The sequence below is a fragment of the Hyaena hyaena genome, unplaced genomic scaffold, assembly GCF_003009895.1.
Source record: "Hyaena hyaena isolate Hyena2069 unplaced genomic scaffold, ASM300989v1 scaffold_25, whole genome shotgun sequence".
In the NCBI taxonomy this organism is placed as follows: Eukaryota; Metazoa; Chordata; class Mammalia; order Carnivora; family Hyaenidae; genus Hyaena; species Hyaena hyaena.
Window position 1 is genome coordinate 1379846 of NW_024080657.1, and position 140001 is coordinate 1519846.

General features: G+C 53.4%; 2 protein-coding genes across 8 annotated transcripts; both read left to right on the plus strand.

The window, feature by feature from the left end:
• The first annotated feature begins 16223 nt into the window (after nt 1-16223).
• Nucleotides 16224-39856, plus strand: MANBAL (mannosidase beta like). 3 transcript variants are annotated; one of them, XM_039227196.1, is made up of 3 exons: nt 16224-16267; nt 26808-27016; nt 38917-39856. In XM_039227196.1, the coding sequence occupies exons 2-3, from the start codon at nt 26867-26869 to the stop codon at nt 39022-39024; spliced, it is 258 nt and encodes an 85-aa protein (XP_039083127.1). In that variant the 5' UTR covers nt 16224-16267; nt 26808-26866; the 3' UTR covers nt 39025-39856. The 3 variants fall into 3 exon arrangements, with proteins under 3 accessions (XP_039083127.1, XP_039083128.1, XP_039083129.1); XM_039227197.1 differs by having other exon boundaries at nt 16247-16267; nt 26811-27016; XM_039227198.1 differs by lacking the exon at nt 16224-16267 and adding an exon at nt 21783-21802.
• An 18731-nt stretch (nt 39857-58587) lies between these two features.
• On the plus strand, nt 58588-110120 carry SRC (SRC proto-oncogene, non-receptor tyrosine kinase). 5 transcript variants are annotated; one of them, XM_039227147.1, is made up of 14 exons: nt 58588-58764; nt 75912-75982; nt 88910-89077; nt 89943-90200; nt 91870-91969; nt 99228-99326; nt 99496-99599; nt 101397-101546; nt 102998-103153; nt 104997-105176; nt 106334-106410; nt 107148-107301; nt 107443-107574; nt 107873-110120. In XM_039227147.1, the coding sequence occupies exons 4-14, from the start codon at nt 89951-89953 to the stop codon at nt 108079-108081; spliced, it is 1611 nt and encodes a 536-aa protein (XP_039083078.1). In that variant the 5' UTR covers nt 58588-58764; nt 75912-75982; nt 88910-89077; nt 89943-89950; the 3' UTR covers nt 108082-110120. The 5 variants fall into 5 exon arrangements, with proteins under 5 accessions (XP_039083078.1, XP_039083081.1, XP_039083079.1 ...); XM_039227150.1 differs by lacking the exon at nt 58588-58764 and adding an exon at nt 64124-64228; XM_039227148.1 differs by lacking the exon at nt 58588-58764 and adding an exon at nt 71193-71328.
• The last annotated feature ends 29881 nt before the right edge of the window (nt 110121-140001 follow it).

Sequence of the window (140001 nt, forward strand, 5' to 3'; positions counted from 1 at the left end):
TTAGGAGAGCATTTTTTAAAGAGGTGAAGTTGATTGTACTTAGCAAATCAATTAAGCAATTCTGGCTTGCTTGGAAATGTTACTCCCATAAGTATTTTATTTTTTAATTAAAAAATTTTTTAAAAATCTTTTATTTATTTCTGAGAGAGAGAGAGAGAGACAGAGAGAGAGACACTGTGAGCAGGGGAGGGTCAGAGAGAGAAGGAGACACAGAATCTGAAACAGGCTCCAGGCTCTGAGCTGGCTGTCAGCACAGAGCCTGACACAGGGTTCGAACCCACGAACCATGAGATCATGATCTAAGCCGAAATTGGAGGCGTAATTTCACCCCAGGCGCCCCCCATAAGTATTTCAAACACTCGCCTTGTGTGGAATCTTTAGGCCTGCGCCGAGTCAGTTATGAATGCTAACCAGGTTGGCTTTCTGGGCTGGTAGGTGCAATACAGGTGTCTGGCATGCTGGCACAGGAAGGCCATCCCCAGCTGGTCCTGTAGGCAAGCTCTCCCCGGTGGAGATGTGACTGGGCTTTGGAGCCCACCTCCCCAAGAAGCGTTCCCACACCCTGCTCCTCCCTCCTGGCCTTGCCTTGTGGTTGACTGATTGTATATGTGGAAGTGTCTCCTTTCCTGAAACACGTGAGATGTCTGCAACCAGATCTAATTTAAAATGTTTAATAATTGTTTATTTATTTTTAGAGAGAGAGAGAGAGAAAAGGTGCATGAGCTGGGGGGGGGGGAGGGCGGGGGGAGAGGGAGAGAGAGAATCCCAAGCAGGCTCCACGTTGTCAGCAAAGAGCCCAAAGTGGGGCTCGATCCCATGACCTGTGAAATCACGACCTGAGCCAAAATCAAGAGTCAGACGCCCAACCAACTGAGCCACCCAGGTGCCCCACATCTGATTAAATTTTGAGCCCCCTAAAGCCTTCTTTCTTTTCTCAGCTTTATTGAGATGTAACTGGCATACATAAAGCTTGATAATGAAGGTGTGTTTCCTAGACCAGCAGTAACAGTATCTCCTGGGAGTTTGTTAGAAACGCAGAATCTCGGGCTCCACCCCAGATTGACTGAATCAAAGGCCAAATCCTCTTTGGTCTCATATTTTAAAGGCATCTGGTCCCTAAGATGGTCTCTGAAGGCCCTGTGATTCTCGAACCAGGGAGAAGGGCCGTGACTGCAGGCAGCCAGGAGATGTCGCTGTTCCCCAGTCTTTGGGGGGTGTCAGCCTTCCCTGCAAACACCAGAGGCCCCAAGTGCTGGGTTTTGTTTCCTGTGAAATCCAGGAGAGGTCCAGGTCAGTCGTGTATGTTAGGTCACCCCCTCCTCAGCCAGCTGGGCTGCCCATTTCCTACCCTGGCTTCTCAGCTGTGTTTCCAGTTAGGGGAAGCTGTGTGCTCCCCGACCCCAGGAGAAAGCCCAGCATACAGAGCCTTCTTCACACCTGGCTCGTCAGGCCAGCAGAGGAGGCGGCATCTATCTGTTGGGAGGCACCTTCTCACTTGGAATCTGAGTGGGAGGATCTTAGGGACACAGCCAGAGGCACTGGTCGTTATTTGACTGTCTACAGGAAAAACCCACGGCCTGCCCAGGATGCCAGTTTCTAGTTTCCCATCTGAACTGGGTGCCCAGTGTTGGGGGGCCAGGTTATGGCTTTACTTCCCCTCTGTGGCGACAGTGCAGGTGACAGAGCTCCATTAGCCATGGATGCAGTAAACCTGGGCTCCGGAGTAGGGCCGAAGTGCTCTCAGACACTTCCAGACTGGAGGTAGAGCTGTTGGTTTCTCTGCAGGGCTCAAGTTTCCAGCCCAGCCACCTCCTCCCGACCTTCCCCCATCTCATGTCATCCAGCCCCTGAACACCCAGGACCCAGAGCAGAATGCAGATCATCTTCCACACCCAGCCCCACCTTTGGAACTGGAACTCACCTCTAAAAACCCCACAATCCACCCCTAATCCATGGCTGACACCTGGCTTCCTGCCTAACTCCTATCACTCCAGCCCCTGGGTCAGTCCCATTCACCTGCACCCAACACCTTATCAGAATCCAGTTATCCTGAGTCATGGAAATATAGCCGTACTATCTCTTAATGCTTACTATGTACTAGTCATGTAACATACATGACCTCATTCAATAACTTTAATGGTTAAGAGCACAAAGTGGTTGCTTTTTTATTTTTAGATGGGGAGAGAGGAGTGAGGCAGAGGGAGAGAGAGACTCTCAAGCAGGCTCCACACTCAGCATGGAGCTTGATGTGGGGCTCTATCCCATGACCCTGGGATCATGACCTGAGCTGAAATTAAGAGCTGGATGCTCAATCAACTGAGCCACCCAGGCGCCCCAATTATGGTGGAAGAAACTGAGTGTTGGAGCCATTGGGTAACTCATCTAACCTCACTCAGACAGTAAATGGGGAAGCCATGGCCCAAAGTGGCACAGGTCTGCCTCCAGACATGCCCTAGTGCCCTGAGGCCATGCTACTCCCTTTCCACCTTTAAAAAAAAATTTTTTTTTAATGTTTATTTTTGAGAGAGAGAGACAGAGTGTGAGCAGGGAGGGGCAGAGAGAGAGGGAGACACAGAATCTGAGGCAGGCTCCAGGCTCTGAGCTGTCAGCACAGAGCCTGATTCAGGGTTCGAACTCATGGATCGGTGAGATCGTGACCTGAGCCAACATTGGACTTTTAACTGACTGAGCCACCCAGGCGCCTCTCCAGCCTCAGCATCTTTTTTTTTTTTTAATTTTTTATGTTTTATTTATTTCTGCGAGAGAGAGAGAGAGAGAGAGAGCATGAGCAGGGGAGGGTCAGAGAGAGAGGGAGATAAAGAATCTGAAACAGGCTCCAGGATCTGAGCTAGCTGTCAACACAGAGCCCGATGCGGTGCTCGAACCCAGAAACTGTGAGATCATGACCTGAGCCGAAGTCGGACACTTAAACGACTGAGCCCCCCAGGCGCCCCCAGCCTCAGCATCTTAAGGCTGATTTCTGCCGGCTCCTGACACCAGACACCAGGCTTCCCTTTGAGCTGTATTGGTAGGGTCTCTGTGGACCCTGTGAGGTGGAGTGATTAATGTGAAGAGTGAAGGTTTCTGGTGGCTGATGACAAAGTGGCACTGTACTTTTCACATGCACTTGATGTTGTGATAGTGACATTTTTTATTAACATCGGAATGTTGGTGATTTCACCAGTTGAACCTGGAACCAAAAGTCCCAGGCTCACATCAGACCCAATTCACACATCCTTCAGGATCGAAATAGACTCAGGCAGGCGCAAAGCATTTCAGAATGTTAATCAATGATGAAAATTCATCACTAATTTATTTGCATATTTCATCATTCATTCAGGGTTTCGTCCGTCCTTTGATAATTCACCCATCAGGCATCCACGTAATTATGCCCTCTGGGTGCTCAGCATTATGTTTTGGTATCCGGGAACCAAGAAATGGTAAGCTACAATTCAAATTAGTAGATAGATATTTACCCAGGGCTTGCTATGTTCCATCCGCTGTGCGGGGGGGCCCCAGGCATTCTGCAGGCTTGCTTTGGTGCAGACTTCATTCTAGCTAGGAAGGCAGGCAGGCAAACAGATAATTAGATCTGGCGTGATACGCACAGTCTATAAGAGAGGTGTGTTTCATGCGCCAAAGGAGCAGAGTGGGTGGGGGATTTGCCCTGCTAGGGCTCAGCAAAGATGCAGAGATGACATTTAAGCTGGGCCTTGAAGACAAGGGAAACTTGACTACGGCGGGAGCAGAGGCCGGGATGCATGATCAGTGCATATCTAGTTGTCCGGGTGGTTACAGTGAGGGTCCTCGAGCCTTTGTGTGCATGGGCCCTGGACCCCCACATTTAGTTGTGTGGGGTAGGGCCCAGCCTTCTGCATTTTTAACCAAGGCCCCAGGTGATTCTGATGCAGGTGTGCAAGACCACAGCCTGAGAAACCCAGGCCTACGACTTCATTGGCAAGAAATACAGAAAATGATTCTGGAACAATATGTGAAGACCCAGCTGTGCAGGGTGTCAAATACCATGCTTAGGAATTTGGGCCTTTTCTTTTCTCAGCGGAGAGAGCCCCATGGGAGGCTTTCAAGCCAGCAGCCCGGAGGGGGTACTGAAAAGCAGAGTGGTCACAGGGAGGGAGCCTGGCTAGGAAGCTTTTACAGCTGTCCAGGCCGGTGGTTCCGAGGGCCTGAGCCAAGGCCCACCAAGGAGATGGCAGGGAGCACATGGGGCTGGATGTGAGAGGGCTCCTGAAGATGGCACCACTGGGCCTGGAGTAGAAATGGCAAGGGAAGTGGGGGAGGGGGAGATGTTGAGAATGAGCTGATGTTCCCAGCGGGGGACCTGAGGGGTGATCGTGTTCTCTGGGGAAGCAGGTTGCCAGAAGGAGCAGTGAGCTCTGATTTCCACACGGTGAGGTTTTATGGACTCAAGGGAGCTCCGGAAGAAAGCAGGTAACAGGCAGTTGGATTCAGTCTAGAGCTTGGGTCCAGGCCAGGGGCCAGTGCCGAGAAGAAGGTAGCCATGCTGTGGGGCCTCGGTGGGCCTCCAGGGCACCTGGCAGTGAATCAGAAGCAGTGGACAAGCAGACAGTTTGAAAAGGTGGCTGCTGTCAGTGTATGACTTCCATGTCGCAGATAAATGTCTCGTCTTTGGTCGCTGATCCCCTCAGGGTGGAGCCAGGGTTTTGAATCTGAGCCTCTTTGGCTTCAGCCTCTGCACTGTCTTCTCTGCTGAGACTCCAAGAGGCAAAGCCCATCCCCAGAGATAAAATAAATGTGTTCATAGATTGGGGGTGGCAGGGTGGGGAAGACACAGCAAAAAGAACTTACTGGAGAAAGGAGGTAGAAAACAAGGTATTAAGGGAGCGTATTTTTCTTTACCTTTCCCCACTAGCATATTTTGCAGCAAATCCTAGACCTCTTATCATTTCATCCATAAATATTTAAGCATGTAATACAAAAAAAGATGAGGACTCTTTCTTTAACATAGTCACGATGCCATTATCACACTTCAAAAAAACGGTAAGAATAATTCCTATTAAGTGAACCTACTGAGGGCAATTTGACAAGACCTCAGAATGGAAGCCTGGCTTGCTTATCTCGAGCCGGTATTGTCATAAAGCCATGATAAGGAATTTAAATTTTCCCAAGATAATTACAGAGAAGGCAAGCAGGGGATTGGCAATGCAGATTTGCGAAGCTCGTCGGGGCCCTGGGAAAGAAATGTTACAAAGGAAAAAAAAGTCTGGAAAGATTTGCAGAGGACAAAAGAAAAGAATCTTCTTTCTGACTTCCCTTTTCCTCACCCAGAGGCCTCTCGTCATAAATGTGAAATAGGAACCGGGTCTAAAGTGAAACCAAACAGACTAAAAATAACAGGAGGAGTAGTTGCTGAATGCAACAGGCCAGATTTCTGGGGCTCGTCTCCCACCCCGGCTCTCCAGACTGCTCACTTCATAACGAAGAACAACCCTGCTTCCTGCTGCCATTCAGAATGCTAGCTTCCTGGGGTCCTGCATATGGTTTGTAAACTGGTTTAGTTATAGGACTCTGGCCTTCTGCCAGGCATAGGAAACCTGGGTTCTGGGTCCAGCTCCTCTACAGACTTGCTCTGTGACCTTGGACAAGTTCTTTCACTTCTCTGAGCTGATCTGCAGCATGAGGGTGCTAGACCATGAGAGCTCAAAGTTCCCTTTAAGTTCTGAATTCAGAGGGGCACCTGCACGGCTCAGTTGGTTAGGCATCCGACTTGGGCTCAGGTCATGATCTCATGGTTCATGAGTTCGAGCCCCACGTCGGGCTCTGTGCTGACAGCTCAGAGCTTACGTTTTCAGATCCTCTGTCTCCTCTCTCTGCCTCTCCCCTGTTTGTGCTCTCTCTCTCTCTCTCAAAAATAATAAACATTAAAAAAAAAGTTCTGAATTCTCTGATCCCATGAACACCTAATGAAATGTCGCTCATCCCCTGGGGTTCAGGATTTGGTTTGATGTTACCCCGTGTCAGCAAAACGCTTGGATAACTTGGATGAAAGATGCCATGCAGACACCATGTGTTAGTTATGCAGGTTGGTGCTTCCAAATTGCCCAGGGTTGCACTTGGCTGACCCCCCGTAAGAAATCTAGGAGGTGGCTCCATGTGCCGTTCTTGGGAAACCAGTGGTGGGTGAAAAGCAGATGGAAGCCGCACAAGCCGCCCACAGACGGAGCCGGTTGCCTGAGGCCCTGGAAGCAAATGGGAGAAATGGGTTTAAAGGACAGCCCACTGTTCTTTCCATGGTAGTAAAGAGGTTGGTGAATGGCAGCCAGGGATTTGGGGCTGAGATGGAGCTAAAAGCAAGTGGTGGCGATATGCTGTCAGATCATGGTGCCAAATGTTGCTGGCCTTCTGGCCCAGTGGTATCTGGGGAGCTGCATTTGAGCAGAGTCTTAAGAACCGAGGTTTGAGGGGAGCCAGAGCAAGACACACAAAGTGAACCACAAAGGGCAAGAGAGAAACAATATGGACTCCTCCCTGGGCCAGAGGAGCGGCCCTTTCCCGAAACCCTGACCCGTGCCCAGCTCCTTACCATGATGCTGAGCTAGGAAGGAGAGGATGTGGCAGCCCTCAGCTCCAAGGTTTCATTTTTGTCAGTTCCTCCAGTGTGCTCTCATTTCCCACAAAAGGGTTTTTGCTGGAGCCCTGTCCTCTGCCTGGAAGGCAGCTCTCTTCTCCTGGTCAACTTCTGCTTAGACCGGATATCAAGCCCGCCACTTCAAGAAAGCCTTCCTTGGCCTCTATAAGACAAACCTCGCCAGTTTTAGGTCCTTACAACATTCTGTACTTTAAAAAAAAAAAAAGGACTCATCACTGTTACAATTTCTAAGTATTTATGTGATTCTTTTTTTGGTGGGGGGGGTGTTGCTTTTCTTTTTTTAAACGAATTTGTAATGTACACAACAAAACATTACACTGAGATAGGACTGTTTTAATGTCACAGAATCTTATACAAAGGAATTTGTTGAAGAGCTTCTCTGTCAATATGCTTTTATGGGTACACATTGTAGTTCAATGGTACCTCTTCAACCCGGCAGATAACTGTATTCATCTGAAGACCTGAGAGAGAATCTTCAAGGCTTGGTACTCTTACTAAGCTTTCAGAAAAGTTGCAAGAGTAATGCAAAGAATTCCCATAGATCCTTGGTCCGGATTCAACAGTTGTTAATGTCTGGTCACATTTGCTTTATTATTTTCTATTTCTCTCTCTGTGCATGATAGACTATATGCTTATATGTACAATCATACATGTATAGCTAATATGCTACATACATGATTGTTATGTTTTTGAACTGCTTGAGAAAAAGTTGCAGGCATCTTGGCCTTTACCCCTAGGTATTTAAGGATTATTTCCTAAGAATAAGATCACTCATTTATATAACCACGGCACAATTAAATCGTATGAGTCTTTGAGTAATGTCTGTCTCCTTTCACTTAAGTGTAGACTCCGTGAGGACAGGGGCTACCCTGGCTCACCGCCCAAGTGTGGGTCACCTGGTATGTCTGGGGCATCGTTGGTGCTCTACAAATATTTGTTGAATGTATAAGAAATCCTGAATAGGGAAGGACTTGTCCTCAATGCTGCCTTCTACCCTAGCCATGAATTTTCTCACTGAGCGTGCTCTGTGTATTGTATGGAGTTGGGGGTTTGGATTTGTCTGCCTGTTTCCATTTCTGCAGGGAATCAGAATCCCACTGTGGTAAATTATAGTGCTTGAAGAGTTGGCTTCTACCATTTTCAAACCCTCTCCAACCAGCCCTGGCCCTTGGTCAGCCTTGGTCTTAACTGGCAGCCGCCCTTCCTCTGGCCCAGCGGCACCTGTCGGCTATCGCACCCAGTTAATAAGCCCCGTGAGAGAGTCCTGGCAAAGACAGCTGGAATACTGGCCAATCTTTCCATGCAATTGCTTGTATGAGGTGTTGGCCTCTGCCTCGGAAACTGCCCTGTAAGCTCTTGGCACCCCCCCACCCCCACCCCGGTGCTTTGAGCTACCTTGAAACCTGTGTTGGGCCATCCTTTGAGATGTTGTAGCTGCTTACTTAACAGAGGAGCTGATGGAGCAGATGGATGTGCTCAGGGAGTATGGGAGCTGGAGCACACGGCTCATGGAATTCCTGAGTTGGAGAGGCCTTTAGAGATCTTTTAGGACAGTGACTATATATGGTCCCCAAACCACAGTATTCACACCTCCTGGGAACTTGTTAGAAGTGTCCCACTCCAGGGGGGCCTGGGTGGCACAGTCGGTTAAACGTCTGACTTCGGTTCATGGCATGATCTCACGGTTCGTGAGTTTGAATCCTGTGTCGGGCTCAGTGCTGACAGCTCAGAGCCTGGAGCCTGGTTTGAATTCCGTGTCTCCCTCTCTCTCTGTCCCTCCCCCACTCACGCTCTGTATCTCTCTCACTCTCTCTCAAAAAATAAATAAACACACACACACACACACAAAAAGAAGTGCCCCACTCCAGACCTATCGAATCAGAATCTCTGGGGTTAGTTAAAACATAGCAATCTGTGTTTTAACTAGCCCTCTAGGTGATTTGGATACGTGCTCTTGGCCAACCCCGCTAGTTTTCAAGGGGGGAGCTCAAGCCCCGGGAAGGTCACCCTGATGCTTCTTTTCACACAGGCCCCTTCTCTGCTCATTGCTGCCTGTCTGCAGCTTGCTAGCTTTTTTTTTTTTTAATGTTTTCAGACTCATAAATAAGCTTTTCACAGGCTATTACATTACCATGGCAACCTGGCAGCTGGTTAGAGAGAAGCAGGTAGCACAACAGCCTTGGGGTCTCAGTGACACTAAAGTAACTGTGATTTTCTCTCTGCTGGGGTCAATCTCTTTATGCATGGCCTCTTTGTTTCTCTCCGCTTTTCCTGCTTCTTTCTGCTCTTTTTTTCTGTGTGTGGCCCTTATTCCTACCTCGTCTCATTAGGAGCAACATGTGTTCCGATTGTTTTCTATTTTCCAAGGATTGCCAAACCTGACCTCTCCTTTGAAACTAACAATAACACTGTAAGGTGGGCAGATGTGAGCAGCCCTATTTGACTGCATTTGCATTCCCATCAAAATGTTGTATAAAAATCTTTAAAGAATTGATTAATTTATCTTTCAAGACATTACATGCACAGAGTGTAAAATTCAAAAGGTACAAAATGGCACACAGTAAGAGGAAGTCTCAGGGCTTCTGGGTGGCTCAGTTGGTCTAGCATCCAACTTTTGATTTCAGCTCAGGTCATGATCCCAGGGTCGTGGGATTGATCCCCGTGTCAGCATGGAGCCCACTTCAGATTCTCTCTCCCCCTCTGTCCCCCTCTGCCACTCAAGTGTGTTCTCTCTAAAAAAGAGAGAGGGAGAGAGAGAAAGAGAGAGTAAGTCTCCCCACAAGCCCTGGTGTCCGGGTCCCCTCCCTGGGGGGAGCCTGTCCTATTACCTGTGTCTGGTGCATCTTTGCTGGGATAGCCCATGCGTAGATAAGCATGTTCCTTTATCTCCTTTCTCCTTTTTTATGTAAGCAATTGGGAATATTCCATACCCACCATCCTTGACCTGGTTCTTTCACTCAATGATGTCTTAGCGATCCTTCTCCAGCATTTCAGGTTGTATCATGCTTTTTAAGAGCTGCATATTCCATGGTGTAAACGTACCATCATTTATGTAAACACCCCTGTTGATGGGTATTTGGGTTGCTTCCACTCTTTTGTTATTTCCATTCCCATTTTACAGCTGGGAAAGCTGTGATTCAGGGAGGGAAGTGATTTGTGGATATTCCCAAAGCAAATGTGGGCATAGGTAGGCATTGCCCAGTTACAGAATCTAAGAAGAAAGGAAGAATTGACTGACCCCTGACTTAGAGAAAACAAGGAGCCATCCAGGCACCTGATTTCTTTTCTCAACCTGCTAAGTGTCTTATCCAGCTGAGTTACATTCTGCTAACATTGGCTGATGATTGATGTGCCTAATTAAATAATTGTGGAAGGATTTTAAATTGTCTTTCCTTCTAGACAATAATCTTTGTTAGGATAGGATGATGTTTTCCTCACTACTGCATCCCTAGCGAGTACTATACTCCTGGCAAGACTGGGTATACAGTGGGTGTTCAATAAATACTTGTTGAATGAAAGAACAGGTGGGCCAGGATTGTGTTGGTTAAGACAATGGGCTCAGAGGCCCGGGTGTGAATCCTGACTCGGACACTTATTAGTTGCTCAATCCAAGACCCGTCTCTCAACTTCTCTGTGTCTCAGTCTCCTCAGCTGTGAAATGGAAATACTCCCTCAGGGTTGCTGGGGGAGGAGGGAGGTGCGATCAAGTGAGTGAATGCAAGCCCTCACCTGTACATAGTGAGGGCTCTGCCATTGCTCTCAACTTCTTTCAGTGTCGTGAACTTCAGGGAAATTCTCAGGAGGGAGTTGAAAAACTTTCAAAGAGGAGGTCATCTGAGCTGGGCCCCAAAAGAGAAGTAAGATTGCAGCTTTATGTGGCTAGTGCCAGATCTCTCTCCAGAGTTCATCCAAGTACAACATGGAGATGATGACACCCAGGTTCTGTCTTCCTCTGAGGAGATATTCTGGCTTAAACTCCCTCAAGAGGAGGATACCACACAATTAAAAGACACCATTATCATTCAGCTGGAAAAGTACCTTCACACGACAAGTGAACTAATCCCTGCCAAATACGATTCTGCTTGTGCTGTGGGTAATTGAATATTTAGCATAGGTTTAGCCCAAGGAGCCAACCGTGCTGTTGGCGAGAGTCAAGTATAATGGGGCACTTAATAAACACGGAGGTAATTAATACCATCCACATGCTAGATGCATGTGAAGTCTGTGCTGCTCCTATGACTGAAGTATTTTAGAGAGATGAAGTTCTGGACTCGCTCCTTGAGGGGCTGGAGGTGCGAGCCCTGGCCTGAGCCTTTGCTTCTGCTGTAGACTCCTTCGGGAGAGTGAATGTCACCTACTCTGGGATGCCTTCCATGATTGCCAAAGGCAGAGTCCTATGCTTCTCCTGGGTTCTTATGTCCCTTTGCACACACTTCTTTTGGAGAACTCAAAATATCCTATTGTATTAGTTTGTTTCTGTGTCTCTCTCCCCCACCAGAGCCCAGGATCTTGTCCCCAGTCTTTACCTGACATACAGGTGGCACTCAAACAATGTCTGCTGAATAAAGCTTTTCAGGTCTCAGGACTGTGGGAGATCCTGGGTCTCAAGAACAAGTTAGACTGGGTTTTCCTGGGAAGAGGAGGCTGGTATTGACATGTAATCTATCTTCTAATGGAAATTCTCTTTGCTGACCAATCTCATGAGCTCTGTCCTGGATTGTGAACCTCTCCTCCTTGTAGCAGACCTGCTTCTGGAAGATCCTAGAGTACAGGAATAGGACGTGGGTACCTTGTGTTTACAGACCTCTGAGCGTGGACTCCAGCCCTGAGTCCATGTCATACCTTGTAGAAAGCAAGAGAAGAACAGGTCTTGTCAATCAGAGTTGGTTACCTACTATACTACAAGGCTCCTGGAGGCCCAAAGCAAGAGTCCAGGATGTGATGAGTCTTCATGGCTGTTTGGGCCCTGCTGCCTCAGAGGAGAACCTGTCCCGGGCCTTTCTGGCACGTAGAAGATGTCCAGATCACCTAGAGGAAAAAGGACCCTTGCTTCGGCCCTGTGTCCTGGATTTATCAAGATCTGCCACACTCAGCGTCCTTGGTTTCACATCTCAGCTGAACCTAAGGCAGAAGGAGACAATCGGACACTGCAGAACTGGGCTCAGGCAGGAACCACCCAAAGCCAAGTGGCTAAGATCCTGTCCCTGGAACTGCCTGGTCTGAACAAGGCCCCCAACTCTGGATTTGCCACTGTCTCTGACTGACCCTTCTGGCTGGAATTTCTGCCTCCGGATTTGGTCTGGGATGGGGGATTCTGACAGGTCATGAGTACATCCAGCCTCCATGCTCTAGCAGGCATTGAGGTGAGGATGTGTTTACCCCATGCATCTGCCATAGTGGGAGAGGGGGCTGCCTCTTCCTGCTTCTTGAGATTTGCACAAATGGGAGTTGGGCAGCCCATCTGACAAACTCCAGCTTTCCCCCCATCCATGAATTCTATATTCTCTCCCATGAATCTACAGAGGGGCTCCATCTCCCGGGCTCCGTTAGTCATGCAACAAACATTCACTTGTACCTCCATGTACCAGGCAATGTGCTAGGTGTTGTCAAAAGGAGTGAGCAAAGGAAACAGAAGTTACACTCTAGCGGATAAGAGGCTTATGATGAATAAGCAAGGAAACAAGACAATCTCAAGCTGAGGTAGTGCTATAAAGGAAATGCACAGGGAGCTGTGATAGAAAGTAAGAGAGGGCTACTTAGTTTCTGTTACCTATAACTCCAAAATTAGTGGCTTAAAGTACTCATTTGTTTAGCTCATGATTATGCAGGTCAGGAATTTGGAACAGTCTGGACTGGGAGCTTCATCTCTGCTCCATGTGTTGTTAGCGAAGGTATATGGGGCTGAAGAATCTACCTCCAAGTTGGTTTCTCTATGCCCAGAATTTTGTAGTGAAACATTCAAATATATAAAGAAGTCAAAAGGATTATACAGCAAACATTGTACTCACCACCTAGGTCGTATACTTAACATTCTACCATCTTTGCTTTATCTCCTATTATCCATCTCTTCACCTCTCCAAGATGGCTCTTCACTGCCTGACCTGGCATCTGGTGCTCCTTGGAATCTCTTCCTCCCATGTAGCTCGGACTTCTCCCAGCTCACTGATCTCAGGCTAGTCACCCTTCTTACATGGCTGACTTCCAGGCCTGGTAAGTGCCATACCTGAGGCTCTCTTCCATGGTATGCTATTGGTCAAGGCAGTCATGGATCAGAAGAGCCTGCGGGATGGGTAATACTGCTGACATCATCTTTAAAAAAACCCCCCAGCCAGGGGCACCTGGGTGGCTCAGTTGGTTAAGCATCCGACTTCAGCTCAGGTCACGATCTCACGGTTCATGGGTTCAAGTGCTGCATCGGGCTCTGTGCTGACAGCTAGCTCAGAGCCTGGAGCCTGTCTTTGGACCTTCAGATTCTGTGTCTCCCTCTCTCTCTGACCATCCTCCCCTGCTCATGCTGTCTCTCTCTCTCTCTCTCAAAAGAAAAAAAAAAATCCACCAGCCAGAATGGGTGGTTAGAGAAGCCTTTTCTGATAAGGTTGTATTTGGGCTGAGGGATGAAAATGAGCCTGCCTTGTGAAAAGCCAGGAGAGGAGAGCATCCCGGGCATAGAGACCAACAAAAATAAGGGCTTAGAAGTAGAACAGCAAGGCTCGCACCTCGACTTTCCTTTTCCCGTGTTCAGTCCAGCCCATTATCCAGACCCACGTTGAGCTGCTTCCTTCATGAAGCCTTCTCAGATACCTCAGTCCCTGTGGATCCTTCCTTTCTTCCTGCAGCGCCCACCTGGCTTGCACAGGTTGGCTGGGTGTGCACTGGTTGTGCACAGTCTCTGTGAGGCCTTGGGAAGTTGCTTAACTTCTCCAACCCTAGGTCTCTTCACTTGCAAATGAGAATAATCACAGCTGCCTTCCAGGCTCGCTGGCAGGAGAATCTTGATACATGGAAAGTACTTGGCACTTAGTGAACATGGCATAAAGGGCAGCTAGAATTAATAATTATAAACCCCAGTTTATATTATATTATTATTATAATGATTATAAGCCCCCAGTTTATACCATCACGTGTTCATCTAGTTTAGCAATTGTTTTCAGAGCAGAAACCAAATCTTTTCCAACTTTTTCTTTCATGGTGCAAGCAGTGTGCCGTGCCTAGATATTATGGATCAGAGCAAGTGTGGCACAGAGCTCTTCGCCGTGCCGTGGTGCTGATGGGGTCATGCGGGGCACAGGGATGAGCAAGACTCAGTTGGAGCCTTTTCCAGGAGCTTCCAGAGAGCCAGAAAGTAGCTATGCCTCCAGTGGCCACATGGGGTATCTTTTACATTTGGCTATGGTGTAGCAGGTTTCAAAGCACCCACACATCCGTATTAGTTGGCTGTGGCTGCCATAAAAAAGTACCACAAACTGGGTGGCTTAACCAACAGATATTTATTTTCTCACAACTCTGGAGTCTAGGAATCTGAAATCAAAGCTGAGGGCTTGGAGGGAGAATCTGTTCCATTGCTTTCCCCTGGCTTCCAGTGCATTGCTGGCAATCTTTGTCATTCCTTGGCTTGCAGAAGCATCATCCTTTTTATTTTTTGAAATTGTTTATTTATTTTTGAAAGAGAGACTAAGTGCAAGCAGGGGTGAGGCAGAGAGAGAGAGGGAGACACAGAATCCAAAGCAGGCTCCAGGCTCTGAGCTGTCAGCACAGAGCCCGACGTGGGGCTTAAACTCATAAACTGGGAGATCATGACCTGAGCCGAATGAAGTCAGATGCTTAACCGACTGAGCCACCCAGGCGCCTGAAGCATATCCTTTATCTTCCTTTATCTTCACATGGCATGCTCCCTGTGTGTGCATCTGTGTCCAAATTTCTCCCTTGAATAAGGATACCAGTCATATTGGATTAGCGCCCATCTTAATCACCTCATTTTAACTTGATTACCTCTGTCAAGACCCTACCTCCATATGTGATATTTGAGGTACTGAGGGTTGGGACTCCTTTTTTTGGTGGGGGCTGGTGGGGAACACATTTCAGCACATAAAACATCTTTGTCTCCTATGACCCTCCTCATCCACATCCCACAGTAAGCCCCTTTAAGGACAAGTACCACGTCTTGTCCTACATATTTGTGCCCTTCAAGCTTCAGTTTCTCCCCCTTCTTATGTTCCAGGCCTTTCCCACAGCCTTTCAATCTCTTGCCAAGCTCTTTCCTTCCTCTCTTTGCCTGGAAAATTCCTACTCATTCCTCATTTCTTAGCTTATATGTTACCTCCCCAGAGAGGCCTTCCCTGATCACCCTGTCTTGATTGTATCTTTCATGTTGTTTATTCTCTCGTGGTTTCCCCTTCTTCCCAACATATCTTTTTTTTTTTTATTTCTAGGAGAGAGAGGGAGAGACAGCGTGAGCAGGGGAGGGTCAGAGAGAGGGAGACACAGACTCTGAAATAGGCTCCAGGCTCCGAGCTGGCAGTCAGCACTGAGCCCGACGCGGGGCTCGAACCCACTAACCGCGAGATCATGACCTAAGCGAAAATTGGACCCTTAACCGACTAAGCCACCCAGGCGCCCCTCCCAACATATCTCTTGATTCAAATACATTTCTCTGTGTGATTGATTAATGGAGGTGTCAGACATTAACCCCTCCTCTGTAAGCACAGTGAAGGTGGGAACCCACCTACCTCCCATTGTCTTCCCAGTTCCATGGTACATGATCCAGGGTAGAAACTCCATAAATATTTGTTGAATGAATAAACGAATGCTACAGTTTTGTATCCTCCATATTACCTCACAAAGTATGGAGTTAGTGGATGTTGACTTAATTATTTTTGTGTCCTCTGAGAGTTAGCTCCTGGAAGGTAAGATTAGGTCTCAATTCTTTTTTTTTTTTCCTTCAAATGTTTGTGGGTGTGTGTGTGTGTGTGTGTGAGAGAGAGAGAGAGAGGTGAGCGAGCACAGAGAGAGGGAGGCAGAGGATCTGAAGCAGGCCAAGATGATGGCAGACAGACGGATGCAAGGCTTGAACCCATGAACCACAGTTCATGACCTGAGCTGAAGTCAGAAGCTCAACCCACTGAGCCACCCAGGAGCCCCAGATTAGATCTCCATTCTTTTTTGGATGTCTACCACCCAATCGCTTCTCTTTGATAGTCTATGTACTTGTTAGTCATCTATGCTGTGTAACAAATTACTCTGAAACACAGGAGCAGTAACATGTATTATTTCACAATTTCACTGCATCTCCAGTAACCGCCACAGGGCATAGAGTACGTGCTCAGCAATGATTTGCTTTGTAGAAGTAGATCCTATGCCCATCTCGTCTCCCCTCTGCATTGCAGGGTCCTAGCTCAGGATCTGGTAAAGAATTAAAGTGTCTACAGACGTCTATAAACATCTGCTGAAATGGGCTGAGGACAAAGGGGCCTGGACCCCGCCTCCCCAGAGCTCTCCCTTGGGATCAAACCCATAAAGTGGGGACAAAGACCGGAACCCCTGCGCCGCGGGCAGAGCGGAGCGCGCCGGTTGCTCAACGCGTCACTTCCGGGCTCCGCCGCAGGGAACCACTTCCGGGGGAGCGGCCCGGCGGCGCGGGAGGTGAGTGCGGCGGCGCGGCGGCCGGGCTCGGGCTTCGGGGCGGGGCGGAGTCGCCGGGGTGGCGGGAACGCTGGGGGCGTTGAGCTCCGGCGCCGCGGCCCCCCTGCTCCCGGCGCCGGCGCTGCTCCGCCGGCCCCGGGCCCGCTCGGCGAGAAGAACTTCCCGGGGCGCCCCTCAGGAAGTTACTCGCAGAGGGGAATTTGAGTCCCTGGGAGATGGAGGGCCTCGCCGGTGCCGCCCAGAGCGTTCGTTCCGAGCCCGGGCCTGAACCCAGCGCTCGCTGCCGGGGCCTGGCCTTTCCCCCGCCCCGATCCGGGGAGCATTAGGAGGTGCTCGGGCCCTGGAACCAGCCCGGCCAGAATTCGACTCCTGAGTGGGCCGCATATTGTTGTGTAACCTGGGCAGTCTCTCTGGTTGCCCCACTGGTCCTCAGTTTCCTCCTCTGTAAAATGGGCGCATAGCTTGAGCTGATGATTAAGTGAGATGTCGAGTGCAGCGCGCTTAGTAGGTGCACAGTGTATATTTGTTGGATGAATTCTTTTTCAAAGTTATTTATTTAATGTTTATTTAAAATAATCTTTTACACCCAACATGGGGCTGGAACTCACCACCCCGAGATCAGGAATCCATGCTCTTCCGACTGAGGCAGGCAGGCGCCCTGAGAATTGCCCCTATTCTTAAGATCTTACATTAGTGTAGTACATTTGTCATAATGAACCAATATTGATAAGTTAATATTAACTAAAGTCCATGCCTTATTCACATTTGCTCAGTTTCCTCCTAATGCCCTATTTTCTGTTCTAGGGCCGTGTCCAGGATACTGTATTATATTTAGTAGTCATGTCTCCTGGTGTCCTCTTGGCTATGACCGTTTCCCAGACTTTCCTTGTTAGATCGACTTGACAGTTTTGAGTATTCCTGGTCAGATATTTTGTACAATGATCCTCAACTGACATCTGTCTGATGTTTTTTTTTTGCATGATTAAATTGAAGTTACGGGGTTTGGGGAGGAAAACCACAGAGGTAAAGTGCCATTCTCATCATGTCACATCAGGGTACATACTGTCAATATAAATTGTCACTGTTGGTGTTCACCGGGATCGCTAGCTTGAGGTGGTCAGGTTTTTCCATTATAAAATTACTCCCCTTCCTTCCCGCTTACATATTGTACTCTCGGAAGAAAGTCTTTATGTACAACCAAGTCAGATAATCTACATAGATTATTTGGAATTCTCCATGCGAAATTTGTCAACGCTCCCCTGTTTATGTATTTACTTATTCAATTACATATGTCAGTGCGGACTCAGATGTTTGTTTTCCTGCTCTGGGTTATCATCCAGTACTACTCTATTTTGTTGCTAAAATTGTTAACCGTTTGGCAATGGGGCCCTATCCCTTTTCGATACCCCAGCACATGTGTGTTTTGTTTTGTTTTCTGAACACCTTCTGTTCCAGGTTCATCTTGTACGTTTCATGTCTCGGTCCTAGAATTAACCATTTCTCCAAGGAGCCTTGGTTCCTTTTATTGGAGAATGTATTCAGTGCCGAGACTTGGGTGTAGGTGTGATCATTATGCCCATGCTTCCAGGTCTTCTGTGCAAGAAACAGATGTGTGTATACTCACCTATATATGCACACATATCTATAAATATTTCTCTGTAGCCACCTGTATCTATATTAAGCTACATATGAGTTCATACTGATATCTGCAACTGTCGTCCATTCCACGCGGATCTTTCTAGCCTCCTCCTCTGGCCTATCTGTGACTAATCTAGCTCCTACCATCTACCATCCATTTTCTCAGTTGTTCAATTTCAGCATACATATGTGGTGGCTTCAGAATTGTTAGAGTCTGTCCCCTGTGGGAAATACTTTTATCAACTGGAATATACTGTCCGAGTGCAATTCCTTTTACCTTTAGTCCTCCAGTCTCCACTCATTTCCAAAGCGACCGAGGTCGGCACCTGATTCGCCCTGCCCTTTCACTGAAGTTGCTTAATACATTTGTAAAACATTTTGATTCAGAATGTCACATTTTGTTTCCCATGCTGGGATACCTTGACCTCCTCAATGATTTTTTTTAAAAACATTTACACCCATTAATGTTTACTCTCTGCTGTCAAGTTCTGTGGGTTTTGACAGATCCTTAATGTTGCGGATTCACCATTACAGTATCATACTATTAGAATAGTTTCACCTTCAGGGATTATTCTTCTCTCAGATTCCACCTCAGCAGTGCTATGAGCTCTGTCTTCAGAATATATGCACGGCCCCAGAATTGATCGCCTCCACTTCTGCCACCAGGTGCAAGCATGTCTTTTTGACTGAACAGCAGTCTTATTCTTATTCTCATCATAGCAGCCAGAGGGACCATTTTAAAATAAGTCAGACCATGTCATCTTCTTTGCTAAGTACCTTCGAGTGGCTCCCCTTATATCAGGGGGAGACGCCAAAGGCCTTATAATGGCCAGCTGGCCCTAACGGCTTGCTCACGCTACCGTTCTCCTGGATCATCAAGTTCGTTCCTGCCCCAGGACCTTATCCTCGCTGTTCCTCCTCCCTGGGGAAGTCCAGCAGATATTTAAATGACTTGTTCCTGCGCTTGCTTTTTGCCTCCGCTGAAATGTCACCTTCTCAGAGAGGTCCTTCCCTCACCACCGCATATAAAATAGCATTCTCCTTATACTCACCTCTGACATTGTGTTACGTGTGTGTGTGCGCGTGCGCGCCTCCATTTGGATGAAAACTCCCTGGCAGGAGTCCGAATAACACCTGACACATAGTAGGCACTCAATAAGTATGTGTCCAGTGAATGACTGTGTCAGACCACTAGAGCGCGGCATTCAGGGACAAGCCTCAAGCGTTATAGTAACGTTAGGAAAGCATTTGCCATGTTTGGAAATCGATGAGTAAGTCATTTTTCTTAACTTCTGGTAGGGGTAAGAGATTTCCACAACGTGTGAAAACCTCTGCTCTTAAAGCGAGTCTGGCGCCCTGTAGGGCTGGAGTCACTGAAGGAGAGAGAGTCAGCTGTGCCCCGACTCACCGGGAAGTGAGCAGCCCGGGCTTCTCAGCTCCTCCTCCTCCTCCCCGTTGAGTGGTTGAGTGAGGCGGTTGGTGGAGGCATCTGCGCTTGCTTTCCTGGTGGGAGCAGGCATAGACGTCGTCATTTACCAAGTATTTGAGTCAGGCCCTGGGACAGGCTCCGGGTGGACCAGAGCCTTGTAGTGAGCAAGTGAGAAATGTTAGACTCCAGACTCCTTACGTCTCAGATAATAAATATGTTTTGAATTTTGGCCTAGAACACACATACTTGGATGTAAATGGCTATAACTGAAACAAAGCTTCAGGATACAATGCTGACCCTTACTAATGTGTTATTTTCTATTGTCATTTATTTAATTAAATACAGTGCTGGCAAATGAAGGTTAAGGGAAAAAGTGCTGGATGCAGGTCTCACCCCCCAGTGGTTTCCATAGCTCACCTACTGGGTCACAGCGCGCAGCTGGAGAGCCATTGACCTAGTGGGGAGCACTCAGGCTCTGGCGGAGCCAGCCAGTTTGAACCCTGACTTTACCACCCACCTACCAAGTAATCCCTGGGCCACCCATGCAGCCTCTTCGGCCTCAGTCTCCTCATCCTTGCTAGCAGCAATGCCCACCTCCCCGGCCGACCGGAAGTGAATGAGATGCAGGCTGGGAAGTATTGTGCAAATCTGGCAACTGATCGGCTCCTTGCTGTTGCTGCTACTGCAGCAGGGGTGAGGGGACCAGCCGCCTCCCACTAGAGGTGTGAAGGATGAGCCAGGCTCATGTGACTTCTGTACTCGGGAAAGGAAGACCCAGAGCACTGGCGGGAAGGCGGGGAAGTCCAGCACGGGGGTGCAGGGGCAACTAGGTAAAGTTCTGAAGCATACACAGTATGTGCAGGACATTTGATGTTTCCCAGAACCTTCTCCCAACCACCTTCCCATTACACCTGTGCTGTCCTGTATAGGAGTGCTCACTTGAGCAGCCACGATTGACATTTTCGTGGCCTCCTTTGATCTTTGGCCGGTGAAATCACGGTTTCTACATGGTTGCAGTCACAGGGTTTATATAATTGTTTTCTTTTTTCAGCTAACCTTGCTTTCAAAGACTTTACACTGGCCTGATACACGTTGTGTGTATTTGCCATTTTAGCGAAGGGGGACTGCGCCACGATGCGCCCTAATCGGGTCAGCTGCTTTGCTGTTGGGCTCTTCAGTCGCTTCCTGTTTCTCAGTATTATGAATAGATTGCCATGAACTTTTTTGTACCTGAAGCCTTTTTTTCTTGTTTTGAATTGTTTCCTTGCTGTAAATTCTAGGAAGTGAGTTATTCAGTCAAAGGATATAATCACTTTTATGGCTCTTGTTATATGTTGTCTTATTGCCATTAAAAAAAAAAAAACCCAAAACGCATTATAGCTCTGAATAGAGATGATTGTCACTTGGCTCCTGAGAACATCACATCTCCAGAAGGTCGAGAGATGGGCCCAAAGTGTAGCTAATTGCTGATAGAGTCGGGCTTTTTGCCCTCACCCCTAAGCCCCATCTTTCTATTGTATTCCACACATTCATAACAGTGTTGCTGTTAGTAACAAGAGTTCATCTAAGTATCTAAGTTGAATAGGCTTGTTACAGCATTGGGACAAAGGGCATTTTAAAAAATGTATACTTTATGAGCCACCCCTGTAAAGGGATGTGAGCTTTTTCTTGCACCTTGGTGTTCATGTGGGGGTTCCCCCGGTGGAGCTGCATTTCCTGCAGGGAAGCTGCTCTGGGGGCCGCCCTGGAATTCACTTCGGGGCCTGCTCACGAGCCACCCCAGTCTGCCTGATGTCTGAGCGTCATACCTTGTATTTGACCAAAAATGGTATTCCTGAGCTCGAGGCCCCACCTGCTTCACCACGCTTGGATCCAGATCCTGTTGGGTTCTTTCCAGAAGTCAAATCCTTTCTGAGAGGAGGAAGATCTGCCAGCTGAGGATTTTTTTTTTTTTTTTTTTAAAGAAGGGCCTTGGGCTTTGAAGGCGGCTCCCAAAGAGAGTAGAAGTGATGGGAGAGTGGGCCCCCTGTTGGCTCAGGCACGTGACCTTCCTGTGTGTGCAGGTCAAAAGGGAGAGCGCGCATTTGCCTAAGTCCCATGCTGTTTACCCAGAAGGTGGTTTGGTCATCCTTTAGTCACTCCCGGGCATGGGGACAGTCGGGCATGGGGACAGTCGCGCAAAGCAGGGAGGCTGCAGAGCCAAAGTGGAGAAAGGTCTTAGAACCTTTTTCTTTAGCCCGGGGCTAAGGTATGGGAACACAATGCAGGCCACTTTGTGTCATTTTGCATTTTCTAGTAGCTACAGTTACAAAGTAAAAAGAGGGGCACCTGGTGGCTTAGTCCCTTTAAGCGTCTGACTCTTGACTCTTGATTTCCGTTCAGGTCTTACTCTCAGAGTTGTGAGTTCAAGTCCCACGCCAGGCTCCCTACTGGGTGTGAAGCCTAGTTAAAAAAGTAAAAAGAAAAAGGTAAAAAATAAAAAGTAAAAATATATATATTGTGGTAAAATATATGTATAACATAAAATTTACCATTTTAACCTTTTTTCTTTCATTTTAACCATTTTTAAATTATTTTTTAATTAAAAAAATTTTTAATGCTTATTTGTGAGAAGGAGAGAGAGGGAGACATCATGAGTGGGAGAGGGGAGGAGAAGAGAGGGAGACACAGAATCCAAAGCTGATCTGTCAGCACAGAGCCTGACACCGAGCTCCAACTTATGAACCATGAGATCATGACCTGAGTCGAAGTCGGAAACTTAACCAACTGAGCCACTCAGCGCCCCTCATTTTAATCATTTTTAAGTATATAGTTCAGTAGCTTTCACAATGGTGCCTAACCATCATCACTATCTATTTCCGGAACTTTTTCATCATCCCAAACCGACACTCTGTACCCACTAAACAATAACTCCCCACTACCCCTCCCCCAGCTCCTACTGACCTGTAGCCTAGTTTCTGTCTCTGGGCTTTGTCTCTAGAATTTGCCTCTGTTTCTAGAAACTGCCTATTTTCGGTACCGTTTAGAAGTGGAGTCATACTACATTTGTCCTTTTGTGTCTGGCTTATTTCACTTAGCATCATATATCATGTTTTCAAGCTTCATCCATGTTGTAGCGTGTATCAGAATTTCACTCCTTTTAATAGTTGAATAGTATTCCTTTGTAAGTCTGTCCCGCATTTTGATTACCCATTCATCTGTTGATAGGCTCTTGGTTGTTTCCATCTTCTGGCTGTCGCGAATGAAGCTGTGAACACTGGTGTACACGTATCTGTTTGGGTCCCTGCTTTCAGTTTTTTTGGGCATATACCTGGGAGTGCAGTTGCCAGATCATGTGGTAATTCTTTTTTTTTTTTTTTTTTTTAAGTTTATTTATTTATTTTGGGGGAGAGAGCAGGAGAGAGAATGCAGGAGCGCATCCCCATGAGCAGGGGAGAGGCAGAGAGAGAGGGAGAGAAAGAATACCAGGCAGGTTCCGAGTGTCAGCACAGAGCCTGACATGGGGCTTGAACCCATGAACCGTGAGATCATGAGCAGAAATCAAGAGTTGGATGCTTAACTGATTGAGCCTCCCAGGCGCCCCCTCATACGGTAGTTCTATGTTTAACTTTTTGAGAAGCAACCAAACTGCTTTCTAGTTTGTATTTTCACTCTAGTATAATTTCACTCTAGTTTGTATTTTGATAGTGTTCTTTGATGCACCGATTTTTAAATTCTGATGAAGTCCAATTTATTTTTCATTTTGTTGCCTGTGCTTTGGCTGTCACATCAAAGAACTCATTGCCAAATCCAATTTCATGAAGATTTTCCTCTATGTTTTCTTCTGTGAGTTTCATAGTTTTGGCTCTCAAGTTTAGATCTTTGATTCTTTTTTTTAAAGTGTATTTATTTATTTTGAGAGAGAAAGAGGGTGTGAGCAGGGGAGGAGCAGAGAGAGAGGGAGACACAGAATTGGAAGCAGGCTCCATGCTGTCAGCACAGAGCCTGATGAGGGGCTTGATCCCACGAACTGTGAAACCATGACCTCAGCTGAAATCAAGAATTGGATGCTTAATTGACTGAGCCACCCAGGTGCCCCCTATTTTTTGTTTATTTTTAGTTCATTTTTGTATATGGTATAAGGTTCCAGCCTCATTATTTTGCATGTTGATATGCGGTTTTCCCAGCACCATGTGTCGGAAGGACTGTTCTTCCCTATTGAATGGTGTCGGCACTCTTGTTAGAAAATCAGTTGACTCCACATGTGTGGATTTATTTCTCAGCTGTCTATTCCATTAGTCTATATCCTTACCCCAGTGCCTAACTGTTCTGCTTACTGTAGCTTTCTAGTAAGTTTTTTTTAATGTTTTATTTATTTTTGAGAGAGAAGAGAGAGAGACAGAGCGTGAGTGGGGGAGGGGAAGGGGCAGATAGGGAGACACAGAATCCAAAGCAGGCTCCAGGCTCTGAGCTGTCAGCACAGAGCCTGATACGGGGCTCGAACCCACGAACCGTGAGATCATGACTTGAGCCAAAGTCGGATGCTCAACCCAGGTGCCCCTCTAGTAAGTTTTGAAATCAGAAAGTAAATCTTCCAATTTTGCTCTTTTTCAAGATCAGGTGAAAATAATACAACTTAATCCAGTATATCATTTCAACATGTAATCAATATAAAAACCTCATTAATGAGATATGTTACATTTTTATGTTCCTGCTGTCTCCTAAATTGAGTATATATTTGACAGCCCTCTCAGGCTGGGCCAGCTCCGTTCCAACTCTCAATAACCACATGTGGCTCTTGGCTGCCATGTTGGACAGCTCACATTTAGCAGGGAATTGCACTGTGGCACAGATCTCTGAAAATACAGAGGGCTTTGGAGTCAGGTGGGCCTGGTTCCAAAGTAAGTTTGTCCCTTTCTCGTTGGGGTGGGCAGGAGGAAGCCACTCTCAGGTGCTGTGGTAGAGGGGAAGCAGTTCAGTCATACCAGGGTAAGAGGACGGCAATACGGAAGGTGTGCTGGAGAGGTGGCCCTTGAGCTCAGCCTTGGAGGGAGCGTGGGGGCTTCACCAAGCATCAGAATAGAAAAGGGCATTCTTGGCAGAGTGTGCAGCCTGGGAAGAGGCCCAGGATTTTGAAAGAGCCTGTGCTCTTGAAAACTACAGGCAGTTCTTTTGGCTTGATCAGGGTATTTAGGAGTGGGGTTCCTGCTGAAAGGAGACACTGGCTGAGGCTGGATCTGTCACCACTGGCCACCACCTCGGCCCTCGTCATTCATGTCCCCAGCACTATTATTTGGGTTATTAGCAGTAGCCCTCGCACTGGCCTCCTGTGTCTACTCTGTACCCCATCATCTTCCCCCCCACCCCCCGTTACAATGTAAGATGCTCGGGGTTCTTGGGTGGCTCAGTCAGTTAAGTGCCTGACTTTCAATTTGGCTCAGGTCATGATCTCACAGTTTGTGAGTTTGAGCCCCATGTCTGGCTTTGTGCTGTGGAGTCTGCTTGGGATTTGCTATCTGTCTCTCTGTCTCTTTCTCTGCTCCTCCCCGACTCTGTCTTTCTCTTTCTTAATAAAGAAGTAAAAAAACAAAAGTTAAAAAAAAATACATATATAAGTCACTCACTCTAGGGGAGAGTAGGGAGGTTCCTAAAAAAACTAAAAATAGGGGCGCCTGGGTGGTTCAGTTAAGTGTCCGGCTTTGGCTCAGGTCATGATCTCACAGTTCGTGGGTTCGAGCCCCGTGTCGGGCTCTGTGCTGACAGCTAGTTCAGAGCCTGGAGCCTGTTTCGGATTCTGTATCTCCCTCTCTCTCCGACCCTCCCCTACTTACGCTCTCTCTCTCTCTCAGAAATAAATAAAAAAAAATTAAATAAAAAAACCCAAAGAATAAAAGTACCCTACCATCTAGCAATTGCAGTATTAGGTATTTACCCACAGGATACAAAAATACAGATTTGAAGGAGTACACGCACCCCAGTGTTTATAGCAGTGCTATCAACAATAGCCACACTATGGAGAGAGCCCAAATGTCCATCTAGTGATGAATGGATAAAGAAGATGTAGTATATATACATAATGGAATATTACTCAGCCATCCAAAAGAATGAAATCTTGCCATTTATGATGTGGATGGGGCTAGAATGTGTTATGTTAAGCTAAATAAGATAGCATACTTTCTCAGTCAAAAAGATACCGTATGATTTCACTCGTGGAATTTAAGAAACAAAACAGATGAACATGGGAAGATGGGGGAAGGAGAGAGTAAAACAAACTATAAGAGACTCTTTAGAGAACAAACTGAGGAGGGTTGATGGAGGGAGGTGGGTGGGAGATGGGCTAGATGGGTAATGGGTACTGAGGGCACTTGTGAGGAGCACTGGGTGTTGTATGTAAGTGACGAATCACTGAATTCTACACCTGAAACCAATATTGCACTGTATGTTAACTAAAGTTTAAACTAAAAGTAATATGTATATATGTATAAACACGTAAGTCAGATTGTGTCACTTCTCTGCTCAGAACCCTTCGGTGGCTTTGGTCAATTTGGAAGTGTCAAGGTCCTGGTGGGTCAGCCGCACCCCTCTCTGATCTTTCCTCCTTCCTGAGTATCCCCCTCTGACCATTTTGAACTCATTTCCCTGCCCCAGGGCCTTGACACTTGCTTTTCTCTCTGCCTGGATATGCTGCTCTCAAACATTCCAGTGGTTTACTTACACTTCCTGTCTCTGCCACTCGATTCCTGTCTCTTCAGAGCCCTTCCTGTCTGTCACCCTATACAGATTAAAACAGTGCCCTCAAGTTTTGTTCCAAACAGTCGTCACTAGCTGCCATGGCATGTCTGGATGTGCTGTCTGCCTTGCCCTGAGATGTAGGCCCCAGGAGAGTAGGGATTTGTCTCTTTTGCCCTCTCTTCAGTACTTGGTGTTCAGTAAGTGTGTGGTGAATGGATAACTGGATGAAGAAATGAAGAAATGAACAAAACCTGAAACATAGCTGGCCTCCAGATGTATGTTGATTAGAGATTTTCGTCGAAGTGTTTGCATTTACTTACTTATTTTCTCTAACTTGGAAAAATTTCAGACACACAAAAAGTTGAAAGAAGAGTCCAACAACTATCCATATATCTTCCACTCAGATTCAAGAATTGTTGGGGCACCTGGGTGGCTCAGTCAGATAAGCGTCCGACTTTGGCTCAGGTCACGATTTCACAGTTCGTGGGTTCGAGCCCCACATCGGGTTCTGTGCTGACAGCTCAGTGCCTGGAGCCTGCTTCGGATTCTGTGTCTCCTCTCTCTGCCCCTCCCCTGCTCGGGCTCTGTCTCCCTCTGTCTCAAAAATAAATATATAAAAAAATTTTTTTTAATTAAAAAAAAAGATTTGTTAGCATTTCGCTATGATTGCTTTATGGGTTCTTACAAGTTTGTGTGTGTTTGTGCAAGTGGAACTATTTAGAAGTTAGTTGTAGAAACATGACACTTAACCTTTGTGTTTAGAAGTTGGCTCTGGAGGCTGGTGAGTCAGAGGAGACCGAAGGCAGCAGGCAGCTGAGGTCATGGCCTCCGACCTGGACTTCTCACCCCCTGAGGTGCCCGAGCCTACTTTCCTGGAGAACCTGCTACGGTACGGACTCTTCTTGGGAGCCATCTTCCAGCTCATCTGTGTGCTGGCCATCATCGTACCTGTTCCCAGGTCCCACGAGGTGGTGAGTTCTTCCCTGTGAGCCTCCACTCCTCACATGGCATTCTAGGTACTAAAAACAGACACCACGGCAAAGAAGAGCAGTTGGGGCTCTGGCAGATTCCCACCCAGTGGCGTTGAACCACGTGCCCAGTACTTTATTTGTTCACACGTGTTAAGCAGGGTTTTATTTACTGCCTACTACATGTCAGCCTGCCTCGAGATGTGGTATCTGTCTGCACGGAGCTTCTAATCCTTGAGAGAAGGGCAGATGGGGAACAGACGTGCGTGTTTCCATGAGAAGTCCAGGGCACCGTGCAGGTGCAGATCAAGGGGAAGGACCTGATGTTACCTTGGGGCAGGGGCCCACCTGTTGCCCTTTCCCCTAGGGAGAGGGAATTGCATTTGTGAGGCCTCTGGTTCAAGTAACTGAATAAAAGGTGACTGTGGCCAGAGCACAGAGGGGGCATGATGAGGGGCACTGCCAGAAGAGTGGGCAGGGCCCACAGAGTTTTAAGTAAGAGACCGCCATGATCACATTGGCTTTTTGTTGTTTTGACTTTTTTCTATAGGTCTCTTTATCCTGTAGCCATGCACTTTCCTTCCACCCCCCTCTGTTTTCTCATGACATTGATTTGTTGGAGAAGGCAGTTCATTGTCATCTACGATATCCACATCCAGGATTTAGCTGATTACCTTTGTGCGGTGTCATTTAACATGTTTCTCTGTTCCCCATATTTCCTATTAATAGGAAGTTCAATCTTGAGGCTTGAGTCAACTCAGATCAGGTTATTTGGTAAGAACACCTCATAGCTGGTGCTGTGGACTTCCCGGTCTGTCATCAATGGACACGTGCTGTCTGGTTGTGTTAAAAACTACCCCCAATCTTTCACCTAAGTGGTTTTAGCATCCATCAGTGGTCATTGCTGAGCTCCATTATTTCCTTCTGCATTTATTAGCTGGAATTCTTCGGTGAAGAAGACCTTTTCTTCTTTGCCTGTATGGTTATTCTGAAATGCTATTCATACTAAGGGCTGGAGATCAAGGAGACTGATGCAGGGCTTGATCTCATGATTGCAAGATCGTCACCTGAGCCAGTATCAAGAGCCGGACACTTAACCAACTGAGCTACCCAGGTGCCCCCATTTTTAAAATTTTTATTTATTCTTCTTTTGTTTCTTTTTGAAAACATAGCAAATGCATATGTTTGTGATGTGATATGTATGTACTTGCGTAGACATATAAATATTCTCCCCTTTGACACATGCAAGATAGCATACTATTAAATACAGCTTCACATGGTTCTTTTTTCATTCAACAACATACAGTATATCCTGGAGGTCTATTTTTCCTGGAGATGACTATGTCCCAGAGACCCTGCTCATGTAGCTGGGAGAATCACAGCCAATTACTGATGCAGTGGGGACCCCTGGCAGAGGAGCTGCTGGGGGTGCGACTGGGGAAGGAGCGTGCTGAGTTCAGTTTTAAACGGGTGCCTTAAAGGTGGTTCGGGGGTGCCTAGGTGGCTCAGTTGGTTGAGCTTCCGACTTTGGCTGGGGTCATGATCTTGTGGTTCGTGGGTTTGAGCCCCACATCAGGCTCGCTACTGTCAGCGCAGAGCCTCCTTCGGATCCTCTGTCCCCCTCTCTCTGCTTCTCTCTCTCTCAAAAATACATAAACGTTAAAAAAAGAAAAGATACCAGGTGGTTCTGCCGACTACACAGAAGGTCTCTAGCAGGAGGAGGGTCTGGGCTGAGTGTTCATCAACAGGTGAGAGTTGAGATGTACTTGAAGCCGGGCAAGGATGAGGTCTCCTGGGCGAGAACATGGGCTAAGATGAGAAATCCAAGGCCGCGGCCCCAAGGATTTAGCATTTAAAGGGCAGGTGGGGAGACGGCACAGCCAGTGAGGGCATCGAGAACCTTGGTGGGCATGGACACAGGCCCATGGCCTCTGGATGGGTCTGTCCATCTCTGTTTCGTATTCTGGTATTTGGAGAAGGAGGTCATGATTGGAGTGTTCCCACCCACAATTGTATCACGCTCTAAAAGCGTAATCCCTGTGCTCTGGGGCTCTGTCTTCCCAGCCTCGGCGTGCTATTGGCGATTATAAATAACAAACATTTTTACTGTCTTTGGCCACTGATGAAGCCTGCTAAGGGTCCCAAGGGAGGGAGGTGATGAATGTTCTTATTTTATAGGCGGAGATGTAGAGTCAGAGGTGTGCGGCCTTTTGGAGAGCTGCTGCTCACGTCCTGTCGCGTTCTTGCCCTGTCCAGGCAGCCCCGGAGGCCTGGGTCAGTTCGGCGAACAAGGGAAAAGAGAGGTACCCTTTCCGCCTCTCTCTGCTGCTCTCAGCGGCGCAGTGGGTTGCGGTCTTTAGAGGCAGGGAGTTGACAAAGGGCTCGGCAATATGCCTACTTCCCCACTCTGCTGTTTAGAGGTTAATTTGGGACAACAGCTTCGTCTTTGAAAATATAAATATAGCACATGACATCTCATTTTAATTTATCTTGCAGTTTAGGGCAGTAAGGCTCACATAAGGGAACTCTTCATGACTGAAACTTACTGTTTTAGCTTTTTTTTTTTTTTTAAAGCTTTTCCGTGGCTCAGTAACAACAAGTGACAGTACTGGTCATTAAACTTTTTACTGGTGTGTCAGGCCCCCAGTTAGGCAGAGGCTCTACTGCTAGCTTTCCAGGGGTGCCCCCATAAGGCAGGCTTCTCGAGCTCCCCACATTCCTGAAGAGATGGAAGGGAACACGGTCCTCTGTGCACATGCGATCTCACGAAGGGAGGGTGAGCGCTGAGCCCGTGCTCAGGGGTTGGGCCTGGCAGCTAGCTGGGATTTGGGATTTGGGATTTGGAGGCGGACGGAGAAGAGGGTTTTACCTGGGGCCAGGGAGCTCTGAGGGGGAAGGGTACCTGTGGAGTGAGAATAGCTGGTGGGGACCCCCCCCTTGCCACCCTGATGGCGGGAGGGAAGTGGAGGGTGCCGGGAGGTGGGGAGAGGGCAGAAGTGGGGGGAGGGAGGACCCAGAGAACAATCTCGCTCTTTTTGACTGTTTGCTTCAGGCAAAATCATCTCTCTTGCTAGGCCTATAGAAACAAGGTTTATTAGTGGCTTTTTGGGTCAGAAGATAATATTTTTGGCTGTAGATGCTGGGAAAGCCTTTGAAAAGTGAAAGAATGTCTTTCCTGTTGTTCCAGTAAGCCGATTTTTTGCAACTAGTTTATGACTTCAGTACTTCAATACTTAGCAGATTATTTTGAAAGCTCTTTTGGGGGTAATCAGGGAAGAAAGAATGAATACATACAAATGCTTCCCACCCCACCCCCTTCCTTTTCATAGCGGGAATAAGAACCAATTTGCAGAATCAGAACTAAAGTCCTTCCCGTCCTAAGCCAAATGAGAACTGTTCTGGTCAACACCTCATTAAACTAAGACCTGAGAAAAGAAACATTTGTGTGAGAATGATGGCGGCCCGGACCACCCTTAATCCAAGCATTTTCTTGTAGGTTGGATTCTAAAGTATAAGATAGGAGATCCTTACACCATTTCCCTTTAGTCCAGGATGGTAGATACATTTCCTCTCTCACGCCAAAGCTGACTGATTGTGTGGTGGCCATAGCGAAAGGCTTCTGGGCTGCTTCGAGGCCCCAGGTAAAGTAATTGGTCATCGATGTCTGCTGTGAGCAAGGGCCCAGGGAGTCCTTCACCTGGTCCACTATTCTCCATCTGTCTGCACCTGCCTGGGGAGTGTTCAAAGGCCTGGGCTGCACCCGTAGAGATTCTGATTCTGTTGTTCACTGTAGCCTGGAGCAGTATTTTCTCGAAGTGCTCTGGTGATTCTATTATGCAGCCTCTGGTCCAATCTTGAGACGATTTCCCTAAAGCACAAACCAATTTTGGGAGGATAGGAGGTGTTCAGTTCTACATGTGTCAAGGTAGAAATAATAGCAAGACGTCCAAGTGGGAAAGAAAGAGCCAGTGAGAAGTTGGGGATAGAGACCTGGGAATTATTTTATCAATATGGCGTTATTACTTGAAACCCTGAGAGCGCATTGCTGAGCTTTTCAGCAGAAATTAAGATTCAGAAAAGACCTGAACTTGGGGCATTCCCAGCCTGCTTGAAGTGGTTTCTGTGCAGTGTGGATATACTGAAAAGATGCGCTGACAAGACAGCAGGTGCTGTCCCAGAGCAGGGGTGCAGCTGGGCCTCTGGAAGGGACGAGAACCCAGGACCCTGTCACTCACCACCTGCATCTCCTCTCTCTCCCCTCCCTGTCCATCTCCTGTCTTTCTCTTACCAGGACCCTGCTTCCTCTGCTCACTGCTCCTGTGGTGAGATGAAACATGGCCACTTACAGCTTCCAAAGTTTATGTCTTTCAGCTGCAGTATCTGGAGGCTGCCTTCCTGCTTGCTCCCAGTTCCAGAATCCGCAGGGAAGGAACTGTGGTTGATGCAGCTTGGGACAGCTATGGCCAGAGTGGCGGGAGGGGAGGATCCTGTCCTAGGAGGGACAGGAGTTCCGTGCAGACAAAGCTGTCTCTTCCTGTTGCTCTCTCAGGAGAGACAGGGCAGAGCGATGGGCAGAGGGGACAGCGGTCTCCCTGCAAACTGCCATGGTTCCAGGGGAGTACATGTACCACCCAGTCCCCATGAGGACCGCACAACAGGAACTACTGAGCGACTGAGGAAAGGCTGCTCTCCTCCAGAGTTTGGCTTCAGTAGAACAAAGTTCTTAACAGGGTTCCTGGGTCCCATGGGTCCCTGGATAGGCTTCAGAAGTTCACAGGGTCCCTGGAATTGTGAACAAAAGTGTGACATTTTTATGCTCAGGCACATTTTCTGGAAAGACAGACTATTGCTGTTCTCAGTTTGATGAGGTGGGAGCCAAATTCCAGGAGTTTAAGGAGTAGGCAGTGAGGAAATAAAGGTAGTGAGCTCCTCTCCCCCTTCCCCAAAAGCCTCCCAGCCTCTTTTGGATCAGTTTCTACACGGAACATTGATCAGTTAACCCCAGCACGTGGGTGTTGACTTTTAGTTGAGCGACTCGCCTAACAGATGGCAGTGGCTCACCTGGTGGTGAATCCCAGGCTCTCCCACCAGTCCCAGTGCTGACTGCTCCCATCTCTTCATGTGTTGACTCGTGTCTCCCCGGCCGGCCGCCAGCCCCTAGGCTGGTACCTCCGCTTGCACTCTGCTGCCTTTGTGTAGATCGCCGCAGTCTCTTCTTGCAGTAATGGGCATTCTTTGTGTTGAAAGTCAGAAACTCAGATCCAGCAGTTTTTCCAGAAAGAAACCGTACTGGTTCTCAGAACTGGGAATTTCAAGGCACAGCTGGGTTCAGAGGCTCCAAAAGGCTTCAGGGCTCTGTCTCCATCTCCTGGCTTTCCCGTGAGCCGTTGGCCTCGTTCCTAGGCCCTCGTCATGAGTCGGGAAGATGGCTACCCCAGCCCCAGTCTCTATCCGTACTGCTCATGATTTGTAAGCAAGAGAAGCTATCTCTCTGCCTATGCTCACTTTCCAGGTCTCACGGAAGGCCTCTGCTTGGCCCTGGCTTGGCCACATGCTTGCACCTTGCTCTGTAGGTGGGAAGGGGCAGTGGGTACCATTTCTGGCCTGGCCACATTTAATTGGGCACTCCTGTGGCCACTGTGACTGAGAGTCCCCCCAGGACCATATGGGACAGAGAAACGGCAGAGCCCCGATGTAGAGGTGGGGGTTGGGCAGACAGAGACAACTGGTGACCAGCAACGTGATCCAGTGGAGAACTCACCAGAACTGATAGCAAGAGTGGCTTTCAGTGTGATGCCCACATAGCCTTCACTGTCAGCCAGAAAGCTCTGCAGGTTTGGAGCCCTAAAAATGATGGAGCCTTCCCCGCTGTGGCCTGGAAGTTCCGGAGCCTGTTGGGAAACCCTGCCTGAGGTTGCCAGAGTAAGTAATTAACTCGGGCAAGTGTCTGTTATACCTGTTCTCAACACCTTCGGAGACAGGCTCGTAGAACTAACTCTGCACTTCTGCCCTCTTGTTGTTTAAGCTTGGGAGCAGTTTGCAGTTGAATTGGGCAGCAGGGTGTTTTTTACTTAACGAGCCCTTCTGGAGAGATTGCCGTGTGGTGGGCAGGGTGACGGTGTAAACACGGTCTCGAGAGGTGTGCCGTCTCATGGGAGAGGCGGCTGGACGCAGGGAGCCGCGGCCCAGGCGGTGGGGAGGGCCCGCAGGCCTGCTGACTTGTGTCTGGAATGAGCCCCGAGGCTGTTGCCTGTAATCACAGCTCTCCTCGCCTGCCAGGCACAACCCGGACACTGTCTTCGGGCGCCCTGTGGAGACCGAGCCGCCGTGGAAGGCCTCCGCCACGCCCTGCCAGTCCCGTCTCCCCCTCAAGGCCAGTGCCTGTTCCACCCCTGTGAGGCCTTCTCGCCCCCGCCCTGCCCAGGCCTGGGGCAGGAGTGCCCGGCAGGACGAGTGGGGGCATCGGCACTGGGCCCACCTGGCCTGAGCATGGCCCGCCCTCCGTGTCCCTGAACCTGGGCCCTGAGCAGGACAGGGGCAAGCAGACCCAACCCAGAGTTCCTGGGGATGGAGTGAGATGAGGTGCGTGAGGGTTGAGCACAGCCCAGTGGGTTTCCTTCCCGGCACCAGCGGAGAGGAGAGAACGGTCTCAGCCTGGGTGGAATGACATCTTGTCCTGATTTATCGGACCCAGTGCACGCTGAACTGTATAGTGGAAACCATAAAATTCCGAGTGCCTTCTCTGCTGGAAGGGATTTGATGCATTGTGGCACAGATTCGATTATTTGAATCTGATGAATAGCAGCAATTTTCAGGCCTTGTAAGCAGCTGTGGAACCGCTTCGTTATTGATGAGGCCTGTGTCCATGGAGGACGGACGCCCGGCAGAGCCAGGAGCCACTTAATGGGGGAGGTTTTCTTATACTCCCGCTGGTGTGATTGCCGAGGAGACCTAAAACTTGCCTCGGATGAGGCCCGGAGTTCCCAGATTTAAAGGTGGGGCTGGTGCGCCTGGGTGGCTCAGTTGGTTGAGCGTCTGACTTCGGCTCAGGTCATGATCTGATGGTTTGTGGGTTCGAGCCCCACATTGGGCTCTGTGCTGACGGCTAGCTCAGAGCCTGGAGCCTGTTTCAGATTCTGTGTCTCCCTTTCTCTCTGACCCTCCCCTGCTCATGCTGCCTCTCTCTCTCTTTCTCTCAGAAATAAATTAAAAAGTAATAAATAATAAAAAAGGTGGGGCTGTAGTACTTGGAGTCTGCCTGGCCTGTACCAGCAACGTGTGTTTGAAGAGAAATTAAAGGTCAGTCATTCATGAGAGTCATTCTTACTAGCTAAGAATTTGGAGCTACAGCTCTTCATGGGAACTTATCATGTGCACAGGAGCTGCCTTTGCTTCCCTGTAGCTTGGGGGGAAGGTGGCTGCGCCGCATTGGATCCATCACTGAGCCTCAGTTTCCTCGCTTGTGAAGTGAGCTCACAGTAGCTGGCTTGTTGGGGTGGTGGAGGCTCAGTGAGCGGATGCTGGGCGCATATCACTAAGCAAGTGTTCTCTTCAGTACCCCGTGGTGCCTGGCACAGGACCTGCATCCGTTGGGCGCACACAGGTAGGTGGGGTGCTGGGAACCGAGGCAGAGCAGGAGAGGGCAGAGAGCAGTGGGCGATACTGGCGGGCCGGCAGCCCGGAGAGACAGAGTGGGCTCTGTGAGGGCGCGTGCCGGGAGGCAGGGCCCCCACTGGAGTGGAGTGGCCGTGGGGGCCACAAGGAAGCTCTTGGAATTTGTCTCCTCCGAAGAGGGAACCAGAAACATATTAAAGTGGAAAACAGACATGGTCAGGACTGTTGTTCTAGAATAGACTGAACGCAGTGAGGCGGGTGGCGAGGAGAATGTGTGGGCGGCGGACACAGTGGGGGGCAGACCGCAGGGTCTGGCCTGGTGCAGGAGTGTGTGTCCAGAGGGGCCGGGTAGATTCGAGAGCCCCTCCGAACGTAGAATGGGCAGGACCTGGGGCCAGTTGGGTGTGGGGGCTCGAGGGGGCAGCGCCAACTCAGAACCGGCTTGGAGGTGACCGGCTTGGGTAACTGGGTGAGCGACAATGCCAGATCTTTGGTGGGGAAGCGAGGAGGAGGTCTTGGGTGAGGAGGAGACAGATAATGCATCCAGATGACTCGATGACGGTAACGTGTATACACGCCCACGGAGAGCTGCCTTCAGCTGTGAGAAGCAGAGCCTGGTGCAGGGAGCACTGACCTGCCCTCCTGACTCCTGCAGGAACTGCCATCACAAACAAGGGGTCCGAGTGACCCATCGACAGAGTCTGGAACAAGCCATTCTTGTCGTTCCACAGTCCTCTACGGAACCTGTGTTTCCAGGCGCTACTAAATAGAGAGTCGATTTCCTAGTTGACTCTGGTTCCAGCCCTGAGGTCCCTAGGAGACCCCGGGACAGATGGTATCCTGTCACCGTGAAGACCTGACTTCACATCCTGGCTCTACTGCACACCAAGTGACACCTTGCGCAAGTCACATGTTTCTCTGAGTATTTCTTTCATCTGTACAATGGGACTCATTGTGGTACTTTGTGAGGCTAAAATAAGGTAAGTGCACACCACACACCCCAGGGCCTGGCACACTGAATAGCGTTAGTGGCTGTTGTGGCCCTTGTTGTTATTATTATCACCGGGGGCCACGTCCAGCCATGCTTCCGGGAGTGTACATTGGGTTTAAAACCTGCTTATGTCCTCTGTGCTCGTGGGAAAAGTGAGGCCCAGTACTAACTGTTATGTATATATATTTGTAAATATTTATTTGAGTTATCTCTGTGCCCAAAGTGGGGCTTGAACTCAACAACCCCGAGATCAGGGGTCACACGCTCTACTGACTGAACCAACCAGGCATCCTTAAGTGTTCTATTTTCATGATGATAAACAAGAGTGAAGTTCCCATGGCTATGGGAGATCTTGCCTGATCTTCCCTTTCTTTCTTTTATTTCCTTTCCTTTTTATCTTTTCTCTCTTTCGTTTTCCATTCATTCGTTCATTCATTCACAATTGAAGCTGTCCCAGGGAGCCCACAGGCTGGTGGGGGTACTAACAGGAGGACTGGACCTGTGGTAAGACAGTAGTGGCAGTGTGTAGTTCCTCGGTAGCGGGCGTGGGTGGGGGCAGGCCTGGAGGGAGGGGTGGAAGCCGCTGGAGGTGGAGCAGCACAGAAGGAAGGCTGGACGGTGAGTAGGGTGTGTTCTTGCGCTAGGCCAAACCACAGGGAGGGTTTTGCTGCGTGGCCGAAAAGGGTGCTCTTCTTGCTAAGAGTGACTGGTAGAAGCCCTGACACCTGACCCAGGGTGGGGTCTAGGGAAGAGCCCGGAAGGAGCTGGAGATGGGGCCTCTTAGATGCCATCCCATGTGTGGGGGCATCAGCTGTAGGGTATGGAGAGCCCCTGGAAGGTTTAAGGGGGGGGGGGGCGGGCTGCGGCACTGAGCAGAGAGGCCAGCTAGCGGTGGAGGGACCGAAGGAGGGACTTTGGTGCTAGAGAGGGTGACCGAGTCAGGAGGTGGAAGGGGTTGAGTCACCGGGACTTAGTGACTGAGTGGACAGTCGGGAGGAGAGAGGGCTGGGGTTACTGGGACTCCAGTTGCTCTGCCTGTAGGGTGGGGAGGAGGACCCGGCCCGCCGGAGAAGGGGTGTGCTTGGTCTGGGACCATCGAGTTGAGGTGCCTGGAAGGTGCCCATCCAGTCCTCTGACAGACAGCTGGATGAGGAGCGAGGTCTGCTCAGGAGAGAGAGAAAGGAGCCTAAGAGAGGGTCTTTGGAACGAGGGACGCGCTGGGGATGGCAGCCGCGTGTCACCATCCCTGTGGACTCTGAACTGGGTCCTACTGGAGGTGGAGGAGGCACCCAGCTTTGAGCTTAGAGCGGTGGGGGAGGGGCTCCGTCCCCGGAGGTCCCGCAGGCTTGGCAAGTTCCCTGTGCATAAACTGTTCCTCTTATCAGGGCCTGTTTGCCTAGGGCTCTGGGGACTGACTGGTTTCCTCTGGCCTCGTAGCTACTGCAGCTGGACGGGATGGTTTCCAGCTCCTAAGGTCTCCAAAGGCATTGTGCCCCATGGGGTTTGCCTTAAACAGTAGCCTTCCTGCTGTGCTGTGCAGCCGCTGCTCCTGCACTTGACACGCTAGCTCCTCTGAGATTTTGTTTTGTTTGTTTGTCTTTCTAACCAGCTTTTCCTTTGGGGGAGGGGGGCAAGTTACATTAACAGTATCCCACAAGTAGATAGGCTGGGGGAGTCCAGAGCCACCATCAGAGACCTGGCCGGGGGGGGGACCAGCCCCCGCATTATCTTGGGAAGAACACCTGTGGGCACCTGGGACCAGGCTGGGCCTTTACCTCTGGGGTCTCTGCCGGAGGCTGGCGGGGTGGGGAGGAGGCCGTGACGGCTGACCAGAGGGAGCTGACGGATCTCGGGAGCCGGCCGGTACAGAGGTGTGGACTGCCTCTCCCCAGCCACGGCCACGTGTCCTCTATGAGTGCATGGCTTACGGTGCAGGGCCAGGGAAGGACAGAGCAAAGCAAACTGGAAGCTGGGAGTCGGCCGGTTAAACACGGGGAAACATTTTTCTCTTCCAGAAGTGTGCTCCTTCTTCGTATTCTTAGTCTGCTGTTTGTCTTCCCATTTTTAATAAAAGAACACAGGTCCTGAGCAACGTTTCCTTACTGCAGTGCTGGGGACAGCGGCCATGAGGGGCGTGGGCACCTGAATAAAGGGGCGGCTGCCGCTCAGCCCATTTTTCCCACCAGGGGATTAGGGGCCAGCATTACTAGGTGTTCAAAGTTTTCAAGAAAAGCTAGGAGTCCAGATTGAATGGGAAATCTGCCAGTTGGCTCAAATTCTTAAAAATAAACACTGCAGACTAACTGAAGTCCGCCTGTGGGCCGGAGGAGGCCCAGGGGCCGTGGCCTGCGTTCTCTGGGCCCGACGTGCCTCGCTAACATCCTACCTGGCCTAGGCCAGTGTGTCTTATCGCCCGAGGAGGAGGGAGCACTTGGCAGGGCTGAATCCACTCCAGGGTCTTTCTGGAAAGGAGCTTTTATGGCTGCAGCAAGGCGGGTCCCTTCCCTGGAGTCCACTGTCTTCATCCGCGAAGCGAAGGCCAGGGCTGCATCTGTGCTTTCGAACCTTTTCTTAGCAGCAGGAGCTCTGTGTAAACCAGATCTTACAGGGAACAAGTCTGGGTGCACATGACAGATAAAAGCCAGCGCCGCCCCAGGCGTAGGGAGTCTGGAGGCCTGTCCCCAGGCTGCCCTCTGCCCTCCCCCACAGGGCACCTCTGCCAGACCCCCAGAACAGTGTGGCCCACCTGCCGGCCGGCGCGCCCCACCCCTCCCAGCCCTGGCCTTCTGTGGGTTGAAGGGGAGAAGGAGAGCAGCTGGGCCGGAAGGAGAGCAAGTCACAGTGGGTCTGTCCCGCGGTGGCCCCTCACCTGCCATCTGCCCGGGACCTGCACGGGCGAGCGGCCAGCCACTGGGCGCGTTCCGTGCCTTTTGCCTCCTCATGTCAGCCCTCTGGGGCCTACGTCACTGTTCCCATCTCACAGGTGGGTAAACCAAGACATGGGAAGGGGAAGCGAGTTGCTCACAGGGTCACTTGGCTGGCACATAGAGGAGCCTAGTGCCACTCAGGCCTCCTGAGACTCCAAAGGCTGCCTCCTCCCTTGTTGGGGCCTCTTGCTTGGTTCCTCACTGAGGCCAGCCCCACAGCCCTGAGGTCCGGGGTCCTGGCGCTGGCGCTTCCCATCCGGTGTTTCTGTGGCCGTTGCTCTCGTTTGCAAATCCCCCTCCAGACACAGTCTCGGTTTGCCGGGTCGGGCTTGACGCGTCTCAACAGGACTCTCCTTTCTGTTGCCATGCAGGAGGCAGAACCCTCCGAGCCTAGAAGCGTGGAGGTGACGAGGAGGCCCAAGGCTGCTGCTCTGTCCGCCAGCAAGAGGCCCAAGAAGGAGGCCAAGAAGAAGCGGTAGAAGAAGAGGCCCCGGAGCCAGGCAGGTGGGGCGGGGGCCCGGGGGCAGCCCTCCCAGGACTCAACGTCCTCTTCCCTCGCTCACTCCAGGGTCAGGGCTGAGGTGGCCGGGCCCTCTCTGACCGCTCGGATCTGGACAGTCGTGGCAGACCCCAGGCCCCAGCTGGACAGCCCACCACTTCCTCTTCCTTCTGCTTCCATGACAGCTTAGAGCCAGGGGGACCAAAACCCCCTACGAGCAGAGGCTGTCTAAGAAGCCTGTCTGTTCAGAAGTCGAGTCAGCTCGGAGTGACATTTCCATGCTGAATCATTGCGTCCAGCCTTTACTTACTCACCTTGTGGATTTACACTACCTTCTAGAGTCATGATCTCATGCTGACAAGCACTGCCCCTCCCGTTGCGCGTACACCGCAGATCTGCTCACCAGTCACCTCTGTCCCTGCTGGTTACAGAAGGAGCCAGGCCAGGCCTTCCCTGTGTTTAAGTCAAGACGCCATGACCACTGTGATGTTAGTGGTCCCACAGGCACGACAGCCAGGTCCGAAGCTGCCTGGCGTGAGGAGCAGCGGGAAAGCCGTCGGGGCCATGCCTGGTCCTCCTCTGGCACAGGGAAGGGACTTGGCCCGTGCCTTTGGGCCTAGTCTTTCTTAGCCTCTGAAATGGGGGCTTGCTGATCTCAGACCGACCTCTTTTTGGCCCGTCACGGTACATCCAGTGTGTGCCTTTGGCTTCCATCTGACACGTCCCCACTTCCCCTAATCCCTTCAACCCCAGAATAGCGAGGAAAACTCATCTGGGCAAATAAACATCAATAAACTGTCTCCCAGGCTGGACCTCCTGTGTGTTGCCTGCTGCCGAGGGAAAAGGGGAGCCTTGGGCCCTGCCCTGGGTTTAGGGAAGGGGCCCCCCCAGAAGTGGGATAGCGGGGCTGAGGGTGGCCAGAGCGGTGCACTAGACCGAGCCATTCTGGGACAGGTTTTGGGAAGGGTCCAGGCAGCTGCTTCATGTGGTTCTTAGTCACTGGAAAGGTCGTGAACGTCCGTGCGGCCGTGAGAGTTTCCCTCGGGCTGGGCCCCGCTCGTGCCCCTGGTTCCATCGCCAGAGGAAGACGCTGCCTGTCCTCCAAGTGGCTTGAAGAAACCCAAGTGGTAGGCTCTCGGGGCGTGGGGTGGGTCACGCAGGTCACACAGGGCCAGTCACATGCCCTGAATCATCTGCCAAGGAAAAGCCCTGAGCTGTGGTGACTCCGACTTGCCGAACTGCTTTCCAGTCTGCCCAACACTTTCCCAAATGTTGTCAGCACCAGTGAGGGGCCTGCACCACCTCCACTGTAGAGAAGGGGGACTGAAGTCCAAAGTGCGTGAAAGCGCCCGAGGTCGGTCTTGGGCCTGAGTCCACGGCCCTTTCCTTGGTGTTTAACAAATACTCAGTGAATGTTGGTAGGGGCAGCGTGTAAACACCGCCATTAAGGTCTGGGCAGTCTAGGGGCTGGCGCTTCAGCTTAACAGGACCAGGCCGGACACTGAGCCTCTTCGATGCCTCGCACCAGGGAGGCACCAGGGATGCAGAAAGGAGGAAGCGTGCTGGAAACCCAGGTGCGCCCAGCCCAGTGGGAGACTTGGATGTGGAAACTGGCTTGGGGTGGGGAGTTGTCCGTCGGGGGCGGGCAGCAGATCCTATGGGAGCTGAGCAGAGGGGCAGGCGCCCAGCTCATTCGGGGTGGTCAACACGGCCACCTGGCAGAGGGGAGGTGAGACTGAGCTGAGTCTAAAAGCCTGGCTGGAGGTGAGAGCAGAGGGAGATCATGTGGGTGTGTGTGGAGCCTGCTTTAACTGACTAACTAACTAACTAACTAATAATAAAATTCTGACCTCTAACCAGTCATGATCTTAGCTTCTTTGGAAGACAAGCATGTCCTTAGCTTTTCAGTCCTGGGAAACCAGAGTTAAGGGAGGGGTTCTGAGGCTAAGCTCCTACTTGCTTTTGTATTTGCAGAGCTCCTCTTATTTCTAGTAGATTTTGCTATCAGTTTTTCCTTCCTCGTTTTTCAAATGATGGAGGCGGAAAGCTACAGAGCAATGAAGGGGAGAGGAGCTACCTTTAAAGAAACTCTAAATAAGCACATGGAGGGAGTTCATTAGTCATCAGGGAAATGCAAATTAAGGCCACAATGTGATGCTGGAATGACTGAAATAGGAAAGACTGACCCCGCCGCCTGTTGGGAAGGACAGGAGTTAACTCTTGCACCTTGCCACTGGACACGGGAAGTGGTACTACCACTTTAGAAGACCGTTTGGGAGTTAATTGAAAAAATTCACCACACATCTGCTCTGTGACCCAGCACTCCATTCCTAGGAATTTACCTAAGAGAAAAGAAAATATTTGTCCATGAAAGTCTTGCACTGAATTCTAGCTGACTATTCATAGCTGCTTTGATCATAAAAGGCCAAAACTGGAAATAGCCCGGATGCTCATCTTCAGCAGAATGGATAAACTGTAGCGTGTTATGCAGTGAAATACTATACATGATAAATAAGTGACCTACTCTACACACAATATTATATGAGCGACTCTCAAAACTGTTATGTTGCATGAAAGAGGCCAATATACCCGCAAACACAGAAATATAATAAATACCATATGGTTCTATTCATATGGAATTCTACAATAGACTGATCAGATCAGTGGTGGTTCCCAGGAGAAGGACTGACCAGGAAGGAGCACGAGAAACATTTTCTAGGGTGATGGAAACATTCTGCATCTTGATACGCAACTACCAACATCGAATGCTTCAGATTAGAGCATTTCATTATGTGTAAATTACACCTTAATAAAACCCTTTGCTGTGAGCCAGGCACTAAGTTATGTGCTTTGCATACATTATGTTGTTTAACTTGTCAGCAAAGCCATGAAGTGGATCTTATTTTCTCTGCTTTACAGTTGAGAAAACCAAGGCTCAGAAGGTTTAAGCAACCTGCTTCAGGACACACAGCAAAGAAAATTAGATTAGAACTCAGGCAGTACGACTCCAAAGCCCATGCCTCAAAGATTCCCTCTCCTCCCTCAACCCATCTTCCCTAACATTTACAGATGGGGAAATTGTGTGATACGTCTGGTAATGATTGGCGTGTATGTGGTACGTGTGCTTGTGGTACATGTTTAAGATGGGGTGATATTAAATTGTGTGATGCATGGGGACGCCTGGGTGGCTCAGTCAGTTAAGCGTCCGACTTCAGCTCAGGTCATGATCTCACGGTTCGTGGGTTCGAGCCCCACATCAGGCTCTGTGCTGACAGCTAGCCAGAGCCTGGAGCCTGCTTCAGATTCTGTGTCTCCCTCTCTCTCTGACCCTCCCCTGCTCATGCTGTCTCTCTCTCTCTCTCTCTCTCTTTCTTTCTTTCTCTCTCTCTCAAAAATAAATAAAATATTTTTAAAAATTGTGTGATGTATGTGCTGTGAAATTGCACATGCAAGGTGTGTTAGTGAAATATGTGGTATATATGAGCATCAGAGACATGCTCGATGCCACCTATGTTCTTTGGAGTCAGAATTGAACTAGAACCCAGGTTTCTGGAGCCTTCTTACCGTAGCACACATCTTTACTCGGACAAAGAGGTCAAGCTCACTCCTACTTAGCTCAGAGTCGGGAGCTAAAAGTACAATTTTTTTTAATGTTTATTTTTGAGAGACAGAGCATGAGTGGGGGAGGGGCAGAGAGAGAGAGACAGAGAGAGAGAGAATCTGAAGCAGGCTCCAGGCTCTGAGCTGTCAGCACAGAGCCTGATGAGGGGCTTGAACTCTGGAACAGCAAGATCATGACCTAGGCCGAAGTCAGATGCTCAACTGACTCAGTTGCCCACGTGCCCCTTACAAGTAAAATTTTTAAAGAGTTGAGTATAACATTCGTATTATAGGAGACCCAAACAGCATAGAAGACCTGTGAATTTAAGGTGAGAGACTGACTTTTCCATCTGTCTTTGTACTGCTAGAATAGTTCTAGACGTTTTCTGTGAGTTTTGGAGATTTGTCATTCACTCTCCCTGCAATTATGCTTTGCTACCCCCAAGCTCCGCCCCCTATTACCAGGCTCACCTGTTACCTCTCTCTGTATCTTCTTTTTTACTTACTGAAAAAAAATTTTTTTTTGATGTTTATTTTTGAGAGACAGAGCACAAGCAGAGGATGGGAGAGGGAAAAGGAGACACAACTGGAAGCAGGCTCCAGGCTCTGTCTGAGCTGTAGCCACAGAGCCCGAGGCAGGGCTCAAACAAGATCATGACCTGAGCCAAAGTCAGATGCCTAATCGACTGAGCCACCCAGGCGCCCCTCTCTGTGTCTTCTTGGTTGCAAGATGTCCAAGGATCCCAACGCATTCAGCAAACTTCCTTCTACTTAATTTAAGAGGGGCGCACATGACTTTCTCACCTTCTCCTTGACAGTTGGAGTTCTGACAGGAATCCGCATCAAGAACAACAACAACAAAACAACACAAAAGAACCCACAAAACCAGCCCATCTAATTCGGCTTTAACTCACAGCCCATCAGTGAGCATTCAGAGCAGCTGTTGTCAGGTTCAGCCCATCAGGCTGTTTTATTTTATTTTTTAAAAAATTTTAATGTTTTATTTATTTCTGAGAGAGAGAGAGAGACAGCGTGAGCAGAGGAGGGTCAGAGAGAGAGGGAGACATAGAATCTGAAACAGGCTCCAGGCTCTGAGCTAGCTGTCAGCACAGAGCCCGACGCGGGGCTCGAACCCACGAGCCGTGAGATCATGACCTGAACCAAAGTAGGATGCTCAACCGACTGAGCCACCCAGGCACCCCCCATCAAGCTGTTTTAAAAGCCATGCAGTCTTTGGTGTTCTGAGAGGGCACTACCTTGTGTCTGGGGGGATCTTGGCTTAAACCATGACCGCTTCCTTCCCCCAACGGGTGGTTCTCTGAGAGGAAAAATATAGAAATATATAAATATTTACAATATATAAATATATAAAATATATATGTTCTCCCAGCCTGAGTCCACTAAAGGGAAACTTCATCTTGAGATTTTTTTTTTTTTGGTCTCCTCTTCAAAAGTTGCAGAATGTATTTCATGGTCTGCCTTTTCTCTGGAACTGGCAAATGGTGCTGTGAATGAATCACCCTGTTTCTTGGGAATGTTTAGCTCCAAGAGCTGAGGGGGGGGTGCACAACAAGATGATAAACAGCCTCTTGAGTGATCTCTCCTTCCCTCACTGCAGGGCCTGGGGCCTGTGGGCTCATGGAACTGAACGCAGCTGGGCTTTTAGAGACTGCTGCGCCTACCCCAGTGATGCAGATGAGGAACCCTAGGTTTTAGCACTTAGGGGAGCCGCGGAACAGGGCCAAGGCCGTCTGAGTATGATTCACCCCCACTGATTGTGGGCCCAGGGACTGTGCCATCATTGCTTTGAGTTTCAGCTTCCTCTTCTGGAAAATGAGGCCAGGGAGTCTGATATCCCTTTTAGTTTTCTATCATTCAGGGGCCCTCTGCATCTAAACGGCCGCTTGATAGAAAATCTGAAACTGAAATTTGGTGTTCTGCCTCCTAGGCCAGAGAAGGGTCAAGGTCTGTGGCCCCTCACAAGGCACCAAGTGGTTCAGTTGAGTTGAGGTTGGTCCAGCAAACACACCCAAACCCCAGCTCTCTCCAGACCCTGAGCAGGGCACTGGGGACACCAAAGTACATTAGATGTGGCCTCTGCCTTCAATCTGTGGGGCCACATGGACACATAGACGTTACAGTAGTCTGTGGTAAGCCTGGTGATATCATTCCTGAGGGGCTTCGGGAATGCAGAGGAAGGCCCTCAGCCTGGAGGAGAGTCAGGGAAAGTTTCCAGGGGGAAGTGACAAGGATTAGCATCGGCTGGCACTGATGAAAGAAGGGGATGGCATGAGACCTTGGGCAAGCCCCTTCCCCACTCTGGACCTGAGCCTCCCTAGAATGCAATTGTGGGTGATGGCCGTGGTCTCCGAAGTCTGGATTTCTGAGCTAGGGAAAAGTGTCGATACTCATTTTTGAGCTTGGAGGGTGCCTGGTCCAGCAGCCAGGAGAGACCTGCCTTGTTTTGGCATTCAATGCCTCTGCCCTCTTCATCTTCTAGGCCCACACGTCTCAGGGAGCACGTTCCCTGCAAAGCTCTCAGCTCTGATCGAGTCCCAGTTTGTGTGGGAACAGCCCAAGCTGAGAGGTGGGAGTGAGTCACCCTTCCCTTCCCCTGACCCCGTGCCCTGTCCTCAGTCCACTGGAGAATTGCCGCAGGCACAGGCGAGGGAGAGCTGTCAAGGCTGACCAAGGGCTTCAGCGAATAGCGGGCTGGATGGTATCAAAAAGGAAACTGTTATTCAGAAGTGTCTGTCCCTCTGGCAAATCACGGGAGTCCCTGACCGCAGGTGGGCAGGGCAGTCAGGGGGATCCTCAGGCCAGTCAGCTGCTCTGTCTCACCCCTGCCCTCACTAGCCAGGCTGAGCTCCTGCAAAGTGCGAGGCCCACTTGCTCTCCAGCCTTCCTCTCATTCCTTCTGCCCCTCCACCCGACCCCCTGCCACTGCTTGCCCAGGGTGCAGCTACAGCCTCACTGAGGCTCAATCCCCTGGACACCCTGTGCTCCTGTCTTCACTCCTGGGACCTCCTGGCAACATCTGACCCCTTCGGAGGCCTCCTCCTGCAGCCTTAAAATTTTTTTTAATGTTTACTTGTTTTTGAGAAAGGGACACGCGCGCGCACACACACACACACACACACACACACACACACACACAGCATCTGAAGCAGGCTCCTGACACGGGGCTCAAACCCACAAACCGTGGGATCATGACCTGAGCCAAAGTTGGACGCTTAAACGACTGAGCCACCCAGGCGCCCTCCCCTTCAGCCTTTTAGACACGAGGGCTCCTTGGGACACTGCCTGCTTTCTTCTCCCCTATACGCAATGTCCTACTCCGAGCCTCAGTTTCCCCACCAGCAAAATGGGCCTGCAGGAAAGCACCTTTTCCAAGGGGATGATGAAGGGATCAAATGAGGTAACAGAAATAAGGCACTTAGTGCCTGAAGCAATGTGTTCAGTAAGTGTTGGCTGAAGTATTACTAATTTTTCAAAATCTCCATGGATACCTAAAGGGTTTCTCCAACATAATTTGGCCAAAACTGAGCTCTTGACTTTTTTCCCCCCAGTGGGCTCCTGCCCAGGCTTCCCCATCTCAGTAAATGGCAACTCCATCCACTCAAACTAAAAGCCTGGGGACCGGTCTTGACTTGGCCTCTCCATGCGCCCACACTCCCCATCCAGCAGAGGACCCTGGGGGCTTCCTCCATGCACTTGAATCAGGTGCTTCTTGCTAACCTTCTTGCCAGGGCTGAGCCACTTCACCCCCTCCCGGAGGATGGCCCGGCCTCTCTCTGCCCCTTCAATCCCCTTCCACACAGCTGCCAGTGGGATCTTTCAAAAACATCCTCTGGATGTGCCTCCATCCTTGGCCCTCAGCACAGCCCACAGGCTCTGGGCTCCAGCTGCATCTCCCACTCAGGTCAGTCTCACCCCAGGGCCTTTGCCTGACTGCTCCCCCACAAATCTTTCTACAGCCACTCTTTCCATTCTTCAGGCTTTAGCTAAAATTCATCTCCCATGAGGCCCTTCCTGTCCTCCTGTCCTCAAGCCCCCCGATTCTGCTGCCCTCCCCCTCATGCTCTAGCACGTAGCACAGTCTGTGTTTGCATCAGCAGGGGTGCTCTCTGGCTTATTGGCCACCTCTCACTTTTCTCAGGATCTCAACCTGTGATCTTGAAGGCAGGAGCTGTGTGTCACACAGCTATATCAACTCTGTTGATATGTCAACAGGCCCTGTGTCAACTCTCAGGGCCTCAACCAGATATCCAGACCTGGGCTCTGTGGCCTTGGGGAAGTAACTCACCCTCTCTGGGCCTTGAGTTTCCAGTGCGTGGCAGGTAGAGGGGCTTGGCTGGTGATGGACTCCTCCTTGCCCTGGCGCAAGGTGCAGCAGGGAGGGGGTCGCCGTTTCACCTGCTGTATATTTCCCGGGGCACATATCCTCTTGTGGATAAAGAACACTATGTTTGCTGAGTTGAATCAAGTCAAACAGCCCTGCCCCAAGGCCCTGGAAACACAATACCAGCACCTCTAGGAATGGGAAGGCTTCAGGGGAGCTAGTTGGAGGCCCAGGGAGCTAATTTAGCTATTGGATGATTACATATGATTAATTATTGGGAAGTACCTGTAGTAGGAAGTAGAGCACAGACCGCAAGCGGCAAGAGGCCTGGTTCAAATTCATGTTGTGGGGAGAAGGCTCCCTGCCAACTCTGGGCCTTCCCCACCCAACCATCTGGATGGGAGGGGACTGTGGCCCCAGGGAGCTGAAGCCTGGGCCAACACGGGGGCTGGGATCCTTCCTGGCTCCTCGAGATCCTCACCCCACTGAGCTGGCATGGGTATGGGGAGAAGGTGAGGCCAGACTCAGGGCGTGGCTTGGGGCGGGGTGGCTGGCTCAAGTCCTGGTCTGGAAGCCTGCGTTAATATGCTAGCCTCGGGCAGGGGCCGGGATAGGCCTGGCACTGCTCCAGCAGACCTGGGCAATCCAGGCCTGAGGTTCCTGTCCCAACAAGCATGGGACCCACTCCGTGTCAAGCCCTGGTCTGGGCAGGGCTGGGGCATAGCGTGACCCAGGGCCCAACTCTTAATTCCTGGAGCTCTAGGCCTGTGGGTAGAGGTGACGGCGGTGGGGGCGGGGGAGGGGAATGGAGGGTTAAAATGAGCATTCCTTGTAGAAAGATCAGATGCGGTCTGTGAAGCTTTGGCCTAGGCTGGAGGGGCAGAGGGGGGACCAGAGGATGAACAGGACTCACCAGGGAGGAGAGGCGGCGAGAAGGACACCGGGGTGAAAGGGAAAGAAAGCAGGAGAAAGGCCTGGAGGTGAGACAGCGGCACAGGGCGGGGGTGACCAAGATAACGCAGGGACTGGAGAGGCTGGCGGGGTCCTGTGTGCCTTCCTAAGTATGGGCTCTGGCCAGAGGCCGCAGAGAGTCAGCGAAGGACCAGAGTTGTGTTTGGGAAAGAGGAACATGAGGGCTGAGAAAGGACGAATCGGGGACAGGAGAGCAGAGGGCAGGATGGTGTGTGGATGAGCCGGCTCCGCCTGGGCATGGGGCGAGGGGTCCCACAGGAGGCGTGGGTCTGGGTGGGGGGGAGGCTGGAATGCCTGGTTTCTGGCCCAAGTGCCTGAGAGGCTGGAGCAGCTGTCTCTAAGCAGGGGACACTGGAGGGGGTGGGTTTCGGGGAATGGAGGATGTGCCTGGGAGACCTGGGTGGGGATCGGTGGGGGTGGGGGCGGGGGAAGGACTGTCAGCAGGATGATGAATGGATGGGTGCAGGGGTCTGCGGGGAAGTGGGGAGACTAGGGCTGGGGAGGGGGAGGGGGTAAGGCTGGGTGGTGTCTCTTCTCTTCTCCCTCTGGCTCCCTGGAGGCAGGGAGCAGGCTTGGCTAGGAAGTGTGAGGGAGCTAATGGGCCTGAGAGCACCCCAAAGCCAAGGGGTACAGGGTCCAGCCCCCAGCTTAGGATGGGCGAAGCATTTCTGGGAGGCATGTGGAAACCAGTCGGAGGTCTCCAAGGACTGGGGCTCCTGTGGCCTATAGCAGTGGCCTGGATAGTACATCTTCTATTGATTTCGCTCCTTCCCGCCTCTGCAGCTCCCTACATCCCCTCCCAAGTGAGTGCAAGTGCTCTGCTTCAGGAGGGGCCAAGATAGAGTCTGGTTGAAGCCATGGGACTGTGGGCTCCTCTTGGGCTAGCACCGGCTGTGTTCTTGGCCTTAAACCTAGACCTACGGTCAGAGAGCACCCCCCGCCCCGACTCATTACTGCCTCTGCCCACAGGGAGGATTTGTGGAAGTAAATAGGGTGAGGCAAGGCTAAGGGGGAGGGGAAGAGCAGGGTTCTAGGACATCATGGGAGAGAACTGGGCATTTCCTCTGGGAGTTTCTCTCTTCCTCATCAGATGGGACCGGGAGTAAAATGAGCACCACGATCCCAGACAGACGCACCTCCAGGGGCCAGCCCAGATGGGGCAGAGACAGGTCACCTGCACACCAGCTCATCCCTGAGGACTTAGGCTCCTGGGAGCCCTCGGCTGTGGTGATCTGTGACCAGGCCTTGTACTGGTGTCCAGATCAGTCGGGGAGCAAGGACCCACTGCGATCAGAGTCACAAATAACCTGTGTTGCTTCCTAGGGCCCCAGGAATGTGGGCGTGCTGTAGAAGACTCAAAGAGTCAAGACGAGCACAGGAGCACCTGGGTGGCTCAGTTGGTTAAGTGACCAACTTCAGCTTAGATCATGATCTTTCAGTTCGTGGGTTGGAGCGCCGCGGGCACCATGCAGACACAGCTTCAGGTTCTGCGTCTTTCTCTCTCTCTGACCCTCTCATGCTCTCTCTCTGTCTCTCTCTCACTCAAAAAAATGAATAAAAACGTTAAACATTTTTAAAGGAAAAAAGATTTAAAGAAGTAGAGACAAGCACAAAAGAAAAAAAATTATTAAGTTCATGATCCCCTATCCCTGGGACAATGACTAGAAACATACTGATGTTTATGTCTTTTTCCTATGCCCACTTTGTTTTTTTTTTAAACAGAAACAGGATTATATTGTTAATACTGTAACACTGTAATTTACTAATATAGCATGAACTCTTTCCATGGCAAAATATATAGATCTACGTTGTTCATTTTAAGGCTGCCAACATTGTCTACTTTATTTTATTTTTTAAACAATTTTTTAACATTTATTCACTTTTGAGAGACAGAGAGGAGCACAAGCATGGGGAGGAGCAGAGAGAGAAGGAGACACAGAATTGAAAGCTGGCTTCAGGCTCTGAGCTGCCAGCACAGAGCCCAGTGTGGCGGCTCAAACCCACAAACCGTGAGATCATGACCTGAGCCAAAGTTGGACGCTTAACCGACTGAGCCACCCAGGCTCCCCTCTGTTTTTAAAAAAACTTTTTTTTAACGTTTATTCATTTTTGAGAGACAGAGCAATGTTGTCCACTTTATTAACGAAATCTTGGGCCAGCTGCACCAGAAATAATAGTAACAACAACAATATATCCGTTTACCAAACATCTAGCATGCGCATGTCATGCTAATCGCTGAAGAGCCACATGAGGTGTGTCCCCTCCCCCCCAGTTTATAAATGAGAGAAGTGAGGGTGAGGGGGGGTCAAGTGACTTGCCCAAGGCCACAGGGCCATTGAGGCAGGATTCAAAGCCAGGTCTCTGTAGCTGCTCTTAACAATGATATTTGGCCACCTGGTGGGTACCCCTTCCTGGGCCCCTATATTCGTTTCCACCCAGAAAATTCACATGCATTGGAGCCTTGTGCATGCATTTTACGAGTTCGGCTTGGAGGGAAGCTGTATGCTGGGGCTGGCGGGGTGGGGCCGGGACAGCCTCATCATCCTTCCTGGCCCTTCTCTCACGGCTCCCTGGACGTGTCATTGACCTCCTCCCTCTGCAGCTATGGAAACAACGCAGGCCAGAGAGGGGAAGGGACTTGCCTAAGGCTGCACTGTGGAGAGATTGCACTGGGCTGGGGCCCTGGTTTCCGATTCTGTCCCCTGGGGGCGGACAAAGCATGTGGATGGACAAGGACATAGGGGTTAGAGGCCCGAGCTCTGAAGGACCGTCACTGCTACATCTGTCCTGGCACAAGTCTTCCGTACAGGAGAGCTGTGAATGGATAAAGAGGCCGGGCCGGGGAGGGGTGTCTGTGGAAGTCTTCCGGGAGGGGTCCAGGGGCAAGTAGGGTTTGGACACGCAGGGAGAGAGGAGCTGGTGGGCCATCCTGCACAGCCAGACGTGTGGAGGCAGGAAGGAGAAAGGGTGTGTTGAAGGACAGGAACGGGACAACGAGAAGACTGAGCAGACAGAGGGTCTAGGGGTCTCTGAGGGGCGAGAGAGGACCCAGGGGCCCCAGGCCTGGCCTTTGGGGCAATCCCCTAGCCACCACAGAGCCTGCGCTGGTAATTCCTGAATAGGAACAGAAGGAGGAAGTTCTATAAGCGACACTCAGCCGGTGAGTGGGAGGCACGACTTGGTTTCATTTCCAGACCGAGTCCTGGAGTTGTTTGGCTCTGGTGTCGCCCCCACCCTGGCCTGTCCCCTGCTGCCTCTGCCCTTGGCTCAGGCTGTGGTGAGCCCCCAAGCCCGGGAAGAGGCCGGGAAACAGGGAAGTCCTGTTGCATGGAAATGCCCTGAGAGAGTGGCCTGAAGTCTCTGTCAGCCCAGACAGTGAATTCCGGAAGCCTGGGCTGCAGTTTCCAGTTCCTCCTTGCCTGGCAAACCCTTTCTCATCCTTCAAGACTCAACCTAACTGTCCCTCATCGGGGTGCCTCCTGGAGAAGTCCCCTTCCCACCCCCCCACCCCCCCACCCCCAGAAAGCAAGCTGAGAAACGGCTGCCTCTCTCAACTCCTCCAGCACGCAGACTGCACTTAAAAATAGATGGAAATGGGGTGCCTCGGTGGCTGAGCATCCAACTTTGGCTCGGGTCATGATCTCACAGTTCGTAGGCTCGAGCCTTGCATCGGGCTCTCTGCTGTCAGCACAGAGCCCGCTTCGGATCCTCTGTCCCCCTCTCTCCCTGCCCACCCCTTGCACTCACTCTCAAAAATAAATAGACATTAAAAAAAATTGATGGATAGGATCACTGTTTATTGAGTGTGGTGCAGTGCACAAGGCCCCACGCTAGCTATCTCTCAGCCTTGACATCTTATTGGAATCTCTCAGCATCATTGGTAATTGGTACAGTCACCAGCTACTCGACTTTACCAGCAGCACAGTGAGGCTTAGCAAGGTCACAGGGGTTGCAGATGGTGGGGCTGGATCTTCTGGTCATGAAAGTTCATGGCCCCTGGCTCTCTGTCTCAGGATGTTTCAGCATCTATCTCTCCTGCTGGCTTGAGAGCCCCCAAAGGGCAGGATCTGTGTCCTTGGACACCTGGCCCAAGGGAGTTGCTGAGCCAAGGACAAATCTTTGAACTTAACCTGCCTTCACCATGATGAGGACATAGGCTGGTGCCTTGTGTCCAAGAGGCGTTTAATACATTCTTGTGACATCAAGAAACCTTGATCCTAGTCCAGGCTGTCATAAACTTGTGGTATGACCTTGGGCAAGTCACTTCCATTCTTCAGTCCCCAGTTTTCCCAGCTTTAGTAGGAAACGTTTAGAGAGCACTTTCTTGGCTTTCTGCCTGTCCTAAAGCCATTTTCTTTGCTCTAGAACATAACGTGGCATATACCCCACAACCAGTTACCACTACTGTTAACATCCTACATTAGTACGGTACATTCCTTACAACTAATCAAGTAATAATGGTATATTATTATTAACTAATGTCTACACTTCACTCAGAGTTCCTTAGTTTTTCCCTAATGCCCCCTTTTCTGTTCTAGAATCCTACCTAGGATGCCCCACTTGATTTATTTATTTATTTTAAGCTTTCTTTTTTTAAGTTTATTTATTGATTTTGTGTGAGAGAGAGAGAACCAGTGGGGGCAGGGCAGAGAGAGAGAGGGAACAGCAGAGAGCCTGATACAGGGCCTGAACTGGCGAACTATGAGATCACGACCTGAGCCAAACTTGGATGCTTAACCGACTGAGCCACCCAAACACCCCAGATGCCACCTTATATTTAATCATCATGTCTCCTTAGGCTCCTCTTGACTGTGACAATTTCTCAGACTTTCCTTGCTTTTGATGACCTTGACAGTTTTAAGGAGAAAGGGTGAGCTAATATTTGTAGAATATCTCTCTACTGGAATTTGTCGGATGTTTTTCTCATGATTACATTGGGATTATGGATTCCAGGGAAGAAGAGCACAGAGGTGAAGTGCTATTCTCATCATATCTTATCAAGGGCGCATATTATCACCATGCTAATATTATCCCTGTTGATGTCAACCTTGACCACCTGGCCGAGGTAGTGTTTGTTGGGTTTCTCCACTGCAAAGGTACCTCCCTGCCTCGACTTCCATGCTGTCCTCCTTGGAAGGAAGGAAGTCACTAAGGAATGGAGCAGTTATGCTCCCCTCCTTGACAGCAGAGTATAGTATTAACATTTTTGCTTCTTTAGTATCTACTTTTCAAAGCCCTCCGTAAAACATCGCTACAGTCTGCCTTTCCAACAAGCCTGGGAACCTTTGGAGATGAGATGGAAGTGGAGGCTCAGGGAGGAGCTAGGGGGTGACATCAGGCTCTGTGAGACCCACCTCTCCCTCTTGGATGTGAAATAGGTGAAGGCCGTGAAGGCCTAGGCTCACAGAAGGTCTGGGCAGGATAGAACCACCATTGTATCATTCTCAGAGGGGCTTGAATTCTGCCTGGGTTTGAATTCGAGGTCCTGCACTCCCTTACTGTGGCATGCGGCCTCACTGAGCCTCAGTTTCCGCATCCGTCCAACAGGGACAATAACTCCTACTCCCATGAGGCTGTGAAGAACAAACGAGGTACGTACACACAGAGCCCCAGAACAGAGCACTGGCCAGGAAGCTCTGTGCACAGTGACGGCAAGCTGGTGCTGGGATGATTATTTTTACAAGTATTCTTTGAAGCCCTCCTGTCGCAGGCTGTCTGTTGTCTGCTCAGCAGGCTTCTAACCCCCTCTGATCTTTGGGGTCACCGCTCTGGCTGCAGATTTCCGCCCTGCCCTCTGCCCTCCCGCCAGGCCAGACAGATCAAGGGCCCCAGCTCTTTTCATCTTTTCTCACAAACATTCTGAGACATGGTGGAAGGAGGCCTGGGCTGGAGCGGGGCTGGCTCTGTCTGCTGGAGACACACTGTGTGACCTTGAGAGAGTGTCTGTCCTTCTCTGGTCCTCCACTGTGGCCTGAGGAGAGTGGTGGGGGTGTGTGGCTGAGTTTCTTGGCTCTCAGCCTTTACAGGAGGCTGTGGGGCCAAGTGTCTCCCTTCTCTTCACATGGGTAGGTCTTTTCTGCAGGTGACATCCCCTGTTCAGTCACCAGACCCTGGGCTGGACAGAGAAGCAGTTGAACCTCAGGCTTCCCATCTGTGAATTGGCCGTGCGTACACAGAAGTTGGGGCTGGGAGGATTTTGACTGTGCGGAGCTGCGCCCAGTGGTTAACACCTTGGTTTGCTTGGGCTCCACCTGCTTCCCTTCACTGGAAGGTGGGTGGCGGCTGGAGGAACATGCTGGAGGTTGGCCACCCTCCTGGCAGCTGGCCTCTGAGGAGAACAGGCTCACCTTCTCCTAGCTCCTTCTGACTCTCCTGAGGCCAGGCACGTTCTCTAGTGTCCTGTGATTTATGCCTTCAGGCTGCGCTGGCCTCGCTCCCTGGAACTCCCAGGCACACACACCAGGAAAGCCAGAGACTTGGCTTCAGCTGGCTTAGCGGTGGCTGGCGTCAGCACTGCTCCTCGCACCCCACAGTCTGTCTCCCGCTCAGTGATAGCACATCTCCTCAGGCCCTTCTCTGCTCGCGAGCCTCCACGGCTCCCCGAGGCCTCTGGGATAGAAGCCTGGCATGCAGGGGTCTTCAGGGCTCAGCCCAGCCACACTTCCCACCTCACTTCCCCAGCTCCAGCCCGCCCATCATGTTGTGCCCATCAGCCCTGCCCTGGCCACAGTGGCTAGCACAGCAGTGGTTTGGGCTGTGTGTCTTTGTTCATGCTGTTCCCTTTGCCTGGAACAGCACCTCTCCTCAGGTTCCTACCCTCTCCAGAGAAGAACCTTCTTTCTTCACCAGCCTCCCTACTCCATCACACAGGCTGGGGGGCTCCTCTGGGCCCCTCCGGCCCCCAGCGCTCGCTGCATCACCATGCCTAGTGCATGGGTCGCACTTCCCTCTCCTTAAGGCTGTGAGCAACTCCAAGGCAGAGACCAGACTTAGTTTGTTCCCCGCTCTGCATTCCTAGCCCCCAGCACAGACCCTAGCACCTAGGTGCTCGGTAGATGCTCGGTAAATATGGACTGGCCAGAGGAGGGAAGAGTAAGGCCTGGCCAGGCACTAGGGCATGGAGAGCACTGCCGGCAGAAGGGGCAGCAGGTGCAAGGTCTCCAGGCGGGATGATCGGCTCTGATAGAGTGGCTGCAGGGAGGCAGGCTGGACAAGGAGGGAAGGCGACCGGGACCGGCGTAGGAGGCCTGAGTGGCTGGCAAGGGCCAGATCAGGCTGAGGCACCGAAGAACTGGGCATCTCTGTGTAAACTGTAAAGTGCGGTGCCATGGAAGGTGCCAAGCCCATTCCACAACCTCAGGCTAGAGCCTGCCTACTTTTCCACCCTGTTCTTTCACACTGAGCCCGGTGGTTTTGAACAGACAACTTGTAGTAGACCTTCGGGGGAATGACGGGGCTGGTCTGGAATTTCCCGCTGAGAGTCTGTCACGGGTCAGCTTCCGAGTCTCTGCTGCTTGAAGTGTGAGCTGGGCTGGGGTGGGCGTGGCAGACAGGCCATTGAGCCAGAGTTACTGGTGGGGGGTGGGGCCTCAGATCCCGTGTCACAGGAAACCAGTCTGACCCAGGGGACTGTGGCCAGTTAGCGAGGCCTCCCCCCAAACCTTCCAGCCTGTCCTCCGTGTAGCTTTGACTCAGGATGGGTGTCAGAGGGAAGAGGTTTCCAGAGACATAACATGTTGATATCCATAATATCTGTCATTTGCTGAGTGCTTTGGGTGGGGAGATCGTCCTTGTGGCTTTCTAGGCCTGGCCCAGGGCTTGGTGTACTGTTGGTGGTCAATAAATGTTTGCTGTCCATTAATGATGATGAATAATTTGTGGCGAGTTGCTGTTTTACTAACAAAGTTTTAAACAAAATAATGCACACAGAGTCACTTATCCACTAGGCCAGATCAGCGACTCTTATATCTGCATCATCATGGACGTTGGTACGATTGTTGCCCCCAGTATACTGATGAGTAAATTGAGGCTCAGAGAGGGCAGGTCATATAGTCAATGGGAGAGTTGGAACTTGAGCTTTTGTGGATATCCCTCTTTCTCCGGCCAACTGGGCAGTATCTGCTCTGTGCTGGGCATGGGTCAGGCCATAGTCCCCGCCCTCAGGGTGGGGACAGACACACCCCAGAGGGACTTGCGGTATGGCTCCACCAGGGGTTTGTCAGGAAGCATGTCCTGGGGGAGGTGGCACTTTTTCAGGACTTTGATGAACAGGGGGGGCTGGGAAGCTAGAGATATGGGGCAAGCATTCTCCGCTGGCTTACAGCCTGAGCAAAGGCCCAGAGGGGTGGTTTGAAAATGACAAACGCTTCCAACACTCAATAATGAAACCATTGTGTTGGCCACATCCTCCTGAAGGGGCTCTTGAGAACCTCAGCCTCTGAGCCAAGCCTCAAAACCAGTGATGGCTCCAGGTGGAAGGCCACATCTGTGCTTGAGAGCCAACATTTGCCCCAGCCGTCCCCCACTCCTCCAAGAGAGTGTGTAGGGGCACGAATAACGAGGGCTCACACATACCAAGTGTCTAACACCCATTTCATCTTATGAGAGCCTTCTGAGAGAATCACGGTCTTTAGTCCATATTACAGACTGGCATACCGAGGCTTAGAGAAATAGCATGCTAGACAGCACATATACAAGACGTGGCAGAGCTGGGGCTTGAACCCAGGTCTGTGGGTCCAAAGTCTGTGCTTTTAAAGCCTTCTTTCATCCCAGGCCCAGAAGAAGCCCAGAACTTTCAGTTGAGTTCCTGGGGATGAATGTGATGTGCCTGTAAATATTTAACAATTAGCTCACTGGAAGGAAAAAAAAAAAAAGTCTAATTTCCAAGGTGAAAATATTCCCACCGGCCGTGGCGAATATCAAGTCACCAATGTGACATCGTTGAACTTGGAGTTGGAAAGAGATGAACGCATTTAGCTCCTGTGAGCGGTGTAAGCGTGGGTTCCGGCACCCACTGGATTCATGTCCTATCCCTGGCCCAGAGTGGCCTGGAAAGGCCCTCAGGAGTGAATAAGGGCTGAGAAACTTGCTCCTCCAGCCAGGGGCCCGCCCAGAATCCCAGGAAACTGCGGTTAATCTTTAAGCCAGCCCTGCAAACAAGCGCAGCTCTTTTCAGGCTGGCTTCTGGTGCTGGCTCTGCTGCTGGCCTCCTGTGCGACTTCGAGCAGCTTCTTCCCTCTCTGGCCTCAGTTTCCTGACTGTAAGAGCTACCATTAGCTGAGCACAAGCTCAGCCACCCTCACACTTCTCCCTTCTCACCCTCTCAGGAGTCCTCTGTGGCCACCTTCACTTCTGTTTCACAGGCAAGGGGACTGGGCTAGAGAAGCTGGTAGATTTGTACCAGGTGCAGCAGGACCTAGTCTAGATTTGAACCCAAATCAGTCTGGCTCCAGGCCTTGCTCATTCCTGATCTCTTGGAGGCTCTATTGTACTCTGAGGCCTTTGGCTCCTATATTCTAGGTTTCCCCTCCCAGCTCCTCTTACGAGTAGCCTAGGCCTGGTGCTGTTTGATCTGGCTGGGCCTTAGTTTCCCATCTTGTGAAATGGGAGAACTTTCAGAGGAGAGAAGAAGCAGGTGGTGGTATTTAAAGCTGGATTCAGACCCACCCTTCCCTAGGCCATGATTCCAGGAGGTCAAGCGAAGAGCCAAGGGTGGGGTGCCCACCCTTAATAGGGCAGTCCTGCAGCCTGGGCCAGGAGGTGGGGAGGGGGTTAAAGCGGTTGGCACAGTGGTTGGGGGAGCCTCTGTGGCCTAAAGTTGCATTTCCTTATTGTCTCCTTTCTCTGCTAGGCTCCTCCTTGCCCCCTGCATCTAGATGTAATTTTCCTCTTTATTTACTTGGAAGTGTGATTGCCACTAAATACCAGCTTCAGCCCCCTCATAAGCAGGAATATCCAGAACTCAGTGACTTCTGATGAGCTGCCTTAGTTACTGTTTTGCTTTGTTTTTAAATGCACATTAAAATGAGCCCATATCTATTAAAATAAGTGTTGCTCCTCCCCAGGCTGTCCTTCCTGTCCCAGTCCCTGCTTTGGGAAACTGAGGTCAAGGCCAGAGTCCAAGGCCTGGTTCTTGTCAGGTGACTTCCTTCTCTGTGACTCAGTCTCTTCATCTGTAAAATGGGGATAATCCTCAGCCTGCCCAGCCTCGGGTGTTGTTAGGAATAGATCCTAAAGTCCACCTGGCCATTAGCGCCATGCCTGGCAAGGAGTGAGGGCTCCGTTAGTGCTGAGATTATCATCACCATTACGCGTAATTACCAGAGAGGTAGATTTGGGGTAAATAGGGTGGGTGGGTTGGGGGTAGTTGGGGAGGGCATTTTGGGGTCTCACTGGGTGGGGCCCTCTCGCCCGGCCGGGTGGGGGCAGGGTTTCCGCGTCTCCGCCCCCTGGCCTGCCCCTCCCGGACCCCTGACTCCAGTGGGGTGGGGGCCCCGCGTGCGGGTCTCTCCTAGGTCACCGGCGGGTATCCGTCCCCGCACGCTTCCTCGTTCCTCCTCCTCCCGGCGGCCTGCCGGGCCCCTCCTCCCTGCTCGCGCGCTCCCTCCCTCCTCTTCCCCTCCCCGGGCCGCCGCCTCCTCCTCTCCTCCTCCCTTTCTCTCTCGATCTGTCTCTCCCGGCCCGGAATCCATTCCGGCCTGGGAGCCGGAGCGGCCAAGGCCGCCGACTGCCCGACCCCTTGGCCGTCCGGCGGTCCGCCCTCCGGTGCGTCTGTCTGCCGGTGCGCCAGCCAGCCGACCGGCCCAGGTGAGCGCCCCCCGCCCGTCCGCGGGCCCCCAGTCCCGGCCGGCATGGGGGAACCCCCACGCGGGACCACCGTGGTGTTGGATCGCGGAGCCGCGGGGGCTCCTGTCCACCTCTCCAACCTCCGCCCCCGGGTCCGAGCCGCGATCCCGGAGCGCCGGGCGGGCGCACGGGGACCTGCCCGGCGCGGCCTTTTGTTGTGATGCCGCGGGGGAGGGGGCTGGGCGGGGGGCTCAGGGGTCCTGTCCGCGCGGGGACCGCTTCCGACTCGCCCTTCCCCTGCCAGCCCCCCGAGAGCGGGAGCCGGGCCGAGCCCCCGGGCCGGGTCTAGGCCAAATCTGAAATCTGAGCCTGTCGGCGCCGCCTCTGGCCGCGGCTGCGGGGCCTGGCGCCCCCGGACGGGGATGGGAGGTGGAGAGGGGGCCGGCAGGGTGGGCCTGGGGGCGCCAAGCCAGGGGCGCCGGGCCGGGGCATCAGGACCTCCCTATACTCCTGGGGCTTTGGGTAGGGCCTGGTGCGGCCGGCCTGGAAGAGACTGGGCCACGCTGCTGGTCCCCGCTACCCCCAGCCCCCCAGCCTCGCCCCTGGCAGGCCCAGCCGCCTGCCTGCTCAGAAGTTGGCAAAAGTTTTGGGTTTTCTCCACCAGGCCGGGTCCATCTGCCTGCCTGGGCTTCGGTTAGAGGTGGGTTTGAGTCCCAAAAGGGGCCACCACTTGCCCTGCTCTGTGTGGTCAGATGGCTGCCCACCCTCTCTGATCTGGGGGTCCTGATCAGTGGCAGGTGGGTCTGGCTGGGGCTGCTGGGCTGGAGGAGGAATGGGGGTGAACAGAAGAGGCTCACCTGTGGGTGTGGGGTATCAATTCCACCTCTGGGGCCTTTAGGCCGATTGGACAGTGGGCAGAGCAAGTGCATCTGGGGCAGTGTCCCGGGGTCACCAAGGGTGAGTCCAGGCCCTGCCACGGTGCTGCTGGGATCAGGCTTGCTTTCAGCGATAGGCCAGGCTGGTCCTGTTGCTGACCCTCTTCTCAGCCTCCTGTTAGGCAGGCGAGACACCAAGGCCTCTTGTCTCACAGGGTGACCTGGGCCAAGGGACTGCCCCTTTGAGTCTCCACATATGGGAGGGGGAAGCATAGATGCACTTCACCGTGTAGGAGCTTGGTGTGCAGTAGGTGCTCCATAAATGACCGCTTCACTGGATGAATTGCCTAAAATGGGTGGGGGCCGAGGGTGCTGGCCCTAGTGGGGCTCATCTCAGAAGAGGATGGATTGGTGTCCGAAAAGCCACTTCATGACCCCTGGAGAAAGAATCAGCTCCCGCCCAGTCCTACCACGCAGCAGCTGTGTGACCTGGAGCAATTAGTATAAAATCGGCCCAATGGAGAAACTGAGGCTTGGAGAGGGGAAAGTGAGTTGACCAAGCCCACACAACTTGAAGCTGGGTCGACGCTTCAGGGAGCCCGGCCCGGCTGCCTCGCACCCCTCCAGTGTTGGGGGAGCAGGGGTTCGCCAGTGTGGGGCCAGGCACCCAACAGTGTTGGAAAAGGCTGTACTGATGAGTGGCTGCATGGAAGCCACGAGGGCCTTTGCCTTGGTGATGTGGTCTTTCCACCCGGGGAAGTGACTTACAGTGTGTCACCTCGCTCAGCTGACCGCCTGCCCAGGCCCTCCTGTGTGGCCCCTGGACTCTTCCTCCTGAAGGTGTCCTTGCCAGGATTGCCCTCTCCTCCACGAGCTGCTTATCTGTTCTTGCTCTTGGGTCTAGCTTCAGGCCCACCTCTCCCAGGAAGGCTCCCCGGCTCTGCCCTCCACTCCCCAGTTCTTCCTGGAGCATGAACTCTCCCTAGCTCATGCACAGTGCCTTCTTTTGCTTCTTCCCTGGTTGTGACCTAGGGTTTGGGGAGTGTCTGACTCCGCCAAGCCCCAGGAGTCAGGCTCAGTGACCTGCTGACAACCCCCTCCCAACCCCCAACCCCTTGGTTCTCTGGTGACCTCATTTTCCCAAACCTGCCTTGATGCAAACATCCATGACCCTGTATGGGCCTCTGCTATAAACCAGGAGTTTCAAACTGAGGCTGAGTGGTGTGGTGATGGGGTTCGTGAGTGAGGGCTGTAGGAGGCACCAGGTGGCACCCAGGAGGTGGTGCTGACTGAGAGTAACAGTTTGCTCGACTTAAGGAGAGACGGTGCTCTTTCTCCCCTTCCGTTCAGACACATCCCAGGGCCCCTGGGGTTGTGGAGAGTGGTCAGCCCGGGTAAGTCCTTGCTGCAGAATTGTGAACAGGTCCCTGGCCTCCCAGATATTTGAGTCTAGAGGGTGAGCCAAATAGCAAACAAGTTGCCAAATAAATTAATATATAATCACAGATGCGATAAGGGCCCAGAGAGAGAGGCGTGGGGTGCAGAGGAATCTTGAAGGAAACATGTAGGAGTTGGCCAGGCATGGAGCTAGGAGAAGGGCTTAGCAGGCAGAGGGAACTGCATGTGCAAAGGCCCTGAGGTGGGGGAGTGTGTGTTGTTATGGAGAAACAGTGGGAAAACCTCTGAGTCTGGGGCACAGAGAGTTAAGGAGAGTGGTGAGAGGTGAAATAGGGGGGTGGTAATTGGTATCCCCTGTGTGAACAGACCTATGTTGGAGGCCAAGGGTACAGAGCTGGCAAAGGTATCTGGTAGAAATAGATCTGTGGGCTGGACTCCAAGTATTCTGTGAGGGCCTAGATCAGGAGTCAGGAGGAGGAGGAGGAGGAGGAGACATTTGAGTTCGGGCTTTGAGAGTGGAGTAGGAGTTCACTGGTAGGAAGACAGGAGAGGGTGGCTGGTGGCTGGGAGTGAGCCCGGGAGCAGGCAGGGGTCACCTGGAGACCGAAGGTATGATGAGGGGTTAGGAGTCAGGTCTGTGTTCAAGTTCTGACAGTCTGTCTCCACTTGTTGTGGTTCGTCGGGTCATTTACTGTATACTTCTGAGACTTACTTTCTTTGTCTTGAAAATGGGAACAATAAATATCTCCCTATCAGGTGACAGTTAAAGGACTGTATGGCCCCAGTGTCTGGTGCCCGTAGGTACTTAGGAAAGGGACCTGCCTTGAGTGATGTTACACCAGCGTGTCACAGAGGCCCTCAGTGGACGAACTCACAGAGTCTGAAGGTGCTGGTCTGGGCAGGACTGGCCTAGGAAGGGATATTTGCAGACAAGGCCACCCATGTGCTGGGCGATTTGAGTCCTGCTCTGCCCTTGCTGGGTGAGGAAGCTGACCTGGGGAGAGTATCTTTTGGTCTAGCTCAGCCCCACTTCGTGAAAGCCTGCCTTAGGTGAGATTGGTCCATTTTCCAGATGTAGATACCAAGACCCAGAGAGGAGAAGCCACTTCCTGCCTGGGTCACGCGGCTCCCACACCTCTATCTTCCCTTGGGTCCCTATAGTCCTTTACTTCCCCTCCACTGCTCTTACCCCCTTATCTCCACCGTAAACCACTCTGGTTTCCACTCAAGCCACTTGGCAGGGGGCGGGGGTACTTCCTCTGGGGCACCTCAGTTCCTCATCTGTGAAGTGGGATAATATGAGTCATGGCTCTTGGGATGTCCCACGAGGACCAAAATAAAGCATTTAGCACACATTAACCAGATAAATAGTGATGGGGCAGAACGAGACATTTCTCAAGTCCTTCCTCCTCTGGAGGCGACAGCCCCTCCCTGCGAATCAGTTTCTGAAGCTGTAAAATGGGCATGGGGCATACACTTAGTAAGGCCAAAGGCAGACTGGGATGAGATTGTACCAGCCTTTACCTGGTGATTACCCATCTGGGAGAGGTAGGCCCAGCACACGCTTTGCCTGTGTTCAAGGTCCCATTCCCACTGTAGGTCCAAAGGCAAGTCACGTAGCCTCTCTGAGCATCAGCCGCTGCACACCTCCCTTATGAAAATTAAATCAGCTAATTTCTCCCAGTGGCTTGAATCACTGGATGTTCAGTGACTGTTACATCTTTCTCCCTTGCCCTCCCTTGCGGGGGCTCAGATATTACCCAGCCTTAGGATGGCCAGGCCCGCACTGCTGTGCTGAGAAGCATTCTGGGGCCAAGTCTTGGCTTCATGGGAATGAGTGTGGGGAGAGATTAGTAATGTCTGCCATTGGCAGGGGAGTAGAGCGTGTTGTACGTGTGCCGTGAGTTTGTCATTCCTGATCGATTCTGACCTTCTCTTTTCACAGATGGGGGAATTGAGGCCAGAAAGACCCAGGACATATTATCCAAGCCGGGAGAAAAATGCACATCTCTTGTCTTTTGATCCAGGGCTCTCCTGACTCAGCCAGCCTGTCCCTTTCTGCAGGACAGCCTGGGTGGGGAGGAGTCCAGAGACAGATGACTGGGGAGGATCCCAGAGCCGGAAGCAAAACCCCCCGTGTCCCCACTCCTTGCTATAGGACCTTGAGCAATAATGACTCCTCTCTAACCTGGGCCTAGTTCCTCTCCTCCCCGTAGACTAACCAGAGGAGTTCCAGGATAAAAGGAGAAGCTAAAGGAGAGGAGAAGCAGGTGACCTTGGCCAAGTTCCCACCTGCCCTGGTCCTCAGTTTCCTCCTCTGTGCAGTGAGGGCTTCTCCCTCTCTGAGGCTCTGGGATGGGGATCCTAGCCAGGGAGCTCTCCAGGGCAGGCATGACCGAGTCCTCTTAGAGTGCATGTAGGCTGTTTGAGACTGTGGGCATGAGTCCTTCAAGTCCTCAGACCCACTGGGGCCGCGAGGCCAACATAGACAGACTCCTGGTGCCAGGGATGGAAGTCAGGTTCGGATGGTGTCAGGAAACTCGGCCTTGGCAGGCCTGATTGCCTTCTCTCAGCCTGCCCGGATTTGCTGCCCTAATTTTCAATGTGTCTGAAGTGGAGGTCCCCATGCCATGTCCTCTCCAGCCAGGTCATAGCAAGGTGACCCATTCCATCCTTTGCCGCAGCATGCGGTAGGCAGAACTTTTGCTCCTATTACAGAGAAAAGGAAACTGAGGCTCAGAGAGGCCAAGGTCTGGGGCCACGGTCGCCCAGCACAGTAAAGTGTGAGCCCAGACTTCTGGCTTCTGGGTGATCTGTAGCATCTGAGTCCCACGGAGTGTGCACCCAGCTTGCCTGAAATCTTTGCTGGGGGGAGGTGACCCTGACTTTCTGGGCCTCTGGTTCTGGATTATGGATCTCTGCTCAGACCTGAATGTTGGGTCTTGCAAGGGCCTGGGGGTGACATCTCACGGGTGCTCAGTGGAAGCTCACGGCATATGAGTAGAAGTAGCAAGGCTCTTGGAGCCACTTGGTTCTGAGTTCAAATCTTGATTCTGCCATTTGCTGTGTCGGATTGTGGGAAAACAATTGCTTGGAGCCCCAGTTTCCCTGTCTTTGGAACGGGAATGACAGTGCCCGTGCCAGCTTTGACAAGGTGGTGTGAGCATCTGATGAGCTACTGTATGTCTGCTTTGGCACAGAGCCTGCATACAGTAAGTGCTTAATATCTTCGTGATTATGAAGGTAATTCCCTGACGAGGTGGGAATTCGGGGCAGGAATTACAGGCCGACCGATCAGGGAATCCCTGGGGCTGAGTCTAGATACCTGTGTCTGTGGCAGGGGTGGGGTGTGGCTGAGGGGAAGGGTAACTAGAAACAGATAAGTTTTATGACTGGGTGGACTGGAAACCACTGTCGCCATCTAGCCTCTGAGCGTGGCTCCTGCCTCAGCCGACCTGTGACTTGTCTGTCTGTGACTTGTCAAGGCCTCCCAGTGTCCTAAGCCCTGGCACTGAAGGCCTTCTCACTGAACGGGTCCCTCCCTGTGAAGGTGACCACTGATGGCACCTTGGGTGCTTTGCCCCTTTGCCTGCCTGGCCTGAGAGGCAGGAGCTGTTATTGCGCTGGGGCTTTCTGGGGGAAAGTAGCTGAGGCTCAGATAGAGGTGAGGTGGGCCCAGATCACAGCAAGGGCTCCTGGAGGTGAGCTCTTCCTGACCCCACCCTGGTCACTCCTACATTTCCCTTCCACCCAGGTGCCCCTTTAGCCTTTCTGGAAGGCTCTCTTCCTGTGTGCCTGGGCTTCCCACTCGCCTCTGTGGGCCCACTGCCCAGCGGTCCACCCTCTCACAACTTGACTAAGCGGCTGATGCCTCTGCCTCCAGAAGGCTCTTAGTGACCCCTCTCTGTACCCACACCTGGCTCCGTTCTTCCCTCCTCTGCACCCCGCTGCCCCTCTCCGCCTTCCCTCATGGCTCTGACACATTCCGCCTTAGACGGCAAGTCATAGGATTTTTTTTTTTTTTGCCTCCTAGGCAGTAAGGCGGTAACCATCACTCCGAGGCTGCCACACTTGACAGTTTGCAAAGCACTTTCCACAGTCACCTCTGAGCATCCCCCAGCAGAGCTAAGCAGGTGGGGAGACTGAGACCTCAAGCTCAGGGCCACCTCAGCTGCCCTCTCTGCTTGAGCTGATGGGACTGAACCCCACCCCCGTTCCCAAGAACCCCCAGTCTCCTGAGGCAGGAGCCCCTCTCTCCGAGCCCCAAGAAGGGATTTGGAGGTTCAGAGAGGCAGAGTGACTTAGGTCTGAGGTCACGTGGCGTGGAAGGTCTGCAGAGCTGAGAAGGGGCGGATTGTGCCCACATTCCCACGGCTTTTGAGTGGAGAACCAGATGTACCCGTGATCCTGAGGGGAGAGTGACCAGCCGCTGGGTTCCTTCAGAAGGCATTGGCTCCCTCAGCACATAGCGGAGCCCTTGTTCGGGGTGAGTGCTCATGTCTAGTCCTCCCGGTGTCTTGTGAGGCCGTGGTTCTGGCCCCATTTCACCAGAGAGGAAACCGAGTCTCAGACAAGCAAAGAGACTTGCCCAAGGTCACACAGTGCATGAATTTGGACCCAGGGCCCCATGAACACTACAGTCTACCCCTACCCCCCCCATCCCCCATCCAGGCTGAGCCCTTTTTTGCCTCCTGTCTGACCCCTCACCCTCCCTCAGCCCCTGCTAGGCATTCCTCTCAGGGCAGAGGCCAGGAGACTTCTCTGGGGAGCCACCTGCCCCCAAGCCCAGGGCTTCTCCACCTCCACCTGCTGTTACCCACAAGCTCTGTGACTTTGGTGAGTCAGCTCACCTCTCTGTGCTTCAGCTTCCCTACCTGAAAAATGGGCCTAACGATAGTATTCACGTTATGAGCTTGTTCTAAGAATGAAGTGAGGTGCTTGATACTCTCAGCAAAGCCAGCACATAGCACACCCTCAGTAAATGTTAGCCGCTGCTTTGTTATAATTCGTACCAACTTCAAGAGGAGAGGATTGACAATCCCATTCTCCAGATAGGGAAGCTGGGACTCAGAGGAAGGAAGCAGCGTCCACCAGGCCACTGGGGAATGTCACAGCTAGAAGGTTCCTGGGGCACATCCCATTTTCCAGATGGGGCAGCTGTTTCTTTCTGGGACTCAGTTTTCTCATCTGTGCAGTGGGTTTGTGCATGTTGTGGAGAGGTAGTCTATCACATCAAACCGATGTGGTCCATCTGTCAGTAGCTACCCTAGTGAGAGAGAGTGGGAGGTCGGAGTTCCTCTTCTATCTGGGTTGGTGGGGCTGTGCCCTGTGCATTTTGTCTCTGAGTTTTGCCAAGTTCTCAAGTCTGGGCCTGTCTAGGAGGCTGAAACAGGCCCAGCGGGCCTTCTGTGCCCTATGGCTGCTGGCACCCAGGTCCCACCACATCACCTGTTCCATCTGCCTCCTCTGCTGCATGCCCTGGACAAATGGCTTCTCTTACTGAGCCTCAGTTTCCTTATCTATGAGATGGGGCAGGAGTCTCTTCTTCACTGGGCTGTTGGGGAGACTGGCTAAGCTCATTTCCCCCCAAATGCCTGCCTACGCCAGGCTTATAGGAAGTACCCAGCTAGTGGCGATGGCTGTAAGGATGGGAGGCTCCTGACTGCTAGGAAGGGGGAACAGCATTCCAGGCAGAGGGCCCATGTGACCAAAGTCTCAGAGGCAGGACGTTTAGGGAGCACCCTGCGGTTAGGTGGGGTAAGTGGGAGAGGACTGCCAACTTCCAGGATTTGGGCTGACCCTGAGGGAGGTAGACAGGGTGTCAGCAGTCACCCTGGTGATGTTGACCTTCCTGCCCTCCAAATTGTAGATTTGCCCTTGGAGGCTTGGGAGCAGCCACCTGTGATCCCCACCCCCATCCCTGCCAGGTGTTCCCGAAGGCCCTGGGACCAGATGAGCCACAGTTCTATTTGGGGACAATTCTGCTGTTCCCGTTTCTCTCCTGTGCCCTAGTTTTAGAAACGACGTGGGTTTGGTTACCAGTTGGCCATTTGCAGAAAGCACCCCCCCGCCCCCAATCCGCCCATACCTTAGATCTGTGGGCAGCCTGGGCAAAACAGAACTCATTATTGCATCTGGAAGTTGTTCCTGGCCTCTGTCCCTGGGTCTTCTGGGTAGGGAGTTAGCATCTGGACTCCTGATTACCTGCTGCTGGTGTCGGGGCTTGTGCTGGGTGCTGGAGACCCCAAGGGGTGTATTCTGGGAGCAGCCAGCACTCTGGTGTAGATAGACACAGACACTGATCATTGCCCTACCACAGGGTAGGCACATATGAATGGTGGCAGCCCATCACAAGGCCAGAAGGGCTTCCTAGAGGAGGTGATACCTGGCCTGAGTCTTAAAGGGTGAGCAGGAGCTCGTGAGGGAAAAAGCATGGTGAGGGCATGCCAGGAAGAAGGGAGGGCATGGGCGAAGATCTGGAGGTGTGAACTCACCTGGTGTGTGCAGGCATAGGTCATGAACAAGGCAGTTAGGAGGTGGCTAGGTTGACCAGGCAAGCCCTCAAACCCTCGGCAGGCTTTGCTGAGGCCTTCTGCTGACGGTGTGATGGGAAGACAAAGAGAAGGGTCGGACCGGGCTCCCGTGCTCAGTTACTGTTGTCAAATGAAGGTAGCTCATGGGGGCTGGGGTTCCAGATAGGGATCAAGAACCCCTCTCTGGGGCAGAAGGTGGGAGCTGGTTGGGGCCTTGGAGGGAGCAGGCCAGGGAGGACTTCCTGGAGGAAGTAGTACCTGACGTACCTGGAAGGATGGGCCAGTTCTCTGTGAGGAGGTGGCACTTGAACCAGGGCCTGAAGGTGCGGTGTGAGCAGCGTCTCTTGTTGGAGCCCGGAGGAGTGGTCGAGTCTTGACTTGAGAGCTGGCTGGTGGCCATCGGTGGAGAGCACCACGGGCACGCTCGGGGGTCTTCCTGCTGTCCTTAGGCACAAGGAGGGACTGCTGGGCAGGACCGATTGATCTGGCACTGTGGGCATTCCATTGGCGCTGTGGCTTTTGGTGAGGTGGCCCTGGAGAGAAAGTGGGTGCTAGCCAGGCAAATGGGATGGACTGGGGAGCAGTGAGGTGAGGGGGTGGGGGCCTCTGTCCCCTCTCTGCCTCCTTGTACATCCTTTCCCTGCGGAAGCCGGCCTGGCAGGAAGTGGTGGAGATGTGTTGGGGCCTGGCTGGCCAATTCCGAAGGCGCCTGGGGGATGGGCTGTGTGTGGGGCAAGGGCGCTGGGTTCAGGGCCCGGCCTCCCCACCTTGTTGGGTAAACCTTGCCAGGGTAAAGGTCTCCCCACTTGGATGCAGGGTTAGGCATGGTTGCCCATTTGTGCCTCCAGAAAGCCCCCTCCGCCCTCTTGCACCCAGAGGGTCTGTTCTCCAGGCAAGGTGAGTTGAGAACCATGGCTAAAGATTGTGGTGCCAGATGAGTATAGGTTTGAAGCCCAGCTTTGTTCTCTGTTGGCTGGGAGATCTTGGCCAAATATCTTTGCCCTTCTGAGCCTCAGTTTCCTCATCTGCAAAAATGGAGGTCACCCTAGAGCCTCCCTCTGAGGATGTAATGAGATGTCAGGGACCCCAGCTCCTGGCGCAGCTGACCAGGGGTGGTGGGGCCTGCTGTGCGGCTGAGGAGTGGCTTCCAGTCTGCCCCGGGCTCAGCACAGGCACTGAGGACAAAGCCCCTTTGTGGTAGGACAGATGGAGCCTGGGAGCCCCCCTCTTCGGGGACCAGAGGGCCACCTGCCCCTCCTCCTCACCCAGTTCCCCCGAGGGAAGGCGCTTCCTCAGACAGAGAAGATGGGAAATGAAAGTCGGGTTGTGCAGGAGGAGAGGCTGGGCTGCAGCTGCGCGGGCCGGAACCTGGCTGGTGAACTTGGGTGGACCCGCGCCTTCCCTGGGCCATCTTCTCAGGGCCCTGGGCAGCCCTGGAAGGTCCCAAGCCCACTGTGTGTGCCCAGTTCACTCATCCACCTGTCCGTCTATCTGTCTGTCCATTCAGCCGTCCATCCATCCACCCATCCATCTATCCGGAATTACCAGGCATCCACTCCATGCTAGGCCCTAAGCTTTTGGCCAGTGTCCACTCTGACCAGATGGTGCCCAAGCACCCCAGCTGTTAACCGTTTCGAATGTCACACCCACTGCAGAGTATTCAGTCATGGGTGAGACAGAAGTGGCCCCTGTCCTCATCATATGTGGACTCTCACTATGTCATCAGAGCTGCGGTCCGCGCTAGGAAGGAGAAGTCGGAGGTTCTCACTCCAGCTGGGGGAGGTCAGAGAGGCCTTCTGCAAGGAGGTATAGCTTTTGAAACGAGACTCAAAGAGAGAGTGGAGTCGTCCGGGTGTGTTGCCACTTAAACAGGTGGTTAGGAAAGGCCCTCTGAGAAGGTGGTGTTTGAGTAAAGCGCTTGAAGGAAGTGAAGGAGTGAGGTGTGGAGATGTCAGGGATACTGTGCTCTGGGTAGAGGGAGCAGGAGCAAAGTGCAAGTGCAAAGCCCAAGGCAGGTGCTGCCTACTGGGTTCTTGGGGGAAGGGGAAGCAGCAGACCGAGTGAGAAGGGCCGAATAGGTGACAGGGGGCAGAGTCCTCTCTAGGGCTTTGGAGGCCCCTCGAGGACTTTGTCCTTTGTTAGGGGCTGTGAAAGGTGTTAAGTGGGAGTGATGGCTCAGACTGACATTTCAGAAAGGCTCTCTGCCCCCAGGTGGCCCTCTCTGCCCCCAGGTGGCCCGCTTGGAGGAGGAGGTTGGGCCTGAACCAGGGGGTGGCCGTGTACTTGGATTCAGGATGTGTTTGGAGGCGGGACTGACAGGGCTTGGAACTGAGTTACACGGGGGCAGGAGGAATCATCTTTCCTCTCTTGGGCTGCTGGTGATGAGGGGCCAAGTCCCCACCACAGAGCACTGTGGCTTCTGGTTTATGTTCATCCCCTCTCCCCAGTCCTTCTGGAGGCACGAATTCCCAGCAACTTCTTCACTTTGTCCTAAGGACTGGACTAAGCCCTCCAGTTGCTGGGGCTCTAAACAACTGTGCGCCTTAGGTGAAACTGGCAGGACCCTACCCATTTTACAGATGAGAAAACTGAGGCAAAGAGTGGGACCTCCACAGCCTGGGTTATACAGTGGGGCAGGGTCGGGGTTTGGTCTCTCAGGACTCAGGGGATCTATGGATTTGGGGGAATATGGACTTTGCCTCCCCCTACCAGTTCCAGTTCAAGATTCTGGGTGTACCTGAGATTTGTTTTCCGCCCTGAACTGTCTTGGGGAGATGGAGGCTGCTCAGTATGACCTCAGGGTCAGGGGTGGGGTCAGGAGCCTAGATTCTCACGTGCCATGTGACTTGGACCTCAGCTTCCTCTGTTGGGGGTCCTCCCTCACAGCAGCTTTGGGAGGACCGGAGAAAACAATGCATGTAAAATGCGGGGCATACAATACACATTCAGTAATCAGCAGGTATTTTTATTATTGCTGTTTCTGTGGGGGAGTAAGGGCACGTGTGTAAGTCTGGCCTCTGGCTACGTCCACACACAGAGCTGGGCTTTGGGGACAGGGCGGGAGTTGCCAAATGATGTCTTCTAGATAACTCAGCACCAGGGGATTGAAGGTCCCCGGGGTCCACGCCCAATGCCACTTGCCGCACGGGGGAAACTGGCCACGAAGCAACTTGGGACAGAGCAGGGTTTTACACCAGGTGGCGTGCCGCCTTGCCCGGCTCCTGCGTCGCCCACTTCCGGGCCTTCCTCTTCCCTCTAGGGCTTCTAGGCTGTGGACAGGTGTAGACAGACCCTAGCGGGAAGGGACCCTGCAGTCTACAGGGGAGGTGAGGACCTGCGGTCTGGAAAGGGCTCCCCTTCCTGCCCAGGAAGAAACCCAAGAGCTGCAGGGGCTGGACTAGTTCTGTCCCCATGGGGCTGGATCAGGGGGCTCCGTTCCATGGTCCGCGTTGCCCTCAGCGGGCTGGCCGCAGGTCCTGTCGCGGGCAACACGCCTGCCTCTCTCTGCTGGTGCCGGAACAAGCCTGTGTGCGGCGTCTGCCCCTCCCCGGCCACACTGGCGGAGCCGGTTTGAGCCCCGCCCGCCCCGAGCGTGTTTGCGCCATGGACACACGGGACCAGACATGTTGTGGCTGCTCTGGCCTGTGGATGGCCCCTGGCTCACTCTTCCCTCACTCCTCGCTCGCTCAGCAGACATCCCCTGCTCCCCGTTCTGTGCCTGGGCCCGTGCCGGGTGCGGCTTGGGGCCCGGAGTTGTCCCGGACTTGCACACGGCCTGTGTAAGTCAGGGGGGTCAGAAGCTCTGCGACAGGGACGTGCCCGGCAGTGGCAGGAGAGAGCGGCGGTCGGGGCATAGGCTGTGCGACTCGACAGGCCCAGGGCCGAGGCCTGTGCCTCTTCATAGGCGGCCCTGGGTAGGACCCATTCATCCTTCCCTTCCCCCCTCCTTGCACTGGGGTTTGTGAAGTCTCAAGGGAGGCAGGCAGAGCTTTGGGGAGGTGACGGCGTGTGCTAGGTCTGAAGGCTAGGGGGTGATTACAAGCTGGGGGGAGGGGGGCAGGGGGGAAGGAGAACGCGGCAGGCCTCCATCCTGGGAGCAGCAGGCAGGAGCTTTGAGGCATCTTGCTGACGGCCGGCCCCAGCCTCAGATGCCCCCGGCCTCGGAGGTCTGCCAGAGGCACCCCGTCACGGGTAAGTAGAGGGAGGCCTGGACTTCCTGAGCTCACACAGCCGGGGCAGGCCACCTGTGTGTGGGCCTTGAGACTGGAGGAGGGGGTGGAGCTCAGGGCGGACCGCGTGGCAGGGCCAGGCCACCAGGTGCTCCTGCCCACCAATGTCCCTGGAGGGAGTTCCTGCACGGGTGTGGGCGGGGGTGGGGGGGGCACTGCGTGTTCCCAGAGCAGAGAGGCAGGGCTGCTGGCGGGGGAGAGGGAGCGCTGTGTGCCCCTGAAGGCAGTGGGCAGAGGCTGCTGGCTGGCAGTTGTCCCCCCAAGGCCCTCAGCCAGCGGGGATGGGGCAGCTGGGAGCCCCAGGGGAGAGACGACCTTGGAGACTTGTGACCTCAGTAGCGTCGGGTGGGGGTGGGGTGGGGATGGAAGGTCAGGACCGGGAACGCCAGGGTCTCTGTTCGGGTACAGATGCTGAGCCCCGAGATGGGGTGTGATTTACACAGTGATTTTGATGGTGGTACTGGCTGGGTCCCCGAGACCTGCCTGTATGGAGCCCGGTGCCTCGGGAATCTTCTCTGCAGCCCCAGCGCCCACACCCTCATCCAGCCTCACCTTGCTGTGGGACGCGGGGCTGGGTGCCCCCACAGAGTCTCAGCCCTTGGTCTATGAATGGGGATATCTCACGAAGGCTCCCTGACACCAGGGCTGTGACCCCCTGGCCTGTGACCACCCTGCCCGCCTGCTGGCAAGGCTGCTTGGCCTGGACTCGGGGATAGAGAGGCCAGAGTAGGGTGGGTGAAAGCCCCCACGTGCACCGACCTCACCTGCCCCAGGATGCTCTGATGGGCAGGAGGACCCGGCAGCCCCTTCCAGTGAGCTCCCCCTCTGGCCTCGGTGGAGGGGGTGGTGGGGAGCCGGTGGAGGGGGTGGTGGGGAGCCGGAGTGGGAAACATGGAGCCACCCGCTGTGTGCTGGTCTTTTCCCCTATTTTGCTGTTGGGGGGACTGAGGCTGCATGACTTCACTGACCTTACACTACCTTTGGGCCTTTGCCCAAGCAGTCCCTTCTGCCTGGATTGTACTTCCCCTCCCTCTTTTCACACATTGCCCAGCCTTTGGAGCTCAGCTGAGATGTCCCCTCCTCTGGGAAGTCCACTGTGGTTTAGGCCCCCTCTAGCCCACTAGAGTTCAAGATCACTGTGGTCTGCCAGTGTCACTCTGCTCAGTAACCTTACCCTGCCCTGCCCCACACCCTCAGGGGCCTGAGAAAACCTTCATGGCCTCTCAGGTTTTCAGGACCTTCTGACCTAGATGGCTGGACAGATCCCTCTCAGGGCCTCCTTCAGACCTTCTCAGGCCTGGGCCAAAGACCAGCAGTGGCCCAGTGAAGCTGGGACCCACATAGTCCTCTCACTCAATAACCCCCTGCACATCTGACTTTCCTGCCTCAGAGCCTTTGCACATGCTGTGCCAGCCTCCTAGACCGCCCTTCCCATGCAGGCCTTCTTATCGGTCCAGTGGAGAGAGGATGCGCTTTGGTATCACTTGGACCTGGGTTGGCGTTTGGGCCTCCATGTCCTGGCTGGGCTGCTTCCCGGAGACTTTATGTTCTCACATGAGAAATGAGTGTGGTCATGGCTCACTTCAGACCTGCTGGGAGCGTTTGAAGGGTGCGTGAACCCTAGGCGGGAGGGTGTGAGGGGAAAGCGTGTGGCCATCAGCATGCCCCCTTCCTCCAGCCTGCACCAGAGCAGCTGACGGCACTCACTGAGTTCTGGAGAGGGAGCCCAGGTGGCCCCACCCTACCAAGAAGACCCACCCCCCATAGCTTCCTTCCTTGGGTCCTTCCCTGAGGGAGAAGCTCAGAGAGGGAGGGACTTGCCAGTCAGCTGCTAAGAGGTGAGAGTTTAGTCACATCATTTAATCTCTCTGAGCCTCAGTTTCCTTATCTGTACATGGGGTAATGACACATAGTAGGTCCTAAGGAAACACTAGCTGTTACTACTGTCATTGTGCATATTCCTCCACTCTGAAGCCAGGGTCCTTTCCATGTTCTGAAATCACTTGTAGAAAAACATCCCGGTTTGACAGGGAATTCCTCTGAGAGTGTGAAGGAAAAGTGGAATCAGGTGAAGAGCCCTGCCTGACGGTGGGGTGGTGCGGGGAGCTTCCATTCTAGTGGGGGGGGGGGCGGAGGGACGGGGCGTGTAGGGGAGGCAGAAGAGGGATTCAGCCCCCATCTATGAAATGGGAGCGTCGGACTGGCATCCCCCGCCATGCTCCCCCGCCTCAGCTTCCTCCTCTGGGGACAGGGCAGTGCCTGCAGCACTTGCCCTGAGGGGCTGTTGTGAGGAGGGAGGGGGCATCAGTTGGGGACCCAGCCTTGGAGGCTCAGAGGGTCACATGTTCACCCCGTAAGTGGTCCTTGGGCTGCGTGGCCTTACGTCAGCCCCTCTCCCTGTCCTGGCCTCCATTTCCCCTTATGGAAAATGGATTGGCCAGGGAGCCCTGCTTAGTCCCTGATGTGTGGATGACTTGCAGGGGTCCAGCTGGGACTGTGGCTGTGGAGAGAGGGGCTGACAGCAGCCCAGGGCCAGGGGAGCCAGGATCCCCAGCTGGCCCTCCTTTATCTTGGATGGTGGCCTGGGCCCTGGCTTGGCTTCTCTGAGCCTTCCTCTGTCCCCGCCTCTAAAAGAGGGGACTGATCGTCCCTGCAGAGCTGGGTCCTGGTGAGACCCAGAGAACTAAGCAATAATGAAGCAGTCGTGTTCATAATAGTGAGGGCCCCGCTTACAAAGCATGGCCTGTGTGCTCAGGGCCCTGATTGGTTAGCTCACTTGCCTTTGCGACCTCCTGGGGGGTGACATGGGCATCTCCATGGTACTGAGGGGGTCTTTGGTCAGTTTACCCAGAGTCCTCCCATGGGCTGCCGCAGGGCCCCCCAACCACGATGCTGTACCCCACCTGGGTTAGGCAGGTGTCTGCTTGGGACTTTTCTGGTCCCCTCCTTCCAGAGGCAGGACCATGGCTGCCAAAGGTGGGCTGTTTCCCTCCTGACCACATCCTCCCTCCTACCCCCTCCCCCCAACACATTCCTGACACAGCCTCCACCACCCATTCTTCCTGCCCCTGATTGGGCCTCTGTTATCAGGAGACATTCCTGGACTGGCTGAGAAGAGCTCCCACCTTGCCCTTCTGAGAGGGGCTGTGACTGCTGATCTAGGCCCTATGAGGCTGCAGAGCCTTGACAGTTCAGGTCTGCTTGCTGATGCTGTCTCTTATGAGCTCTGTGACCTTAGGCAAGCCCCTTGACCTCTCTGGGCCTCAGTTTTCTCATCTGCAAACCAGGGCTGACCACATAGGGCTGCAGTCGGTTCATCTGGACTCATGCATGTAGTGTACTTCTTAGCATGGTGCCTGACATACAGGGGTCAACCAGCTGTTGTTAGCGTCGGAGAATCAATTGTCCCTCCTTTTTTGTGGGGCCCCCAGTTTGGATGGATGGCATGTGTCTACCTTCTGCTGAGTGCACATCTGGAGGGCCCCGTAGCCTTTTTCTTCTTCAGGCCTGTGGGACGAGTGAGAAGGCAGAGCCGAGAGAGACTCTTTTCAGAAGTTGAGAATGTGCTGTGTGACCTTGGGCAGCCCCTGTCCCTCTCTGAGCCTCCTTTTCCTGGTCCGATCTCGCGAGCAGTTGGATGCGGGCGAGGCTCTGCCTGAGCCCCTTCTTGTCTCCATCACTGTACTCTATAATTCCTCCTTTGGTCTAGCTACTTGGCTTTAGTCTGTCTTTCATACTTCAGTGCCTGGCACATAGCAGGTGCTCAGCTAAGCTCTGGTGAAGAAGAAGCCAACCAACGCACAACGATTGTTGTGGGAGCCCTGTCCCTAGGCATCTCTGCTTATGGAACTCATCCTTGAAGCCCCTTCGCAGATGCTGCCTCTCCCAGCTTCTCCCAGTCAGAGGGGGTCGCTAGTGCTCGCTGCACACTTGGTCTGAGGCTCTCCGCTCAGAGATGTGGATGGAGACCTGTTGACAATCCACCTCATGTACATAGTAATATACTGATGAACGAAAGGACCATGCACTGACTAGGCACCAGGCACGGTGGGGAGCCTTGTGCATGGGTGGCCTTAGTGAATCCTCCACAACAACCTTGAAGGTAGATCTCATTATCATCTCTCCCTTTGCAGAGCACAGAAGCTCTGAGAAGTGAAGTGACTTTCCCAGCTATGAGAGAGCGCATGACAGGATTTGAAACCAGGTAAGACTGTGGGTTTTTTTTTTTTAATATTTTTTATTTATTTCTAGGAGAGAGAGAGAGAGAGACAGCGTGAGCAGGGGAGGGTCAGAGAGAGAGGGAGACACAGACTCTAAAACAGGCTCCAGGCTCTGAGCTGGCAGTCAGCACAGAGCCCGACGCGGGGCTCGAACCCACGAACCGCGAGATCGTGACCTAAGCGAAAGTCGGACGCTTAACCGACTAAGCCACCCAGGCGCCCCAAGACTGTGTTTTTTCTTAAAGAGAAAAGGGAAAACCATTAATCCACACACAGTAAAAAATAATTCGAACAGTACAAAGGAAGACAGGGAAAAGCCTCTCTTGCACCCAGGTCTCCTTGCCCAAGGCAGGCACTGGGAAGGGGTTCTGGGGGGTCCTTTCAGGGAGATGCAGACATATATAAGCGTGTATGTTAGAAAACAAACAAACAGACAAACAAACACAAAGGGTAGCATGTTCTACACCTGGTTTTTCTTGACGGTGTACCTTGAAGATCATTTGTGCTACCGCTTTCTCCTGGTTGAATATTCTAGTATTCACTGTGTGGATGGAGACCAGGCTTTGTTTAATTAGTGAAGAATATTTTGGTTGTTTCCAGTCTTTTGCTAATTATAGACAGTTCTGTGATGAATATGCATCACACACTTCTTATTCATATATGAGGGCTCATCTAGGGTTAATCCCAAACTGCAGGGTCAGAAGGCGTGTGTGGTTGTAATTTTGCTGGAGATTGCTGGAGTGTCCTTCCTGAAGGTTGTGATCACGCACCCTCGCGCCGCACCCTCTGGTCCCTCCTCATTCTCACCAATGTGGGTTGCTATAGAATTTCAGGGTCTTTGCCAATCTGACAATTGAACAGTGGTCTCTGCTGTAGTGTTTTGCTTTTTCTACTATCACAGCTTTATTGAGATATAATTCACAGACCAAACAATTCACCCATTTAAAACGTCTGATTTAATGGTTTTTAGTGTATTCACAGAGTTGTGTAATCATTACCACAATCAATTTTAGAACTTTTTTTTTCTTTTTTTCAAAGTTTATTTATTTTGGGGGCGCCTGGGTGGCTCAGTCGGTTAAACGTCCGGCGTCGGCTCAGGTCATGATCTCACGGTTCGTGGATTCGAGCCCCGCATCGGGCTCTGTGCTGACAGCCAGCTCAGAGCCTGGAGCCTGTTTTGGATTCTGTGACTCCATCTCTCTCTGCCCCTCCCCTGCTCACGCTGTCTCTTTCTCTCTCTCAGAAATAAATAAAACATTAAAAAAATTTTTTTTTTAATTTAAAGTTTACTTATTTTTGAGAGAGAGGGAGGGAGAGAGAGCATTAGCAGGGGAGGGGTAGAGAGAGAGAGAGGGAGAGAGAGAATCTCAAGCAGGTTCTACACTAGGACTTCAGAACCTGATGGGGGCCTGGAACTCATGAACTGTGAGATCATGATCTGAGCTGAAACCAAGAACTGGACCTTTAACTGACTGAGCCACCCAGGTGCCCCTGAACATTTTTATCACCCCAGAAAGAAACCGTGTGCCCATTAATCAGTCCCCACTCTCCTCAAACGTTTCTCCCCTACCCTAGGCAACAACAAATCTTTCTGTTTCTATAGATTTGCCTAGTCTAGTCTAGACCTTTTATTTAAACAGAATCATACAACATGTGGTCTTTCGTGTCTCGCTTCTTTAACTTACATCATGTTTTCAAGATTCCTCCATGTTATAACATGTTATCAGCACTTCATTCCTTTTTCTTGCCAAATAATACTCCACGGTCTGGATGTAGTACTACAGTTTCTTTGTCCATTCGTCAACTGATGGGCATATGGTGGTTTCCACTTTTTGGCTCTTATGAATAATGCTGTCATGGATATTCATGTACATGTTTTTATGTGAATGTTTTCTCTTGGGTATACACCTAGGAGTGGACCTTCTGGATCATATAGTAACTCTATGTTTAATCTTTTGGGGAAATGCCAGAGACACCATTGTACAGCCCCACGAGCAGTGTGTGAGGTTTCCAGTTTCTTCGCATCCTTGCCGAAAGCTTGCTGTTATCTGTCTTTTTAATTATAGCCTTCCTAATGGGTGTGAAGTGGTGGCTCATTATGGTTTTAATTTGCATCTCCTTAATGATTAATGATGCTGGACATCTTTTCACGCAGCTATGGGCCATTTGTAGGTCTTCTTTGGAGAAATGTCCATTCAAATCCTTTGCCCATTTTTTAATTGGCTTGTTTGTCTTTTTGTTGTTGAGTTGTAGATGTTCTTTATATATTCTAGGTACAGATCTTCTATCACATATATGGTTTGCAATTATTTTTTCCCATTCTGTGTATTCTTTTTATCTCCTTGATGGTGTCCTTTGGACACAAAGGCTTTTAATTTTGATGATGTCCATCATTTTTTCTTTTTTTTTTTTTGTTTTTGTTTTTTTCTTTTGTTGCTTGTGCCCTGGGTGCCATATCTAACAAACCAAGGTCATAAAATTTATACCTACTTTTTCTTATAAGAATTTTTTCAGTTTGATCTTGTATATTTAGGTTCATGATCCATTTTTTAAAAAATTTTTTTGTTTGCTTTTTAAATTTATTTTTGAGGCAGAGAGAGACAGAGCATAAGCAGGGGAGGGGCAGAGAGAGAGGGAGACACAGAATCTGAAGCAGGCTCCAGGCTCTGAGCTGGCTGTCAGCACAGAACCTGACGCGGAGCTCGAACCCACGAACTGTGAGATCATGACCTGAGCCGAAGTCGGACACTTAACTGACTGAACCACCCAGGCACCCCATCATGATCCATTTTTAATTCTTTTTTATTAAAAAAAAATTTTTAATGTTTATTTATTTTTAAGAGAGAGAGAGAGAGAGAGAGAGGGTGTGGGGGAGAGAGAAGGAGGCACAGAATCGGAAGTGGCTCCAGGCTCTGAACTGTCAGCACAGAGCTCAACATGGAGCTCAAACCCATGAAATCATGACCTGAAATGAAGTCTGGCACTTAACCAACTGAGCCACCCAGGCACCCCTGGTGATCCATTTTGAATTGATTTTTAGTGTAGGGTTTGAGGAAGGTATCCAGCTTCCTTTTTTTACATGTGCCTATCCAGTTTTTCCTACACCATTTGCTGAAAAGTCTGTTTTATCTCCATTGTGTGGTGTTGGCATGCTTGTCAAAACTCATTTGACTGTAAATGTGAGGGTTTATTCTGTCCCTCAATTCAGTCCCATTGATGTATATGTCTATCCTCATGCCAGTAGCATGGTGTCTTTTTTTAAAAAATTATTTTTAAGTGATCTCTGCCTCCGATGTGGGGCTCGAAGTCCACACCCTGAGGTCAAGAGTCCCATGCTGTACCGACCAAGCCAGCCAGGTGCCCCATGGTGTCTTGAGTACTGGAGCTTTTCCACAAGTTCTGACATTGAGACGAGAGAGCCCTCAAGCTTTGTTGTTCTTTTTCAAAATCGTTTTGGCTATTCTGGGTCTCTTGACTCTCCATGTGAACTTTCAGATCAGTTTGTCAATTTTCACGAAGAAGATAGCTGGGATTTTGATAGGGATTATGTTGAGTCTGTGGATCAGTTTGGGGAATATTACCAGCTTAGCCATGTTTAGTCTTCTAATCCATGAACATGGGATGTCTTTCCACTTATTTAGATTTTCTTTAATTTCTTTCAACAATTTTTGAAGTTTTTTAGAGTATAAATTTTGCACTTCTTTGACTACTCTTATTCATAAGTATGGTTTTGATATTGTAAAATGTTTTCTTAATTTTATTTTTGGACTATTCATTAGTAGTATATGGAAATATAATTTATTTTTTTATAAATCGATATTGTACCTGCAACCTTGATGAACTTGTTTATTAATTCCGATAAGTTTTTAGTGGAATCCTTAGGGATTTCCGTATACAAGATCATATCATCTGCAAACAGGGAGAGCTTTACTTTTTCCTTTCCAGTCTGGATGCCTTTTAGTTCATCTTCTTCTCAATTGCCCTGGCTGGAACTTCCAGTACAATGTTAAGGAGAAGTTGTGAGAGTGGACATTCTTATTTCTGACCTTTTCATAGGTCAGTACTCAACACCACTAAATATGATGTTGGATATGAATTTTTCATAGGTGCCCTTTATCAGATTCCCTTCCATGGAATTTGTTGAGTGTTTTTATCATGATTTTGTCAAATGCCTTTTCTGCATCTATTGAGGTTATTGTGTGCTTTTTGTCCTTTATTCTATTGGTATGGGGTATTACATTAGTTGATTTTCAGTAAATTAATCCAACTTCATATTCTTGGAGTGAATCTCTCACTTGGTCAGGATATATAATTCTTCTTATATGTTGTTGAATCCAGTTTGCTAGTATTTTATTAAAGATTTTTACATCTTACATTCATTCATTTCTCCTTTTTTGTTTTTTAATGATGTCTTTGTCTGGTTTCAGTATTAGGGTAATACTGGCTTCATAGAGTGAGTTGGGTGGTGTACCTAGTGAAGACTGGGTATTAATTCTTTAAATGTTTGCTAGAATTCACCGGTGAAGCCATCTGGATCTGGGTCTGTATTTGTGAGAAGTGTTAAAATTACTAATTTAATCTCTTTTTCCTTGTTTTAGTTTTATTCCACTTTTCTATTTCTTAGTTTTTGTTTTTTTAAAGGAGTTTGTCCATTTCATCTAAGTTATGTTATTTGTCGGAATAGCACTATTCATAACTTTCCCCTATAACCTTGCTTATTTCTAAGGTTTGTATTATTGTCCTCTCTTTCATTCCTGTTTTTAGCAATTTGAGTCTTCTCTCTGATTTTCTTGTTCAATCTAGCTAAAGGTTTGGCAATTTTGTCAATCTTTTCAAAGAACAAACTTTTGGTTTTGTTGATTTTCTCTGTTGTTTTTATTTTCGATGCCATTAATTTCTGCCCTAATCTTTATTTCCTTTCTTTTACTTGCATAAGGGTTTGTTTGCTTTTCTTTTTTATTGTGTTAAGGTGGAAGGTTAGGTTATTGGTTTGATATCTTTCCTATTTTTTTTTTTTAATTTGGGAGAGAGAAAGTGCACAAGCAGGAGAGAGGGACAGAGAGAGAGAGGGAGAGAGGGAGAGAAGAAGAGAGGGAGAGAGAGAGGGAGAGAGAGAGGGAGAGAGAGAGAGAGAGAGAGAGAGAGAGAATCTTAAGCAGGCTCCATGCTGATGCAGGCTTGATCCCATGACCTTGGGATCATGACCTGAGCCAAAGTCAAGAATTGGATGCTCAACTGACTGAGCCACCCAGGCATCCCTTTCCTCTTATTTATTATTTATTCTTTCTTTCTTTCTTTCTTTCTTTCTTTCTTTCTTTCTTTCTTTCTTTCTTTCTTTCTTTCTTTTTTAATATAGGTATTTACACTTAAAAATCTCTCTTCAAGTTCTGCTTTATTGCACCCCATACATTTTGATATGCTGTGTCTTCATCTTAATTCACCTCAAAGTTATTTTCTATTGTTTTGATGATTTCTTTGACTCACTGGTTACTGAGGAATGGATTAATTTTTACATATTTGTAATTTCTGTTACTGATTTCTTAATTCATTCCATTGTGAATGGAAACATAGTTTGTATTATTTCACTCCTTCTGCCCTTGTTTATGGCTTAGAATATGGTCCATCCCAGAGAATGTTCTGTTCACTTGAGAAGAATGTGTATTTCTTCTCTGTGGTGGGGGAGCGTGTGTAGTTTTTATTTACATTAATCTTTTTAAAAAATGTTTATTTGTTTATTTTGAGAGAGAGAGAGAGAGAAATTTGGAGTGTGAGCAGGGGAGGAGCAGAGAGAGGGAGACAGAGAATCCCAGGCAGGCTCCGCACTGTCAGTGCGGAGCCTGACACGGGGCTCAAACCCACAAACCATGAGATCATGACCAGAGCTGAAATCAAGAGTCGGATGCCCCCAGGCACCCCTAATTTGCATTTCTCTTATTAATGAGGCTGAGCATCTTGTCATATGTTGAAGAGCTATTTGGCTTGCTGTAAACTATCTGTGGTTACTTTTCATATTTTGTGGGAGCGCATTATATATTAAGAGGAAAACCCTTGTCTGTCATATGAGTTACAAATATTTTTCTTAGTTTGTTATTTTCCTTTTGAATTTATGATATTTATTGAGCCATGCAGACATTTTAGATTTCTATGTAGATAGATTTATCATTTTTTTAATGTTTATTTATTTTTGAGAGAGCGAGCACACGCAAGCGGGGGAGGGTCAGAGAGAGAGGGAGACACCGAATCCAAAACAGGCTCCAGGTTCTGACCTGTCAGCACAGAGCCCAACATAGGGCTCTAACCCACAAACTGTGAGGTCCTGACCTGAGCCAAGGGCAGACCCTTAACCTACTGAGCCACCCAGGTGCCCTGATAGATTTATCATTTTAAAAATGACTTTTAGGTTTGGGTTGCCTGAGTGGTTCAGTCAGTTGAGTGGCCGACTCTTGATCTCGGCTCAGGTCATGGTCTCATGGTTTATGAGTTCAAGCCCCGGTTGGACTTATCAGTGGTGCAGAGCCTGCTTGGAATTCTCTCTCCCTCTCTCTCTCTCCCTCTGCCTGTACCCCACTTGTGCTCTCTCTCTCTCTCTCTCAAAATAAATAAATAGACATAAAAAATGATTTTTAGGTTTTGTGCCATGTTAAGAAGTGTTTTTCTCATTCTGAGATCAGAAAATTTATTCTCTGCTCCCCGTTTTAGAGATTTATGGTTTTATTTTTATGTGGTTTAAGTCTGATTGATCTGGAATTTATAGGCATATGGAATAGGTTTGGAATCTAACTTTAGTATGTTTCCTGATGCCAGGTCATTGATCTCAGTTCTATCTTAAAAATAATCTACCTTTTTTTACACTGGCGTGAAATGCCACTTTTGTTATGTGTTAAATCCCTGTATGTTTTTGGACCTTCTATTTTGTTCCATTGATTTATTTGTTTTTGTGCTGATATCACACAGTTTTAATTATTCTGACTTTATAGTAATTTTCACTATTTGGTTGGGCTATTTCCCTCTCATTATTCTTCTTTTTAGGAATTTTCTGGCTACTCATACACATTTACTTCTACTTATAACTTTAAACTTGACATGTCTGGATTAAAAGAAAATCCTGTTGGGATTTTTATTGGGATCACATTCAAGTTTTAGATTAATTTAGGAAGAATTGATATTTTCATAATGCTAAGCTTTCTTTGATTTTCTTTTCTTTTTTTTTTTTTAATTTTAGAGAGACAGAGTGCAAATGGTAGGGGGCAAAGAGAGAGAGAGAGAGGAGAGAAAGAGAGAGAGAGAGAGAGAGAGAGAGAGAGAGGCTCCACACCCAGCATGGAGTCCAATGCAGGGCTTGGTTTGTGAGATCAAGACCTGAGCTGAGATCAAGAGTTGGATGCTCAACAAATTGAGCCACCCAGGCACTCTTTCATTTTCTTTTCTTTTTCTTTTTTAAGTTTATTTATATATTTTGAGAGAGAAAGAGACAGAGAGAACAAGTGAGCATGTGAAGAGGGGAGGGGCAGAGAGAGGGAGAAAGAGAGAATCCCAAGCAGGCTCCCTGCTGACAGCATAGAGCCGGTTGTGGGGCTCAATCTCATGAACTGTGAGATCATGACCTCCTGAGCCGAGATGAAGAGCTGGATGCCTAACTAACCAAGCCACCCAGGGACCCTGATTTTATTTTCTGATTGCTGTTGGTATATAGATAGATTGTGGATTCGGAGATTAGCTTTTAATTTGCTTCCACTTAATTTGCTTTGTGCTGAATAGTTGCAGACTCTGTTGCATTTCCCAGATCTACACTGATAACATCTGCAAGTGATGATACTCGTCTTCTCTTTTCTAATTCCCTTTTATTACTTCCATTTCTTGTTCTTAGCTCATTCGATTGGCAAGGATCTCAGAGCAAGGTTAAGTCGTGGACACGCTTGTCTTTTCTGGACTCTTTCCCTGTGAAGTGGCTTTTCTAGGCCTGGGCTCCTAATGAACTCCGCCAGGCCATCCCTCTAGGGCCATACACAGAGCTTGGCAATAGTAGGAATCTGGGAAGTCTTTGCCTCATTGTAGCAGTGATTACAAAAGAGAGCCAGGGTATAAGAAAGGTTTTCCAGAGCAGTGATGATGGTAGCTGATATTTGTTGAGCACTTCCTATCTACTAGGCACTATGTAAGTAGTACCTCATGTTTCCTCACAACAAGGCCAGTTATGTGGGAACAATGAGGCAGATTCCCATTTTTATAACGGGTAGACTGAGGCCCCCTTGAGGCGGCGTGACCAGGAAGCGGCGAGGCGGCATCTGATCCTAGTGCTCTGGCTCCAGGCTTCTATTTTTGTGATGCTTCTGCTTTCCTGGAGGGACCAGAGTTATGATGATATCAGAGGCGGACCTCCAACCCCTGTGGTGCCTCTGTGTCATGGGGGGCGGAGATGGCAGAGTGGCGAGGGCGCCTGGGGCTGTGGGCGCTGCCTGCACAGAGGGCGGTACACCAGACGTGCACCTGGAGGCCACTCGCCCAGACCTGCGAGCGCCCCATCCCTGGTGCCCTCACTTGCTGTGTGGCCTCGGGCAAGGCTTGGCTTCCCTGAACCTCGGTTCTGTCTGTCAGGCAGGCCCAGTTATAGTCCCTACGTCACTGTGCTGTCAGGACAACAGACTATCCATGGCCTGTGAAGTTCTCAGCTCTGTGTGTGGCATTCAAGGCCTGGCCACCTAACTCCCACCTCCTCTTGCGTCGTTCCTCTTAGCCCTTGTCATGATAATAACGACAGCAAAAGACATGGGGTGCTGTTGGCCAAGTACTTATTCTGTGCCTGGCACATGGGCTCTCTTTAATTCTCAGATTTTAGGCTTATTATCATCCCCATTTTAAAGAAACTGAGAGGCAACACGATTTGCCCAAGAAGATTTAGCTTGTAAGTACTGGAGGCAGGATTTGAACCCAGGCCTGACTGTGTTCCTTACTCTCACCTCCTAGGCCCCTGGATTCCTTTTGCCCTTAGAGTACGTGGAGGTGACGCTCTTCAGAGTAGGGAATGAAGGGGTGGGTCTGCTGCAGCCAGATGCCAGGATTCCCCAGATTCTTCTGGATGTTGTAAGGGTCTGTGTGCCTGGGGAGGGGTGAGGAGGGAGAGTGTGGTGCCCTCCAGCAGGGGGGCCATGGGAGAGGGCAACTGTGCAGGGCCTGGCGGGCCCAGAAGTGGGGATTAGGCTTCATCCAGAGGGGAGTGATGGGAAGCTCTTACATGGGTTTTTTGTTTTGTTTTGTTTTTTTAGGTTTCATTAAAAAACCATCCTTGACAAAGTAATTTCTAAGTGTCAAGTGATACAGCACATACATACAGTAAAACAGGGATTTTCCTTCCCCATCCCATACCTTTTGGATGAAACGCTGTGAAGAATTTGGAATCCTTCCAGAACTTTCTCTACAGCTCTATAGCACGTGCTCTCATAGGCGCACTTACACACGCACACGCTGGTTTCCTTTAGAGAAGTCACCATACACACGGGTGCTGTGTGCACATGGGGAGCACTGGCTCGTTGAGTCTTCCCTAAGCCCACGAGTGAGGCAGCATTCTCGTCCTCTTTTTCCAGCTGAGGAGACTGAGACCCTGAGGGGCCCAGAGGCCCCTGTGCACTGGCAGCTCCTCTCTTCACAGCGCATCTTCTCGGGCCACACCGAGCTCTCGTTCTGTCCGATTCGCGGCGCGGCCGTCCCCTCCAGGAACAGACCATCATTTATGCAGCCCCTCTCTCACGGGCACCTAGTCATTTCCAGGTTTCCACGGAGCGTGCTCAGCAGAGGAGGCTCCCGCTGTCGGTGCGGTTTCCAGGGATGCCTCTGGCTGCGGGGAGGAGGGTGCACGGAGGGCCACGCTCCTGCATCCGGGCCCAGGCAGGCTCCCGGCTGAGGGGACGGAGACAGAGTTGGGGGAGGGACACATTTGAGGATGACCTGGGGAGGTGGGAGAGCCAGCGCTGACACAGTGACTCGTGACACAGGGCCGGGGCTGCAACCTGGGGGAGATGCCAGGTTGGCCCGGGGCCCCTGGGGCATGAAGAGCCGAGGCAGTGAGGGGCGTGCGTCGCAGGCCTGCTTCCTGGTACCTCCCGTGCACAGGTACCTCCCGTGCACAGGTACCTCCTGTGCACAAGCCCTCAGTCTGGAGGCTGCGGTCGGAAGGCTGGGGTGCGGGGCAGCTCCCCAGAGGAAAGGGGCCTCCTTCCTCTGGGAACCTCAGGCCCCCCGCAGTCCGGAGGCCTCACCACTTCCCCTCGGCCCCACAGGGGTCTATCTGTATCTCAGTGTGTGCAAATGGCGGAAGAGATGTGGGGTTGGCGCCTCTCAAATGGGCAACTCACGGTGACTTGGCGTTTGGGCCCCAGAACCAAAAGGCCCCGAGACAGGGTCCTGCCTCAAGAAAGGAGCCCGGGGTCTGGGAGGGTGCCGTCTCCCGAGGTCACACAGCGTGGCAGCAGCCCTGCAGGGGACTAGACCCCACCCTAAGTGTGCCTGTCCTTCCTCGAGCACATTCTGCTTTGTCGAGGCCAGAAACCCCTGGCTTTCTCTGGGAGGGGAGCTGCCTTCTCCGCTCATGCGCTGTCCGCCAAGGGCACCTGGCTGTTCCACGTGGGAGAGGTCCCGAGGGCAGGGAGGAAGGGCCCCCAGTTCCCCCGGCAGATCCCATGGGCAAGCCCCTGCGTCCTGCCTGTCCAGTGTGGTTCCCTGTCCCCTCTCGCCCTCGCTGTGTAACCTCAGACAAGTTCCTCAACCTCTCTGTGCCTCAGTTTCCTCATCGGTAACATAGGGAAACTGAGTATCTACCCTCCTAGATTATCATGAGGATTTGACGAACGAGTATTTGCAAACTGCTTGGAGCGGGACGTGTCTAAGGCCCAGGCCCTGGGGGTTTTTGAGTATCCAGGAAGTGACACTTGGTTTTCACAACATGACAAGACAGGAACAGAGCAGGATGCAAATCCTGTGTATGTTCGTTCGGTCTTTTGTCTACTCTGCAAATATTTCCAGAACAATTCGTAGGTACCGGGCCTGTCCTGGCCACTGGGGAGGTGGAGATGGATACGAGCCAGCCCTGCCCGCAGGGAGCTTCGACGACGCCACTAGATGGGTCCCGGTTTGTTTACGGCCGTACGTTCGCACGATGCCCGGGTGGTTGTCTTCCAGCGGCGGGCCTGGCAGTGAGCAGCCCTGTCCTGAGCGCGTGCCGTGTGCTGTCCTCGCTGACTCGCTCAGAGCCCTGTCGTGTGGGTGCTGCTGTCACCCCGCACCAACAGAGCAGGAAGCTGAGGCCTGGGTCCCCTGCTGAGATGGCAGGGCCGGGATTCAAACCCTCTGGTGCTCTAGCTCTTAACCTCCACGCGCCTGCCTCCCCACAAACACGTGTCACTTGTATAATCAGATTTAACCACAAAGACCAGCAAAACAAACAGAACAGAAACTCCACAAACCAACACTGAAAGCGGAGGCCGGGCCACCTTAGCTGGGTCGTGAAGGCCTTCTTGTACTTTTCCTGATGCCCCGGGAGGAGGGGTCTTGCTCAGTGTGAGAGGACTGGGGCCGGGGGCTGCCTTTGTCCCCCCACCCCGCACCTGCCCAAGAGGGTACGTGCGTCTCCTTGGTGCCAGGAGAGTGCTGGCCTGGCCCAGGCCTGGCTCTCCCTCTTTCTCCACAGCACACTGACCACTTACTCTTTCTCCTGGCCTTGATTACCTCCAGGGACAGGGGGCTCACCCTTCACCATTTAGTTCATTCTGAAGAAAGTTCAGGCTCCTAGAAAGTTCTCCATTTAAAACATCTTTTTAAATTATATTTCAAAATGTATTTTTACAATTTGTATTTCCTCTGAAGGTCCCACAGACAAATGTCCTCTGGCCCCAGGCCTGGCCAGTTCATCTCTGTGTCTCTCTGCAGACTGGCCTAGCTCCCAGTGCGCACTCAGTGCCGTGAATGCTGGATCAGCGAGCCACTGGGTAGGGAGTGCAGTGGGCAGGGCCGGGCCTCCAGCAAGCCGGGGGCTGCAGGTAACTGGGTCAGTAGGGCCCACGGGACACCAGCTCTGTGAGTGCTGATGTGACCGCAGTGGACTGGGTTGCCATAGAAATTGGTCTTCTTTGTCCATAGACCTGATGGCCTGTCCCTCAGGAGGCCCTGCTGATCCCTTGGGGCCTCCCCAGCCCCCCCCCCCCCCCCCATTCTCTGAGCTGGATGGTCCCTGGGGAGCATGTAGGCCGTGCTCACCTCGTGCAGCCAGTCAGCCTGAGGCCCGGGGGGTGCAAGAACTGGCCAAGTGAGGTTCACACGGCCGGGAGAGCTCTCAGAGCTGGGCCTGCTAAGGGCCAGCAGTCTCACCTAAGGCCTCAGCCAGTCAAGAGCACTTCTGCCCCTCCATGGGCTCCCAGAGCACATTCTGGACTGATTCCAGGGCCCTCGGCACCCGCTGGGGAGAATATTCAGAGCCTGCCTTGTCCGCATGTCCAGAATCCCACAGTATCAAGAAGCTGATGGGACAGGTGACCTGCTGCGCTCCCGGCAGGAGGGTACTTGCCTCATTCAGTACCATGGTCCTGGGCGATCCCTTCATTTCCAGTTGAGGAAACAGGGCACAGAGAGGTTAAGTCACCTGCCTGAGGCCACACAGCTGATGAGGGGCAAAGTGGGGTCTGAGCCTGGGGAGTCTGGCTCCAGAGCCCGCCCTTACCCACCGTGCCATACCCTGCCTTGCTTTTGCTCATACAGTGCTTTGCGAAGGTTGGAGGATATTTCAGGTCTGGGAAGCTCTGAGCACTGGAACTTTCAGTCAGAGCCTGATCAGTTGTGACCCAAGAGTCAGAGCCTTGGTGATGTCTCTTTCTAATCATACCCTCACGATGGCCCTGAGAAGTCTCTTCATCCCTGTTTTGCAGATGAAGACGTCGAGGCCCGAAGAGGGGAAGTGAGTTGCCTAGGGTCACATAGTGGGGAGAAGTGGAGCAGAGCCTCCAGTCCCGGACCCCTGACTCCACCCCTGGTGTCCTTGCCGAGACCTCAGGCTGCCTCCCAGATCCTCCGGGACAGCCCCTGCCTTCCACCAGGTGAGGTGACGACCCATCAAGGCTGCCAAGGTGAGGGAGGAGGGAGGCGTGGCCACGACGGTGGGGAAGGCCAGGCTCGCTGGGAGCTGAGGCCAGCCAGGGTCTGTTTGTTGGGAGGTGGGAGGCAAAAGAGGGTGACAGGGCTGTGGGCATCACTGGGAGGTTTTCAGCTTGTTTCTTTTCTGGACCACATGTTATCAAGGAGAGGTACAAAAATCCAGGAGGACTCAGGCCAGAAAGGATTTGGGGAAAATTTCCCAAGGGGACGACTTTTAAGCTGAGGACTGAAGGAGGCCTGAGTTATTCTGGTGAAGTGGTCAGGGAAGAGCATCCAGGCAGAGGGAACAGCATGTGCAAAGGCCTTGTGGCTGGCGTGAACTCCCAGACATCTCTCCTTTCAGCCTCCTGCTATATCGCTGTCCTGGTTGCATATCCCAGCACCTTTCCCCTTGGTGACAATTTCAGTCAGTCATGTATTTGGTCAGCAAGCCCTCAGTGAGCCTTCTCCTATGTGCTGCGTGCCTGGGATATAGACATGACTCAGATACTGTCCCTGCCCATGACAGACAGAAACTGACTCAGGGGAAGGTGGGGGGAGGTTAGGGCTTCTGATTATGAGTCATTGCTTCTGCGCTTGGCCCCGTACCAAGGAAGCTGCTTAAGGGTTGTCATTATTCCCATTTTACAGATTTAGAAACTGAGGCTCTGAAAGTCTAACTTACCCAAAGAGGCTAGTACCCTTCTTTGGGCCTCAGTTTCCTCATCTGTAGAATGGGTGGGGCCAGATGCTGTCTAAAGGGCCCCGGCCCAGCAGCCCTGCCTGGCCCCAGAGTCCTTCACTCCCAGGGTGCTTTCTCATCTCCAGCCAGGACCATGGGCAGCAACAAGAGCAAGCCCAAGGATGCCAGCCAACGGCGCCGCAGCCTGGAGCCCGCTGAGAACAGCCACGGTGGTGGTGGGGGTGCCTTCCCCGCCTCGCAGACACCCAGCAAACCAGCCTCCGCTGATGGCCACCGGGGCGCCAGTACGGCCTTCCCCTCCGCAGCTGCCGAGCCCAAGCTGTTCGGGGGCTTCAACTCCTCGGACACAGTCACCTCCCCGCAGAGGGCGGGGCCACTGGCTGGTCAGTGGGCCTGGGAGTGTGGGTGCCTGAAGGGGCAGGGACAGAGGCTGTAGGTGTCTTGGGTTTGGGGACAGTTGGGAGTTTCCTGGAGGCTGTGGGTGGGGAAAAGCTTTGTAAACTGGAAAGTGTGGTGCACATCCCCTTGCCTTTGAGGGTGAATCCAATGCAGAGTGTAAAGGCGTCCGGAGATACGCGACTGACCGTAGCAGGGAACTGAGGCCCAGAGAGCCAGGGCGCTGTTTGCTTAGGGCAGTACAGGGACCAGATCTGCGGCTGTTTTTGGCTCTGGTCAGCCCAGAGACGGGTCAGGACAGGAGGCCTTGGGTGGCAGAGCGGGCAGGGCAGGTTAGGAGGGAGAAAGGGAGCTCTGGTCCTCAGGCGGCCTGCCCAGCGCTGAGATGCGCCCCTGCGCCCTCTGCTGGCATCTTGGGGGTATGGCAGCTCCGGGCAAAGGGTGCTTAGAGAGAGATGCCTGTGTGGTTCCCCTACCGTCCCCCACCCCCCAAAAGACACGTAAACCCCTGCATTCTTACCTCGACATGCTCAGGACGACGTACAGTCAGCAGCTCACTCCTAATATATCTGTGCAGACACTTTAACAAGCTGAGCTGGAAACACCATCAGAGATACTCGAAAGTACCGTGCATATAGAGACACACTTAAGGACACGTGGACGTGCACAGATACACACCTAACACAGATGTGCACAAATAGAAACACACATGCACAAATAACCTCAGCATCCCGGATTAGGACACACACACGTGCAGTCAGAAGCCCCTCAAGGCCGCACACAGGACACACACACGTGCTCGGCTCTGAACACCATCACGGATGCCCACAGGCGCACAGAGGCACATGCATGTGGTGAGGGCAAACACACACGGGGACGCTCACGGGTGCCTCAGGCACGTGCCCGAGTGACGCAAACAGGCCCGCGAAAGCACCCGTTCGTCTGTGGTGTCCCTCCTGTGGGCTGGACTCTTCGGGTGCTGGGGACACAACAGTACATAGAAGAGACAAACCCCGATGGGGGGAAAGACAGAGCAAGGCGTGTCGACTGGGGAGCATGTTCGAAGGTGGTGCCACTGAGAAGGAACAGAAAGGGCAGGCAGGGGCTCTTGGGGCGGGTGTGGGGTGAAGGTTGTGGTTAAAACGGGGGACAGAGAGGACCTCTTTGAGGGGACGGACACTACCTGGAGCCGAGATCTCCCCAGACACGTAGAAGCACCGAGAATCACACACAGAGGAAGCCGGGCAACCCAGCTGGGTGCAGTTTCCTTCATTTGCTGGTTCATTCACCTGCAGTTGCTTCTTGAGCACCTACTGTGTGCCAGGCTCTGGGAAGAACACGGAGATGCCTGGGGGCCTCTGGGCTGCAGGGAGGACGGGCACTGGACAGAAGCCAGCACTCAGAGCCAGCCAGAGCCCGGCGGGCATGTTCCTATGTGGAGAGATGCACATGCCTCCCACACACCCTCACAGGGCTCCCTGACACACACACACCAGGGACACGCTGCGGGTCACCCCCTCTAAAGGTGGCCACATCTCCGGGCTGGGCTGTGATGGTCGTGAGAAACCCTCCCCCATCCCGCCCAGGGCCATCCTGTGCACCCCCTTTTCAGGCTGCGGCCCTGGCCATTGTGACACGCCCCACCCCTCTCTGCAGGTGGAGTGACCACCTTTGTGGCCCTCTATGACTATGAGTCTCGGACAGAGACTGACCTGTCCTTCAAGAAAGGGGAGCGGCTCCAGATTGTCAACAACACGTGAGTGACCCCCTTCCCCATCATCCCTTGGGGCCCCATCCCTGGGACTTGGTCTTGGGCCAGAGCCACTTCTGAGCACCCCAGAGCCAGGGGCAGTGCGATGGGCAGCAGGCAAGGCTAGTGTCAAGGCCGGCCGAGGTCCGGGGAACTCTCCTGGGGCTATGGGAGATGAGACAGGCAGTGCTGCCCAGGGCTCTGGGAGGGCTCCCAGGGCAGGGATCTGGGCTGAGTAACTCCTCCCAGAGGGGCATGTGGTCAGGGCATGACCTGGGACTGCAGAAAACGGGGTGCCCTCCTTAGGAGCCTGGGGCTTGAGGGCCGGGGGCAGCTGGCTGAGCCAGAATGTCTAGCTGCAGGGGGTGGGGCCCGAACTGGGAGAGGCGGGGGACCCGTACTGGGCACTCAGTGTGAGGGGCCTGTGGCTGGGCGTGGGATGAGACTGGAGATGGGGGGTGGATGTCTGGTTCATCTCTGGAGACCCCAGCCTGGGAGTGGGGCGTCCTAGGGCCAAGCTGGCTCTGGGGCCCCTGTGGGCAGGAGAACAGGAGCAGGCGGGGAATGAACTAGGGGTAGGAGGGGCTCTAACCATGAGGTGGGGGCCCTTCTCCTCTTTTCTGCTCTCCCTCCCCTGTCAGGAGCACACCGGGGGTGGGTGCAGGCTTTGGGCCATATGCCCAGGGGTGAAGGGTGGGGAGCTTCAAGGGCGGGGCAGAGCTCAGCACCTGCTGCACTCCTGCCCTTGACAAGGCCTGCTGTACCCCCATCCTCAGTTGAACCCCCCCCCCCCCATTCCTGGCTCAGCTTGCCCCCTCCAGCACTCTCTCAGCTCTCCCTCTCTCTGCTTCTCTCTCGCTGGCCCTTAGGAGGAAGGTGGATGTCAGGTGTGTACTCACTGCTTAGGCGGCGGGCTGGGTGGGCGGCGCGTGGCTGCTTGAGGGAGTGGGGCTGCGCCTGCATGTGCTTCCTCTGCACCTCCCTGCCTGTGGTCTTTGGCTCCCTTGGCTGTCCCCCCGCCCCCCCCACGCCAGCCTACCCAGCCTATGCCCTTCCCCCAACCAGCATGACCAGGTCCTGACCTTAACCCTGGGCTGAGACCGGGGAGGGTCCTACCCTCCCGCTCGCACTCAGCGCCGTGCCTCCTCCCCATCCACCTTCTTGCCAACCTGCCTGCCCTCCGTCCTGACCGGTCAGCACACATTGAGTGCTGGCTGCACCCGGTGAGGCCTGGGTGGAGAAGGACCTTCCTGGAGCCAGTGTGGCCGGGGGTGGGGGGTGGGGGGGGGACAACTGCAGTCCAGGCCAAGTGACAGGCAGGGTCCGCTCAGGCATTTGGTCCCTGCGGTGTGCTCCCCTCTGGTGGTGGCTGCAGGGACTGGAAGGTTCAGGCAGGTCCTCCAGGGAGGAACAGTGATGCTTTGTAGCAGGCGGAGGTGGCGGAAGGCAGGCGCTCTCAGAGGGGCGGCTGATGGAAGGCTGCAGGGCTGGAGGGGGCTGGACGCTCTCAGGGCTGGGAGGAGGCAAGAAGGTGCCGGAAGATAGAGTAGAATTGGTCCCTGAGCGGCTTCAAAGGCCTGGCTAAGGAGGTGGGACGTCACCATCTCCAGGAGCGTCCTGCTTGTTGGTGCCTCCCGACCCCTGTGCATGCTGTTCCCTCTGCCTGAAACACCCTTCTCCCGTCTCTGCCTGGCAAACTCCTATTCATCCTTCAAGATCCAGCTCAGGCCTGCCTTCTCTGTGAGGCACGAAGGACAAGAGGGGCCAGGTGCTGTGCCAGGCGTTTTTTCCCCAGGTCCTTGTATTTACTCCTCGATGCAATCCTGCCAGGGCTGTAGTGACGGGGGAGGGGCTGTCTCCATTTCGCAAATGAGGAAACTGAGGCTCAGGGATGTGAAGGCTCTTGACCAAGGTCACACAGCTACCAGGTAGCAAAGCCAGGATCGGAACTCGGGCAGTGGCTCTCTCCCCTCCCCCAGCCTCTCTCCCTGGGGGTGGAGGGGGCTCTCCCCCCTTTCCAGCCCTTGCGTGTCCGAGCCCATCCCCGTATGGTTTCAGCCCTTTGCTGCTGCCTCCCCCAGACCAGACCTGCTCTCAGGTCTGCCACTTGTGCGGATCCCCGTCGGCATGGTGGGGGTGCTGTGCTGGTGTCACCAGGCAAGCTGACCGTCCACCGTGCTCTGTGTGCGAGCCTGGTCTTGCGGGAGCCCTTTAAGTGGCGTTGTTTTATTGACATGTCACCACAGCCCTGGGAAGTAGAAACTCTTCTTTGCTTTATTTGCACGTGAGGAAACTGAGGCCCCGAGAGGTAGAGTGACTCGCCCCAGGTCACACAGCCAGCGGTGGCAGAGCTGGGGGGTGGGCAGGCCCTCCTACCCACGGCCCTTGCAGGAGGGCTCGGAAGAGGTGCACGCCAGCCAGGAGGAGGGAAGGGCCCGTGCAGAGGGGGACGCATCAGATCGGTGGCTTAGAAGTTCCAGGGAGAATCTCAACCAGTGATGGGAAGGGCACCCAGGCCAGGGCCGCAGCCTGAGCCGAGGTGTGGTGGCAGGGAAGGCTCTGGAAACTTTGGTTCTATCTCTTTCACCTACAGCCAGAGGGCGGCCCTCACCCTTTCCTTTGTCCGGCCCCTCCCCTCCCTTCTTCCTGCCTTTTAGGATGGGCAGGGGGTGTCGGGCCAGGCCTGTCCGTGGGAAGCCCTTGGAGAGCAGTGAGGCGCCTTGACTGGAGGTGGGGCACCAGGAACCCTTCCCCCATCGTGACGCTCAGCCACCCCTTTGCCTGAGAAGTCAGGTGGCCGTGGAATTGGGGGCTGGTACCAGAGGAAGGGGAGGGATAAGGGGGTGGGGGGCTTAGTGACAGATGGGCCACCTAAATGTGAGGTGTTCAGGTGTCACAGCCACCCAGGGACGGCCTTGCGTGTCCTTCCCCCATTATGGATTATTCACTCCTCCCACCCCCTCCACAGGCCCCTGTAAGAGTGAGGGACTTCCTGGGGCCGGGCTGGGCTGGGCTGGGTGTCAGGGAGGGGGAGAGCTTCAGGGCCAGCCCAGCTCCTGACAGGGTTTGGCCAGGGCTTGCTGGGTCGGGGTCCTCACAGCAGCAGGGCCTGGTGATCTGCAGGCCACATGGCCCTTGGGTCCCAGAATCCCGTGTGCCGTGTGGCCCTGGGTCTGAGGAAGCCCAGTGGGGACTGAGGTCTGACCCTCCCAAGTCCTCAGCCCTAGAGTCTGGGTCTGTAAGAGTCGGGGCCCTTCTGAGTCTGACTCTGGGTCATCCCCTGAACTGCCCCTTCCTCCCAGCCAGATTCCAGCAGCTTCTTTGGGGGAGCCCTCCAGCAGGCACTGATGCCTGCCCCTCACTCCGGACACTACACTTCCACTCTCTAACATGGGCCATCTCTGGGTGCTCCTCACACAGCCTGCTCTGGCCTCACCCTGCCCCCACTGAGCATGTGCCCAGGCCTCAGGGTGCCCTGACTTGTCCCCAGAGTGCTTATCTGACCAGTCCTGAGGACCCCAGTGAGTTTAATGTAAGTGCCCAAACCAAAGTAACCTCCCAGGTTGAGGCTGCCATACTCCTGATCACATGCCACCTTGGCCAGCTCAAGGCTTAGGGTCCTAAGAAGAAGATCCTGAGGCTCAGAGAGGCCAGGTCAGTTGTCCGAGGTCACACAGCTAGTGAATAGCAGTTGGGATGTAAAATCGTAGCTGGAGGATTCCTTCCTGGTCCAGTGCTTTTCCTCTGGCCACACGTGGGAAGATGAGGGCTGGGGCAGGGAACGTATGTAGCTGCCTCCTTTCCTTCTTCCTGTCCTGATAAGGCCCATGCCCCCAGGGAAGGTGCTGGACGTAGTAAATCAAGTCTGGGTGTAGGTTAGTGTCCCTGCTGACTGGACCCACCTGAGAAGCCGTGGGGACCCTCATGTGGGACCAGCCCCCGCCCTTGGCAGCTCCCCAAGGCAGGTTTGAGCCTCCGAGACCACTGATGCAGGGAGGTGGGGCTAATCTCTCCATTTCACAGGTGGACCTGGATGATAGTCACGGTAATGACCTCGACTGACCCTAAGCTGGGCTTCTTGCTGACTGTTTTATACACTTTGCTTGCAAGGGAGATTCTGTGACTATAAGGGATGAGGAAAGTTTTATTTTGTTTGCTTATGTGAGGAAATTAAGACTCAGAGAAGGTAGGGTGCTTGCCCAAAGTCACACAGCAAATCCTTACTGGAGACAGAGACTGAGCGGCTTTGGTTTTTGTTTTTATTTTATTTAATCAATTTGTTTAGCTGCTTTGGTTTAAAAAAAAAAACAACATTTTGGATTGTGGGGAGGGGTGCCATAGAGATACAGGTTTAATTGTTTTTCCTTTTTAAGCCAAATCAAGATAACTAACAGCTCAGGTACACTGAGCCCCTATTATGTGGCAGGCCCTGCGCTGGTATTTTACATCCTTGGGTGGAGGCATGAGTATCCCCATCCTCCAGATGAGGAAAACCAAGGGAAGGTCAAGGTCACATAGCCTGCAAGTGATGAGCCGGATGGTTCCCAGAGTGGTCTGACCCGGAACTCCAGCTCTGAGATGCCTATCAAGCTGGGACCAGGTCAGAGTTGGACCTTGGGTCCATTGTGAGATTATGCTGGCCCTCATCCCTTTCTTGGGAACTAAATAAAGCCCCAGACCTGGACTTGAAATCTCAAACTCACATGGGGGCTGACGTCAGGGAGCTGGGGGGTCTACTGGCTGACGTCTGGGTACCAGCAGGAAGGCCTCCCCTGCCTTGATTCTGGGGCCCTGCCCGGCTGGCCTCTGGGCACAGGCTCCTTGCCAGCCTCCCACTCTGACTGCATGGTTAGGGGCTCCCTAGAGGCTGGCCAGTCTGCAGGCTTCGGCTTTGTCAATCTGTCTCATTTTGTATCCTCTGACTTAGACCTCGGCCCTGCTCCCTGACCCCTGCCCTGCTGCCTCCTCCTCTATCTTCCCCTGGCTTTCCCAAGGGCCCTTGAGCCTTGGAAGTGGCCTGGGGACGCTGCAGGGGCCCAGGAGGGCCTTCTGTGTCTGGCTGTGGACACTCAGGCCCTGGTTCTCAGCCTTGCCCTGCCGTTGATTTGCTGTGTGTCTTTTGGCAAATAACTGCCCCTCTCTGTACCTTATTTTCCCCTTGGTGAAATGGAGACTTTGACTGGAAGGTCTCAGCTGTTCCCTGTGCCTTGAGTTCTTGGTCTGTAGCTTTGGGCAAGCCTCTGCCCATCTCTATGCCTCAGTTTCCCTACTGAGAAAGTGCTAGGTTACTCCAGCCTGGGTGCTATGTGGCCTTGGGCTGCTCCCTTGACATCTCTGAGGCACAGTTTCCTCATCTGGGGGCTGAGGCTTGCCTTCCCTGCAGGGTGGCCTTGAAGATCAAATGGGACGGACAAATGTGGACACCCCTGGGTGTTAGCACAACAAGGAGATGGACGATGGCCCTAGGCTTCCAAGGGCTTTCCTTGAGCTTTGCCTTGCCCCCTTCCTCCCGAGCCCTCCCTCTCTAGCCGAGGCTACCATGTGAGCTGGTGCCTCTGCCTGAGTGTCCGTGCAGCAATCGCACGGCTGAATTGGCCCTCACAGCCCAGTCACGCTCCCTTTGCTGTCCAGAGGGTACCCTGTACCCTCTCTGGTTCAGCCTCGACCCCCCCACTGAGCCCACAGGTCTGGGTGCTCACCTGTATTCTGACCAGTCTTTGGAGAGCTCTCGAGGCTGCCTTTTCCTCACCTCAACTTCTCTATCTTCAAAATGGGCTGAAGAATATGGGTCAGAGGCAGCTCAGAAGAAGTAGGAGCCAGCGATCTGGGTTCAAGTCCATACTGTGCAACTGTGAGCAAGGCCTTTTCCTCTGGGCCCTGGCAATGAGGAAGGGGGAGCCCACCCTGCTTACTGTGTGTCTTCTAAGGGTCATGGTCATGGTGAGGTCCAAAGGCAGCCTTGGAGAGAGAAGCTCAGCAAGCTCTTGAGCACCCCCGTACCCTGTAGGGGAAGATTCCTTCTGGTCTGGGAGTCCGGAGCCTGGGCCTGGCTGTGTGACCTTGAGCAGAGGCCTTTGCTTCTCTGGCCTGTGTTTCCCTCTGTATGGTGGGAATGGAAGGGGGCTGGACCCTATTTCTCAGGCAGCCTTTCCCACTGGCCTCCCCTCACTCCCCCGGACCCCTCCCCATCTCCTTTGGTTGCTTTGGATGTGAGGCCTCTGTGGCTGCCCCGCCTTGTCCCTGGACCCCTGCACCGCCTGCTCTCCTGCTCTCTTCCTCGCTCTTTCTGCCTCTCTCTCTCACCACCCCCATCTCTGCCTCTTCTTTCCTGTTGGGCTCTCGCTTTCTCCTCTCTCCTCTGTGTCTCTGGACCCCCGCTCCAGCCAGACCTGGTTCACATTCAGATGGCTGCAAAGGTACTTCGCCCCCTCCCCGCTCCCACCCAGGCCCAGGGGACCCGACCGTGCAGGGAGCTCCTGTGTCCCTGTCCCCATCTCCTCCTCATGGGCAGTTAGTGTAGAAGTGCCCTGGGCACCGGGGCTCTGCCACCTCAGCCCCTCTGACATGACTCTGTGTGACTCTGGGCAAGTCCCAGCCCCCTCTGGCCTCAGTTTCCCCCGTAGATGGGTAGGCTGCAGGAGGAGACCCATAGTTTTCAGCCAAGGAGCCCCTTAAGTATGAGCAGTGATAGGTGACAAAGGCAAGCATTGCTCTAGTTTGCAGGGTTAGTGCCTGGATTGTCACCAAACCCCCAAAGGGGGCCACCCCCTACCTCCACCCTGGTCTCACCAGCTTCCAAATCTCAGGGCTTTGGGATGGCTTTGATGATCTGATCTGGCATCTATCTGAGGCAGGGATCATCTCTCCTGGTACAACTTGCTTGCTTCCCAAAGATGGGGAGCTCCCTCCCTCGTTCCCGAGACAGCCCTTGGCACCTTGAGATGGCTTTGTCTGTAGGAAGGGAAGCAGATTACTTGCTATCCCAGGACTCTGCCCCGGTGTATTTGGGCCTCAGGCTGACCAAGGTCAGTCCTCTCAGTCCTGGATGATGTGCATCTGAGTCAGCTCGGGCCAAGAGGCATCTGGGCTGGGGAGAGAGAATTCTGGGCCGGCTTGGCCTGGCAGCACGGTAACCAGGCTGGTCCCGTGGCTGCCGGCGCCTCCCTTGGCCTTGGGGACCGCAGCACAGCACCTGCGAGGACGGCAGCATCGGGGCCACCACTGACGGCTCCTTCTCTCTTGCTCCTTCCCCTCCCCTCCTTAGAGAGGGTGACTGGTGGCTGGCCCACTCGCTCAGCACAGGACAGACGGGCTACATCCCCAGCAACTACGTGGCGCCCTCCGACTCAATCCAGGCCGAGGAGTGAGTACGCACTCTGGTGCCCTGCCTGCCCGGAGCTGGTCGGGGGCTTCTCCGCCGGGCTGGAGTGGGTGGTCTGGCTGCCAAGGGTCCTGGCCGCGTCCTAGAGGGAGGTGCTCTGGGTGGACAGACGCCTGAATCACTGACCCCACCCTCCTTCCTCCTGTCCCAGGTGGTACTTTGGCAAGATCACCAGACGGGAGTCAGAGCGGTTACTGCTCAACGCGGAAAACCCGAGAGGGACCTTCCTAGTGCGAGAAAGTGAGACCACGAAAGGTAGGAGCACTCCTGCTGGCCAGTGGGGACTGAGTCTTTTGTGCCTTGTTTGAGCTGGGTGTTGTAGAACGAATAGGAGTTTGGTACCTGGAGAGGGGTGGGAAGGGCCCTCCAGGGTGGAGAAAGTGCTAAGATCAAAGGCAGGAGGTATATTTGAGGAACACTGAGTTGTCTGGGGTTGAACACTGTTCATCTCTGGGGCCCAGAGATGCAGCAAAAGATGACACCCAGCCTCTCTGGCCTCAGTTTCCTCAGATGAGGTATGGGCACAGGCTGTCAGGAGGCCTGAGGGTCACACAACAGAAGACTGCTTCCCAGGGTGGGTGCTGATGAAGCAGGCCCCTCTTCTCCGTCTCCAGGGGCTTCTAGAGCTGCCCTTCCCCAGCAATCCAGACCCCTGTCCTCGTTTGTGCCTCCCCCAGCCAGAGAATACAGACCCCCGCCTTTCTCTCTAGTCCCCCTGCTAGTGGGTCGCAGGCCATCCATCACCATGGAAACGGAGCTGGGCTGCGTCCTGTGGGCCTGGGGCTCAGCGGGAGATGGGAAGCGGAGCATCCGTGTCACGTGTGTGCATTTATGGCAGTCGTGTGGCCGTGCACACCACACGTGGGTCCAGGCATGTGTGTGTGCCCGTGGGGGTGGAAGTGTCTGGTTCTTGCTGGTGGGAGCGGGTAGTTGTAGGATTGCCTTTGGGCCTGGGGGGCCTGATGGCCATGCCTGCATGTGCGTGCTTGTGGTCAGGGCTGGCTTTCGGCTCAGGCCACTGGCTTCCACATGAACGTGGCCTGGGCCATCTGTTAGTCATGCTCGCCCAATGCAGGCGTTAGAGGCCTGGTCACAGTCCTGTGTGCCTGACTTGCTGGGTGACCGGAGGCCAGCTGCTTTCCCTCTCTGGGCCTTGTTTTCCCCTTCTTGGCACTGGAGTTTGTAACCCCCACCTCAGGACTATCCAGAGGGCCCAGGGGCTGTGGGTGCTGGGGTTCTAGCCTGATGCTTGCACCCTGCCTTCTGAAAAGGGCCTTCTCTGGCTGCTGGAGCCTCTACCCCAGGCCTCTCCTGGGCTCAGGTTAACAAAGGCTCCTGGCCAGGCCTGTTAGGAGGAAATGTTTCCAGCCAAATCTTTTCCAGGCTCAAGAGAGGCAGGGAGGAGGCCACCAGGGCTGGCCCATCTTAGCCTTGGCAGCCTGGAGGCCACACCCAGCACCTGGCCTCCTGCCCATGACTGCTGCAACCTTAGCCAACCACCCGCCCCTGCCTGCGCGTGGAGACTTCAGGAAGGTGTGGGGCACAGACAGTGCTCTTATGAGAGGGGAAGCAGTTAAGCCAGGGACACACAGCCACAAGGGCCATTCCTGGCTCCTAGCAAACATTCACTGAGCACCTACTATGTGCCAGGCCCTCTTATATGTGGTCTCCAATCTTCCCAGCATCCCTGGGAGTAGCCCCATTGTACGGATGAAGAAACTGAGGCCCCGAGAGGGCAAGCGACTCATTTGTCCAGGTCACATGGTTGGGATACACACTCAGGCCTGGGAGGACTTGCCAGGGCCAAGGGGGCATGTGGAGGTTCTCTGACCAGGTGCCCCTTTGCTCACTGGGCCTGCCTTGGTGGCTGCGCAGGGGCTGGGTGCTCAGAGGCAGGGCAGACGGGGCCTGGCCATGCCGGGGCTGGGGCTGCGGCTCTGGCCTCCCTGTCTTCTGTGTCGGGCGGGCACAGAACCGCACTTAGTGCTGCGGCCCGGGGGGCAGGGTGTGCTGGGCACGGGGTCACGGCGCCTCTCTGACCCTGCCTTGCAGGCGCCTACTGCCTCTCCGTGTCCGACTTCGACAACGCCAAGGGCCTCAATGTGAAGCACTACAAGATCCGCAAGCTGGACAGCGGTGGCTTCTACATCACCTCCCGCACCCAGTTCAACAGTCTGCAGCAGCTGGTGGCCTACTACTCCAGTGAGGGCGGGGCAGAGTGCTGCGGGGAGGGGGGCAGAGCCCCAGCGGGGGTGGGGGGCAGCCCTCCTCCGAGGATCCCTGGGGCTTTGGGGCCAACAAGGGCTAGGGCTTCTGTTATCCCCAGAGTGTGGGGTCTTGCCCCCCTCCCTCCTTCTTCGTCCTGCCCCTCCTTCCTTTCTTCTTTCTTCCCCCTCCCCTCCTCCCTCCCCCTCTTTTTCCTCCTCGTTCCTCCCCGGCCCCTCCCCCTACCATGCCCACCCTCCTCTTTCTCCAGCTCAGCAGCCCGGCCGGCCGCCTGGAGGGGAGCAGAGAAGGGAGGGGGCTTAGGCCGGTGTCATTTGTTTCTGCAGCCCTAGGACCGGTCTGGACCGGTCGCGGTCGCGGGAGAGGAGGGGGCGGCTACACCGGCTGCAGCAGAGGGAGAGAGAGCTGCAGGCAGAGGGAGCGAGGGCAAGGGCTCCGGTACACACAGGGGCTCAGGACGTGGGCGTGTGTGCGGGTGTGGGCGTGTGGGTGTTATCCGGACACTTCAGGGCAGACCCGGGGGGCACTGGGGTCTGCGCGTGGGGGCAGGTCTGTGGGTGCCTGTGTGCATGTGGCCATGGCCGTGGCGTCTGTGTGCAGGTGTGGCCTGTCTTGAGAGTGCCAGCAACTCCCCGTCCCCTGCCACCCCCTTCTCTGTCAGCTGGGCCTCCTGACACCCTCTGACCCCTTGGCCACCAGTGTAGGGTTCCTTCTGAGCACCGATCCCCCCACGTTAAAACCCTCCAGAGATTGCCTTGGAATCTCAGGATAAAGATCCCTGCATGGCCTCTGAGGCCTTGGCTGCTCTCAACCTTGCTGGCCTCCCTGCCTCACCTGGGGCCCCCTGTTCCCATTCATTCCCCTGCAGCCCCTCTGGCTTCCTTTCATTTCCTACAACCCTGAGGCTTCTTCCTCTCTCAGGGCCTTTGCACATGCAAAGTGGTCCTAGTCCACCGCTCACTCTCCTGCAGATCCAAGCTCAGGCACCACTTCCTCTGAGAAGCCTTCCAAGACTCCATCCAGCCCACCTGCTTTTGCACACACTGCTCCCCTCTGTCCCCGCTGGTGGTCCTGGGAGGTGATTAAGGGAAGTTGGGGTCCCCCTGCACTGCGAGCTCCCTGAGGGCAGCATTCCACTGGACTTGTCCCCCACTGCATCCTTGGGACTCACCTAGATGGCTGCCCTTTAAAGTCTGATGAATGACCGAGTGAATAACCTGGCGAGCAGATGCCTGAGGCAGTGCGGGCCTACATGGGGTGAGGGCGTGTAACACGCAGGTGTGGATGCCTGGCCTCGAGGGCATCCTGTGTGTGCCCGAAGCCCATGTGCATACATGCCACGTGTATGTCTACACACAGACACCCTGGGACAGGGTGGCCTCAGGGCAGACACCCCACTGAACCTACCTCCCTGCCTCTGTCTTCAGAACATGCCGATGGCCTCTGCCACCGCCTCACCACCGTGTGCCCCACGTCCAAGCCGCAGACTCAGGGCCTGGCCAAGGATGCCTGGGAGATACCCCGGGAGTCCCTGCGGCTGGAGGTCAAGCTGGGTCAGGGCTGCTTCGGAGAGGTGTGGATGGGTAAGGCCTCACCCCTGCCCCTCAGAGGAAATCACGATCCCCAGGGGTGTCCCCCCTCGAGAACCAGGCAGATGACCATGCCATGTGGCAGCCCAAGGCCCCCCCTCCCCCATACCTACAGGAGTCACAGTCACCCTGCCGAACAGTGGGCTCTGTTTTCAACATGGTGCCCCCCTCACCACACACACTTCTGCAGACCCTGGTTGCCAAGAGCGGCTCGGGGCTGGGCATCGTGGTCCCTGAAGGCTCACTGTGCGGTCTGGGCCAGGTGGCTTCACATGGAGCCTCGGTCTTCCTCAGGGTAGAGTGAGGGAGGGGATGAGAGGAAACACCCGTGGGGTGTGCGAGAATGCTGGCCCAGCACGTGTCCGTGCTTTAGCGCCCAGCTGCAGGAAGAGAAGCCTCGACTCGCACAGGGACTGCTTGAAAGTGCAAAATCTGGCATGTTCCGGGCCTATTCACAGTCTCCCGTCTAACCCTGGGGAAACCGCAAAACTGTCCTTGAAAACAAACACCGTGCAGCCCTGACAAAACCCCAGACCACCTCCTTTGGACACAGAGGAATCAGGGCGGCTGGTGTGAGGCAGGCATGACAGCTGTGGGCTGGTGGCTTCTGCAGGGGAGTCCCTGTGTGCTGTCATACAAGCCACTGTGTCCACCCGGCATCTCTGCTTCCTTTCCTCCCTTTCGGGGGAGGGCAGAGAGCCTTCCTGGGTAGGAGGCCCTGCAGGGGCAAAGGCCTGGAGGCTGGGGGCCAGGCCAAGTCAGGAAAGAGGAGGTGTTGGACTGGGGACAGGGGCGAGGGATGAGAAGCCAGGTCCTAAGCACGGATGCAAAACGAGCACCTGAGCAAAGCCTGGGGAAGTCCCCGGCATCGGCTGCTCTGGTGGCTGCAAACCTCGGTCCTGGCTTGGGTGTGTGGTGATGAGCAGAGGCTGCCCGGGGAGATCATGGAGTGCCAGGTACAGGTCCCCAGAGCTGGGCTGGGAGGGCCCCGGACGGGGGCCCAGAGACTGTGAGGAAGGGACCCGGGGCCACTCAGCAAAGGCCCTTGGGTCCAGATGGGACAAGCACTCGGATTACACACGCTGGTCTAGAGTACAGCTTCCCTCAAGGCCTCCCAGTTTGAAACCCAGATAATAACGAAATGACAGCTGCAGCTAATCGTGCCCTATAGTGGGCTTGGCCCCGCGCCGCAGATCTCATTTAATTTGCAAACAGCCCCATCCGGAGACACGATGGCATCTGCGTTTTCCAGATGAGAAAACAGGCTCAGAGAAGGGAATTGAGACTCCACCGTGGTCTCACTGCTGTTGGGGTGGCAGAGATGGGCGTCCAGCCCTGGCCAGTCTGACCTCCAAGCCCTCGTGCGTAGTCCAGGCCTTCCTTTTTCAAGAGCAAGCTTGAGATAGTCCGGCTCTGCTTCACCCCAGCCCTGTTTATTTGCTAATGCCTGACTCACGTGCTACCTGAAGAAGCGGGGTCCCTCAGGGGAGAATGGTCGAGTCGGAGCCATGGTCTTCGTTCTCTTAGGCGAATGTGCTGCTTCTTGGGACAGTCCTAACAGCCACATCCCAACATGGGCACTGTTTCTTGAGCACGTACCAGAGACTCATTTAATTCTTGCAGTAGCCCTCCGAGGAGTGTCCTATCAATCATTGTGCCCATTTTATGGGCGGGGACATTGAGGGCTCAGAAAGGGGCCAGACCTTGGCCGGGCTTGTCACATGGCTGGGGAGGCCAGAGTTGAAACTGGTTACCGGGCAGGCGGATCCTGGGTCCCCGTGGCACAGGAATGGGGGGGTGGGCTTCGCTGAGGCAGCCTGCACCCCTCCCCATACAGGGACCTGGAACGGAACCACCAGGGTGGCCATCAAAACGCTGAAGCCAGGTACAATGTCTCCAGAGGCCTTCCTGCAGGAGGCCCAGGTCATGAAGAAACTGAGGCACGAGAAACTGGTGCAGCTGTATGCGGTGGTGTCTGAGGAGCCCATCTACATCGTCACGGAGTACATGAGCAAGGGTGAGGCCTGAGCGACTGGCACAGAGACGTGCCCCAGTCCCTTGCTGGGCAGGAGGGGACACAATTCACTTCCCCCCAGATCTAGAGTGTATATTTTATTGTATTGTATTTTAATATTTTATTTTATTTTATTTTATTTATTCTATTCTATTCTATTCTATTTTTTATTTTTTTTTATTTCTTAGAGAATACAAGCTGGGGAGAGGGGCAGAGGGGTGGGGGGTGGGGTAGAATCTTAGGCTCCATGCTCAGCACGGAGCTCGATCCCACGACCCTGGGATCATGACCTGAGCTGAAATCAAGAGTCTGATGCTCAACCGATTGAGGCACCCAGGCGCCCCTAGAGTGTACATTTTAAAAGGTGGAATGGACTAGAACCAACTTGTCACGTCAGTGGAAAGTCAGACCAAAGGTTGCCTTTCTCATCTTGTTTTTAATGATTTCCCGCAGTGCATCTTGTCTCCCCCAGCTTGCTGGTTTTCTAAAGCCATTTGCCATTATGTGGCTGAAAGAGAAGTCCCCCAATCCTCCAAGCGGAGCCACTTCTAGGTCAAGCCCCTGGCTTGACCTTTACTTAAATGTTAAATCAATTATTCAAAATTCTGCTTTTTGGAGGTGTCATTTACAAAGGACAAAATACACCCTGTTTAAGTGTCCAGTTCTGTGAGTTTGATCAAATGGACACTCTGTGTACCCTTTACCACAGTGAAGATGCAGGAGACCCCATCACCCCAGAAAGCCCCCTGGTTTCCCTTGGCAGACAGTACCCTCCAGCCCCAAACCCAGGCAGTAACTGATATGCCCTCTGTCCTCATAGCTTTGTTTATTCTAGAGTTTCACATATGTTACCTTCTACATCTGAGGTTCGCCCTTGTCATGGGTATCAGTAGTTTTTCCCCTTTTATTGCTGGGTATAGTAGTGCGGCACAGGGATGGGCCACAGCTTCTGTTCCCTTGGAGGTCGACATCTGGTTGTCTGACATCCTGCTTTGCCCTCTGAGTGACAAATGCCGAGCGGGGCTCTGTTCAGAGATGGGCTTATGGGAAATCTGCTGTGCCACTTGAAGCAGGGCTGGCCGGCGAGGCGGGTGGGATGTGTGGGGGTCGCTGCTTCCTGGCGCAGGGAACACAGGGCTGCTTTCTTTCTCTCTGTCCAGGGAGTTTGCTGGACTTTCTCAAGGGGGAGACAGGCAAGTACCTGCGGCTGCCGCAGCTGGTGGACATGGCCGCCCAGGTGAGTCTGCCCCTCATACTGCCCACAGCCTTGGCCCTAGAGTACTCAGACCCACTTAGCTCAGCCAGTTCTGGCCTGCTGAGGGCCCCCTCCAGGCAGCCTGCCTTGATTGCCACCCACACTCTCTGATCTCACCACTTTTATCACAGAGACCGTTTATAGGTGCTGTGAGTGGTGGTAGCTCTGGGCAGAGTTTAAAAGAACCCTTAGCTGGGCATGAGGAGTCAGTGACGCCTCTGGGGCCTCAGGCCACGGTTTTCTTCTCTTTAAAGGTTCCTCAGTCACTCAACAAACATACATTAATACTTGCTTGCTGTGGGTGGTGCTCAACAGTCATTCATGAATCCTTATCACTATCGGGGGAGGTGGGGATGGCCCTCATTCCATTTGACACATGAGAAAACTGAGGTTCAGAGAGGGGCCTGGGGGCAGCAGGCAGGACCTGGCACTCCTTTGCATCTGTGGGGCACCTGGCACCTGCCTCTTCAGCGTTGCCCTGCTTCCTGGGTGGTGTCTTGTGCTTCCCCCCTGCCCTCACCCTTCATCCCGTGTCCCCTCTCCCCGCTGCACTTCCTGCTTCCGCGCCAACGGCTTTACTGTAAGCTGACCTCCCTTGCCTGAGGACCGGGAAGGGCAGGGCAGTTGACTGGCTCTCCACCCCTGGCCACATGACTCGCGGTCCGGAAAGGGGCACGGGGCGGTCCCTGAGCCGGGTTCCTTGGGTCCTCTGCCCGCAGATCGCCTCGGGCATGGCCTACGTGGAGCGGATGAACTACGTCCACCGGGACCTCCGTGCCGCCAACATTCTGGTTGGGGAGAACCTCGTGTGCAAAGTGGCTGACTTCGGGCTGGCTCGGCTCATTGAAGACAATGAGTACACCGCCCGGCAAGGTGGGCAGGGCCTGGGTCGGTGCCAGAGGACCTTCTGCAGGCCTGTTTCTGCGTCTGTCCGGTGGGGACGAGAGTGGTACCTCCTGGTGGCGCCGTCATGACACTCTGCTCCGCCTCCCCTGAACTTCCTCCCTACTGCAGGTGCCAAATTCCCCATCAAGTGGACGGCTCCGGAAGCCGCCCTCTATGGCCGGTTCACCATCAAGTCAGATGTGTGGTCCTTTGGGATCTTGCTGACGGAGCTCACAACAAAGGGACGGGTGCCCTACCCCGGTAAGAGGGCTCCTCAGGCCCGTCTTTGGTCCCTGAACCCCTCTGCCCTGGTGACCTTGGGCAAGTCATACCCCTTCCCAGGCCTCAGTTTCCCCAGCTGTAGAACCAAGAGGTTGAGCATCTGATCTTAGAATCTCTCTGATCAGGGCTCTCAGCCTCAGGGAGGTGGCGACTCACACATGGTCACACCCACTCTGTCCTGGGCAGGAGTCCCTGTCCATTGTCCCCATCACCATCTGCCCCCCTGCCCCACTTTCCTCACCCGAGCCAGCCTCCTCACACCTCCCTCTACCCACAGGGATGGTCAACCGTGAGGTGCTGGACCAGGTGGAGCGGGGCTACCGGATGCCCTGTCCGCCCGAGTGTCCCGAGTCCCTGCATGACCTCATGTGCCAGTGCTGGCGGAAGGAACCAGAGGAGCGGCCCACCTTCGAGTACCTGCAGGCCTTCCTGGAGGACTACTTCACGTCCACCGAGCCCCAGTACCAGCCTGGGGAGAACCTATAGGGAGCACACGCCATGGGGCCAGACTGGCTTCTTGGCTTGGATCCTGGGCCGGGCGGCCTCTGATGGAGGGTCTTGCCACCCTCTGCCTGCCCGCATCGATCCCCTCTGGGGGGCGGAATTGCCAGTGATGAGGCCCCTCCCTCTTTTGTGGCACGGAAGGGCCTGGGGCCTGGGGCAGCCTTGAGGACAGGGCTTAAGGCTGGCACAGTGACTGCATCCCAGCACCTGCTCCAGCCACATGTGCCCTCCCTACCTTCCCTCCTGGAGCTCTGTGTGCCTCTGCGGGAGGAGCCGGGAGGAAGGACGGGCTGAGGGCGCCCTTTCCCAGCCTCGGTCTGCTCCTCGCGTTGACTCCTTAACACTCCCACGTCGCCCCACGTCTGCCTCCAGAGCTGGCCGAAGAGCCTTTCCAAAGAGGAGTGATGGGCACCTGGCCTCGGCCTGCCCACCACCCTGCCCTTTGCCGTCCATTTCTGAAACACCTGCTGGTGGAAGCTGCCGGGTCCAGACCCTCTGCCGTGGCTCCCAGGCTGGGCAGCTGAGGCCTAGCTTGACTTGATGGTGGGTGGAGTGAGCACCCCCTCTCCAGTCCTGTTCTGAGACCCAAGGGACCCTTTGAGATCACCAATTCCATGTCCTCATAGTACCGGTGGGGAAACTGTCCAGGGAGGGGATGTGACTTGCCCCACGGCCAAGGAACAGTTCAGGGCTGAGGTGGGTTTGGAACCCGGTGCTCCCTCTGTCTTCCTCAGGAACCAACAAGATTGTCCTTGGAGGCACCACAGACAGACTGGGGCAGCCCAGGGGGCCAGGGGCCTGAGGCCGAGTTCGAGATAACAGAGCCCCACCTCCACTGCCTGACTGGCGGGGCTGTTGTGGGGGGAGGGACTGGAGATGGACGTAAGGTGCGGCCGAATGAGGGGTGATGACGCCAGTGTCGGGGAGTAGATGTTGATCAGAACGTGAGTGGTTTTTTTCATCCTTGGAGCTAGCCAGCCATGAAAGAGTGAGCTCCCAGGCTCTGGAGGCAACCAAGCCGAAGTAGAAGATCCACGTGGTTGGGCGGCCCTGGCCTCAGGTGGGAACCCCAGGTTCTCCTTCCCCCCTGTTTGTCCTGTGTCATTTCAGTGCCCCTGCTCTCCTCCTTCACTTAGCACCCCTGAACCCGTGAGTAGGGAAAGGCGTTCCTATGCTGGAGGGTGGGTATCAAGTTCAAGTGTCCACTGCCGTGCACCAGGCCTGGCTGTGTGACCTCGGGTGGCCCCTCCTTCCCGTCTGGGCTGCAGCATCTGCCTCCATGCGTGGCCGTGGCCTCTGCAACTTCTCTGCCCCAGACCCTGCTGCCTGGCGTAACCCTGGGGAGCCCAGCCCGGGGCAGCAGGAGACTGGCGCTAGCTCTGATGTTGGGCCTTGGGGTGTGTGCTGGCTCCTTCCCGGGCCTCAGGGTGCCCCATCTTAAAAGGGGTGGCTGACAGTTTGTGGGCATCTTGCCAAGGGCCCCCTGTGTGTGTATGTGTGTCATGTGTGTGCACGTGTGTGTCCATATTTAACATGTAAAAATGCACCTCCCCCCGCTCTGTTCCCCAGACATGTTGTACATTTCACCCACAGCCCCCATCACAGCAATAACGTTCCCGCTGCCAGGGGCTCTCGAGCCAGCCAGGCCCTGCCAGCGGGAAGGGAGGCCACGTGGTGCCTGCCTATGAGATTTCAACTTTTCCTTTCCTACATGTTTATGACGCAAGTCTGCTGTCCGTCCCGGTCAAATCTGGGCTTGCTTACCCAGGCGCACTCAAGTCCCCTTACAGCTGCCTGGGGCCCTTTGTATAAGGTGTCCTAATACTGTCTTTTTTTTTTTTTTTTTTAATAAACAGTGTTTTGTAGATTTCAGATGACTATGCAGAGGCCTAGGAGACCCCCAGCTCTGGGCAGGGCCTGGGGGTCCCGCATTCCATGGCCCAGGCTTGGGGGGGAGGGGAGGGATCCAGAAATTGGTTGTACATACTTTGCATATTGTCTGATTAAACACAAACAGACCTCAAAGCGTGGCCTGTGGTTTACTGGGCATGTGCTACGTGCTGGAGAATGAGAGGGGTGAGCTATGAGGCCAGGCTAGTCAGAGGAGCCTTTATTCGAGCCGCACCAGTGGCAGGTAGAGGGCGTCAGGGCAGGGGGAGACGTGATCAGATTGGAGACAGCCACCTGGGCATGCGGCCGTGTGTGTGCACCTGCGCCCGTGTTTTCGGAGTGAGCGCATCTGTCAGGGGTTCTGCTTGTGTCTGGGACGCACCGGGGAAGCCACGACTCCCAAAGTGTGACCAGGGCACAGATACCCCTGACGGATGGGGCTGGGGGCCGGGGGCCTGGTGGGGCTGTCGGAGCTGGGTGGGGATGCAGATGTGCTTAAGGGGAGATGTGGCTCTGTGTGTGCTGTGTTGTTCCACAGGAGTCCTGCGCTGGGGCTCGATACTCCACAAAAGTCCCAGGCACTCCTCAAAAGTCTCGGGTACTCTGGAGAAAAATCCAAAGACCTTTCCTCTCCTCCCTTTTCCCCCACCACTAAAGGGACACAACTGGGGCAATTCATTTGCAACAGTCTTACGAAGAAATTTATTTTACATCAGCTCGCACATGTATCTGTGTGTCACCTCTGGCCGTCATAGCAGCCTGATTAAAAACAAATTTCAAAATTAGGACATTTCTCTCTGCAGTAGTATTTCCAGCAGCCAAACGCTGTAGTACGCAGCTCAGACTGGACCCCTGGACATGCTGCGGGTGTGCGCACGCAGGAGCAGGGATGTGTTTGTGCCTGTGCCTTCCTTCTGTTTGCTCCTGGGATTGTGTGCCTTTGTGTTCGTGTGGGTGTGTGTGTGGGAGCCAGTTTGCTCCCGGGCAGCTGTGTGTGCGTATGGATGTGTGTCCAGGTGGTCTGTGAATCTGGGCTCCTGGGAGTATGAACCTTTATGTTCACATGGGCCTGTGACCAGGAGGTTGGACATGTGTTTGTCCAGGGCTGTGTGCATCTGTATACACACACATCTGGGTTGTGTGCCAGCCTGTGAGTTCCCGGGGTGTATATGGGTACCAATGGGGTATGAAGCCAGTGAGTCTGTTTTCTCCACATCAGAGTGTAAGGATTTGCGTGTGTTGCACAGACACGTGCAATGGTTGGTGCCTGAGGTTCGGGCTCCGGGGCCAGTGTACAGCTGGGTTCTGTGGGCTCAGCGGGCACACGCGGCACTGGCCACTCCCAGCAGAGCCCAAGTGTGCCCGGGTGGGTCTGGGGAGCTCAGAAATGTGTGCCAGGCGGCCAGGGATGTGCTCCATCCCCGACAGGGAAGGGGACAGAGTGCTCCCCTGTGCAGCAGGTTAGGGAGTACACTCGGGCAGTGCTGGGGGCGGTCGAGAACCACGTAGTTCCCAGGGTGGGCGCGGGAAAGGCTCTGAGCCCCCTTTCTCTGCGCCTGTCTTGCTCTGTGTTTCTGTGTTTCTCTGTGTCTCGCTCCCTCTGTGCCTCTCCGTCTCTGTCTCTCTATCCCCTGCCTCTGGCTCTGTGTCTCAACAATTCTTTTCTTCCTATTCCCCACCCAACACTTCTCCATGGTTCTCAGTGTGTCTCTGTGTGCTTCTGATTTTCTGTCTCTGTTTCTACATGTGTCTCTGTGTTTCAGGCTGTCGCTGGTTTCTCTTTTTCTCTGTGCCTGGCTGCTATCTCTCTCCAGTTTCTCTGTCTCAGATTTTCTTGCTTATCCATCTCTCTGACTTCTAACTCTTGCTCAGGCCCTCCCTCACCCCATGTCTTTGCCCAAGCCCTTTCCACGATGGAGAACGCCCTTGCTTTTCTCTCTGCAACCTGGCAAACTCCTACTCATCCTTCAAAACACATCTCAGAGGCCACGGACCCCTCTGGGCGCTTTCCTGACCCCCTGAAACTCGCAAGGGTGGTTGTGCCAGTTCACACAGCTCACCTTCTGGCACAAGAGCTTGAGGGACTGGGGGAGTCCTAGCTGATGCGCCCGGACCTGGCCCACGTGTCTAGTCAGGAAAGGGAGGCAAGAACGCTGACTCCATCTCTCCCAGGTCGTGTCTCCAGCTCTTTCTCTGGTTTTGACTCCCTCACTCTGGGCCTCTGTCCAGTTTGCTCTTGCTCGACTTGTTGTGAGAGAGATGTTGTGGAGAGGTGAGAGGCGGGCGGTCCAGGGGACCACCGTCCCTCAGCCCCTCTCCCTGCATCTCCTTCTGCAGCCCTGTCCTGATTCTAGCCCCTTCCGGGGCCTGGAGACCCTGGGACCTCGAGGCCTCTCCACCTTCCCTTCCTGACCCCAGTGGGGTTTCTCTTACTCTGAATACATTATTTTCTTTGAGGAAAATGAGATGTTTTCCCTCATGGAAAAAAATAATATATATTCCTGATAGCAGAGCAGGAGAGATCCAAAAAAGCACACACGCAAAAAGACCATAGTCTGTGCCCCTCCCCTTCCCTCCCACCTCGCAAGGGTGGGGTGTGGGTCTGTGTGTCCTTCTAGGCCTGTCGTGGGTTCTCTGCCCATCGGCCTCTGTGTCTCCTTGTCTCTGTCCGTCTCAGAGTGTGTCCGTCCGTCCCCTGGCTCCCTTTCACTGGCTCTCACTGTGGGCCGCTGGCTGTTCACGCTTTCATACATTCGTGCGTCAAAGCTCGTATTGAAGATTCGCCCTGGGCCCGCTGCTGCCGGGCCCGTGGGGTGTGCGAGCACGCGTGCTTGCCTGTGTGTCTGTGTCAGGCGTCGTGTGCCGGTCCGTCTTGCTCAGCCCCTCCCTGCCTCCGTCCTCCGTGGTTTTGCTAGCCTTCTCACACTGCCGCATTGCCAGTGCGTGTGGTGTGTGCGGTGTGCGTGCGCGCGCGTGCGGTGCATGGGGCACGTGCGTGTCCCTGCTCCCTGCTGCCTCCCAGGCTGTGGCCCGTGCTGCCTTCATTCTCTCCATTCGTCCTCTGCTCCTTTCACACCCTTCCCTCCCACGAAATTCCAGCCAGACCCTGTGCTGAAGGTGTGTGCACACACAAACACACACGTGCGCGCGAGGTCCGTCGTCTGCATTTTCTCTCATCTCACCTTTAATTTTTCCCTTACGGGCTCCAGAAAAGCTGTGGTTTGCAGAGAGAAAAAGAGAGGCTAACAGATACAGAAACACAGAGACAGAGATGGGAGCAGCCAGGCAGACGGGTCTGGGGGGGCGAGGTGGTGCAGGCGGTGGGGAGAGGTGGAGCTCTGTCCGTCTGTCTGTCACTCCCCCAGTCCTCGCTGTCCCCGGCCCTCCACACCCGGCCCTTCCCCACCCAGTGCCCAGACCTGCGCTTCCCTCACAGTGTGACCCACGGGATCCTGGATCTGGGTCTCCCTGCTTAGCTCTGCCTGCGTGTCCGTCTGTCCGTCTTCCCACTGAGCCACTGCTGTACGTCCGGGTCTGGTTGGGGTCGGCGGTTCAGCGGTGAGGGGTGTCCTGTCTGGGACAGATGAGCAGAACAGATGGTCCCTGGAGAGTTGGGGTGGGGTCCTGAGTGTCCGACGGCTCCCCCAGGAGACAGAGCTGAGCGAGGCCCAGGGGCGAGGGGCACCAGGTGAAGGAGGGGGCAGAGGACATGGGCCAGGAAGGGGGGAGGCGGCAGAGCCATCACGTCGTCACAGCCTCTCTCCTGGGCCTGTGATCGTGCGTGAGAAAGCCAGACGGAGACAGACAGACATCCGGACACACACTGCGAGAGGGCGGGAGAGGCGCATGGAAGGCTCCTGTTTTTCCTGTGTTTATCTCCCATCTCACTCCTCTCCTCTTCTCTCTGGGCTTCCTACCTTTGTCTAGGTGTGCACGTGCGTGTGCTATGTGTGCGCTGTGTGTGCGGCATGTATGGTGTGGATGGGGTGCGTGTAGCGTTTGTGTGGTGCGTGTGTAGTATAGTGTGTGTATAGCATATGTGTTGTGTGTGTTGTGGTGTGTATGTGGTGTGTGATATATTTTGTGGTGTGTGTGGTACGCATGGTATGTTGTGTGTGTGACATGTGTGTTATACATGTGATATGTGTGGTGTGCATGTGGTATGGTATATATGGCGTATGTGTGTTGTGTGTGGCATGTATGTTGTGTGCGGTGTATGTGGGGGCTATGGTGTGTGGTGTGTGTGAAGGGTGGTGTGTGTGGTGTGTGTGTGGTGTGTATGTGGTGTGTGTGGTACATGTGTGTGGTGTGTGTAGTACATGTGTGTGGTGTATGTGGTGTGAGGGGTGGTGTGTGTGGTGTGTGTAGTATGTGTATGGTACATGTGTGTAGTACACGTGTGTGGTGTGTGTATGTGGTACATGTGTATGGTGTGGTACGTGTGTGTGATGCGTATGGTACATGCGTGTGGTGTGTGTGTGGTGTGTGCAGGATGTGTGTGTGTGGTGTGTGTGTGGCATGCGGTCCCTTCCTGACTCCCTCACCATTGCCGGCGTCCGGCGGGGGCTGGGCCTCCAGAACATTCGGACGTTCCTCCCGGTCGCTCTGACTGACACCCACAGCCCAGCGGCCCGGGGCCCCGTCTGCCCGCGCGGACCCTTCTCTGTGGCCGTCCTCACTCGGCCCCCATGTCGGTTTTCTCTTTCCAAACTCCTCTCCCGGGGCCGTGCTTCCCGGTGACTTCAGCCTAGCGTGGCCGCTGGCGCTGGGTGTGTCTGCCACGTCTCCCTGCCACACGCGCTTTCTCCTTTTCTCTCTTTGTTCTCCTTTCTTTGTCAGTGTGTCTCTGCCTCTGAGCTTTGGCTTAACTGTGTGTGTTCCCGCATTAGGGGGTTTTCCCACCCAGATGTGACTGCACAGCCGTGTGTGCGTGTGACAGACAGAGAGAGGGAGGGAGATGTCCTCTCACCCTCTTGCTCTCTACTCCCCACCCCCCTTCGGCTCCGTCTGGATTTTTCAAGACGCTCTGGTGTCTGTTTCTCTCCGACTGCTCCCCAAACTCTCTCTCTCCCTCCTTGCGCACCCAGCTCCGAGGCCCTGTGTCCCACATTCGCTCTCGCTCTGTGGGCGAGCCTACAGTGATCTGCGTCTCCGTCCTTCCGTCCGTCCATCTGTGTGTCCGAGAGTGATTTCTAGGCCCTTTCCCCACCCGCGGCCCGGGCCCCCTGGTGTCTTCCCCTGCACACTGCTGGGCCATCTCGGCACCTGCGTTGGCCTCCACCTCTCCCCGGCCCTTCTGTGTGAGCTCTGGGGCGCCTCACCCCCTCCTCCAGCCCCTGCACCAGCTCAGCACCATCCCCGCCCCTCCCCCCATGTGCCTGTCTCACTGTCCCCAACGGGTCACCCTGACCAGGCCATTCCATGGTGGTAGAATGCTCCTGGAGCCCGCAGCCACGGGGTCTCCAGCTCAAGGGGCCAATGTTGGTGATTTCTTTCCTGCCCCGGGACCCCCTCCTAAGTCAGGCCTCTCTGGGAGTCTCTGTCTCTCCATTTCCGCGGGAGGGTTGTGGCAGCAGCGGTTCTTGGTCACATTACCTTTTTCTGTTCCTTTCCATCAGACTTTGTCAGGCTCTGTTCTTACCTGGGCATCGGTGTGTGTGTGTGTGTGTGTGTGTGTGTGTGTGTCCCTTGCTCTCTCCCTGTGGGATGCCTACCCCTTTCCTTCCCTCTCTTATCGTCTTTCTCTCACTAAACACTGTAACATCCAGACCATAAAATGCACAAATCTTAAGGGGGGACACCTCAGTGAGTGTTACATGTGTCTACACCTGGGGATCCACCTTCCCCACCAGACCCGGACCCCGAAGCCCCCAGCAGCCTCCTTCTCTCGCGACCGCCCACCGCCCACGTGGTGTTCTGGGCACCACTTGAGTACTCTCGTCGCTTTACATCGCTGGGTACACGCGTGACATTCTGTCTGTCTTGGAACTTTCTTAGCTGCTGCTTCCCTTCCGGGAGCCCCCATCTTTGTTCCTTCCTTCAGTCAACAACTGAGTCCCTCCGAACACGGGCTGTGTGTCTAACACCCTCCCTCTCTCCCCTTCTCTCTGCTTCGTCGCTAAGTCATTATTGAATTCTGCTTCAATTCTGTGCGTCACTGCAGGTGTGTGTGTGTGTGTGTGTGTGTGTGTGTGTGTGTCCCTGCTCACCCACCACCTCCCCCTCACTCACTGCTTCCCCCACCTCTGCCTCTCTCTCCTCTCCTGCTCCTGGGGGCTCCATCTAGATTTTTCCAGGTGAGGCTGGCTCTATTTCTCTCTCTCTCCTCCTTTCTTCCCTCGCTATCCCCGAGGGGTGGTGAGAGCTGGCTGGTGCCGTGCGAGCGTGCGTGTCCACCTCCTGTTGCAGCTCCAGCCTCACCCCTGCCCGCTGCCCCTCGCACCTCCCTTGCCCCTTTGCAAAATCTCTCTGCCCACAGTTGATCCATTGCCATTGGTCTCTAGCTGGGATCTCAGAGCTAAGACCCTGACCCTCACCAGGTCCATCTCTCCCGCTGCAGCACCCCCTCCTCCAGGCCCCATCCCTGCCCTCCCCCTCCTGTCCCAGGGCTGTCTTCACATCAGCACCTCCCTCTCGCTCCCTGTCTGGCTGCATTTGGTTCTCAACCTCCCCAAACAGCTGACACCGTGACCTCTCCCACCTGCCAGCAAACCCAGGGTCTGACTCTGCAGACCTCGGGGACTCTGTGTCTCCTGACTCCCCACTACCTCTCAGACGGCCGCTTCTCTGTGTCTTGCCCTCTTCTCCCTTCCTGCCCGAGGCTGGTGACCTCACTCACTCTGAGCCTCACCTCTCCCTGCTGTGGCCCACCCTCGTCTGCAGATCTCCCTGCACACCTGCCTCCTGGACGTTCCGTAGGCACCACTGCCCATGCAGCAACCAGGTCCACGCCCCGGCTCGGCCTTGCTCCCCCTTCCCCTCCTTGCCTACTTCTTGTCCACATGGCCCCCCAAATGGACTCAGCCTCACTCCCTTCCTTCCTCTCCATTCTAGCACCTTGCCTTTGCTTGGGCTTTGTTTCCCCCTGGGCGATGCACCGCAGTCCTCACTGGCGTCCCTGTCACCTCGCACCTTGGCCTCCCAGAGTGGCCCTCTGACATCAGGCAAATTTGGTCGTGTATTCAGTCAACAAACAGCGACTGAGCAGCCCCCGTGGGGCAGGCCTCGTACGTGGTCTGCTACCCTCAGTGGAAGGGACATCCCGAGCCGGGTGGGCTGGGGTGCGGCACATGGCCCAGCTGCTCTTCCTCATCTCCATCTTTTCACTCCTACAACCTCCCTCTCCTTCTCTCTTGCCCTCTGGCCGTCACACCCATCTCTCTCCAATGTCAGGTGTGTCTGTCCGTCCGCTCCAGAGTGGGGGCCTTTACACCTCTGTCCACGTCAGGCAGGTTGAGATCTGGCTGTCCCTCTGTCCCTGTGCACCCATGTGTGTGAGCATCTGGTTTTCCTGCCTCTGTGTGTGTGTGCGTGTGTGTGTGTGCGTGTGCGTGTGTGTGTGTGTGTGTGAGCATTCCAGCGTCTGTGTGCGTGTGTCTGTTTCTCTTCCTGTTGTTCATCTGACAGCCTGTGTGTCCCGACCTGGGTCTCTGATCATTTCTGTCTATGTGACCGGGAGCGTCGGCCGATGTCGCTGTGTGTGTCTCCCTGTGTGGCAGCGTCTGTCCCTGTCTCTCTGTGTCTGTCTTTGTCTTGTGTGTGTTGGCCAGTCCCGTCGGTGGGCAGAGATGAGGGTGTGCAGGGACGTCTGTCCGTGTGTCAAGGAGGGGCCCTCCTGACTGTGTCTCCGTGTGCTGTGAGGACCACTGTGTGTCTGGTCCTGTCTCCCTGAGTGTAGGGTCTGTCTGGGTGACTGTGTCCCGGTGTTCTTCTCTGGCTGGGGGCTGCGGAGCCGTCACGGGCTTCCTGCCTGTCCAGCTGGCCGCGCACCCCGCCCCCCCACCTACCTCCCAACTCTCGCTGCCCCTCCCCTCCCTCTCCCGGGGCCTTGCTGGGGCCGCACGTCACCGGCTGTGTCTGGCCGCCTTGCAAGGCTGCAAGCAGGCTGCGTGCGTCACACCTCGTGCCCAGCCCTGGCTGCCACCGCTGTCCCCTGTGCGTCATCCCGGAGCCCCTGGCGGTGTGGGGGTCTCGCCTCGCCGCTCAGCTCCCCCCCCCCCCTCCCGCCCTCTGTGAGCCTTTCCCAAGCTTTCTCCTCCTTCCTTCCTGCGAAGGTCTCCATCTGGGTCTGCGCGGCTCTCTGAGGCTCACCTCCTGTTAACTTCCTACTGCGGGGCGAGTTTACGGGGGGATCATCAGGTTTACTCAGCCTTTGATCAACAAACCCCACGGGGGGTGGGTAGGATGGGGCTGGGAGCCTGACATGCCTCTTCTTTTCCTTCCATCCCCCTGTCCTCACTAGGGTCCACCTCCCTTAAGGGGCATGTCTCTGTAGAACCAAATCGAAAGCACTCACCTAGACTTATGTACGCACGGGAAGGCCCTTTGGGTCCCCTTCTGTCGTCCCCCCTCACCTCCCACCACTCCCTCTGCTCCCGCCACCTTGCCCTTGTCTTGCCCTAAATATGACATGCTGCTCCCACCTCAGGGCCTTTGCACTTGCTGTCCCTGCTGCCTGGAGGGCTCTTTCTTGAGATCTGTGTGCTTGCTCACCCCTTCAGCTCTCAGCTCCAAAGCCCCCTCTTCAGAGAGGCTTTCCCTGACCACTTGGTCTCAGACTGCATCGTCCCCTGCTCTCCTTACCCCTACCCTGCTGTGTTTGTCCTCAGAGCACGGGTCCCTCCTGGCTGTCATCCTGTATACCACTAGTTTGGCTTACCTTCAATCGTTCATGCTACTGTGCCACGTACCCTGGGAGGGCAGGGATGGTCTGTTCGGTGCTGGGTCTCCAGCACGCAGAAGGCACTCATGTATGGAGACGGAGTGAACGATCTAATTTCTAAGCCCTGTCTGGCTAGGATGCAGGGAAGCGCCTCTTCTTGTTCCCCCATCTCCTATTTCCGTCCCGGCTTTCCCTGTCTGCCTCCCCGCCTTGGCTCACTGGCTCCAGCAGCCTTCACTTGGCGGCTCAGACACCTGCCTCCTCCTGGGCTCCCAGGTCTTCCCCATTCTCCTGGCAGGGCAGCGGCCATCATACACTCCCACTCGAGCCCACAACCACCTCCTAGAAGGTCTCCTGCTTTCAAGTCCCTCCCCTGCCTCAGCCATAACCCCACCCGCACCTGCCTTCGAGCCTCTACACCATTTTTTAAAAAATGTTTTTATTTATTTATTATTTTTAAAAAATAGTTTATTGTCCTTTTTATTTATTTTTGAGAGAGACACAGAGTGCAAGTGGTGGAGGAACAGAGAGAGAGAGGGAGACACAGAATTGGAAGCAGGCTCTAGGCTCCGAGCTGTCAAAACAGAGCCTGACGCGGGGCTCGAACCCACAAACCGTGAGATCATGATCTGAGCCAAAGCTGGACGCTTAACTGCTGAGCCACCCAGGCACCCCCCCTTTTTTTAAAAAATGTTTTTATTTATTTTTGAGTGGGGGGGCAGAGGGGTCCCTACATCCAGAAGTCTCTTCCCCAAGAGTCTGCTTAGTGAATACTTACTTTATTTATTTATTTATTTTTAATATTTTTTATTTATTTCTAGGAGAGAGAGAGAGAAAGACAGTGTGAGCAGGGGAGGGTCAGAGAGAGAGGGAGACACAGACTCCAAAATAGGATCCAGGCTCAGAGCTAGCAGTCAAAACAGAGCCAGACGCGGGGCTCGAACCCACAAACCGCGAGATCATGACCTAAGCGAAAGTCGGACACTTAACCGACGAAGCCACCCAGGTGCCCCAACTTACTTTAAAAAAAATTAAACACATTTAAAAAAATCTTGGTGGAATCCACATGACAAAATTAACCATTTCCGTGAATGGCTTAGAGGCTTTTAGTACATCCACAGTGTTATTCAACTTCTGTCTAGATCCAAAACCTTTCTTCCCCCCATCACTCCCAAATAAAAGGCCATACCCGTTAAACAGTCATCCCCTGTTCTCTCTCCCCACTTCCCGTCCCTTCCCATCCCAACCATGGACCTGCTTTGTGGTCTGCGGATCCTCCATTCTGGATATTTCCTATAAAAGGAGTCATAGGAAATGTGACCTTTTGAGTCTGGCTCTTTTCACGGAGCATTAAGTTTTCCAAGCTTTACCCATGTTGGAGCACATGTATCGAGACTTCGTTCCCTTTCTCAGGATGAGTAATAGTATCGCACGGTACGATTTATCTCTGTGTCTTTTGAGTCTCAAAGGGCCTGCGTCAAAGGCTGGGCTCTCCCTTCTGTGGCCCTCATGTCCCTGGACTAATCTGGGCTACCTCAGGCTGGCTGCATGCGTTTTCCATCTGCGGCTTCTGGAAGGAAGGGGCTTCCAGAATAGGTCCTGCCCCACCGCCTGCTGGTCCAGGCTCTGGGTCACCTGTGCCCAGGATGGCACCTGCGGGCCCTTCTGTGAGGGGGGTGAGGAAAGGCGGGGAAGACGGAGGAGCCCATGTGGCCTGGCCCCTCGGCCTCCCCTCTCCCCTGTCTTCCCCTCTTCCTCTGAGAGCCTCAGGTCCCCGTCCCCTCTCACCCTGTGTGAGGGTGGCTCTGTCCATCCGGTTGCCTGTCACATCTTCTCTGGAGTGTCAGCTGGCTTTGTGCCCCTTTGCAACGTGGAATGCTTTTCTCCATGTGGGCCTGCGTCTCCCTGTCCTCTTGAGCTCGGTCGGCCTGACGACTCACCTGACCGCCCACCACACCGCACTCTGCTTTCTCTCTGCTCCAGCCCTGGGAGTCACTGTCATTGTCTCCGTGTGTGTGAGACGCACACGCACCCCGCAAGGAGAGAGGGAGTGAGAGAGCCCCCCCGCCACGGCCCCTCTCTGCGGGGCTCTCGCTTCTGTGCTCCGTCTGTGAGTCACCAGCTTTCATGTCTCAGTTCAATCAACACCCCTCTGCGTGCTGGGCTGCTCACGCTTGCTCGAGTGTGTGTGTGTGTGTGTGTGTGTGAGAGAGAGAGAGAGAGACAGCCTCCTCCCCTCCCTCAGCCCTCTCTGTCTCTAAGGTGGCTCTGCCCTAGCACGGAGGTCTCTCTCAGCCTCTCTCTGTGTGTGACTCCGCAGCACTGTTGGCTCTCTGGGTCTCATCACTGACTTCATCTCTCGCCCTCTCTCTCTCTGTCTGTCTGCTCCCCCTGCTCTCTCCCTCTTCCTCCTCCTCTGGGCCTCCCTCTCCTTCCTCCTTGATTTTTCCAGATGTGCCCATGTTTGACTCTCTCACGCCACGCGTCTCCTTCCCTCCCCCTCCCTCAGGCTCTGTCTTCTCCCCTTCCTCCTGATCTCTGGTGCACATGCGCGTGCGTACGTGTGTGTGCATGTGTGTCTGTGGGCGCGCCTTCACATCCGGACCTCCTTCCTCTCCCTCTACCTGCTCCCAACCTGCTGGGCTCCCAGGGGGCACTGCCTGGGCGCCTTGCCTTCCCACCTGTACCCCCAGCTGGCACCATGCGGAGGGACCCTCACACCCCCGTATTTGCCACAAATCTAAACTCACGTTCCCCTTCTGAGACCTGGTCCCCAGGGCTTCCGAGGTGAGGACCCTCGTCTTCCCCACCGCTCCCCCTACGCACTGTGAATTCTCCTGAGCGGCTCTCAGCCCCCTCTCCCTTCCTCATCAGGCTGCCCCTGAGCTGCCTCTGTGGTCTCCCAGCTCAGGGGTCAGGGACACCCCCACCTCCCGTGCCGACAGCGGGCCTGGCCTCACCCTGCAGCCTCCTCCCGTGGTCTGTGTGTGTGTCTCTCAGCACCCACTCAGCTCCTAGTGCCCAGGCTTTGCCCTCTGCCTGGCCAGCCGGCCCCCCTTCGCCCCTCTCCGTCTCCCTCATCTCTTTGACAAGCTCTTCTTCCTTCCCCAGGGCCCTGCTTTGAGCTCTGGGGCCTTGGGACCCTTTTGGGGGAGACTCCTCCCCTGCCTGAGCCTCTGGTCGCCCCAGGTGTGCCGCTCAAGCCTGCGGTGGGCCTCACTAACCAGTCCAATCTCAGGAACCTGCACACAGTTGGCAGCCATAAATGCACCACCAGGCTCCTCCAGGAGTTGGTTCTCCCTGTGTGGGAGGGGATGTGTTTGGAGGTTTGGGGCTCAGTGCCTCAGTTTCCCTACTTCCCCCTCCTCCCCACTGCCTCCTTGCTCTCCTTTTCATGTCTTCCTGCAGTTCCAGGAGTGTGTGTGTGTGTGTGTGTGTGTGTGTGCGCGCGCGCGCGCGCCTCATCACTCCCTCTGCTCTGCCCGCTAGCATCATCTCCGTTCCCTCCCTGTGCTATTTCTCTTTCTTTTCTTTTCCTTGCAAGGCACATGGCTTTTTCCTGGTCTCAAAAGTAACACATCCATCTTCACGATACAACGTTCAGAAAATACAGAGAAGCACTGGGAAAACAATAGAAGTCCCATTTCCCAGGACGGGGACACTGGGAGCGTGCTGGGGAGTGGACCCTAAACCGGGTGGTGTGTGCATGTGCCTCGCACACCCTCTACTGCCCCTCCTCTCTGTCTCACACTCTGTTCCTGCCTGAGGCTCTCACTCCCTGGTCTGTCTCTGAGCCCCCTTCCCTGGAGCCTGTCCATCTATCCCTGGGGGTATCACCTCGGCCCTGCCCTGGGGATTCTCAGCCACGTTCACTTTCATTCATTCATAAACCTCCTGCAGACTAGGGAGTTCCGTCTGTGGGGTGGCATGCCCCTCTTGCCGCCCACGTCTCACTGAACTTTGCCCCCACTCTGTGAGCTCCTGGGGGGTTGCGTGGGGAGTGTGTGTCCCCATGTCTGTCTCCCTGGATGCCCATCTGCCTGTCTGTCAGCTTGCCACCTCCCTCTTCTGCAACCTTTTGGAATTGCCATCTTTCTTCTGCCCCATCCTGTGTGTGTGTGTGTGTGTGTGTGTGTGTGCATGTGTGCGTGTGTGTGTATGTGTGTGTGTGTGCCCACGCGTGCGCCCCTCCGAGCCGCTCTTGCCTGGCTGGCTTCCTTTCTGGTTTCCTCAGTTTGCTCTCCTTCTATCTCTGTTGGTCACTCTCATTCATAAGTTCTCTTGCTCATTCAAAAAAACAGAACATCATTAAAAACAATTGTCTGCCAGGAACACAGATGGCATTATTGCCTTTGTAATAAGAAAACCCGTGGAAGTAATCACCACAACCACCACGAGAATAACGCGGGTGTTGGACGCCCATCGTCAGCATCCGCGCGGAGTCATGCCCTGCACTAGGTCTGCGCCAGTGTGTCTGTCTGTTCATCTGTCTCCAGTCTGCCCTGCCTGCCTCTTCTTTCTTCTCTACCCTTTTCCTTCCTTGGAGCTTTCTGGAATCTCACTCGGGCTGCTCATACCGGGGGCGGAAAGAACGGGGCGTGGGTCTGTGCGTGGGAGTATGTGTACGTGTGTAGGTGTGTGTGTGTGGGGGGGGGTGAGCGCCTGTGTGTGGGTGTGTGGGCACTAAAGCGAGTGTGTGTGCACGTGCATGCATGTGCGCGCGCCCCTCCCCCTTCCCCTCTCTGCCTCTGCAGCCTGGCAGCCTTTGTTCCCTCCATGGACGTTTTCTTTCTTTTAGAAATGACATTTATTGTTTTCCTCTGGTTTCAGAAGTAGTACGTGTTCACTGCAGAAAACGTGGAAAATACCAAAAAGAACGTGCAGAAGAGTATAAAATAAAAACACCCTGTAACCCCACTTCCCAGAGAGAAGGAAACCATGGCTAATTGTGAACCTTTCCTCTCCGTGTGTATCTTTCTCTTCACTCTATTTTGTTCTCACTCATTCGTTCCTTCAAAACCGTTTGGTGGGGGAGGGGGGCCCCTGCTGAACGATCGGAATGTCTTTGTCTGAGAAGGTCTGTCTGTCCCAACAGTCTCCTGCCTTTCTTCCGTCTGTCTCGGTTTCCCTGGGACTTTATCAGGTGTGTGTGTGTGTGTGTGTGTGTGTGTGTGTGTGTGTGTGTGTGGCAGAGAGGAAGCTAGACAGAGAGAGTGAGCAGAAAGAAATGAGGTGGGGGAGAGACCGACCCGAGGTCCCTCCTTTCCCTTCCTTGTCTTTCTCCCGCCTTCCTTTCCTGCCTGTTTGTTCTCAGGTTCCTTGAGAATGAAGAGGAGCTAGAGCTTCGGGGGCCGGGGAGGATAATGCAGGTGGAAAACTGGGCAGTATTTCTGGAAGGTGTCCTGATGCCTCGCTTTACCCTTGTGAGGGCTGCGAAGTGGGACGTGGTTCGCGGGAGGAGGAGGGGGGCAGTCCGGACCCCCCCCAGCCGTCCCCAGGGCCCAGGTGGCCACCCGCTGAGAACACAGCTACCTCCCTCCAGGTCCCTGGGTCGGTCCCCCAGGTGGTCACTCTCCGCCTGCCTCTAGGGCCCTCCCCTCCATTCCGCTCTGGCTCTGCCTCTCAGGGAGCCCAGGAGACAGGCTCCCGACAGACTGGGTGCTGACACCTGGTTCACATCTCGCCGCGGTCCTCAGATGAGTCACGCTCTGCGGAGCCTAGGTGTCCTCGGCAGCAAAATGCGGAGAATCGGAGTTGTGGGGCTCAGCGGTGCCGGATCACGGAAAGGATGCTGGTTCGTTCTGGCGGCCCCCAAGCTGCCCCTCCCCTCTGCTCGCTGCCCGGTTCACAGCGCTGCCCTCTGTGGGTCGTTTCACGGGCCCCTGCCCCCTCCCCGCCCCGGCCCTGCCCTCTCCATACACAGCTTCTCTCCCGGCAACAAACTCTGTGCTGGCCTGGGTGTGCGCACACGTGAGTGTAACAGCCGCTGATGCTTCCGTGAGTCCCAGTCCCACTCCTCCTCCGGTCCCTGCTTCGGGGACCCCACCGCTCCCTTCTGAGCAGCCACCTGGGGTCTCCCCAGGCCTGCACCGGTCACATGCTGTCAGCACCCAGCGGAGGCCCCTGCTGGAGTCTTGCCTTCCAGCACCCGCTCTTGAGCTGCCCCGACTTCTGCCAATCGTGTCCCCAGAACCTCTCCCTGAGGTGGTCAGAGCCCCACCCCCAACCCCTGGCCCTGGCCCAGCCTGGACTTTGTGAGGCCCCCTCCGCTAGCCTGTGGTGACTTTGAGGCCCCCAGGGGATGGGTCAGGCTGGGTGCAGGGGGGCAGAGGTGGGGCTCACGGCCTCTGAGCCTCCTCCTTCGGGGGGGGGCATCCAGGGGGGGCCTAGAGTGTGGGTTCCAGAGCCTGGCAGACTGGAGATCACTGCTTCCTGCTGAGACCTTGCCCCTGATGCCTCAGTTTCCTCAAGTCCAAGACAGAGGCAGGAGGAAGACTGGAGAATGATGGGTGCCTGGGTGGTTCAGTCAGTGGAGCATCTGACTTCGGTTTGGATCATGATCTCACCGTTCAGAGTTCGAGCCCCGCGTCAGGCTCTGTGCTGACAGCTGGGAGCCTGCAGCCTGCTTCAGATTCCGTGTCTCCCTCTCTCTCCGCCCCTTCCTCGCTCGTGCTATCTTTCTCTCTCTCTCCCAAAAAGAAATAAACAATAGAAATTTTTTAAAAAAGAAAAAGAATGAAAGCAAGAGCTTCGAAGAGGGCCTGGCGTGTGGCCAGTGCCCAGTGGGCGTTTGCTCCTGTCTCACCATGGTGTTCTTGTCACTGTCCCTCCCCTCGGGGACTGGGGCTCCGCGACATCGTGGGTGCTCCCTGACTGGCATTTGAATGAGTGACTCAGAGCAACTTGGAGAGGAGGCCTGACCCAGGCAGGCAGACAGGCAGACGGCTGGACAGAGGCACTTGTGTACATGTGAGCATGCGCACCCCAGACACACAGCAGGGCTGACCCTCCGGTGGGAGGCATGGTGAATTCAGCCCCAGAGAAGGTTGTGAGAAGAGAAAACGGAAGTTGGGGAGTGGGTGGGCGAGAGGAAGACCCTCGGCGAGCCGCCCAGGAGCCCGAGGCGCACCGGGGCTGGAAGGGAACCTGCCCTACAGAGGGCATTGGGTCTGTGCAAACCGCAACCACAGACCCAGAGACAGAGGCAGAGGGAAGGAGGGACAAAGAGACAGAGAGGGAGACAGAGGAAGAGAAGAAGAGAACCAAAGGGTATCAGTGACCCAGGGAGAAACAGAGAGGCATATAGGGAGATGTAGAGATCTAGAGACAGACAGAGGGAGAGACAGAAGGACACACAAAGGGACGAGAGAGAGGGAGAGTGAGTCAGGGAGTAGTTTTGGTGACAGAGGGAGACAGGGAGATAGGGAGACGGACAGTGTGTGGGTGGAAGGTGGTGGGGGCGGCAGAATTGCACGGGACCCCAAATGAAGACAGACACTCCGTCAGTCAAACGTGAGCTGGGTCTATCCTGTGCCAGAGTAGGGGACCCAGAGACGGCCAGCCCACCCTGGTCCCAGAGGTGACAGCAACCAGGAGGAATTCCGGGTTTTACCTGGTGAGCCACAGGGAGCTAGTGAAGGTTGTGGAGCAAGAGAGTGGAACGGTCACAGTGGTAGAGTTTGGTAACATGGCCTCTGGCAGCAATGAAGAGGAAGGGTGGTGAGGGGGCTGTGAGGGGCTGGGCGACAGGTGGGGACCGGGAGGAAGGAGGTGGGTCCACCAGGTAGAGGCTCTTCCAAGGTGTCCAATAGATATTCAGGGAATGAGTGGGCAAGAGAAACCAGGGAGGCCTGTGGGCGAGGGGAATGGGGGAGGGGAGCCTGGGGACACAGGTGGCCTTCAACAGGACAGGTGCCCACCTTGTAGGCGCTGGCTATGGCTGTCCCGTGGCCTCCTCCCATCCTCAGCCCGTTTCCCTGGCTCCCTCCTTCTCCTCTGTCCTGGTGCGCACCTGTCAGCCCTGCGTGGATATCCTGTTTTGGGGGCTCCCGTGAGCCTCTGGCACCTCCACATCGCTGCTGTCGCCTTGTTTTTTCATACCAGTCTATAGCTGACCCTTCAATAACTCGGATTTGAACTGCATGGTCCACTTATACGCAGATTTCTTTGGATAAACACACTGCAGTACTGTATATGTATTTCTCTTCCCTATGGTTGGTTTTCTTAATAGCCTTCCTCCCCTCTCGCTTGCTTTATGGCAAGAATTCAGTATAAAATACATGGAACTCCAAAATGTGTGTAAATAGGTTTATGTTATCAGTAAGGATTCAAGTCAACAATAGGCTATTAGTAGCTAAATTTGGGCGGCGGGGATTCAAAATTTACACATGATTTTCAGCTGTGTGAGGGCCAGTGCCCTTGACCCCTGAGTTGTTCAAGGGTCAGCTGCACTTCTTCCATGCCTGCCTCCCCCATCAGTCTGGGGGTGACACCAGGGTCTGGCCTGATACGCAGTTCCTCTCTGGAGCTCTCACATTGCCCATCCGGCACAGGTCAGGCCCTTGGGGGGTGAGGGGATGCTGGACAGTAGCTGGAATAATGAACAAACCTTCCTTCTCCACCTGGCTAACCTGTACGCATCCTTCAAGGCCCGGCTCAGAGGACCCTCCTTTGCTAAAGCCTTTCTTGACCTGCTAATAGGAAGTGGCTCCCTCCCTGTGTTCTCTCATCCATGTGGCTATTGAAACAAATCTGAAGTCTCATCATTGTTCTCTTTTTGTACGTCTGCCCCCTCAAAGGCTGCAGGTCCTCAAGGGCAGAGCAAGACAGCCTGTAACAACGACAGCAGCTAATTTTATGGAGTACAGGCCAGAAACTATCCTAAGCCCCTTATATGTGTTTTTCATTTAATCCTTGCAAAATGAGATGTTATTATCCCCATTTTATAGACGGAGAAACCAAGGCTTAGAGAGGTTAAGGGACTTGCTCCAGGTCACACAGCAAGCAAGTAGTGGAGGTGGGATTTGCCCAGACTGCCTCGTTCCAGAGACACCTCCTGACATAAGACGATATGTGCTAAGCATTTTTCTCTCAAAGCGTAAAGGGGTCCTGTGGTCCTTCTCTTTCCCGCAGCTCCTGCCTTGCTCTGAACACCTGGGCCCTCACACTGTACCTCCTCCCCTGCCTGCTGTGCTGGACCCCCGAGTTCTCCCTGCAGTCCGCAAGGATGGAGACACATGACGGCACCCCCCACTTTGATTCCGTGGCCCCCAAACATGTTTTTCTCCTGTTCTCATTAGCACCCACCGGCCGCAGCCAGGAGCCCTGAGCCGACTCTGACTCCTACAGCTCATACAATCCACGGCCATCTGTCTCTGCTTCCTGCTGACTGACTCTCCCTCGGGGACCTTTCCTGGCCCCCCACCTCTGCGCCCATCCCTCCACTACTTGCTCAAACACCTGTCACCTTCCCAAGTCCCCTAGTCTATAAACGAAGCCGCCCACATCACATTCCTCAGTGGGTGTCTCAAGGATCAGACGAATTTTGAAAAGCTGTTATGGCCGAGCCAGGCTCACAATCCGTAGCTGTTATTAAAGATTAAATGGGTAGTTGTTATTAAAGATTTTCTGAATGAATGAATGAGTGACCCAATGGCTGCTCCATTCTTCTCTTCCTGGACCTCCTCTCAGTACCCGCTGCCTCCTCTACTCCTTGGACTGTAAGGCAGTACTTGCTGACATTTTGGAAGGATGGCTACACTTTGAAAACTTTTGGATTCCTTCCGCCAGCATGCAGGTCACTCCCATTCCAGAAAAGGTTTCCTCCCTTGACCCTATCTTGCCCCCAACTACAATTCTGTCTCCTCCTCTCTTCTCAGTTAAGCTTAGGGAAGGAATTGCCCCCACTGGCCCATTGCCTACACCTGCCGCCATCAGCACCCCCACCCAAGGGCATCCGTGTGGCCTCCCAGCCACGAGTTCAAGGCACATATGCATTTTACTGGACGTCTGAAGCAGCATTTCAACACTGTCCTCTGCTTCCAGGACACTCAGCTCCACCTCTCCTCCTGTGCCACCATGACTGGCCACCAGCCCCTCGTAAGTGCTGATGAAATGTTGGTGAGCTCATGGCTGCCGTTGGAGATCTCTCTCTTTCTGTCTCTCCTCACTTCCTTGGGAATCTTGATTCCTCTTGTCCTATGACTTGAACACCCAGCAAGCTTTATATGGATGACCCTGGCCAGGGCCTGGACACCAGACTCTGGTGCCCAACTGCCGTCTGGACATGTCCATGTGAAAGCATATGGGTAACTCAACTTGAACATGCTCCCAGTAAGCCCTGGGCTTGCTTCCACCAAGCTTGGCCCCTGCCCCACCTCCTGCACTTCAGTGACTGGGACAACCACCCAAACCCAAGACAGGGACACCACTGTTGACATGCCACTGCGCCTCATCTGTGTCCCCAGCCGTCCTCATTTCTCCCTTCACCTGTTTCCTTGCCCTCTGTTTCAATGACCACTCTCTCCTGTCTAACCATGATCTTGAGCCCCAGACCCATATGGTCAGCCATCTCCTAGAAGATTCCACCTGGGTGGAAGGTCCCTGGGCACCTGCCATTCCATGTGTCCCAAAGTGGACTCCGCATCTTCTTCTTCACATGCTCCTCCTGCTGGGGTCCCTGGGTTGGTAAATAAGACTTACTATGTGCCTTACTGTGGAGGGTGATACACTCCCACCACTCTTGACTCTGCTTTGCACGCTCTGCCAGTATTTCTCATTGGCTGGTGATTTGCCAGTCTCCTACTGTGCCCCCTCAGTCACTGAGGACTGTACTTCCTGGTTCTGTCCTCTCCCTATTCTTGGTCCTGGGGCGATCTTGATGACTTCACACCTACTGAATGGAGTAGCCAACACCATGGTCTTGACCTTCCAAATGCTGACCATTGTGTCCTCCACTGGACCTCAATCATGACCACATCTTTGACCTTGTCACACAATAAAAGCTTCAATCTGAAGCCCCAATTTCAAGCCATCCCACTCCCCAGCCATCATCCACTGTTACCTCATCTCATTGTCTCATTTCATGGCTTTGATCTCAACAAGACCTTGGAAGTCAGCCACCACCCATCCTTTCTTTAATTCCCGCCAGCCTTTCATCCCTACCTTGTTTAAAAAAATTTTTTTAGTGTTTATTTATTTTTGAGAAAGAGAGAGAGCATGAATAGGGGAGGGGCAGAGAGAGAGGGAGATGCAGAATCTGAAGCAGGCTCCATACACAGAGCCTGATGGGGGGCTCGAACTCACAAACCATGAGAGCATGACCTGAGCCGAAGTCGGATGCTTAACCGACTGAGCCACTCAGGTGCCCCATCATCCTCACCTTGCTTGTTACTGACACTGCTCTTGGTAAGATCACCAGTGTCTCTTGTCTCATTGGAGCCGATGGTCAGTTCTCAGTCCCCACCTTCCTGGTCCTATCAGCGACGTGGCATGTGGTTGAACACTTCATCAGTTTCGGAGCATTCACTTTTCTTGGCTTTCATGATATGATGTTCTTCTGATTTTCCTTCTTGGTTCCTTGGCTGGATCCTTCCATAGCCCCCAAACTCCAAATGGCATCCTTCTCTTCTTCATCTACACACTCTCTTTAGGGTATCTTATCTTGTTCAATGGTTGAACACACTATTTGCTGATGACTCGAAATCTCTACCTCCCCCTGAACTCCAGACTGTACTGCCCATTCAGCATTTCTACTTGATGCCCTAGAGGCCTCTCAAACTTGCTGTGTTCTAAGCTGAAATCAATCATTCTCTCTCCCCCCACAAACCTGCTCCCCCCATATTAGTAAATTCCCTAAAAGTCATCCTGGAGTCCCTGTTGCCTTCATCACTCATACCCATCATACTCAATACATAGGTAAGTCCTGGTAACTAAGCTTCCCAAAGATCCCAAATCCATTCTGTCTTCTTCACCCCAGCTTGCTCCATCCTAACTCAAGCACCCATCACTTCTCTGGGACAACAGCCCAGCCTTCTCCCTGGGCTCCCTGCTTCTAATCCCGTGTCCAATTCATTCTCCATCCACAGCCAGAGGGATCTTGCAAATCAAATGACCACCACCTGCTTAAAACCCTCCAGTGGTCTTGCATTGTGTTGAACACAAAATCTAAGTGTTGTGCCACCCCGTTCAAAGTCTGTCACAGTGGGGCCTCTGACCACATCTCCAGCTACACCTCCTGCTGGCCCTCCCTCTTACTCACTCAGTTCCAGCCCCACAGCCTCCCTGCTAGCCCTCCAGTATGCCAAGCTCCTTCTTGTCTCAGGGCCTTAGCTTTGCAGCAATTTCATCCTTCAAGCCCCTCCTCCCAGAAATTCACAAGGCTGCCTCTTCCTCCCTGACCCTCTGCTCAGATCCACTTCTTCAGGGAGGCTTTTCCTGATCATCCTTTCTGAAGTAGCCCCATCTTCTCCAGGGCTCCGTCTCACTACTCTGCCTTATGCTCCTTCTGATTCACATCAATATCAGAAATGATCTCCTTAACTCACACAGCCTTTCTTCTGCCTTCTGTATTGGAAGGTCCATTCTGGGAGAGCAGGGGCTGAGAATGTTCTGCTCTCTGCTGTAATTTGCTCATTTGATAGTGTCTGGCTCATAGTAGTTGCTCTGTAAATACTTGTGGGTTATACATAGGAATCTGATTGGTGATGAAGTCCTGTCAAGTCTGTTCCTTGACAGCTGTCACCTCTGCACCCTCCACTCCAGCCCTCTGCCTCCCACCTTGCTCTACCGTGCTTTCTTCTCCATCCTCTCCTGGTTTCTGAGTTCTCCCTCTGAGCCCTCACAGATGTGGTCATCCCTTGTGTGTGTGTGTGTGTGTGTATGTGTGTGTGTGTGTGTTTGTGTGTAGTGTGTGCGTGTGAATGTGAATTCATACCCACACCTGTGTGTGTGCATCTGTGTCTGTCTCATTACTAGTCATATTTCTTTTTCTCTCACTTAATAGGTTTGATCAAATTTCTGATTTGCTTCATTCATTCATTCCTGTGTTAATTTATTACTTTATGAAGTTATTCTATCTTTAAATACCTTGTGATAGATGCTATGTTAGATAGTGTAGGTGTGTGCTGTGTGTGTGTGGACATATGTGAATCACTCATCTTCTGGGCCTTTTATCAGGTTTGTTCTCATCTCTAGATTACGCCATCCATCCATCCATCCATCCATCAATCTTCCATCCATCCATCATCTGACAAATGCCAGATTCTGTGCCAGTGAGTAAGAATGTATTTGTACACAGTGCGCCTGTTTCTGTGTCTCTGCTGTTTGTCGGAGGGTCTCTTTTTCCCTTCCTCACTGCCTTTGGGCAGAGCCACATTTCCTTTATTTCTACAGAGGAGCCTTGGTGAATTTTTGCACTGAGTCTTTGAGCGTTAACGCTGTGTGTGTGTGTGTGTGTGTGTGTGTGTGTGTGTGTGTGTGTGAACATCTGTCAGTCTCTCACATCTTTCCCTCTGGGGTTTAGGCTGAGATGGTTCTCAGTCTCTGGGTCACTGTCATTCACACTTTGTCCATTTATTTGTTGATTCACCCACAAGAGGTTTATTAAACACCTGCTTCATGCCAAGATTTGGGACAGTCCATGGTGTATGTGTGTGATGTGTAAGTGCATGGCTGTCTGCTGTCCACCACCTGTCTCCTTCTCTCCTCTCTTTCCACCTGCCTTCACACCCTGGGACCCCCAGTGTGTGCACTGGACCCCACTCTTCTTCTGCACATGCTCATCCTGCCCTTGATGCTGACAGCCCTGCAGGCCACACAACCTTTTTGTTCATACGCTGAAAACTCAAAGCCAATCCCCAGCTGGCCTTGGTGCTTCAAACTCAACATATGACAAGCTCGCCACATCATTTCCGCACCTCTAATGGGTTTCTCTCCCTGTTCTCATTAGCACTGTCATTGCCTGCCTGGGTCCACAGCCAGCAGCCCCGAGTCATCTGAGTCCTCACTCTCCTGCCGCCCACAGCCCATCTGTTCTCTTTCCTGTAGAATCTTTCTCCAAAAGCTTCTCAGCACCCCCACTCCCTACTGTCTTATCAGCCCCTGTCTCAGCTTGGGCTCAGGAAACTGAAACTTAGACCACTGCATCTATCCACCCACCCATCTACACGTCTATCTATCCCTCTTTCCATCCATCCATCCATCCATCCATCCATCCATCCACCCAACAAACTTGCCCCGAACCTTTACTGGGTCTCTGCTGAGGACAAAGTTCCCAAAACAAAGTCCTACAGGAGCTCAGTGTTTAGGGAGAAGACAGACCAATTATCACTGCATTATAAGATGTGTGATAGGGGCTATCCCAAGACTTTATGTCACTGTGGTCACTACACTGTGTACGGGGGAGGAGTGACATCTGTCTTATTTGCTTTGGCCACATTTTCAGACCTTCTTTCTCCTTCCAAATCTCTAGAATCAGTGTCCCTCAGGGCTGCAGTCTGCTCTTCTTCCATAAGCTCTCCTACACCATGTTGTCCATGCTCAGGGCTCCAGAGAATTCCCTCCATGCAGAAGCTCCCTCATGTAAATCTACTGACCCTTCCTCAGCCCCATTCAGATGCCCCAGCAACATCACAGACTTATCAAGACAGGATCCAACTCCTCATCATCCCCATCCTCATCCAGTGTGCTTACTCCCTGTCTCCAAAACCAGAAATCCAGACATCACCTTCTTTTTTCCTTTGCCCTCCATCTCCAATTTAACTCCATTTTGTTTTTGCTGATTTCTCCTCCAACATCTCTCTCTATTCTTCCTCCTTGTTCCTCCCCATCTTCATGGCCAACATAGTTGCCTTGGCCATGGCTATCCTCTCCCTTCTTTCCAGACTCCCCTCATCTGGACAACATGCTCACTTCTCTTTACCTGGGGAGGAGCAGTCCATTGTTCCCTGTCTCACTCTTGTCCACTCTCTTCTTATATCTTCAGAAGATAAATCCTGGCTTTACCTTTGACGCCTCCACTTCCTCTGTACCCACCATGATGCTTGAGCAAAGCCCTCTACGAACCTCCTGTTTGCCAGGTCCCCAACCTCTTTTCCCTTACTTATCATGATGGAGAGAACTCCATGGATGTCCCTTAGTCTCCTTCTCATTGTCAGCATGTACAATAGCCTCTTTTCCTTCCCTTTCCAAACCCATCTTTCAAGAATAAGGCACTGTGTCCTTTTTGATGAAGCTCCAGATGGCCTCTCTCCCTATAGCCTATCACATCCCCATCATATCACAGGGGCTCTTCCCCAGTAATAACCAGGTACCAGAATGAACCCTGCATCTGATTTCTTCTTTGGATGTCAGCACGGGGTGGGAGAGGGCAGCTAGGGAATATTGGGGCTGGGTGGGAAGGAGGGTTGGACAGACGGATGTGCAGACAGATGTGAGATGGATTTCTTCTTCCTCCTTGTTCTTTACTAGTGGTTCTTTCTCCCCTTTCTGCCACCTCATTCTCTATTTTCTAAATAAAAATTACTTTTCAGTCTCACCAGTGATATACAAGTGCATTGTCTTCTTAGAAGATTAAAACATTACCTGTGAAACTGAAGTCTCTTCCACTGTCCCCTCATCCTACATCTTGGTCCCCAATCCTTTGCCCAAGTGGAAACTAGAGCTATCAGACAAGTGAGGAAAAATTAATCACACACCTATGTGTATGTGCACACACACACACACACACACACTCCTAAAAAGCAGCTAAAATCATACTCAGTGGTGAAGGACTGCTTTCTCCCCAAGATCAAGAACAAGGCAAGGTTACTATTTTCACCGTTCCTATTCAACTTTATATTGGAAGTCCTTGCCAGTGCAATATGGCAGGAAAAAGAAGTAAAAGAACTTACAGACTGGAAAGGAAGAAACAAAACTGTCTCTATGAGTGGATGACATTTTTGTTTACAGAGAGATTTCTGGAGAATCTTTAAAAAGGCCCCTAAAACTATTAGGTGAGTTATAAGGTCATGAGATACAAAATCAATACACAAAAGTCAATGAATAATTGGGAATGGAAGTAAATATATTCCTCTAGAAAATACCCAGTATGGTTTGGTGAAGAATATTCAGAACACTGTTGTCCTTATTTTTAAAAGAAACTGCCTCATCCTGTGAGTATTATTCTCCAGTGAGCTTTTACACTCAGTAGCTCTCCAAAGGCCCCGTTTTCCCTCTAAGAACATATATTGCAGTCAGTTCCTCCCCTCTGCAGTCAGGATTTCAGAGAAGGCCTGCACCAGAGTTTACTTAGCCCTTCCTTCGACGACGGACATTCTGCTTGTTTCTGCTTTTTCACCATTGCAGATAAGGCTGTCCTGAACACACGCACGCCTCCTTCTGGCTCCCTCTTCTCTAGAATTTAGGGATCCTCCAGCCTGTATGTTCACCTGTGTCGTGGGGCCTCAGACAGCTCTCTATCTCCTTCCCTGCCTCATTCCCGCCTTTCCTGCCTCATCTTCCCCACGTCTGTTTGGACTTGGCTCTAGCTCTTGAGCCTGTGTGTGTCTGTGTCTGTGTGTGTGTGCTGCCTCTTCCCCCACACTGGATGGGGATCAGTAAGGGTCCCATCAGGAAATCAAAGCCTGAGAAAGGCCCCCAGGAGGGGAAAGCTCTTCAAACCATCCTAATTTGATAGTGACATTGATTTCCTGACGGATGTGGCCCCAGCTCCTGAGTGTGTGTGTGTGTGTGGGGGAGTTCCCACATCCTCCCCTCCACCCCTACATTCCCCCAGCCACCCACAAGGACACACCCAGCCTGTTCCAAGAGCAAGGCGTAGGCTCAGGCTGTGTGTGGTAGAGTGTGTGCTCGTGCACCTGCTGTGTCTCCGGCTGCCTGCCTGTCAGTCCCTGAAGGTCTCCTCGCTTCTTTGTTGTGTTCTCACTTTCCAACGGACACATCGTCCTGCTTCCTGTTGCTTCTGTTCTCATCTCTCTCTCTCAGCCATGCTCCGTCCAACTCTCCGGAGAAGCATCACTCAGTTCTGCTCTGAGTTTGTATGTCATTCCTGCAGCGTGTGTGCATGCGTGTGTGTGTGTGTGTGTGCGTGCACTGCTCACCCCCTCAGCTTTGCCTCTTTTTCTCAGGCGTGTAAAGCTTTGTGCTTTTTCCACGCCTTACCAGGGACACATGTGCACACACGTGTCCACATGTCTGGGTCATGCTTCTCTGAGGCGGGGCCGCCGCTGGGTTCCGTCTGTTGTATTCTCAGTGACTCTTCATCCAGCTACCTGTCCATTTATCCAAAACATACTTGTTGAGCTGTCTGTCTGTCCTGGCTCTTTCTTCCCGACTCCTCCGGCTTCACACACCCTCGCATCCTGGTGCGCCCGGGGTCCCCATCCCAGATCCCTCTCCTATCTCACCTGCTCCCTGGATGAGATCAGAGTCCTTTGCCAGACACCCCAGGGTCGCCCTGCCACCCAGACACCACTCATTCTCTCCCCAGCCTGCCGTGGATGTGGGGCCCCGCCTCAAACCCAGTGCATCCCCTTCTAGGCCCACATGGGTTTCTTCTCGGCTCTCATTCTCACCTGGGCCTTCACAGCCAGGCGGCTTGGTCTTCTCTGACACTGTCCACCCCCTCACCCGCCCCTCTGTCCTGTCCACTCTCCCTCTGAGGGGCTTTTGCCACAGCTCCGTCATCAGCTTTGCAATGCCTGGACCATTCGCCCCCCATCCGTCCATCCCCCCATCTATCCACCTACATATCCACCCATACATTCATCCACCCACCCAACAAGCTTGCCCCAAGTGTCCCCTGGGTCTCTGCTGAGCACAAAAGCCCCCAAGCCCCAGCCCTCGTCCTGTGGGAGCGGAGTCCAGGGGAGGACAGACCAGTTACCGCTGCGCTACAAGATGGGTGATGGGGCGCTCTGAGACCTTACGTCACTCAGAGCATCACGGTGTGTGTGTGTGTGTGTGTGTGTGTCCTGGCCACTTCTCCAGACCCTTTCCCCTCCTGGTTTCCAGTGTTGACGCTCCTACAGCTGCACCCCCTCCTTCTGCTTCTCTCCCTCCTCCGTTTCGGGACTTGTCCTCCTTTCCTGGGGGTTCAAAAGTCCATTCCACAAGCTGCTGCCTCCTCTCAGTCCCCCAAACCCAGGCTCTTCCACGCAAGCCCCAGACCCCCTTGTCTGCTGCTCCCTCCTCGGCTCCGCTTGGTGGTCCCACCAGACCACGGACTCCCCAAGCGAGGGCCAAGCTCTTCATCCTCTGACCAGACCCATCCCCCACTTCAGAGCCAGAATTCTGGCCGCCCCTCTGCTCTCACTGCCCCCACCTCTGATCTGCCCCCCGTTCTTCAGGATTCTTTCCCCACAGGCTTTCCGCCAGGTCCCCTGGCTCTTCCTCATCCTCACGGCCAATGTTGTGGCCCCGGCAATGGCTGTCCTCTCCCCTCTTCCCGGGTCATCGCGACAGGTGGATTCTCTCCTCCTACCCGAGAAGCGACATTCCTCTCCCCCTCCTGGCCTCTCTCCTTCCAGCCACAGACAGCTGAAGAGGGAACGGTAGGCACTGGTCATTTCTCCCCCTTCCCCTCCAATACACTTTCTGAGGTCAAGGACCCCGCCCCCCCCCCCAAGTCCCCTGCTACAGCTCGGCAAGACCCCCCACCTGCTTGTTGACAAACGTGGCCTGCCCACTTCACTCCCCACTCCCTCTGTGCCCCTGGGGAACCCCGCGCTGTGGACACTGAGGGCTCTTGGTCTCCCACCTTTCGGGCAGAGCTCCCCCTTTTTCCCTGGGAGCGTTTTCTTTCACCAGCCTCGACGGAGCTTCTGAGCCCCCCAGGGCCCTGTCCTGGCTCCCATCTCCCCCCGCCCCCCAGGCTTACCTCTGCCGCGCTCAGCTCTGGCCCTGGCTTGGGCCGCTCTGCATCTGCATGAGGGAGGCTCACTTTGGGGTGGCTGCCAGGGGCCCCTCTCCTTCTCCCAACTCTCCAACATGTGCAGAGAAAAAGGCTTGGGTCCGGGGTGCTCCCCAGAGATGCGCTTTCGGCCCCTCCTTGAAGTGCTGGGGGACCCAGTGAGCGACCCCTGGGAGCACCAAGTCCTGAACGTGCCTTCGTCTCCATTCCCACCAGGCTCCTTGGGGCCTGGACCTGCTTTCTCTTGGGGTCTGCACTGGAGGGGGGCTGGGCAGGAGGTGCCTGGGGACCTCTTCTCCTCTACCCCCTTGTTTCTCTCCCCTTCTTGCTTCATCTCTCCTTTCTGAAAATAATTTTCAATCCCACAAGAGATAGAAGGACTTACTGTGTTTGTAAAAAAAAAAAAATAAGGCCTCGAGTTTACAACTGGGCTCCTTTGACCCCCGTTCCCATCTCCGCCTCACAGGTCCTAGCAGGGAGAGGATGTCTCCTCAAATGAAGGAAATTTGAGGGGTGTATGTTTACAGAGGTACTGGGGTATAGGTGGAGGCAACCACGAGGGGTGGTGCGCGAGCCCGGGGATAGTGGCACTGAGCAGTCATTACCACTGGGAGAAGTTTCTAGAACTGCCTGGAGGGCTGGACACAGCAGCTTGAGCTTCAGGGGACCTAACACACTGACCTCTCCCTTCTCTCCCTCACATCTCCTTCTGGGTCCTGAAAGGCCAGCGGGAAGCCAGGGCTCAGGACTCCAGCTCAACCTCTTGCGTGCGGAGGCAGGGAGGGGGAGGGTGGAGCTGCGGGGACAGTGGGAGCTACAGCCTGTGTCACCCCGGGGCTTTCTTCAGGCCTTGTCCTCACCCCGTGGGTTGCGCTGTTCATGTCTCCACCGCGAACGCACCTGAGCATCTCACGGGGGTTTCTCGTGTCTAGGGGCCGGCGGCCCCCTGGGCTGCACCTGCGGGGGGTCTGTGTGCACCTCCCCCCCCACCCCCTCCAGCCTTTCCAACTTTCCTTTGACATACCCCCCTCCTCTCTCCGCCTCTAGCTTCTCTCCCTCAGCCTTGCCTCTTCCCGCTCTCCGGAGGAGCCTTATTGAGTTGTACTCTGTGCGTCATTCTTACTGTGTGTGTGTGTGTGTGTGTGTGTGTGTCTACTGCCTTGCCCACAGCTTTCTCTCGTTTCTGAGGCTTGTAGAGTTTTTCTTTCTCTGTGCCTCACTGTGTGTGTGTGTGTGTGTGTGTGTGTGTGTATAAACTTGTGTGTTCATGATTAACGTTGGCTCCCACTTTTTCTGTTCTGCTTCATCTGTCTGTCTGTCTGTCCGTCCTCCATCCATCCTTCTATTCCTTCTCCCACACACCCTTCCATGGAGTATGTGGAGGGCTCTGGGCCAGGATATGTCTGTCCAACCTGTTTCTCTTCTTGTTTTGAACTATGTTTCCTCCACCCCCTCCCACACTGGGGGGGCCTCAGGTCTACTCCTGTGTCCCCCCCTTACAATGCACATGTTATCTGGACCACTTTGCCTGTGCTGTCCCTGGCTTCCCGCTGTGCTCCTGGAGATGTCATCCTCTCTGAGCCAACACTGCTGGGTCCCTCCCCAGGTGTCTTGAATTCAGAGCATCACTGCTTTGGCCCCAAGATGGCTCTCTTTCTGTTCTTACTAGTGCTGAATGTCACCCCCCTCCTTGGAGCCCTGCATCGTCTCTGGCTCCCCGTCCTACCACTCATGACCCATCTGTTCTTGCTTCTTGCCAAGCGACCCTCAAAGAGGGTCCTTAGGAAGCCTCACTCCTTAGCCCTGCCTCAGCCAGGACCCAGGGTCTTGTATTTGGATGACATCCACCCACCCACCCACCCATCCAGTAGACATCCAACCAATGCAGGCGGAACACCTACTGTGTGCTCTGCTGAGGGCAAGGAGCCCAACATCCCAAGTGGTGTCCTGAAGAAGCTAAGCATGAGAAGATGAGGAGGGTGATGTAGGCGCCCAAGTTGTGGTCTCTGAGCATCACACTCAGGGTGTGTGTGTGTGTGTGTGTGTGTGTGATCTTTCTGTGTTGCCCACTTCTTTAGACCTTCTCCCTCCTCATCTCTCTAGGGTTCGTGCCTTAGCCTGTGTTCTCCTTTCTGCTCCTCTCCACTGACGAACGCTCCCTGGGCCAAGCTGCTCACAGGCTGGGCTTCCGAGACCCCCTTCACTCATGTCTGTGACCACC

Coding starts and splice junctions, on each gene's coding strand:
- MANBAL (XM_039227196.1), top strand. CDS start 26,867: ATGGCCTCCGACCTGGACTTCTCACCCCCTGAGGTGCCCGAGCCTACT. Junction 27,017..38,916: donor TTCCCAGGTCCCACGAGGTG/GTGAGTTCTTCC, acceptor GTTGCCATGCAG/GAGGCAGAACCCTCCGAGCC.
- SRC (XM_039227147.1), top strand. CDS start 89,951: ATGGGCAGCAACAAGAGCAAGCCCAAGGATGCCAGCCAACGGCGCCGC. Junction 99,600..101,396: donor AGAAAGTGAGACCACGAAAG/GTAGGAGCACTC, acceptor CCTGCCTTGCAG/GCGCCTACTGCCTCTCCGTG. Junction 106,411..107,147: donor TGGTGGACATGGCCGCCCAG/GTGAGTCTGCCC, acceptor CTCTGCCCGCAG/ATCGCCTCGGGCATGGCCTA.